We start from the raw sequence: 144,179 nt of genomic DNA, 5'->3' as shown, positions 1-144,179 counted from the left end.
GCCCCCCCCCCCCCCCACACACACACACACAAAAAAAAAAAAAAGCGCCGGCGTTGTGAGCGGAAAATCATGGGCATATGGCTCTGACAGGTGATAGCTGGCTGCTGACATGGTCGGCCAACGATTGGTCGTAGAGTTGTGCGATGTCACGCGACCACGTGACATGGCAGATTTGGCAGGAGCTGCCAAATCGGGCTTCTCATTTCAGATGGGAAAGGGGGGGGGGGAAGATTGATTCCTCCATGAGCCTTGCATTCCGTGTCAGACATGCTACCCCTAGGACGCGTAGGCACGTCCGTATACGACTTGGTTAAACGGTGCTCTAATCTGTGTCCGGTAGTCTTTCTGATAAAATTGCACCTTACGACTGTATGCTAAAGAGTTATTATGTGTAAGCAAGGTCGGTTATGAGCGACACCGTGGTTTAGGGCTCCGCTAATTTCTACCACCTGCTTGTGGGGTTCTTTAACTGCTCTCACATCGCACAGTACACAGGCGGATTGCGTGCCGCTTTCACCGAAACGCCTACGCCGTGATCGCGTTCGAGCCCAACAGTCGAAAAGGCTGAACACTGAGCCACTGCGGCGGGTCCCTCCGTGTGAGCTGTTTTCGGGAAAATGCAGATAAACCCCTAAAAACACTGCTCTTCAATCCCGACGTGACCGTGAAAGAAAAAGAATGAAAAGGACGACTTTGAAGTCGCAACTACCCGGGCGTAATATATTTTTCGAAATATGAAGAAATCCTAAAACACCAGGTTGCGAAATGTCAAAATTTAATTTCGTTTAAATGCTATTTTGAAAAAAAAATGCAGAATCAAAGAACGAAAGAAGCATCATTGAAGTTGCGAGTGCCATGTGTAACGTATTTTCGGAAAGCGAAAGATGGTGCCCTATAAGACAGGTGAAACCTAAATTTTGATTTCTTTATATAAAATAAGAGAAATGCAAATCAAACATTTGGAAACTTCTGCCCTCCCGCTGCACACACACAACACACACACACACACACACACACACACACACACACACACACACACACACACACACACACACACACACACACACACACACACACACACACACACACACACACACACACACACACACACACACACACACACACACACACACACACACACACACACACACACACACACACACACACACACACACACACACACACACACACACACACACACACACACACACACACACACACGCGCAAGGATTTTTGCAGTAGCGGATACTGAATTGTAATATTTGTTTACGCAAGCTAGATAAATTATCTGCTATAAAAGGTTGCAGAAATTAACACTCGACTTTCTGACTTTCAAAATAAGTTCTGCGATGCACTTGGTTATTCTTCACGAAAGGAAAACATGATCAACTCAGTGTAAGATCTGTTTACACACATTGCTATCGGCGTTAAATCTACGCCTCTAGGTGGCCCAGCTGGTGAACGCCAGCGCTTCTTGATTATGTCAAGGATCAGCGTTGGTCTGCATACAATCTCCCTCCTCCTTCTAAGGTGACTTCCGGATTGCCATACCTGACTGCACATTCCTTCACTCTCTTCGTACCCTGCTCCTTCCACGATAACCACCGTCATAATGATTCCCGCATAGTAATCACCTTTCGGTTAGTCATTCCTCCGCTCTTGCCATACTCTCCTTCCATGGAAATCCTTCTTAATTTTTCCAGGAACTCCCTCCCGATAGTTCGCATGGTAACCACCCTGGGATTACGCATTCTCCTGATTTCGTGATATTTCCTTCCATGGTAACTAAATACCTCCGGATGGTTCAAGGTTCAACCATCTCTCGATTACGCGTTCCTCCGCTTACACCGGGCGATCTCTTTCTATGGCAACCGTGTTCCAGGTGGTTTTCATAACCACTCTCCACTTAAGCATTCCTCCTATATCGCCATATCTTCCGCCTTCTCCATTGTTACCACACTCGATTACGTTCACCACTACTGCGAAGCCAAACAAAGGGCATGGACATTCAAAAGCTGTCGCTGTACAAAGGGAATTGCGTATAAATAGGGTTGTTCGTTTTCGAGTAAAACCCGATTTTACCTATTTTTTTGTACACCGAAATTCTTCCCACGATATAGGGTAAAACCCGAATTTGTCCCGATTTCTGGAAAATCTGTGACCGCGGAATTACTCTGCCCAAGTCCGCCCGCGGACGAGAGACGGTCGACATAAGACAGATTACCTAAGGAACGCGGAATTCGGAAATATTAAGGCGAAAGCTTTTAATGCCTCATCGTGGTCGACAGAAATTTGTCAGCAGAGGTGCCACGCTTTCGAGAGCAAGAGTTAAAAATAAATTAATAAACTTTGTCTCCACCGGGAATTGAACCTCCATCCCTTGCATCCCCAGCCCAGCGCTTTTCCAACTGCGCCACGCCCCGGTTTTTTCTTTCTTCGTTATTTCATGGAAGTACTCGAGCCAATTTAATCAGCTGGCATCCCGCAACCTGTCATACACAGTTAACCAGCATCAAGCTCTCACTTTGGCCACACATCAAAATTCCGGGAGACATATACATGCCTCTAGTAAAGGTAACCAGACACGAGGTCGATCCTGCGCAGCATATACCCCCGCACCATAGCACACTGTTCTCTGAACAGACTTTGATGAACGTGGTGGCTCTGCGTGGCGACCTGTCATGCGGCCTTTCCACAGGATAAAATGTCCCATGATCACAAAAAGGCCACATGGCGCCTCAGAAGCTTCCATGCAAAAATCTTATAGTATAGGACGTAATATCAATGTCCCTTTTGAGAGTACGTTGAAGAATGTCCCAAAAAAGCACCGCATCACGGCAATACACAAAGTAATAATCTATAGTTTCTGGCTGCTGACACAGGCGACAGTTCACTTACCATGGCACAAAAGTTCCTTTTGCACGAAGCCACGTTTTGACAGGTAAGGTTGATGTGTGAAGTTAAAAAGAAAGTCTTTGCGGCTGGTTGTATATACATCTTTTGAACCCGCTTTAATACACTATTGTCTAGAAAGGGGAGGTAAGGCTGTCAATACATCGATACAAGAAATAATTTCTCAATAAAAACTTTTGCCATCTGTCTTCTGGATAGACTGTATAGGGATTCCAAGGAAACCCGTACGGTGAGGAAATGAAATGTGTCGGCAACTTCCTTAAGAAAACCCCACAAAGGACCCTCACTCCTATGACCAGTGGGCGAAAAAAATTAGACAAATGAGCACTTAATCATCTATTAAAGACGGCTAGAAGGAAGGGACGGCTTGCTGTTTCAAAAAAGAAAAACCTTGAAAAAAGCTGATGAACAAACGAGTGCTGAAGGCCAGCTCCACCAGCCTCCGTAGGGAGAAACAAATTATCTCGACGCATAGGCTCCTATTGAGAGCGCCACACAAAAGTAGCAGAAATTTTATGCATGGATTGTACTTTGTTTCTTGCACAATGCGACACCTGCAATACATACATAAGCTTCGAAATTAAGAAGACATTGCAAACTTGTGTTCGTGCAAATAAAGATAGCTCCCTACCCATCCATGCCTGGGTTTGTCGCCTAACTGATGAGATCTGAGAATCCCAGTGAGGACCACTATTGCGATATTGATGAAAAGGAACCCCTAAATGTTGTACGTCTTCGGAGTCCCACCTGATGCCGGCAAAAAAAAAAAATAGGTTTTGTACCCCGGTGACCTAAGCAGATCCTCTTTGATTTATCAATGTTAAGAAACGCCCCCGAACTATCACAAAAATGCTCAGTTACGCGCAAGACCTCGGTCAAACTCTTTTTATCAGTACAGAAAAGGGCAGTGTTATTAGCATAAGCCAAAATCTTAATTTCACATTGCGATAGTGAGAAACCACTAACTTCTTTGTTTTTGATGATACTACGACATAGGGGCTCATGATATAACGCGAATAACAAAGGCGATAGCGGACAGCCCTGTCGAACAGATGATTTAAGCGGAATAGGTTTGGTAAAGTTTTGATTAACAATCAGCCTTGTAGTGGTCGCTTTATAGCATACTTCAATGCCTTTAAGCAAGTCATCACCAATGTTTGCACTCTCCAATACAGCAAACAAAAAATCATGACGTACCTTTGCAAAAGTTTTTGCCAGATCAATCTGAATTAGGGTCACTAGACTGACCTCATCTGACCCTCTTTCTATCTCAGAACGTGAAATATGGATATGGTTTTGAATACTACGGCCTTTGATTCCACATACTTGGTGTGGTCCTAATCTAATGCCACACACTGCAGACGAGAAGAATGAACCTTCGCAAATATCTTATAATCCACGTTGCATAAGGATATCTGACGGTACCCTTCAACAGTTTTCAACCAGCACGCATCTGTGGTTTTCGGGATTAGTATGGTGTGACCAGTATAGAACGTGGGAGGCAAAAAGCATATGTCACAAGCTACACTGAAAACTTCCAATAAGGCAGGTGCTAAGGTAGGCATAAACGTTTTATAGAGTTCGCTACCTAGACCATCCGGGCCAGGAGACTTCTGGTCCTGTAGTGAACAAATGGCCGACTTGACCTCATCTAAAGTAATAGATCCCTCAATGGTTACTCGCTGCTCATCCTGAATACGAGGAAAATCTTCTTTTAAATGATTGAAATCAGACCCACTGTTCGAGTTACTACTACCACTAAAGAGCCATACATAATAGTTAAAGAAAGCACTCAGAATACCTGGCGTGTGTCAGTGTGCGTATCACTTCCACAACGAATTTCTAAAAACTCCTTAGAAAGAGCAGCTTGCCTTTCATCACTAAAAGCACGGCGAGATGGTTGTTAATTAGCGAACCTCCGTGTTCGCGATCTAATTAAGGCACCCTGATATTTTTTTGCACTAAACTGTTGTAACTGCGCTTTCATATTGCTGACATCATCAAGATACGACCCCGGATAAATTCTTTCAAACTCAAAAAGTTCGTCCACGCCCCAGATCGTTAAACGCTCTTCATAATTCCCCTTGTCTACCGTGAGGATGATAGCGGGATTCTGCGAGTGACAGATACTGCGCATTTCCTTTCCTGTAACTATTTATAGAACGCCGGTGAACTTTGATGTGTTCAATGAAATGCTGGTTGTGTTCGACAAAGGGGCGCGCGATGTACCGTCACCACAGGTCATGACGTAGCCAGGCGACTCATGACCTCATGCATATACGAAGCGCACCCCGCCGGGCGTCCGATCCAAGCGTCCGTGCGCCCTTTCATTTGCCGCTTCCTCGAACGCCGCACCACACACCAAACAGAAGCAGACCCAGATGTCTAGGAGGCGTTAGTACAGCAGGCATCAGCGGCGTTTGAAATTGATTTACAGGATAGAAAAGGCGCAGTATCTGTCACAATTCTCCTCGGACACGTGTACCACGCCGTAAAGGAAGGGAGGAAGGTGGGAGTGAAAGAAGAGAGGGAGATAGAGGTGCCGTAGTGAAAGGCTTCGATCCACTGCGCGCTATAATGGCTTTCGCCTCATCACACTTTAGTGGTCCAAAGTGCCTTCTAGAATGTTTTTCTTGAGAACTGCGATTTCTGCCCGCTTACCAGCCTGAAGCAGAGCAGTAATTGTTACCCTCTGATTAAAAACAATCAAATAAATTATTGCACCTTGTTGACTTGTCCCTCCGAAAAACGATAACTTCATAATTTTTCTTCGAAAACCCCGATTTCTCCCTTAATCAGGTTTAAAAATGACGCCCAATTTTTACCCCCGTACATGAAAAAAAACAAACAATAAAATAAAACCCGAAAACCAGGAAACCTAATCATATGCCTAAACATGAAGAGAAAAATACACAGGTCATCATACGATGTGATACGACTGATCTGCGTTACCTGTGCTGGTTGCACATTTCACTTTTGTATTGATTGCCTTGCCATTGTGTGTTTGATTTCGCGGTCGCTGCTTCGTTCCGCTCCTGCGCAGGCTTGTGTCTGGTGGAGGGTGCCAGCCTTTTGAATTGCGGAAGTAGCTGGATGAGTGAATTTTCTGGAGGGTCAGCCACTTAATTCCTTCGCATTTTATGCACACCTATTTTGTGCTAACGCAGAAGCGATTAATTCATCAGACTTAGCCTTGATCAATGCCTTGAGCCATGCCAGCCTTGATCAGGCCCTGGTGCTGACTAGAAATTCTGCCTGGAGGGCTCGCAAAGCCAGCGTTGACTCTACCCAACCTTCAATTTTTAAAACAAACGGCGGGGCTTTGGGCTCGCCTTGTTGCACAACTGGAACGAATGACGCAAAGCAAACACAGCGCGTTCCCGTTTCAACAGCGAATCGCACCCAGCAAAAAATTCAGGGTATCAAACCAAAATGTTTTCGGGTTCGATTCGGGTTCGGCTCCGAAGACACAATTCCGTTCAGGTTCGAACCGCTTCGATCCTTCCCGAACCGGTTCAAACGGGTTCAGAAAAAAAACAACCCCTCGGGTGTATTTTTTTGCTCCACTTTTGAGATTTTCTTCCCTTTTCCAGTCTGTAATAAAAGCTGAAAATTCGTATAGTATTCCGTATATTGTTTTTGTCGTCAGATGTAACGGGCTTCAATTGACTGTACTGACCTCAGCAGAATCCTCATAGTGAGTGACCGACGATTACTGCCGGATGGGGGAAAATAATGATTATTTTCGAATGCTACGACCACACCAGCCGAACGCTCTCAATAAGAAAGCAAGCGCATGAGGAGCTAGAAGAGCCGACCGAAGGTAAGACTCCCTTCTGTTAAAGTGAAAACCTCAAGTGGCTATCAAACAGACGTTCTTAGCTCCAGGGACGCTTACATGCAGCGACAGGAAAGGACAGCAGGAAAGACGGATACTTTGCGAAGTCTCCTTCGCTGGGGCAGTCCATTATTAGAAGAAAACTGGTAAAAAATTTAGCTGGAATTATAAACCCTTTTCATGCTAAATAGCAGCATTCCAGAGACATGAGTTTTCATGCTAGCAGCGCCAAATTCAAGCGTTTTTTTTTTTCATTATTAGTTTGTTAGCCTTAATTGTACCAAACATATTTCGAGATAGAATAACCCGCGTGTATGAAGGCGAAGGCTCGCTCGCGCAGCAAGGCCCATATCCCCGCTTGTACTCCTGGGGTGCGCGCCCCTACGCGACCGGTAACGTGAAGGCTTCCGCAGAATTAAAAAGTAAATTAGTTTATAGGAAAGGAACGGCACAGTATCGGTCACAATTCCCTGTCGACACCTGACAACAAAAAATATCTATAATAGAAACACTACCCGAAGGAAGGCGTCCTGAGCAGAACACAGCGCGGTTTCAAAGCAGCCTATTAATTGTTTATCTTTATTACATTCAAAACAACGTATTGGCGTTAACAGCTACACTTAGTGTATCAACCATAACGTAACAGTAGCCACAAAGAGCACCCACTTCACTCTTAAACTTAAAATATTCTGCACTTGGCAGTACTGCGTTCGTCTTACTTTTGCGGCTTGTTTTGGTCACATACCAGGAGTGCTTCGAACAGACCGCTATTAATTCACCTGTCTGAACTACAAGCATCGCCTCGAATGTCGTAATTTCACAACATAGAATACGAGATTTCAAATGACAATTTTATTCATCATCAATCAAAGAAAAACGAATATGTGGCGATGCTTAGGTCCGTCTAAGCGATTAAAACGTGTGAAAGCACCGTTTCGCATCTTGCTTGGCGCTTTAGCATTGAGACACTGGCACAAGGTTTTAATTGCCTTCCCTTCCCGAAATGAAAATTGCTCGGTTCTGAGGAAACGAAGGTGCATTGTCTCACACCTCGGTGGATGCTTTTGCAATTAGCGGCATACAGTTGGAGATAAATATGTCGCCATTTTAAATGGCAATAGCTATCATCCAACTTGACTGGGGGGCTAGATGTTATGGCACCACCCTGAACGCTGCGGAGAGAATGGTTGCGCCGCGAGCTGTGTGTGTGTGTGTGTGTGTGTGTGTGTGTGTGTGTGTGTGTGTGTGTGTGTGTGTGTGTGTGTGTGTGCGCGCGTGCGTGTGTGTGTGTGTGCGTGTGCGTGTGTGTGTGCGTGTGCGTGCGTGTGTGTGTGTGTGTGTGTGTGTGTGTGTGTGTGTGTGTGTGTGTGTGTGTGTGTGTGTGTGTGTGTGTGTGTGTGTGTGTGTGTGTGTGTGTGTGTGTGTGTGTGTGTGTGTGTGTGTGTGTGTGTGTGTGTGTGTGTGTGTGTGTGTGTAGGAAATCGCAAATATTGACTTGCTATAATAAAAATGTCAATTTTCAACCTTAAATACGGGCATGATCCTTAGCGTTGTTTGCATTAAATCTTTTCCCCTTAATTATTCGGATCTTTTCCTTTTATTCAGGCAAAATTAGGAGCTCTAGACTGCTAGGTGTGTTCTCCATAACGCATCAATTTCCCCCATATTTCGAAAACAGCAAAGAAGGCGCAACTTTGGTTCCAGTTTCAAAATAAGCATCTCCGATTTTTATGCACATCCCTCTCAAGGCCCCTCATTACCTCAGTAATATTACGGCCTAAAAATGTGTTGCATTATAATGCTTAAAATTGTAAATATATGTATAAAACTGGGTGCTTGTCCTAAAAATTGTCGATATATTCAGCTTTCTATATTATCCGGGCTTAGTTATTTATTTATAGAATTATAGAAAAAGTTGAAGCTCTAGAGTTGTCCTTTCTTTCTATATATTATTTTATATCGGCAAAATCAAAATTATAAAAAAAAAATGAACAACTTTGATTCGAAATTTGAAAACTACCGCATCTTCTATTTTTATCAATTTCTCCTAAAAACAATCTTATGAATATATAAATATCAGGCACTACAATGTAGTAGATTATGCAAACTAAAAATATAAATATGAAATTGAACACGTTTTCACTTTAGGAGTGCTTATGGCTCCCCTAAAGAGTAGGTGACAAAAGATAGATTTTGTATTTGCTGATTTTAGTTGCATTTTAAGTTTTGCAATATCGAAAGCCTTCTATGCTTATAATGTCATTTTCTGCTTGTTGGCAGCGTTGATGATTGCTTAAAGGGAAATAAATTCGCTATTTCTGGCAATTTCGTTAGAGAACGCGAGTGACGGTTAAATTTTTTCTTCATCCTGAATTTTTGTTGTTGTTGAGTTGTTGTTGTTGTTGAGAGGTGCGAAGGTGCTCAATCCAGTTCTTAAATATATTATTTGATTTCTCCTCTAGGACCAAAATTAACAGTGCTACATTATTGAAGACCATTTTTCTAATGTGCACTTAATTACAGCCATAAACAAAGCGCTTTGCAACAGGATAGTTTAGGTGGAATTCTATATTCCTTTATAGCAGCAACACGAATGAGCCGAGATCACGAGCATTTATTCTACAGAGCTATTTACCCCAAAGAAAACGTGACCCAACACGGAGCGAAACCGCCGTCCACCTAAACTGCTGGTATACGTGTCGCTTTGCGGGTTAAGTGGATGGCGGGTTTGCTCCGTGTTGGCTCGCATTTTTTCTGGGCTAGATGGCTCTGTTGACAAGAATGCTCGTCATCTCTACTCATTTGTGCTGCTACTATAAAAAAATATATTTCGCCTAAACTATCATGCCGCAAAGCGTTTTGCTTAGGATTGTAATCGTGTGCACATTAGAAAAATGATCTTAAAAAATAGAGTATTGTCAATTTTTGTCATAAAAGAGAAATGAAATAATATAATGAAGAAGTGGATTTAATAGCACAGCGCCTCGCAACAAAAAAAAAAAAAATTCAGGACAGAGAAAAAGTTCAACCGTCAATTGCGTTCTCCCAAGAAATTGCCAGAAATAGCGAATTTATTCCGCTTTAAGCAATCATCAACACTGCCAACAAGCAGAAAACGACTTTATAAGCATAGAGAAGGCTTTGGATGTTTGCATAAATTAAAGTTCAACTAAATTCAGGAAATACTAAAATAGAACTTTTGACACCTATTCCCATAGTCTATAAAGGAGGCTATGCTACTCCTTGAGGGGAAGCCATAAGCACCTCAATAGAATGAAAACATGCGTTCAGCTTTATATTTGTTTTTAGTTTACATAATGCAATACATTTTAGTACCCGATGTTTATAAAGTACTTGTGATTGTTTTTAGGAGAAGTCGATAAAAATCGAAGATGTAGTAATGTTTTAAATTTGAGCCAAAGTTGTCCGTTTTTTGACAATTTTGAATTTTGGCCGATTTCAAAATATTATAGACAAATAACAGACAAGTCTAAAGCTTCGAATTTTTGCAGAAATAGACAACTATGCCTGGATAATGCAGAGAAAACACTTCAATGGCAACACTTCATTAAGTCATGCCAGAATGTAGAGCTGAATATCGACAACTTTCAGAACAAGCGCTCAGTTTTATACTTAATTGTATAATTTAATCAATATGATCCAATACTTTTCCAGGCTGTAATACTTCTTGAGGTATTGCGGCTTCTTGAGAGGGATTTTCATAAATATTGATGATGATTTTTTTTTTAGATTGGAATCAAATTTGCGCCTTTAAAATAATAATAATAATAATAATAATAATAATAATAATAATAATAATATAATTGCTTCACAGGAAGGGAAAGGCGCAGTATCTGTCACACTTGCTCTGTGGACACCCGAACCGCGCCGTAATGGAAGATCGGAAGGTGGGAGTGAAAGTGGATAAAGAGAAAGAGGAGTCGTAGTGGAGGGCTTCGGAGTAATTTCGACCACTTGGGGATCTTTAACGTGCGCTGACATCGCACATCACACGGACGCTTCTTTGTTTCGCCTCCATCGAAAGGCAGCCGCCGCGGTCGGGATCGAACCCGGGTACTCCGGCACAGTAGTCGGGCGTCTTACCACTGTACCACCGCGGCGGGGCCTCGCCTTTTTTGCTCATTTTCAAATTTTGGGTAAATTTGATGCATTGCGGAGAACACATCTAGCTGTCTAGAGCTCCCAATTTTGCCTGATATTAAAAAAAAATTATATGAATAATAAACAGAAAATGATTTAATGCTAACAACATAACGCATCATGCCCGTATTTAAGGTTGAAAGTGGACTTTGTAGCGCGTCGCTTCTGGAGCAATGTTTGTAACTTTTTGCTAAATCAACTGCAACAATAAAACAGGTGTTTAATAACTCCCAGCAAAGTAAAAGTTGCATAAATTTAGTGAGTAAAAAAAAAAGGGATGAAAAAAATTTTAGTACGCTACCAGCAGGTCTTCAAAATTGCAACTTTTTAAAATGACAAAAACGGCGTTTTCCACCTGTAGTGTATATGGTTTTTTTCCGAGAAAACTACGCCATATATAGCCGATTACTTTGTGCCGAGACATTTGCCCACCACATATAAAAATTCATTGAAAACAAAAAAAAATGGTCATGGGACCTCGATTAGCGTTCTAATTTGAACACACCCATTTCTTTTTGTGCTTTTCAGACACACAAAATTTCACATAAAATTTATTTTAGAGTGAAACCTATACCATAAGATGTACAACAATGTTTCTTCCGGCTCCCACTAAAGGACATTTAAATCAGATCAAGGTCGAGCCAAGCACACACCCTAACACTAACGATGTATACTACATACCATATGTGTGCCTATATGTTGCACAGCACGCGGACGCCTTAGCATTTCGCGTTTCTATGGATGATTGGTTGGTTGGTTTGATTGATTGATTTATAGGAAGGGAAAGGCGCGGTAACTGGTTTTTGGGGTTCACCGTCCCAAATCAACTCAGGCTATGAGAAACGCCGCAGTGGAGGACTCCGGAAATTTCGACCACCTGGGGTTCTTTAACCTGCACTCAGGCGCGTAGCCAGGGGGGGGGGGGGGGGCTTATGGGGCTTCAGCCTCCCCCCCCCCCCCCTCGAAATGTTTTCCTGCTGTCATGCACCGCCGACCAAAACAATCACCGGCGCTCGAAAGCATTCTGGGTTTTGTCTACAATATCTTTTTCCGGTTCGTTCGAAAATACATTTCGGCACGAACATTACGAACTTGGGGGCTACATTTCGTAGCAACGCCCATGCAGACGGAGTCACGTAAAGCCTGGAACCATTTCCGAGCACTAAGTTTCAAGGGCGTTTAGATAGCGAGCGGGCTCGTCGAGTCAGTGTTTCAAAGGCTTCGACTCCCTCGCCTTCGACTCCCCGCTTCCTCAAAATCCCTCTGTCTCTCTTTTGGGGCTTTCTTTTTTCTCGTGCCTTCTGCGAATCCTCACCGTGCTGTAGCGGCTCTTAGTGGTACTCCCTCGCCCTTCTCCCCGTACACTATGCTCTCTCCGTGGTTGCGCTTTTTGTTTGTGGTTGTTTTTTTTTCTTTTTCACTCTTCTTCCTAAGCGCCGAAGAGAAGGAGCTGAACATTGGCCCAGGAGCGTTTTGGTTTTTTTATTGCACCTCGTTTTTTTCCTACACCGCTCTACGCCGCCCTACGCATCTTGCGGACGCCGGTGAGCGACCGCGACCAAAAGGCATCGAAGCGACGCCGATGGCGGCGGAGTGACCGTTTGTCTCCTGATGAGGCGCCCAAGCCCCCTCCCCGCCACCCCCTTTTTCGGGATGAAGACGCAGACGAGCTGCCCTTTCAGACCTTAATTCCCCTTAAAACAGAAACTGACCTTGTGGGCGCCTGTGAGCGACCGTGACCAAAGGCACCGAAGCGGCGCCGACGGCGGCGGAGTGATCCTTTGTCTCCTACTGCGGCGCCCAAGCCCCCCCCCCCCCCTCTCCTTTCGCGATGGAGACGGAGAGGAGCTGCTCTTTCAGACCTTAATCCTATTGGCACCCGCGGCGACGACCACGGGAACCTGATCTTTTGTTTAAAGGTTTGGAGGCGCGTCGCCGATCAGCATTGACCCTGCTCGTCGACTTCTCGAAGCAGGCGGGTGAACTTCTGAGAAGTAACGCCAGGGAAATGACCTCAGCCAACGGACGACTTCTCCGGCTACTTTACCTTAGTGAAGGGTTTCCACCGCCAGCATGCACAAAATTGTCATCGACATCGGAGAAGCTAGCCCTCGCCACTGAAAGATGTGAGAGGAGGCTCAAGCACCACCCTCGGCAGTGGGCGGCATCTCAAGTCCATCCTTGTGCCCCGCTGATTGGACTGTACAGATTAATCTGAATGTCTAATGTGTAATAAAACTTATTCTAAACACACCTGTCCTGCTTTTTGCAACTTTTTTTTTAACCAAAGCAATACCCTTCTTTAATTTTGGGTACAGAATAACTGTTGTCGCTGTGCAGGCAGTTAAAATCTACATTTAATGTATTGATTTTTCCATTCTTCCTCTATTATTCTACCCATATGGTGCTGTCGCGACCGAAGCGTGGTGATTCTTGCCTAGATCGTCTGTCTTTCTGTGCTTAAACTTTACTATCTGTGATTGCGCAACATGTTTATGTGCCTTGTTTGACGCATCATATGCAGTGACTTTGCTTAGTTGCATGGATATATTGGAGACTTGTACGTATATTTAAATGTCATGTTGCGAGGTTTTGTGCATACATATAGTGAAGTTTGTTTCGAGTGGTAATTTTTTGCCCTTATCAAATTGTATCATCTCATTTATAATATTCCATTATATCTTCGCATTTGTATGTACATATGTTTCGGAACTCTCCTGCTTTTCCTGTGCACTCTCTGTTGCGACTATAATTTCACTTAAATTACCCACAGTATACGACCGGTGACAGGTGTTCCTGTGCAATAAATGGAAAAAAGGACAGCGTCATTGGCCGTTGGACGTGTACAAAAATGTAAACAAGCGTCTTGGATGACAGATTCAATAAAGCATTTCCCGTCAAAGTGTTCATTTCTTGGCCTTTACGTTTTCATGTCAGCGGTATGCACTGCTTTGCTGGTTTCGAACTGATATAGTTCTAGATTTCGTTTAATATTTTCTGTACTTATTCAACAGACAGAATCAGGGAAGCATTGATGTCAGTTATTTCTGCCACAATGTTTGTCACATACATATATGTTCTTTTATAATAAAGTTAATATTTTACATTTGTCTTGGCAGTGTGTACTGCGTGGCATTCAAGAATTTGTTTGCAGCACCTAATACACAATGGCTATTGGCTATTGGCTGGAATTAATCATCTTTGATCCATCGCCAAATTCTATATGGAGGAGGACGCGCTGCAACGTGAGCCCCCCCCCCCCCCCCCCCCCCCCCCCTAACAAAATTTCTGGCTACGCCACTGCCTGCACTGACAACCCACAGTACACGGGCGCCTTGCTTTTCGCCTCCATCGAAAAGCGGCCGCCCGCTTTTCGATGGAGGCGAAAAGCAAGGCGCCCGTGTACTGTGGGTTGTCAGTGCAGGCAGTGGCGTAGCCAGAAATTTTGTTAGGGGGGGGGGGGGGGGAAGGCCGGGATTCGATCCCGCGTCCTTGCGAACAGTAGTCGAGCGCCGTAACCACGCGCCACCCAGGCGGGGTCGTTTCTATGGAGGTGAAATGCAAAGACACTCGTGTGTTGTGGCCCTAAAGGTGCTGACAAAAGTTTCCTCCGCCACGTATTGAGGTTGGAGTCATTATCGTATTTGTCGGAGAACCGGATTAATTAATTCTCTCACTCCTGGGCCGCGACGCGATGCGATGCTAACACCGTCTTGTCGCGCATCATGGTTGCCTGCATAGGCGCGCTATATGCCTTCTTTTATAACCATTTTGAGGCTATATATATATATATATATATTGTGAGGCAGAAGGATGCACCAGCAGATTCAGCTTTCTATTTCAGATAAGCCGAACAGCAGCTACTAGCCACAGCTCGTCAGCACTTTTCTTCTCACGACGCGGTGACCGGTGATGATTACGTTCAGATGAAGATGAAGTTCACTCACAGTGCTTACAACCTTCCCCCTCCCGGACGAAAGCGACCATCCTGGTCGCAAATTATATCTCAAGGTCGGCGGTTGAAGTTATTTCAAACGCTACACGTGCACGATCTCGGTGCCGCGACACCGACGATTGCGAACAGGCGATGCAGGTGTAATGAGATAGTTTACAGGGGAAGTTTGTTCTAGAACCGTGTACGGGCCAATAAAACGGCTCAGAAACTTTTCACACAGGCCGGGGGTGCGCATAGGTGTCCAGAGTAGCACTTCGTCTCCAGGGCGGAAATTGACACTGAGCGATGGGTTGTATCATACGTGCTTTTCCTGGAAGCTTGAGTGGCTTCAGTTTGAAGGCGGTCACGATTACGGCAGTGGGCTATACGAGACAGGAACTGTTCGTGGGAAGGCGCGGCAGAAGGAGTGGAAGCTAAGAAGAAAGATGCTTCGAGAGAGAAGGTAGGGTGGCGGCCATAAACAAGAAAAAACGGGAGTAGGTGGTGGTTCGTTGAACGGCAGTGTTATAGGCGAATGTCACAAAGGGGAGTAGAGAGTACCAGTTGTTGTGCTGAGGGTGAATGTAGGTGGATAGCATATCAGAAAGGGTGCGATGAAAGCGTTCTGTGAGGCCATTGGTCTGAGGGTGGTAAGGAGATGTAGTTTTGTGCACCATGCCTGAAGCACGAAGCACTGTGGCGAGGACGGTGGAGAGGAACGACTTGCCACGATCGCTAAGGAGGAGGCGAGAGGCGCCGTGGCGAAGAAGTATGGTGTTGAGGAAGTTGGCGATTTCGGAAGCGGAGCCGGAAGGAAGTGCTGCGGTTTCAGTGTATCGGTTGAGGTGGTCAACGGCAGTAACGACCCAGCGGTTGCCAGCTAGAGTCAGGGGCAGGGGTCCATACAAGTCGATTCCGACGACTTCGAAAGGCGTGAAAGGATATGGGAGAGGTTGCAAGAGACCAGCAGGAGGTGACGTAGACCGCATGCGTCGTTGACAAGGAATGCAAGACGCTAAATATTTCAATACTGAGGTTGAAAGGCCAGGCCAGAAGAAATGACTTTTGATGCGGTCGTAGGTTTTGTGGTATCCAAGGTGACCTGCGGTTGGGTCGTTGTGAAAGACATGTAGAATTTGAGGACGTAGGGAAGAAGGAATTACGGGAACCCAGGTGTGGCCCAGTGGGCTGTAGTTGTGATAAAATAATGTGCCATACTGTAACTTGAAATTGTTGAGCCGACGACGGAGACGCGGGCGTTTTGAGGTACAATAACACCAGTGAGACTATCAGCTTTCGACAGTAGGGGTCAGCACTCTGGTGGTAAGCAAGATTACAGTCTAATTCTGGCGTGGAAGCAATAGAGGCGGCGCTCAAAGACTGGATAACTGTAGGGTTCAAATGGCGTGAGTGCGTCGGGACAGGTGAAGAATGCGAGGACATGTGTTGCGACGGCGAAGCAATAGGACAACGAGAGAGAGCATCGGCGTCCTTGTGCTTCTTGCCCGATTTGTACGTGACAGTGAAGTCGTACTCTTGAAGGCGGAGGGTCCACCGCCCGAGACGACCGGAAAAATTTTTCAAAAAGGATAGCCAGCATACGGCGTGATGGTCAGTGACGACCGTGAAGTGACGGCCGTACAGGTAAGGACCTGAACAGCCCAGACGACGGCGAGGCATTCTTGCTCGGTAATAGTGTAGTTTTGTTCCGCAGGAGTGAGAATTCGGCTTTCATAGGCACCAACATTTTCTGTAGAGTTGTCTTGGCGTTGCGGGAGTACAGCGCCAATGCCATGGCTACTGGCGTCGGTATGCAAAATAGTCGGAGCTTTGTCATCAAAATGGCAGAGGACAGGACCCGAAGTCAGAGCACACTTCAGAGTTTCAAATGCTTTTTCGCAAGCAGGAGACCAGAAGAAAGGCGTGTCGATGTGAAGAAGTGCATGTAAAGGTGAGGCAATAGAGGCGAAATTGCGAATGAATCTGCGAAAGTATGATGCCAAGCCAAGGAAACTGCGGAGATCTTTGACCCTAGTCGGACGGGGAAAGTGCAGCGCAGAATCGATTTTTTCAGGGTCAGGCTTATTTCCTTCGCTGCTTACGAGATGGCCAAGAACTTTAATAGAGTTTGATGCAAAACGGCATTTCTTCGTGTTTAGCTGTACGCCAGCGCTGGAAAGTGCTGTCAGAACTTTATCGAGACGAGTAAGGTGATCAGAAAATGACGAAGAAAAAACTACGATGTCATCTAAGTAACAGAGAGATGTTTTCCATTTGAGGCCGCAGAGAACTGTGCCAATCATGCGCTCGAATGTAGCAGGAGCGTTGCAGAGTCCAAATGGCATTACATTGAATTCGTACAAACCGTCCGGTGTTGCGAAAGCGGTCTTGTCTTTATCATCCCCATGCATGGGGATCTGCCAGAAGCCTGATCAAGGCTGGAGAAAAATTGGGCACCTTGTAAACAATTGAGGGCGTCGTCAGTTCGAGGGAGGGGATACACATCCTTGCGAGTGATTCTATTTAGAGCACGGTAATCTACACAAAAACGAACCAAACCGTTTTTTTTTTTTTTGCACTAGAACAACAGGCGATGACCAGGAACTGGACGATGGTCGTATGATGCTGCGTGCAAGCACGTCAGCAACATTTCCTGAATAACCTTGCGCTCGGTTGAAGACACACGATATGGCCGGCGTCTATGTCTCATCCGTCTGTGTGGATGCGATGCGTTGCTGCAGTGGTTTGACCCAATGCGTCTGAATTGACGTCGAACGAGTCTGCGTGCTTGTTCAATACAGCGAGCAATGCGTCTGTATAGTCTGCTGTCAGGTCGGTGCTGATCGTGTGGCGAAGTGCTGCACTGAGCGAGGTAGGGGATGAATCAGAGCGATCGGAGGAGGAAATGGGAAGAAGAGTAACAGGCTGGGTGGAAGCAACTGATGCAACAGTAGAGCCGCGGCAGAGAAGAATCGGCTCTGATGTGTTGTACTGAAGGCGGCGAGAAGAGAAGAACCGCTGGAAAAGCGAAGAATAAGTGACACGTTGGTGATAATACCTCTTGACAGGAAACGAGGGTTGAGTGTAATCAGGACGTCGCCATCGGTGACACCGTCAGAAGTGACAGAAAGAATATCTTCGTTGCCCGGATAGAGGACGTGATCGGCAAACATAATTAAGCGGGAGGAAAGTGGTTCTCTATCGGCAACAATGTTGCATTCAGTGACCTCAAGAGTGGGAGGGGAACACGTAATGACTGCTGAGGCGTTTTGGAGGAAATCCCAGCCGAAGATGAGTTGATGGACGCAGGAGGACAGCAAACTCAATGAAGTGCAAGGTATGCCGTCAATGGTGACTCGGGCTGTACACGCTCCACAAGGGTTAATATTCTCTCCATTTGCAGCACATAAGGAGGACCGATGTAAGGAGCGCGCACTTTTCGAAGTTTCAAATACAAGTTAAGCTGAATAATGGAAATAGCGGCGCCGGTATCGATTAAAGCTTCCAGTACATTTCCTTCAACGAATACGGTCAACATGTTGGATGGGAGCAGATGAGAAATAGGAGCGACGGTAGGCGGTGCAGTTTTACCCCCGGAAACTGCACAGGTTAGTTTTCCGTGTGGCGGACAGAAGCTGACGATGGAGGGCGAAGGGGCGACGACGTCCGGCGAAAGGGTGATCGGGAGCGGCGACGCGATGGCCGTGCTATGCGGCTAGTGCTGTCATAGACCGGTCAGAGGAAGTCGACGGAGAGGAAGAGCGACGGAGGTCATTGTCGGTGTAATACTGGCGAGGACGAAGCTGGTACCCGTCGTCACGTCGCACGTACCTGTAGCTTGCACGCTCATCTCGTAGTTGACGGCGGCAGACGCGTGTAACATATGGCCACGGATGCCGCAGTAGAAACAAACTGGCCGAGGTGGGAGAGGCCACCAATTACTATACACCGGTTGTCGCGGGGACAGGGCGGCGAGGGTGGGTGGCACAGGCGCGTGATGGGCAGGAGGATAAGGAGGAGGTGCCGCAGTGACCTCAGCATACGTCGGAACGTATGGAGGGGCTGATGGTTCTGTAGCCATGGGACGAGTGAGTGAAGCAAACTCCTCTTTGATAATGCCACGCAACTCAGGAGATTGAACAGGTGGCCGTGAGCAAGCAGGCATCGTCGAAAAATCATTGTGGAGCTCTTCCCCTATAATAGAGCGGATAATGGTGCACAGATCAGCTTCGGGAGTTTGGCTCGGATTCCAGGTATATTACAATAGTACAGGCTTACAATATATGCTGGTATATTGATGTATATATATAGTACTGGTATATTGATGGTATAGCTTTGATGTTGGGAAAGGTTGAGGGTTACCGGAGAAGGGGTAGGCAGCGAACGCGATGGTTAGATGGCATCCTCGAGGCGCTGCAGATGAATTTCTGTGATGTCAGGAAGATAGTGACAGACCGGAAAGCATGGCGTGATACGGTCCATAGGGTCACGAAGAGTCGGACACGACTGAACGACAGAACTGAACTGATATTTAGTCGCATAATTTACAACAAGCGTGACATGACATCATGACTGCTCACAAATATTTTATGGGCTCAGCAAATACTGCCAACCTTTATATTTGCTAGCGTAGAAAGACCGAAGAAAGAGGACATTGTCAAGGGCTGTTGAAGTCATCCGGGCTCGATAACAAGACCGGATATACTTTAGTCCAGAAAATGCTCTCTCGACGCTGACTAGTAGCTATAGTGAATACAGTTCTGGGTGCCGCAACTTCACCTCCTCCCAATATTGCAAAACACTCGAGTCTGCTTATTTTGGGCATTTTTTCAAATGCGTAGATCAGGCTCTGTACTTCTCCAATTTTGAGAGAACTGCCGCTGTCTTCGAGTCCTTGCAAGTAGTCTTCCTTTATTTCCACAAGCAACGCTTCAAGCTCATCCTCGGCTTGTAAGTTCTTAGGAGGAGATTCTGCTGCCGCCAGTAGCGGCCGTACTTGATCGCCGCTGGCGATCCTACGAAGCTGCTTCCAAGTGATGACCAAATGCCGTTTTGCTCGGCACCTTTCCGCGCTGGTAAATGTAATGAGATATTCAGGGTCTCACACTCCAGTTCATCGATTGCAAAATTACTGTCATCCCCTCTTATCCCGTTTTTTTTCCTTAGGGCCTAGTCGCAAGCTGTTTCGCTCCGTTTGATTTCGTCCTTCTCCCTGCTTTTCCTCTCCTCCCTGCCCGACCTCCCTCGTCACCGCGCAACCAGTAGACCATGTTACTCATTACTTACGTTTTCTCTCAATAGTGCACTTCCAGCTTTCAGTGCCACCTTTCTGGACTGTCTTAGGCATTATCATCAGCGATGGTGGATAAAGCGATGAAACGCATTCTTTTTTTCGACGTTGTATGGTTGTACGGACCTAGAAGTTAGCACAGGAAATAGATCTTGTGAATTAATACTCCTACCAGTCATTCCACCTAGCTCCTTCCTCCAACCAGTCTTCAGATTTGAACATCGAAGCTTCATTCCTGGCATAGTTTAACTTGCCAAGGTAAATAAAATAAGCAGTCACTGCTAGGGACAAAAGGAAAAGAAGACAAAAGGGAAAATGAGCTTATGAAATCATATTTGTGCTTAGTTCCGATGCAAATCAGGAACAGACCAGTAAATTGTTGCCCAAGGCAGCCTTCCCACCACCAGCGCCGGCTGATCATTCTGAAGTCTCGGTCAACCAAATGGCATCTGGTGGCGTCACATCGCATACGGCTAGTAGCATGTGCCATGTGACCCATTGCGACGTCGTCGAACGATAGGAAAATAAAATGATTTGCATGGCATTTTTTTAACAGATTCGTCATTTCGTTTTTGAGTTGTACAGGGTTATATAATTATTTATCTAAATATGTAACTCAATTCTTACGAATTATCTGCTATTCACAGACTGGGAAGGCTCTCGAAGGGTCAACTTCATGTGCGGCGCCATTGCGCAGAGCAACGGCCACCCGTATTCGGGATGAAACGATAGCCCGACACCAGAGATTGGTGCTATGCATGTGGCAAAAGCTAAAGCTTCACTACGCCAGCTTTTCGAGCCGTTAGTGTCATGGAGGTTTTCACCTTCAAATGACCTTGACAGATACTGCGCCTTTCCTCTTTTATAAACCAATTTACAATCGAAACGAAAGCTTCACTATGCTAGGTATAGCAGGTCTTGGTGTGAACTAAATTTGCCATTCAAGTGACCTTGACCTAATTTAATGTGGGTGTCTACAATTTCGTGGTGTTCATCCAAGTGTATATACTCGCCTTCCTTTTACCAAAACCTAATGTAAACAGACAGGCAGCCCTGGGGTGTGCAATGTCCGTGCACGTTTAAAGGCCCAGAGGTGGCCAAATTACTTCGTAGCCTTCCACTACGGGACCTCTTTCTCGGCACTTCCACTCCCACCTTCCTTCTTTCAAGACTGGCAGATACTGCGCCTTTCCTTTCTTATAAACCAATGTACAATATACAAGAACAAATATGAAAACATGAATTTGACCTGGTTAGGTGCAGGTGTCCACAACTCCCGTGGCGTCCACTCAAAAGTATAAGGCCCCTTCCTTTCCCCGAAACCTAATTTAAATAAAAAATACGAAAAACCGCGGATTGAAAAGTGCGTGTTAAAGAGTCTGTATTAAAAAAAATTGAGTGTTGCAGCGATGCTGCAACGTACACTCGCAGCTTTCGCTCTATCACTAAGTTGAAGTCATGCTTAACCCACCCCCTCTCAAAAAAAAAAAAAAAAAAAAAAAAAAACCTTTGTTTTTGTCATCTTTTTGAAAGGGAAGATTTTTCAAATATATGATGTTTCTAGTGTGCAGTGGCGCTTTGGAAATAAGCGAGGAGAGCACTTTACAAGCAGCGATAAAAGAAAAAAAAAATCATGAAGGCAAGTTGCCAGCAAAAGTGTGTCGGAACCGTACCGCGAACCGGTTTGAAACAGTTCCTCCGATTTGTTCCGGTTCGAGTTCAGTTCCAAGATGGCGAAAAAATTTTCGGTTCGGTTTGGTTAGCCCCCATAGCTCGGTTCCGTTTAGACCCCCCCTCCCCCCGGTCTCAATGCCAACGGCCGCCAAACTAAACCACCAAGCAAAACCATGCGAAACCGTGCACTTTCGCAAGTCTAAATAGGTTTAAATGGAATTATACCCCGGTTAACTTTCGTACTTGTCCTGCCAAAAAGGCACTGTTGCCGTGACCTTGAATCGCGCAAACAGTCGCTAACCAGAAAACTACGCACGCTAGCGGTGCCTAAACTCCTAAGAAAATTTTTGCATGCGAATTATCAAATTACCGTTGCATTATATATAATTTAAACGCAACCTTAGATCGATTGAAAGACATGCAAGCCCGAGGAAATCGATCGGCCTTCATCTCGATGCGTGTGCTTCTTGTCTTTTACAAGAGAGAGCAGCGGCTCGAAGCGCGTGCCTAAACTTCGCCAAGGCGGCCCATCCGATGGCGGCTCACGTATTGGCATAAAAACTACACTATGGGCACCATGCAGAAACCCAGGGGACCATGGATTCATATGCTTCCAGTAAGCATTGAGGCATCAATACCTGCTTTGCAGAAACCTTCGTCATGTCTAGCATATTAGCCAGTATACTAGCCCGCCGGGGTGGCGCAGTGGTGACGGCGCTAGACTACTGTTCCCAAGGATGCGGGATCGAACCTTGGCCTCGGCGGCCGCTTTTCGGTGGAGGCGAAAAGCAAGGCGCCCGTTCCTATGCGATGTCAGTGCACGTTAAAGAACCTCAGGTGGTCGAAATTTCCGGAGTCCTCCACTGCGGCATCTCTCATAGCCCGAGTTGCTTTGGGACGTTAAACCCCACAAACCAAACCAAACCAGTATACAGTCATGCCTTGTTAATACAACCCTTGTTAATATGGGCGACCCGAATGGACAATTTGTCTGGGAATTAAACTTTCTTAATGTATTTATGCCTTGCTAATATGAAAACTCGCAGTCCAGACAATGGACAGATTGAAAAGGAGACAGCCCACCGAGCCCCCTTGATTCTGTACTCAAGTGTTGATCAGTTCAAGAACACAATTAAAAAGTATAAATGACTAAGTGATGACCATTTCGTCTTTAGTATTTCACGCTTTAGAGTGCGGACTGCTCGAAGAGCCGATGCGCCTTACCATTTTCTGTATATTGTGCTCATACAGCTGTTAAAAAACCGTAGCTTATGCAAATTCAGCCGCTTTGATGTCATATGTATGTGTACAGTTGTAAAATATAACTCATTTGTCCATGGTGCACTATTACATTATCACAGATGACTAGACGCTTCAAGTTGCGCTGCATTATAAAGCAGTGTTATTTTTTTGTTGAAATGGCTTTGCCACCAGCCACATCAGCACTGAGCAAAAACCAGCTTTACAAGGACTTTGAAGCTGTGAGGCAAAGCGTGCGGCGAGTAAGAAAAAAAGAAGTTAAGCTGGCTACGAATGTGGAAAGACGACGCAGTGAGTAAATGTGCAGCGAGAAATGGGGAAGGAAATAAATAGCCAAAAGTTCACAGCAATGGGCAGCGCGAAGCACGAGGCAGCAGTGGCAAGAAGTGGAGGCGCGGCGTGTGCGGTTTTGCCGCATTCGACTGTCGCGCCGCATTTCTCACCTATTGCCTCTTAAATGACAGAAACGGTGGAAGACGACACTATATTCATGCAAAGATTTGGTCTCACAAGAAATCGAACTTGCATTGTAGTCATAACCACATTTTATTATTGCTAAAGTGGTACTTCCACAAGATGTGAATATAAAATCTGATAACTAGAAGAAAAACATTGCATAAAGAGACAATGAGAGAAGGATGGAAGGTATTTTGGAGTGTTTCTTTTATAAACCAACAAGACGTGTTCAGTAAGTAGCCGTTAAATTACCAGGCAGCGTTTTTCAGGGCCATGTCATTACCAACATTTGATATAGTAAAGACTCTGATATAGTAATGATTTTTGCCTGTCTGAGTGACTTTATAATAGGGACCGGGCACTCGTTGTATGGCCCCACCGTCGCCTTGGCGGAACAGCGCCGCTTGCGACATAACGCTCACCAGCGGAGTGCCAAAGCAGCTGAGCGGCGCAGCCGGTTTTGTTCTGCGAGGCGTACTTGAGCATGTCCCTACCCGTCGTTCTGCAGTGTGACTTTGAGAGCTTAAGTCATCGCAAGGAGTATTTTTCGACTTGAAAGTCTTGAAAAAGGAAAGAGCCGCTGTCCTCAGCAGGGAGTGCGTTCTTTTTTCTTTTTTTTTTTTTTTTTTTTTTTTTTTTTTTTTTTTACCGCTGCGAGCGCGATTTCACCATGCGCTAGGAAAGCCTTCGTTAGGTGCTCGTGAAGACGACTTCGGTGACAGGAAATGCACTCTGCACTGAGCGCTTATCTTAATTTAGTTCTTGTTGAAAGCTGCCTGAAGATCAAATACCACCTAGCCGTGTAGCCATGGTGCCATAGTAGTGGTAGTTGCAATGGTGAGCGTTCATGTAAAATGAAAACGAAGTGTCTAAAGGTACGTCCGACGTATCCATTCGATTCTCGTAAAGATACGGCGGACGTCGATATACAGCCTCATGGCTATATGCACGTCGAATGCGGCCAAATTCCGCTTGCTACGCCTGAATGAATCTTATCCTCTATGATATCAGCTAGCCGGACTCTCGATGAGGTGCTACGAAGAGTGCATCCGTTCTAACATAGAATACGGTCTTCACTTAGGGTTGTGTACGGCAAGCATCGCTGTCACGCACATTAGCTGCAGGCGATGCTACGTACTGCACCAACTCCACCAGCTGGCATCGAGATACGCACATTCACGAGCAGCTTTCGCTTCGCACTAAACTATCACTTCGATCTGCCCGTAATGCGAGCGAGCTATTCCTAGCATTTACGCTGTCTTAGGTCGTGCATCGACCTCCGAAGATCTAGCGCTGGCACAACACACACGCACCTCGCCGTGCAGAACATTCAGCAGTCCAAAGTATGTATGTGAAATGGCATTATGCTTGTTCCTCACATGCAGACCGAGGAAACAGGATGTTTCTAGCTAAATTCTTCGTTTAAATTCTACCTCAGAGTCGTGGCAGAAGACATGCCGAATCTACTAGAGGCCTGCGCTGCTACTGCGGCGAGCTGCACATCGACTCGTCGAGGCGAAGACCTACTGCACCGCACCGCAAGAGTGCACAACCGGAAAGACGGAAGCGCGAATGATCCGATTTCCATGTGAACAGCAATGTTCTTTGTGCTTAGCCTGCATCTTTTTCTTGTCGTTAGAATTTTGCGTACATTTAGTTTAAACCTCCGCATGCTCGAGGTTAGCGTGACCCGACTGAACGGCCGCGCAGCTTTGAAACGATCGGGATCGATATGCATGCATCGCCGGACTTAGGTACGCGGTAGAAAATGTGCGCTGCACATTTCGTTGCAGAAGCTGACTCTTGGAATTTTGCAGAGTGTGCCATGCAAGTGATCGTTGCTACAACCACGCATCCATGTTCCAACGGCTGGCCTACCCCGAGGCGCATAAATGTTCAACCGTGGACGTATCAATGATCGAAGAGAGGACAGATTTTCACAATATTGGGCGCGAAATCGATAGCTACCAGTGCTCAGTGTTAGAGAAATTCTGCCTTGATCATGCGCAATTCAGTGTTTCAGGTGTGGTCTGTAGCTATAAGTTTGAACAGTTCGCCTGTCAAGTCAGCGGCGCCAGCGAAGGACCGGCGGAGCGATTTTCCACGTTACACCGCTGTCTAGCTAGAAAGCCTACCTAGGCGGCGTTTGACATTCAGCTGGTTTTTGTGGGCCCCGTAATTGAAAGCAACGCCTTCAGAAACGCGTTAAATGTTAAAAAATGTATTCTCTTCAACAGTTTCACTCCAGGCTGTCAAAGCAGGCGGACGTTGATAAAACAGTTGAGCACTCCAGTCTTTAGAAATCTGTAGAATCGCCTTCAGTTTGTAGAATTATTGGAATAGGTCACTTTCCGATCGCTGGGACATAGACCCTCATGACAGCGCTGTCACGTGAATAAGGACCACACCAGACCGAAAGCTTGTCTCATATAAAATAGCTAACCAAGGTATACCTTACAGCATTGTATTGATTTTTATGGTGCATAAGCAACTAATCCTGCCATGCACCAAGAACAAGGTTTAATGTATTTATTTTGTGTGTAATGACTAAAATGTTCTTTAGGATGTAGCTTGTTTAGGAACATTTTAGGAAACCAAAAATGCAGGAAATTTGCACGTCTCTCCTAGAATCATGCTGGTATGGAAAAGGATCTGGTGCAAAACTGTACAAAATGTTTCCTCTTATTTTCTCGACTCTGGCGCACGTGTAAGATATGGTTTATTGTTAGTTCATCTCCACACTCCTTGCATATTGGTTTGTCCTCTTTCATAAGTATGAAGCTGTGTGTGAGGTGTGGATATGTGTTTTATGAAGATGACCTAAAATGGCCTCCGTGTTGTGTTTTTGATTACTGCATGATTTCCATTCCTTAATGACAGGTTTGACAAGTATAGTTTGTAGTTTATTTCATTGTTTCAAAAATCCTGCCATTTCACTCTCACTTTTCTTTGTACAAGCTTCTTGGTACCTTCATGCAGCATATTCACCCTCTGTAATTTAGCATTGCGTCAAAGTAACCTAGTTATTTCCTTTCATCACCTTTCAAGACAACTGTCCCGATTTCATAAGGTGTAGGGTTTCTGACGACAGGAACTCCTTGGAAGTCATAGAAATAAATGAGATCCACAATCATGAGCTATCTAGGGTGTGCATATACATGTCCATCGCTCAGTGGAATGGTGTCAGTACGCTGTTAGAACAGGTCTTGTGGTAACAACAACCATTGTCTGAGGTGGTCCTTTAATGGGCATTGAAATGCTATGTAACTACAGCTACTGACAGAACTCTTGATCATGTTATGTGATGGTGCGATCCTTGCATGCATATTAGGTATACATTTGAGAATCTGCAGTGCACCACTTGACCATTTGCCACCAGTTCGTGTGAAAATGTATTTGTCATGCATGTTAACCAGTATTTAACAGATGACCCCTGTGCACAAGCCAAAAGTGCCACGAGCCATATGTCACGAGGCCACACAACATGGCAGGAGCTGTTAAGTCAAGCTTACAAAGTTATATTTGAAATATGTTCTGCGACGTTTCAGCTCCAATTAAGAAAGGTTGAGGCTTACAGAGGTCTATGCCAGGTTGTCTATCACCTAACAGGGCAGCCTACGACCGTATGCTAATGAGTATATCTGAGATAACAGAGACATGAATTAAGGAATTAGTAATTATGTTTGTAGCAAAGGGCATGTAAATTAACGGGAATCCACAGTGGGATCTGCAGACAAGAACCATTAATGCTGGCACACCATACCCTTACAGGTGGAGATTAGGAGTCTCCCTAATTTTTTTTCTGCTCAACACTTGTCATTTCCTTCGTTCTTCCAGATGAGGAAGATGTGAAAATGATAGCATCGAAAATTCCAGAGACCATCGTTAACAAGGATGCTGATCCCAACAGCGTAAAAAAGGAATTTCAGAAAAGATGGGTAACTAGTAATGCTGGCAACAGTTGAAGCTAAGTGGAAAGGCATGAAATTGAAATGTAACATATGCAGAGATATGTTGCGAGACGACCAGTCTGTGGTGTGCGACATCTGTCTCCGTTAGTTTCATCAAGTGATTGGCCAAAGCAGATGGGGCTTGTGGTTTTGTGATAAGTGCAGTGTAGTAGCATAGATGCAACCTTGCCCATTAATAATTGGAGTGGAGTAAGTGCATTGTTTTGTTTTTGTAAGATGTTCATGGTTTCCATGCAAACAGTATGAGAAATTTTTTCCTAGAGAATGTTTGCTGAAATGTGAATATAATGTGCAATAAAACTAGTGTTTTCTTGCTATTTACTTTTCCTTGTATACATTAGTTCTGTGAAGAAAACCACAGGCTAGAAGGAAATGTAATGGCATGCATTTTGATACTTGGCCTCGTTGCGCTGGCTCAGTAGTTAAGAGTGCTTGGCTGCTGAACCCAAAGATGCAGATTTGGTTCCAGCCACAGCAGAGGCATTTCAATAGAGGCGAAACAATAGGCTGTCATGCACCGTGCGGTGTCAGTGCATGTAAAAGAACCCCAGGTGGTCGAAATTATACCGGAGCCCTCAACTATTGTGTTCCTCATAGCCGTAGTTATTTTGGGATGCTAAACCAGATATATATCACATCATACTCTGAGTAAGATGCTATTCTTGGTCAGTTAATCATACACTAAATGATCAATTTTTTTCTGCATGGTACAGCAGCTGTTGTACAATTTTACTTTAGCCTTCATGAAGAATATCACACTGGCTCCACATGGCTTTCTGTTGACCCTTGATATGCGTCACAATCACACACCTGAGTATGTATTTGTCTAAAGGCACCTATGCATGCAAGGAGGGGACCATTACTTTCCACTTGTCAGAACTGAAATGCATGATCCACATCATTTCTGTTATTCAACTGCTTGCTATTTGAACTGTCCAGCATTGATGCAAGTTTCAAAGAACTGCAATTAGCAAATTAATCTAAGCAGCAAACCATGCCAAGAACTGCTTCGGTTTCATCTTTAGCAACTGTTTGGGAACTAAAATTAGCCAAATGTTGCAAAACATAGATGAGAGGTTACAAAATCTAAAAAACAATGCAGCCTACCTGTGGCATGTAGGGTTTCACATCCTAAAGTGACATATGTAGCTATGAAGAATACCGTAGTGGAGAGCTCCAGACTAATTTGACTGCCTAGGCTTTGTACTTTGCATTGACATCTTGCAGAAAACAGAAGCATTTGCATTTCACCTGCACCAAAGTGCGACTGCCATCACTGGTATCAAACATCACGACCTTGGGGCAAGTAGCCGAACGTGCCACTAAGATGTCGCAGCGTGTACGTACATGCTATACATGTCAACTTTTCCAGCATTAAAGCTGTCACATGCATGGCAGATATTCATGTTCAGCTTTGGACTGATAAGTTTAAAAGTGTACTATTTGTGTTTTTCTAGCATGAAAAACAAAGGGAATTAAGGAAAAGCGAAAAAAGAAATGAACATAATATGTTGAAAAAACACTAGTCATTAACACATAAAGCATATTCGTTCCTTTATTATGATAAAGTGGCCTTCAACAATAGTACAAAAGCCTGAAAATTTCGAAAGGTGCTGTGCCAGGCAGCTATTTTACAGAAACCTGAACCATTTCACCTGTAGGAATGCGCGTCCCGGCGGTGTGGGCTGGGCACTTATATTTCGGTCCACTCCAACATGCGAAAACTGCATGCATCATGTGCATTCCCATTTTCCAAGTTTTGAGCTCTGTAGTGCAGGCTAACAAATTGTCGATGACTTACTTTCGTCTGATTATTGCACAGTGCGTGTAAATAAATTACCACTGCACCAAATAAACACTGACATGCACGTGCAACACCGCCGATCATGAACGGACACACTGATGTCCGTCCGGACATCGGCGCACTCATCACAGCACTCTTCGTAGTCTCACACAGCACTCTAGTAGGACGTAATCCGTAATCACAGCATCTCACGGTAAGCACAAACCACACCTCCAGTTGTACAACAAACACGAATGACGCGATGCTTGGGCTAGAGACACGCCGGCGGTGCCCAGCTTTTTCAGCGCCGCTTGTACTACGTAGAACTTGCAGCACCAAACCTCAATGCGAGCAGGAAGCGATGCGTTACGTGACGCATCTCATCACATATGGAAGTGAGGAAACTTTGAAGAATCAAAACTACATAATTACATAACTACCGTCGTAGACGTTAATCCACATGATAACGAGGACCAAATGAGCGGGCGTGCGGGCCGCGGGCTGGCCGTCAACACCGCGATTACATGCGCTTGCGCTCTGGTCGTGCTTGCCACCCTGCCGCGGTCCAACTCACGTAAACCTATCATCATGCCATCACGTAGTATATCACCCATTCTAGGCACTATTCTTGCCACTGTACTATTCTTTGTAATTTCACATTTCACGCATACAGTATGTAGTACATATACTTCTTGCACCTCGCACGTACACCATGCGTACACCTCATACCAACTTCGATTTGGCTACATATGGCTACCATGTTGCTACGACCACATCTCTAGGATCCGTCCGGCTTTCCCGACGGATCCCAAGTCCCATATCGGAGAAAAATGCGTTGGGTCCGTCGGAAGAACCCTACCGATCGGGTCCGTCCGCCGTACCTCTAAAAAATATTTCCCGGATCCGTCCGACGGATCCCGAAGAAAAACGCGCCGAGTCCGTCGGACGTACCTTTAAGACCACTGATCGGGTCCGTCCGACGTACCTTTAGCCACAGCCAAATGAAAAAGATGCTGCATCTGTCGTTTTTGGTAATAAGCTCAACTGGTTCAGACTAGAATAATAACAGATGACATTCCAGCTTCAACCTTACGAGAGCTGGAAAAGGAGAAAAATTAAAGGCAAAAGTATGGTTATCTTTTTGGTAATAAAAGCAAACAAACAAACTTTCAGGACTCCCTGCACAATTATGCTACAATGGCTCTCTGAACCTGACCTTGAGACTACCAAACTTAATCATAATATAAGCGAAATGAGTAACGCCACCTCAGCATCATTTTTAGATATAGTAAAAGCTCGTTAATTCAAATTCCACGGGGCCGCCAGGCCAGTTCGAATTAACCAAAATTCGAACTAATGAAAGTGAGCAAAAATGAAGGCGTTTGATGCCCGGAGGGCACGAAAAACATTTATTTAGCAAAAAAGTCTGTTATCTTCTGCTTCTTCTCTCTGAGGGCTACCGTACTCACTCGGTCTTCTAGCATGCGAATGCGACGCAGGGAGTCTTCTTCCCCCTCTTCAAAGCTGAAGAAAAGGTGCGCGACATTCAGCGCTCCCATAACTTCTGCCGCGGATGGACGCACGGGCTCTTGCTCCTCGTCGTCGTCCTCGTCTTCTGCCTCTTCTGGGACAGACTGCTCCCCAACAATTTCAGCGACAATGTCCTCATCACTTAGGGCACCGCACACTGCTGCATCGCTGTCTACTCCAACGTAATCATCAAAACTGACGTCCTGCAGCACAGCACGCACAGCCGCAGGCAGAGGCTCCGGACTCCCATCGTCGCCACTTTCTTTCATACTTCCGGCAGCAAAGCCACAGTGGTGGAAGCAGTTTGCAATTGTGGACGGCGTGACCTGCTCCCATGCACGCACCAACATGAGCATTGCTGTGAGCAATGTGATGGTGCTGGTCTTCTGGTTTCCAGTGCACAAAGTCATGCGCTCGATCATGTGGCGCCTATATAAACATTTGATGTTTCTGATCACCCCCTGATCCATCGGCTGCAAGGCCGCAGTCGTGTTGGCGGGCAAAAAGACGAGCCTTGTGGCTTTCAGCTCGGCGTCAACTTTGTGTGCCGAGCAGTTATCCACAATGAGGAGAACTTGACGCTTCCCTAGCTCCATCCTCCGATCGAATTTCAAGAGCCATTTTTTAAACAATTCGCCCGTCATCCACGCCTTGCTGTTGGCGGAGTATTCCGTCGGCAGCGTCCTAATGTTCTTGAAACATCTAGGCTTATGTGCCTTGCCGACAACAAAAAGAGGGACCTTCTCCGTCCCGGTCACATTAGCGGCGACCAGAACAGTAATCCGCTCTTTGCTTCGCTTGCCGCCAGCGCAGCTGTCCCTTTTAAATGTTACTGTTCTGTCGGGCTGGAGCTTATAAAACAAAGCCGTCTCATCAGCATTGAATATATAATGTGCCGAGTAGCTTTCTAAGTACTGCTGCAGAGCACCGCTTCGCCACGTGGCACAAGTTTCTGCATCCACTTCTTTGGCTTCTCCAGACAACACCCGGAAGACAAGATTATGTCTGTCTCTAAAGCGGTGAAACCATCCTTCGGAGGCGACAAAATCTTCCACATTCAAGCGCAGGGCGAAATCGGCCGCCTTCGCCATGATAATTGGGCCGCTCAGTGGAATGTCAGCGCTTCTCATTTCTTTCACCCACGTGATCACAGCGGTCTCAATTTCCGGATACTTGGCTAACCGAAGCCTTTTTCTGTTGCTGGCGAAATCTTCGGCTTTATAGGCATCCTCGATGGCCTTCCTATTTCGGACGTACGTCGACAACGTGCTTGGTGGAATCCCGTGCTTTTTCGCGATTTCCACTTTGCTGGCCTTCCGTTCATCCACCTCGCGTAAAATAGCCACTTTCTCCTTCACCGTCTTGGCACAGTATTTCCCACGCGAACACATCTCGCGGACACAAGCTCACAACAAGCGGCGTGCAAAACGAGGGCTCACGAAATGCAACACGAAACCGTGGTCGATAACACTAAAACGTCGTTCCTCGAAGGAGTCGCGGCAGGAAAGACTGTTTAGTACTTGTTCCAGCACCCTAGCGATGATGATGATGAACTGGTGGCCATGCCCTTTGAAGCGGGTGGACACTCACACAGTATCCAACCAAAGTAAAAAAAAAAAAAAAAAAAAAAAAAAAGCGCCCCGATGGTTGTGCCATCTATCGTTCTGCCGTGAAAGCTTCCAACGATGGTTTTTAACAGCGCCGCTTGGCGGCGCGCAGTTCGAATTATGGGTGGCGGCGCCAATTTTTGAGTGAATTAACGAGCTGTTACGCGCATAGACTTCTATGCACTGCGGACCGGACCACGATGACTATTTCGAATTATCCAAAATTTCGAATTAACGAGTTGTGAATTAACGAGCTTTCACTGTACGACGATGCTCTGGTTGAACACGGCAGAGCTGGTACAGATTGACTTAGGAAATGTTATGAGTACATTTTTCTCGACATGCTCCGGAGGTTGTGAAAAGAAAAGAGCGGCTCTGTTTTTTTCAGGACATCTGCTATGATAGAGGGATCTTCGGAGCTTTTGGCTTTTGCTCATCTAGATGTTTTCCAGCGAAGGAAGTTAAATGCGACTGACCATACCTACCTTGAGCATTTAAAGGCCATAGTCCAATACTGCCAAAACTGTTAAATACAATTATAATAAAAACAGACAGTGTGATGTGTTGTAAGATAAGCCACCAGACAACAAAGAGGGCGTTCTGTTGCTAAAGGAATACCTCTGATGGCTCATTTGCTAAGGTGGTCTACTTTCTCAGCGTACCACGAACTTGCGAGGCCGATACCTGACCGCTTCAGCTGCATATCGATGAATTTGAGAGGATACGACCATATAGGTAGTTTTCTATTTGGATGTCAAGGATTCCGGATAAGTGAAAGCCCTTCCTTTCACATACCCTTTTACTGCAGCCTGCCGGAGTACCACTAAATCTGTTTACAGCATTAGTCATACAAGCAATTTCTCCAAAGTAAAACGGCCTTTTCTATGTCCTGATCAGGAAAACTTGCATTCACTGAAACGCCAATGAGAAACACTGTATTTGGGCAGGCCAGCAAATGGGTGCTGCTGTGAAAATATGTAAACCAGTGTGAAATGCAACGTGAATACAAAACAAACAACAGAGAAATATTTGCTACTCAAGAAGAAATGTGTGTGGGGCCTATTAACACTCCAAAAGGCAATCTGCGTGCCTTCGAAACAAAAAAAAACAAACTGCGTTCATGCTCATTTCCATCAATTAAAATATGATTTTTTTTTCTTGTCTGCCTTTTATATGAAGCTAATAGCAGCTTTTGTTACCATGTGAATTGAATGAGATCTGCAATGAGTGATTTTATTAGGCGAGAAAGGCATGCCACAAATGTTAACAAATTCAAAGAGTATCAACGCAGAGCTCTCGGCACGTTAGCATTGGTTGACAAACGAAGAGAAGGAAAAATGACAAGAAGTTCATGGGAATAGCAATTGTTCATGTCTTCTATCTACTCTTTCTGTTAAGAGAAAAAAAGTAAATTCTCTATAACTATGTCAGCGAAAGTAGCTGTGCAAACACTGTTTCTGCCTGTCACTGAAGAGCACAACGGCTCGAACAACGATGGTGGCTGCACTTTCCTTTTCCGTGTACACAGGCAGGGAAATGCTAGCATTGTAACTTAGGCTGTTGGGTTCCTCCGATCTCCAACTGTCAATAAAATGACTACAGATGAAGGAGTGCAGCTTCAGCTCAGAGACTCTCGTGCTGTCATTCTTGGAGAGCAGAAGCCACAAAACATCCAGTTGCAACCGAATTTTTTAAAATTCAGCACTTTCCACGACAACACAGCAACCAAATATGTAGATGCATGCTTCTGTCTTTCAAAAAGTCGTGCTCAGGTCACCCGCCACTCATCCTTGTGTGGAAACCCGTAGAAATGAATCGATTTAAGCACCCGACGAGTTCGCGTAGCTGCCATTGCAGCCAACAACGCACCATGTCTCGCCAGACTTGTTTGGCCAGACTTCGTTTCACCGGATGTATTCACACAACTATCCCAACTTTCTGCTCTCCTGAGGACGCACATCATCTAAACATTAGGATTTCCTATTTGCACACAAACCAACAGCACACTTCAATGTGCAGGCAATGTGCCAGCCCAGCAGGTGCATTCCAGCAATGAGCGAAGTGCCGAGAGGCGGTGCCACCCGTCCAGCTGTCTGGTCCCTATACAGGGGTTCTACTGTATTGATAATATCAAGCCACTCAAAATTTCAGTAAGGCATCTGAAGCAGTGCACTATGCTGCGATTGCCAATACAATATAAAGAATGTCCTTTGCATGCTTTCTTTGTGAAAAGAAAAAATGCACTACAGGGTACTCCTTCATTATGAAGCCTATAGTGATAGCTGGCTACTTCTCTTCCCCTCCAAAAAAATCTGGGTTAGTCAAACAAAATTTGTCCCAGAATATTTTAATATGATAAGAAATGCTCAATTATAAGAACCCGTTTGCAAGGCTTCATGACACAGCCTGGTGAACTTACTTTCCTTTTATAGCATTTAGTAGCTATGGGAAAGTTGCCCATTGAGTCCTTTGTCCACATAAAATAATGTCATTAATGATGTCAGCTATCATGTGATCATGTATGGCCCATTGTGTAACGCTCTGGAACGTCAATGAAAACTCTTGGCATGGTGGCTGCCTAGTACCACCTGTTTACAGGAAAAAAGAAAATGCCAACAGCTTAGTATAAATACCTTTTCTGCATGCAACTTCTTTAATGACCTCATATAAAGTTACCTGAAGTGTGGGCTGCACATGCATTAACTGAACCTGTAAACCAGGTATGCTGAAAAGAGGCCTGGCCGCATGAATAAGACAAAGGCACTGCCAGAAGGCCCACCCATGTCAACTTATCAAGCAGGCCTTGACCTGTTCCCGAATATATGATGATACCGCACTGTGATGACGAATATATGATGATACCCGCCTGTATTCCATTGAGATTTGGCACTGTGGAACACCTTGTTTGCCTATGCTTGAATCCAAAGTAAGAAATAAACTTGCAACATTGTTCACTCAAAATTATGAGTTTCACTGATGTCCAATGCATAACCATACTGCATTATTACATGCAATACTATCAAGTGATACTGAAAGTTGAATTACATTGAGTGAACATTGCTGCAAATTTTTGTTAATTTTTCACTGCCAGCCCCCATTTCTTATGTGGCTCTCCAATTTTACACTGAGCCAATAAAACTAGCTTGTAAACAATACACTTTGGATGAGACATGCATGCAATGCCAAGTAATCTTGTTCTCACACTGAACTATGGTAACCACAATCAGCTGATGTTCTGCAAAACAACATTTAAAATATGACTGAAAAGAAAAAGAAGTTTATACCTCAATTTTTCCAGTCAGGCATAAGAAACGAAATCTGTATGAACCAGAATATAATTGAACAGTGCTCACGCTGTCAAATTACAGGAATATCAGTAGCAATTTCACAATCAACTCCAGAAATGAAATGAAGAGTGCACAAAATTGTCTACATGAGAAAGAAATCAACAAAGAGGGATACTCTAAACACTCAGCCACAAGTTGTTCAAATTCTTTATTTTGCAACAGGCTCAACTTTTTATCAAAAAGATGAGATTATATCAAATTAAATACAGCATTAACTGCAGCAACCACAAGTTTCACTTTAAGTGCATAGTAGGATATTGGCTATTAGTAGTAAAACAAAATTTGAGTGGTACCAAAAAGTCTTGTATCAGCAGGCTGTGTAACCACCATCGATTGGTAACACTGTGCCAGTGACCATGGAAGAGCGCTCACTCAACAGGTAGAGGACCACATCACAGACCTCTTCAGGCTCTGCAAGCAATGAGCAAGACAAACAAAAAGAAAAATCATTTGGGCCCTGTCAATTACCTCACAGGCACTTTTGGGGAACTGAAATAATTTACTAGAATGTTGCTTGATTTTCTTCCAGAAATATGAGACAGGTGGGTTTGCACGCGCTTCTGACACAAGCAAATAATGGGTGCTGACAGCAACTCCTCAGAGAGCACTGGTGTTTAAGGCTGCTCACTAAATCACCTTTTAATATTACTGGAAACATCTTGTCACGTCTATGCTCAGGTGCAAAAGTCGAGCTATTTACTTGAGTTGCACAGGTCTTTACATTCTCCTTGCATGAAAAGTTCAATTTTTTAAAATTTATTACGAGCAAGTAAAAAAAGAAACCTCTACTACGAATGAACTTCCTGCCAAATAACTTTGCAATGCTGCTAATAAGCCAAAAATAAATGAGAATATTTCATAGGCACATGACTGATGACTAAGGGTACAAAAGACTTTCTATGAATGCTACGACACACTTTTGAATTAAAGGTTCTAAGGCCACCCTCTTTCAATACTGTGCTTATAGAATATGTAAATGAGGGATGCAAGATTTGTACAGGGTGACAGAAGATAACAAAGCCAGTGAATGAATTTACACAGCACTGCCACATTAAGTTTGAAGCAAGGGAACTTCAATTCATTAAAACTAAGAAGAGTAACAAAATAGACCTTGCTAGTATGCTCCTGGTTAGTACAATTTCCCGATTTATACACTCAAAATCATGACTGATAAAAACGTCCCAATACTACAATTTTCCAACGAATATGAGTGCAACTTTGCTAAATTACGATGGCATAGTACACTTCACAACCAACTGCAGGCACGCTAAGTGTGGGCAGGGCAAGCCAAGGGGCACACAACATCATATGACGGCTGGTGGCAATCACCAAACAGGGCAGCTTCTCTGCAGTGAGCAGTATGACAGTGTGAAGCACCCGAAAATCACAGCAATGCGCAGACTTGCGATTAGGCCAAGCCTGGATGCCCACAAAGTGGAAGAGCAAGAGTTGCAGTGGGAGTCATAGTGTGGGGTCTCCTCAACACGTGAACGCAATTGGGTGAAGTGCCCAAACATACCAATGGTGACAGTGAAGAGATTCCAGCTACTTTCACCGTTGCCCTAAATATTTTTTGTGCTATGAGCCACCCTAATGAGGATAGCAGTCCACAAGCATCAGAAAGGTCCTTAGACCTTGAGCAAACAGGGCGTGCATTGAGAGTTTGTGCTGTGTTCAGAAGTGTTGTTTTCACCGTTTCCATCCTGTAGCGATCGCGGAGAACCGCGCATCCCTCCGAAACATCGCATGCCGCGATGGATGAAGGGGACAAAAGTATTCCTTCTCCTCCGAGGATGAGTAACCCAAACAAGCTGCTCGATAGTGCCGCGTTTCCCTCTTCCCTCGCCGGGTGCAGGAGCGCACCACTAGGCGGCGCAGAGAAAGGACAAAGGGCAAGATGTGCCGAGATCGGCGGGAACAAGCTGCGGCCGCAGAGAGACGACAGCGAGCTGCGGCAACGGGAAGATGCAAGGTAAATACCTCTATGCTTTACTTCCTTTGTTGTCACCATCTTGACCTTCAACCATCAGGCCCCATCCAAACGGATAGGGTCGCCAGCAAGATCCTCACCAGCGTTTTTGGGAAGACCCAATAAATATCTGGTCCCGGGCAAAAGTCCTGTTCTGTGCTGTGTCGTACTTCACATTACCACTTTGCGGCCGTGAGAACGACTGCCCATGGAGTGCGATAGCGGGAGCTCAGAGCTTGCAGCCTAGACCTCAGAAGAGGCTCGACGACCTAGTAAAAACCCCCACAACCTCCATCTGATTTGTTATAATGGGTGGAACCAGAAGTGGCATTACACATTCACTTCCTGCCATTGCTCGATATGGCAACCGAATTGAAATCCAATTCCAGTGTTTTTACCAATCAGATGACTCGAGGTGAGGGCGAAAAATTTACAGGGGTGCAATTAAAATTCCTTACATGCGGAAATGCGAAAGCATTGCGAGTTCCATGCTTATTTTTGTAATGAGCTCGTATTGTCATTTCATTGCTTTTCTGGCGTCTACAAATTTACTTTTACTTCACTCTTTACTTGGTCTTATCAGTTTTTCCTTTTTTTGTTTAATACTAATTTATTTGTTTTCACCCTTCTTTATTTCATTTTGTTTCAAAGATTTTTGTCTATATACTAAAATTTTTTACTTACTACCCCTGTTGCCTTTTCCTTCAGTGCCCTCAGGCATCCTTAAATTAGACAAGGGGACATTGTGGACTGGTTTGCCGAAAGTCGGCGTAGAGTAGTGGTTTTCGCACTGGGCTGGGGAATGGAAGGACGGTGGTTCGAGTCCTGGCGTGAACACGATTCACATATTTTCCTTATTTTCTTCTTTTTGTAGTCACGAGGACATGGCCCGGTGAAAACTCGTGTGCATGCCACTCATGAGGCAAGAAATGTTTTCGCATTAAAACAACATAAACAATGAGAATTCTGAATATGAACCCAGGTGCTGACTGGGCTTTACATGAATGGAATGTGGCAACAAATACCTTCTAGTTCTTGAGCAACATTTTTCAAATTCTCAGCTGTTTTCAATCATGCTTTCCGCAGAATAATAGGCTTTTCTATACATTACTGTAGAAAACATATCAATGAGGCTCTAATTATTTTGATGCACTAGCAAGCACTAAGATGACGTATTGCATTTAATTACTCTCAGCATTAAGCTATCTCACGAATGGAATCCCAAACTGAAAGCCTCTTTCTATGGTAGCCACCTATAACGTTTCTTAACTGTGGCTTTAATTGAATGCTGAAAAAAAAAAAAGAAAAAAACACACACACACACACACACACACACACACACACACGCAAACGAATGAGCAAAGCTAATTGAACAGCATGTCCGAGGCTACAGCCTCAGCTGGCTATCACTGCCCACAGGGAAAAGTTAATTATGATGACAGAAATGATGCAGCACTAAGCAAGACTTGCTGTTTCTCGATAAATTTTTCCAGCAATTTTTGCATCTTCATCAACAAGGTGACCTTATGGCAATATTTCTAAAAGCCAAGATACAGTTCATTGTTGAAAGAAGTATTATATATCCCTACACTGACTGTGGAGTAGCGAAGGTGGAGTTTAAACCACCAAAAGACATTTTATTTTTTAATGGAAGATGAGCCAAAATGTATTTTATGTGTTGGGCAGACCCTACCCACTGCAGTCATCCTGACATAATGCCATAAAACACTTGAGCTGAACTTGTCAGGAGCCAGAAATGATAGCTTGTGAGGAGCTTGGCTGATCCAACTTTGCTAAGAGTAAGCAGCAGTAAAATTAAGACAGACTTTCCACAGCGGTGTTTAGTTGCTGCACGGCTATGTGAGCCCTTTTTTGTCTTGATGCATACAGGGAAATTCTCGAGACAGCAAAAATAGCGATACACCCGTGGTTATGCGGTTGACCAGTGCTGGGTAGCCCACATTATATGTTTACAAATGCTGCATTTGATTTCAATGCTGTTTCCAAGAATAAGTGCATCCTGCTCTGTTTTGTGAGGCTCCAACGAGACCATTATGATGCAGTATATGGGTTGACACAGAGCATCTTGTGGAGCAGAACAACTGCGGGCAGCATCCCGAGAGTGTTCATTCTCTGTTCTATCCGCTGCATGTTTGTGGCTTTGGCCTGCTGCATACGTGGAGTGTTCTGACTCTGCTCTGGCTACATCCATTGGCTGGCCCTCTCATAGCATGGCCAATGTGTCACACCCCTGCTGGTGGCTTTACCATTCAAAACTTCCACCGCCGCTACTGTGCAGTCGTGCAAAATGCGACACCATGCTTTCATTTCACGATGATGTCTTGAATGGCATTTCAAGGAATTTGGCACCATCTTGTTGTGAGCGTGCACCCCGAAAGTCTCACCGAAGATAAACTGGCATGGAAGGTTGGTAGCTAGGAAGTCTGCGTATTTATGCTTCATGCACCAAAAGTACAGCACCCAGGAAACAGCGGAGTGGGTAGCTGTAGCCTTGTAGAAACCATTCAGCACTCACGCTGGCTTTTACAGAGGCGGTAAAAATGGCAATAGCTTCAACTCTTTGCATCATTTCCCAAGTGACATGGCTATGATATGGAGAAGCCACCCTAAGCAGCATTTAGTCTTTCACTGCTGGGCACTAGCAGCAAGGGGAGGAAAGCATGGGCCACTTTGGTACTGGATAATTTCACAACCTCTCCCACATCTGCTTTATGTAAATAGAGAAAGATTGAGAAAGCTCTTAAAGGAACAAATGTCCCTATTTCTCCCTTTATACCTTTAGAATTTCCTACTTGCCCGACCATTGCAACTGCCGTGAACATTGTTTGCGATTTTTGTTAGCACCGTAGACCATGTTGCCTCAGGCACTACTGCCATCTCTATGGCACGTTCACTTTTTGCATCATATTCCTTCATGTATTAGTGATGCTAACGCAGTGTTCGGTTTTGTGCTCGTGACCTTCGAAATGGGGAACAATGTAATGAATATGATGAGCCCTGCTACCTCCATTCATTTTTTCAGGCACTGCCTGTAATGCTGGTGCTGTGGATCATGAACTATTATGCAGGCACTGCTGCTGAAGAATCAGTAATTGTGCTTGATCCGCAGAAGAGCTGGCGCATTGTGAGAACCGATTACACAATAGTGTGTTAACTGAATTCTATTGGTGCCCCCTACGTTAATGATAATTATGAGCTGGTGCATGAATATGGTTTGCTTTCATGTGGTTACACAAATAATAGACAATTTTTTTCAAATAACTAAGATGTTAAAGTAGATTGTCTGTGCATTTACTGCATGCAACCAGTGTGCATGAAATTATGCGTTAGAAATGTTGGCCACACAGTCTGAGCTTGACCGAAGACGTCTAATGCACAGCCACACATTTAGATTTGTACTGTACAGAACACTCTAGTATATGCACGTAGAGTACTTCATGCAGGAATATCGCTTTTCGACTGAAAGTTACTTTAATACAGACAGGAAGTATGTCAATAAGAACATGCAAATTGTGTTCTCTGTTCTTCCAACACTGTCGAAGTCGGGTAACATAGATGGCGAGCACTGCAACCAATGTTAGCATGCTGCTACAGCAAAGAAAGGGTTAAGGAAGCAGAAGCGAAGCACGGCACGCAGCTGCATGCAGGTCAGGTGGACAATGTTCCACCCACCAATCAGACCTAGCAGGCGGGCCAGTCTGCCACTAAGAATGTAACTGAAGGATGGTTTGATGTTGGGGTGTGTAATTCACGGCCAATGGGAGGCACAGGAGCTTTCATAGCTAGGCTAGCAGCCCAGTGCAAAACAGCCAAACCAACCAGTGCCCACTGCTCGTTTCTCGGCGGCCTCTGAAAATGCAGTGAGTGCATTGAAAACGATGCTAAAACTTCGAAAAAGGTCTCCCCAAGACTCACTTCAGTTGATGTCCCTTCACTGACTAAACTGCGCTGCTCTTGCATGCATTTCTGGCAAGATGTTGTTTTATTAATCCCAGTTGCATCAAACTATTGTATAACTTTTTGTTGTTGAGGGTCTGGCCTATATACATTTACTTCAGCACTGTGTCAATGCTTTCAAATGGGGAAGAGCACTCAGAGCTACAAGGGGGCGTCCCATTTGGATGGACATACCAGACGTATGTTGAATTGCAAAGAAATGGGTGAAGAAGCAGTGCAGAGGAGATGATGCACGCTGTACCGTGCTTTTTGACCTTGGCTTGAATTAATGTTCCTGATATTACTCTCCCACCACAAAACTTGACAGTGCTACCAGTAATGCCTGTTCCCATCAAGACTGAACTGCCTTCGCAACGTAGCAAGAGCACTAAGGCTGGTTTTAACAGGTCATGAGCACTGGTCCAATATGCACCCCCTTTGGTGCAGCATGTCACTTCTAAGCCAGACTGAAGAATATATACTAGGTGCAAGCTACACCTGGTAATATTTTTTTTTATGCTCATATGCTCGTTACCATATTTACTGTAATGAACCTACTCCCAGTTTTGCCGCTGAGAATTGAAAAAGTCTTAGTGCATCTCTTCGTTTCGCTCCGTTGCCAGTGCATTTCTTGGCAGCGTGCCAAGATGCTGCGCAGCGATACCATCCCAGTGAATATGTATCTTTTGAAGTAAGCTCTTGCAGTGAGGGAGGGGGGGGGGGGCGCACTTGGCACAATGCCAGGGCCCTTGACTGGTAAGCTAGCACTAGCAGCTACTCGCTTGGCTGGCCCGGTTGCACAAGCATGCTGGTTTTAGTACATGCAGCGATTGGGCCCAGTGGGCACTGTCCATTGCCACAAATTCATTGGAACGCGTGGAGTGTGAAGCAGTGAATGAAGGTGTCTTAATCGCAGCTGACCGCATGCTTTCGTTGGGGACTGATAGGTGAGAGGGTGGACAACTCTCGCATAAAAATGTATTTTTTTCCCGCAAAATGGACCCTGCCCCCAAGCTGTCTTAAATTTTTCTTGAGAAAAGGTGAGCTCATTACACGAGTAAATACGGTAGTTTCCATGCAGAATGTAAGCATATGGCTTCAAAAACGTGTGCTGAGATGATGTCAGGAAAACAGTGCAGAGATAGAATGTAGGAAGAGAGCAACGCAGTATGAGCACTGTTTATGTGGACATTCCTTATGCAAAGACAAATACAAGAAGGTATGAGGGTGCTAAATATAATGCACAAACAAGAATGAACGCTTATGCTGAAGAGCTCGAAGGGAAGCAACCCTGATGCAGAACCAGCTCCACAAGAACCTCATTTGCTTATTCATAAACACTGCCCACAGGGTATAGACCTTATGCAAAATTGCTGCCATCTATCGGCCGCCGCGCACGTTTCCGCCATGTTCAAGGGTAGCTGCATTGAGAAGCGGCAAGCGGCATAGGGGGTTGCGCAGCCGGCTGCATTATTGCTCGCTGTTGCCGATAATATCGACATATTGTTGTGCCCCTTGTTGTGCGCAACGGTGCGCCTGAATTGTAAAATATCTTATATGGCGTGCATTGGAAGATTGCAAATCAGTACCTGGTGCTAAGGCAGATGAAATATATCACTCACGGTGTGTTAAATTTGCCTGCTGACCGACTGCGCATCACCCTTTCGCATAAAAGATGTGCAAGAGTGTTGTTCCTGATTTCCTTGTTGCGCCAATTCACCTCAGCTTTTAAGGTGTCATGCATAAAAGTTGTCAAGAGATTTCGCCCGTATGTATATACGTCCAGGTATACAGATAGAACAGGTTTCGGCACTTCAAAGGCTACTGCTCTCTTAAATTCCAGCGCGATATTCAATATAGAATGCGAACTCGTCTACCGTGAGTTCGCATGATTGTTGTTGTTATAGTGATGGTGATCACCGGTCTGTTTGCTTTTTTTTATTAGTGCGAGATTTTTTTTCTGCGAGTTGTGTGAGGTGCATCGAAAAGAAGTTACGCCTTAATTTAGACCATGCCAGTTTTCTTTTCTCCCATCCATATCACTGAATAATGCTGTTTCTTCGCTTAACCTTCATGGCGCGCCACGAAAACAGTGTAATGAGGTAGGGATTGAAACTGTCAACCATTTGACACTATCCACAGAGCAATATCGTTTGTAGCAAGCCTTACCGCGCTTAGCAATGAGGTTTGCCACTGCGGCTATTGCAGTAGAAGCAAGAATGAGCACACACATGTCTTCCAACTTTATTTTGCCTAAAAGTACCCAGCCCTATACATGTATGCATCACATATTCTGTATGCCCATTGCTTGGTACATTCTACTACTTCCCTGAATTGCTGCTGGCAAATAATGCTTGTTGTTTTGCAATATGGCAAAAAAAAAAAAAATCCCATGCATCACAGCTCCACACTGAAAACATTCGTGTTCTTTCAGGTGCCAACTGACTGGACGCCAAATAAATTCGGATTTTGCAAAATATGTTTCGCAGCTATAAAAAGAAAACCGCCATTTACCATTCAACCCGTATACGTTCGCTAATTTTCCGCAAAACGATTTCGTGAAGAATGTCGCTAGTGTTGAACATCGCCTGAGAACACAGTGTGATTAGTTTTTTGATTCAATATCTTCACAAGCAAAAAAAGCCATTAAACCTCGTTTGCCTCCCCCCCCCCCCCCCCCCCCATCTCACTACTGAGCTCGTCCCTGACATGGTCAACGAAAAAAACTGAAATATTTCAATTCCATCAAGAATTACAGAAAGAAAAAGAAAAAATGCGGTATTGGAAAGGAGAAAGACTTTGCCGCACAAACTGCGCATTGCACAAAGCACTGCTTGAATACGTGTCCACGAAGGAGCTTGAAATTGCGTCTGGGTATAAGGCAGACCTCTGCTATGTGACTTCGCAGGCAGCAGTATCTGCTATATATTGATTTTCATGAAATAGAACCACGATGTGACGGCAACAGGAGCTACATATCTGAGGAGGATCAGCGCGCATGGAATCACGTCGTTGACCTGTCGTGTTTTGCCGGCAAATTCACTTAATTGGGAATTTTAGCCAGTAACAAAGAATATGGGATCTGCTATTGGGTTGATTACATGCTAACGGGATACATCAGCTGCTAAACTTTCAGACAGAGGATGGGAACAGTAGTGTGTGCGCTTCACTGGGAACTGTGAAGGTCCATCAGAGCGCAGTGTTTATTAGGCATCAGTCCTATAATAAAAAAAAAATAATAAGAAATAACATTAAGCTCCTTCGTGTACGCTAATGACATCGCAGATATGCTTTACACCTGGAAGCAATATCAATATGTTTTGCACTTTCATGGACACGTATTTGAGTAGTGTATCAAGGAATGCCCCGGAGCAACAACAAAGGTTTTGCTATTTGTAGCTATGCTGTTACCACCGTTCGCAAGAAGTTTTGGCAGAGCAGTATCGCTTCACGAAGTAAAATTGGAATGTAGGCAGCGTGGACAAATCAGTCGTCTATTATTCCGCCATTTTTTGCTTTGAATGCAAACAAATACACGGAAATCACAGCACAAAGCAGACGCAGCTAATGCGACAGTAGCAGCCGTAAGCGCAGCCGACGCACTCAACCCTTGAACATGGCGTCGCGTAGCGTGGTTCGTTGAAGGTCCGATAGATGGCAGCAATTTTGCATAAGGTCTATAGTGCTCCCCTTCATGGATCACTGCCTTGTCGTGGCGGAGGGGCTTGCGAAACTCGATGAAGTCGTGAGCTCTGCTGTGTAGGGCCACCCAAGATAGACAGGTCACGGCAGAGAGTTCTGACAAAATGTGATTCACTGGAGAAGGTAATGGCAACCCACTCCAGTATTTCCTGCCAAGAAAACCCTATGGCCAGTCACAATACCATTATCGATATGGCGCCGGAAGATGAGCCCCCCAGGTTGGAAGGCGTCCCACATGTTACTGGGGATGAACAAAGGGCGATTCCTAGTAGCTCCAGGACGAATGAAGCGGCTGGGCTAAAGCCAAAAGGACGCTCAGTTGTGGATGTGTCGGGAAGCGACCGGAAAGTCCGATGTTGCAAGGAGATATATCACATAGCAACATGGAATGTAAGATCTATGACGCAAGGTAAACTGGATATCGTCAAGCGAGAAATGGACAGATTGAACATTGATATCTTGGGTATCAGCGAGCTCAAGTGGACCGGAATGGGAGAATTTAACTCCGGCGACCATTATGTCTTTTATTGTGGGCACGAATCCAAGAGAAGGAATGGGGTCGCTCTCATAGTAAACAGAAGAATGGGCAAAGCAGTGCTAGGGTACAACCCCAAAAACGACCGAATGATTTCACTTCGGATCCAAGGTCACCCTTTCAACATAACAGTTATCCAAGTCTATGCACCGACCACTGCTGCTGAAGAAGCTGACGTTGAGAGATTTTATGCGGACCTACAATGCCTTTTAGACCGCACCCCATCATCAGACGTCGTTTTTCTCATAGGAGACTGGAATGCTAAGGTCGGGAGTGAAGAAATATCCGGAATTACAGGCAAGTTCGGTCTTGGTGAGCCAAATGAAGCTGGGCAGAGGCTAGTAGAGTTCTGTCAAGAAAACAACCTGACCATAGCGAATACTCATTTTCAACAGCACAAGAGGCGCCTGTACACATGGATTTCACCGGACGGTCTGTACAGGAATCAGATCGATTATATTATTTGCCGGCAGAGATGGAGAAGCGCTATACAAGCAGTAAAAACAAGGCCTGGGGCCGATTGTGGCACCGATCATCAGCTTCTCGTTGCCAAAATTAAGCTTCGATTGAGGAAAACGCAGAAAACTAGAAGGCCTTTCAGGTATGATCTGGATCAGATTCCATTAGAATATGCTGTGGAAGTGAGGAATCGATTTCAAGAATTAGATCTAGAAGACAAAGAGCCCGAAGAGATGTGGACTGATGTTCGTGATATAATACAAGAAGTTGCTACTAAGGTAGTTCCAAAGCAAAAGAAATGCAAAAAAGCAAACTGGTTATCTGAAGAGGCTTTGCAAATAGCTGAGGAAAGGAGGATGGCAAAAGGTATGGGGGAAAGAGAAAGATACAAGGTTCTCAATGCGGATTTTCAGAAAATAGCAAGGAGAGATAAGAATGCCTTCCTGAACATACAGTGTCAAGCAGTTGAGGACAACAGCCAATTAAGGAATACAAGAGCTCTGTATAAGACAATCAAAGATATCAAAGGAAGCTTCTGTGCTAAGCTAGGCGTGATAAAGGACAAACGAGGCAAGGACCTCACTGAAGCCTCAGAGATAAAGAAGAGGTGGCAGGAATACACAGAAGAACTGTACAAGAAGGACCCGGATGTGCAAACCCAACATAGGACGGTTGTGATTACTGATGTCGAGCCGGGCATCCTGAAGAGTGAAGTTGAATGGGCCTTAGCCAGCCTTGCTAAGAACAAAGCTAGCGGAATTGATGGTATTCCAGCTGAGTTGCTTCAAAACCTCAACCACGACGCTGTTAACACACTGCATACATTATGTCAAAAGATTTGGACAACCCTGCAATGGCCACAGGATTGGAGAAGGTCAGTTTACATCCCCATTCCAAAGAAAGGCAGTGCCAAAGATTGTTCCAACTACCGCACGATTGCGCTTATTTCGCATGCTAGCAAGGTGATGTTAAAAATCCTGCAAGGTAGGCTGCAGCAGTATGTGGATCGGGAGCTTCCGGACGTGCAAGCTGGGTTTCGCAAGGGCAGAGGAACTAGAGACCAAATTGCCAACCTTCGCTGGATCATGGAAAAAGCAAGAGAGTTCCAGAAACCCATTTACTTCTGCTTTATTGATTATGCGAAAGCGTTTGACTGCGTAGATCACAGCAGATTGTGGCAAGCTCTCCAAGAGATGGGAGTTCCAATTCACCTCATCTGTCTCCTCAGGAACCTTTATGAAGGGCAAGAGGCCACAGTCAGAACTGGGCATGGTCTTACTGATTGGTTTCCGATTGAGAAAGGGGTGAGGCAAGGCTGCATACTGTCGCCCTGCCTATTTAACCTATATGCAGAGTGCATCATGAGGAAGGCCGGTCTGGACGAGTCATCAGCTGGAGTGAAGATTGCTGGAAAACGTATCAACAACCTTAGATATGCGGATGATACCACTTTAATGGCAGAAAGTGAAGTGGAACTCAAGAGACTACTGATGCGCGTACAAGAAGAGAGTGAGAAGTTTGGGCTTAAACTGAACATTAAAAAGACGAAGATCATGGCGTCTTGCCCTATCAAGTCCTGGAGCATCAATGGACAAGAAGTGGAAGCTGTGACAGATTTTCTGTTCTTGGGCGCCAAGATTACCTCGGAAGGAGACTGCAGCCATGAAATTAGGAGACGCCTGCTTCTGGGAAAGAGAGCAATGGTTAGCCTTGACCACCTAGTAAAGAGCAGAGACATTAGTCTGCCAACCAAGATCCGTATAACCCGTGCTATGGTCTTTCCAGTTGTGATGTATGGATGCGAGAGTTGGACTGTGAAAAAGGCTGACCGCCGAAGAATTGACGCGTTTGAATTGTGGTGCTGGCGAAGACTCTTAAGAGTTCCTTGGACTGCCAGAAGATCAAATCAGTCGATATTGTCGACCATAAACCCTGACTGCTCATTGGAGGGTCAAATTCTAAAGTTAAAGCTCAGCTACTTTGGTCATCTGATGAGAAGAGAGGAGTCGCTGGAGAAAGATTTGATGTTGGGAAAGGTTGAGGGTCGCCGGAGAAGGGGTAGGCAGCGAACGCGATGGTTAGATGGCATTCTTGAGGCATTGCAGATGAAGCTACGTGATGTTAAGAAGATAGTGAGAGACCGGAAAGCGTGGCGTGACATGGTCCATAGGGTCACGAAGAGTCGGACACGACTGAACGCCTGAACTGAACTGAACTGATAGTGCTGCTTCCAGGAGAACAGCCACACATGCACTTAACAATAAGATGCGATTTATGGTAAACTGGAGCACATTACAAAAAAGAATAAAGGATTTCAAATATACCATGGTGCATGATCACTGGTATTGTAAGTTATGTGGATCAGTCCTAGGCAATAACCTGAGAATGGCTTCAGCAGAAAAAAAAATTTTGCTGGTTAGGCTACCACTTGACATGAATAATTCAGCAAGGAGCTCTCATAGCAATACAAGCTTAGTATCTGCTTTTGTTCTTGCTGGGCTGTTATACTAGATGAGTAATATGTGTATTATGCAAATGGTTTCTCGCTTTTTTGTGCATGTAGTCACTACACAGATGATTACGACGAATGATGTCTCACTATAAAAAATAAAAAATAGTGTAACTGAAAAACTGTTGTATTTCCTTAGTTCAACAGTTTGAAAGTGCTCACAGTAGTTACTTGGGCAAAAAAATTACACCAGATGGGCAGTTGACTCACATCATAAATGTTTGGGGCTTAAATGTACCCCCCCAGACAGAGAAAAATAAAAAAAAATTAGTCCTTGATGTGAATAACAATGTACTTTGATGGTCCCGGAAGTGAGGCAGAACTGCTACAGAGCACAAAATATTTACTCATCTTCTTCAAAAATGGTGACTTTTCTTTCTTTAGCGCAAGGACTTGTGCTGGCAAGGAAATAACTAGTGCTACAAACTCGGCAGGGTCAAAGTGCTCGATGATAAGGTGCATAATATCCAGAAATGTGGCGCAACAAACACAAACACAAGTGAAGAGACACAACACATGCGCACACTACCAACTGTATTATGGATCTGAAAACACTTCCTCTTCACCACTCCTCTTCTTCTACACTCAAGTACATCTTCTCATCTCCCTCTTCTTTGCCAAGGGGATATTGGCACTTTCCTCCCCGCAGAACATAAACATCTTCCAAGCATGGCAGTCACCAATTCTACACACACTTGCTTCTCCACACCTCTGCTTTGCCCAGAAACTAATACCACGCTGGACAGTCACAAAGACCACCACATAGTCACATAGTTACACACTAATAACCACCACCACACATGTGCAGTAGGACATGTCCATCCACAACACATAACTTGTGAAGTCCGTATGTATTGAAAAACTATAACCTGCCAACATGTCCATCCAAAAAACATCACTTGTGAAGTCCCTATATATTGAACAAACTGTAACCTGCCAACATGTAAGGTGCAACATTTTGCAGGGATTGAACTAACAGCGTCAAGTCTAAAAACGCCTACACAGGATATCAGCTGATATGAGTGCCAGGTTTACACTCGTGCACAAATTGTTCCGCACGGTGGTCACCATGACATACATACGCATGCTCGTGTGAATGACACTTATTAGGGCAGCAAATCAAGCGCTTCGTAGGTACTCTGCCTTGAATAGAATGGTCAAATCATTGTACGCCAGCCAGAATGCCCAGTTACAAGAAGATGGATGATGAAAATAGGGGGAGAGAATCAGGTTGCTACAAAACAAGATTGAAGACAGTGCTCCAGGTTGGCATAAATGTGAGGGCAGTCAGAGTAAAGACTGTAGAGGCAAAGACTGCCGAAGAGCGTCATGCTGCACCTCCTGAAGGATTAGCACCCAGGGTGGTACACCTTTTCCTCTCATGTGCAACGTCATTACTATCACAACAGCTGTGTAGTAGTGTCCACTGCAGGACACTCCTCCCTTCCAAATGGCCAGCAGTTACTCCTGGTTAGTGCTGGCAGTGGCCGCATTATTCTAGCAAACTTGTTTAGCTCTGCCAGGATGGAAGCTTGGGAGAAAACCGCCTCGGTTTTCTAAAAAAGACGTTACTAAACCTGACTCTCAGACTCCTTCAGTAATGCTTTACTATTTTTTGTACACATTTAAACTCCATTTGGCCGCAATAGACCTTATGCAAAACTGCTGCCATTTATCGGGCCTACAGAGAACCGCGCTATGCGATGCCATGTTGAACGGCTGAGTGAGTCTGCTGCGCTTATGGCTGCTGCCGTTGCGCTAGCTGCGTCTGCTTTGTGCTCTGGTTTCCGTGCTATTTGTTCGCATTCAGAGCAAAAAATGATGAAATAATAAACGACTGACATGCCCACACTGCTTACATTCCAATTTTACTTCGTGAAGCGATACTGCACTGCCAATACTTGTTGCGAACGGTGGAGCCTAGCTACAAACGGCAAAACCTTGGTTGCTGCTCTGGCGCATTCCTTATACACTGCTCAAATACGTGTACATGAAAGTGCAAAACATATTGATATTGCTTCCGGGTGTAAAACATGTCTGCGATGTCATTACGCTGTGTCATCCGCCGCAGGATGTTTTTGAGTCCAGCATGGGCAAGGTTCAACTTGTAACTGATCCCAGCGCTTGGCCGTGGTCACTGTCGTTTCATATAGTACGGTGTACGAATACGCGTACACAAAGGAGATTAATATTGTTTTTTTTTTAATACAGGTCTGATGCCTAATAAACACTGTGCTCAGATGAACCTTCACAATTCTCAGTATAGCGTGCACACTACTGTTCCCATCCTGTTCCCATTCTCTGTCTGGACGTTTAGCCGCTGATGTATCTCGTTTAGCGTCTAAACAACAATATAGCTGATCCCATATGCTATTGGCTAAAACCTCCAACCACGTGAATTTGCTGGTGAAACATGACAGGTCAACGACGTGAATCCATGCGCACTGGTTCTCCTCAGATATGTATCTTCTGTTGCCATCACATCGTGGTTCTATTTCGCGAAAATCAATATATTAGCAGATACTGCTGTCTGCGAAGTCACATCGCAGAGGTCTGCCTTATACCCAGACGCAATGTCAAGCTCCTTCATGGACGTGTAATCTAGCAGTCCCCTTCATGGATCACTGCCTTGTCGTGGCAGAGGGGCTTGCGAAACTCGATGAAGTCGTGAGCTCTGCTGTGTAGGGCCACCCAAGATAGACAGGTCACGGCAGAGAGTTCTGACAAAATGTTATTCACTGGAGAAGGTAATGGCAACCCACTCCAGTATTTCCTGCCAAGAAAACCCTATGGCCAGTCACAATACCATTAAAGATATGGCGCCGGAAGATGAGCCTCCCAGGTTGGAAGGCGTCCCACATGTTACTGGGGATGAACAAAGGGTGATTCCTAGTAGCTCCAGGACGAATGAAGCAGCTGGGCTAAAGCCAAAAGGACGCTCAGTTGTGGATGTGTCGGGAAGCGACCGGAAAGTCCGATGTTGCAAGGAGATATATCACATAGCAACATGGAATGTAAGATCTATGACGCAAGGTAAACTGGATGTCGTCAAGCGAGAAATGGACAGATTGAACATTGATATCTTGGGTATCAGCGAGCTCAAGTGGACCGGAATGGGAGAATTTAACTCCGGCGACCATTATGTCTTTTATTGTGGGCACGAATCCAAGAGAAGGAATGGGGTCGCTCTCATAGTAAACAGAAGAACGGGCAAAGCAGTGCTAGGGTACAACCCCAAAAACGACCGAATGATTTCACTTTGGATCCAAGGTCACCCTTTCAACATAACAGTTATCCAAGTCAATGCACCGACCACTACAGCTGAAGAAGCTGACGTTGAGAGATTTTATGCGGACCTACAATGCCTTTTAGACGGCACCCCATCATCAGACGTCGTTTTTCTCATAGGAGACTGGAATGCTAAGGTCGGGAGTGAAGAAATATCCGGAATTATAGGCAAGTTCGGTCTTGGCGAGCCAAATGAAGCTGGGCAGAAGCTAGTAGAGTTTTGTCAAGAAAACAACCTGACCATAGCGAATACTCATTTTCAACAGCATAAGAGGCGCCTGTACACATGGACTTCACCGGACGGTCTGTACAGGAATCAGATCGATTATATTCTTTGCCGGCAGAGATGGAGAAGCTCTATACAAGCAGTAAAAACAAGGCCTGGGGCCGACTGTGGCCCCGATCATCAGCTTCTTGTTGCCAAAATTAAGCTTAGATTGAGGAAAACGCAGAAAACTAGAAGGCCTTTCAGGTATGATCTGGATCAAATTCCATTAGAATATGCTGTGGAAGTGAGGAATCGATTTCAAGAATTAGATCTAGAAGACAGAGAGCCCGAAGAGATGTGGACTGATGTTCGTGATATAATACAAGAAGTTGCTACTAAGGTAGTTCCAAAGCAAAAGAAATGCAAGAAAGCAAACTGGTTATCTGAAAAGGCTTTGCAAATAGCTGAGGAAAGGAGGATGGCAAAAGTTATGGGGGAAAGAGAAAGATACAAGGTTCTCAATGCAGATTTTCAGAAAATAGCAAGGAGAGATAAGAATGCCTTCCTGAACATACAGTGCCAAGCAGTTGAGGACAACAGCCAATTAAGGAACACAAGAGCTCTGTATAAGACAATCAAAGATATCAAAGGAAGCTTCTGTGCTAAGCTGGGCGTGATAAAGGACTAACGAGGCAAGACGCTTATTTCGCATGCTAGCAAGGTGATGTTGAAAATCCTCCAAGGAAGGCTGCAGCAGTATGTGGATCGGGAGCTTCCGGACGTGCAAGCTGGGTTTCGCAAGGGCAGAGGAACTAGAGACCAAATTGCCAACCTTCGCTGGATCATGGAAAAAGCAAGAGAGTTCCAGAAACCCATCTACTTCTGCTTTATTGATTATGCGAAAGCGTTTGACTGCGTAGATCACAGCGGATTGTGGCAAGCTCTCCAAGAGATGAGAGTTCCAATTCACCTCATCTGTCTCCTCAGGAACCTGTATGAAGGACAAGAGGCCACAGTCAGAACTGGGCATGGTCTTACTGATTGGTTTCCGATTGAGAAAGGAGCGAGGCAAGGCTGCATACTGTCGCCCTGCCTATTTAACCTATATGCAGAGTGCATCATGAGGAAGGCCGGTCTGGACGAGTCTTCAGCTGGAGTGAAGATTGCTGGAAAACGTATCAACAACCTTAGATATGCGGATGATACCACTTTAATGGCAGAAAGTGAAGTGGAACTCAAGAGACTTCTGATGCGCGTACAAGAAGAAAGTGAGAAGTTTGGGCTTAAACTGAACATTAAAAAGACAAAGATCATGGCGTCTTGCCCTATCAAGTCCTGGAGCATCAATGGACAAGAAGTGGAAGCTGTGACAGATTTTCTCTTCTTGGGCTCCAAGATTACCTCGGAAGGAGACTGCAGCCATGAAATTAGGAGACGCCTGCTTCTAGGAAAGAGAGCAATGGTTAACCTTGACCGCCTAGTAAAGAGCAGAGACATTAGTCTGCCAACCAAGATCCGTATAACTCGTGCTATGGTCTTTCCAGTTGTGATGTATGGATGCGAGAGTTGGACTGTGAAAAAGGTTGACCGCCGAAGAATTGACGCGTTTGAATTGTGGTGCTGGCGAAGACTCTTGAGAGTTCCTTGGACTGCCAGAAGATCAAATCAGTCGATATTGTCAACCATAAACCCTGACTGCTCATTGGAGGGTCAAATTCTAAAGTTAAAGCTCAGCTACTTTGGTCATCTGATGAGAAGAGAGGAGTCGTTGGAGAAAGATTTGATGTTGGGAAAGGTTGAGGGTCGCCGGAGAAGGGGTAGGCAGCGAACGCGATGGTTAGATGGCATCCTCGAGGCACTGCAGATGAAGTTATGTGATGTTAGGAGGATGGTGAGAGACCGGAAAGCGTGGCGTGACATGGTCCATAGGGTCACAAAGAGTCGGACATGACTGAACGACTGAACTGAACTGAACTGAATCTAGCAGTGCTTTGAGCAATGCGCAGTTTTTGCAGCAAAGCCATTCTCCTTTCCAATGCGGCTTTTTTTTTTCTTTCAATAACTCTTGATGGAATTGAAGTATTTAATTTTTATTTTTTCGTTGTCCATGTCATAGATGAGCTTAGTAGTGACAGGCACCAACTATCGGAGCCAATTCAGTCTGTACCAGTTTCCAGCATTTGAGAAAAGCTATTTTTGTAGTGAGAGCTACACTGGCCACTGTCTCACCATTTCACTGTGCCTGTCCATGCCTGTCCGGTGCCTGCCCGAAGAGCGAAGAAAGAAGAAGTCGTGAAAGATGGTAGCTGGCAGCTGACATGGCCGAGTACTAACTGGACGTACGGCTTCCCGATATTACGTTTGGCAGAATCTGCCAACTCGGGCCTCCCCTTTCATGTGGGAGGGTGATATCACAATCAGCCTGCCAAAACCTTTGCATTCATGTTATCCCTAGGCCATGCAGGCACATTCATACAGCTCTGTTAAAGCGGGGCTTTATATGTTGGCTGGTTGCTTATGCTATAGTGTCATCGCGAAGGTGGGACTGAAAACAGTGAGAAAGAGGTGCCGTAGTGAAGGGCTTTGGACCACCACGCGGTATAGGCTTTCGCCTCATCGCACATGATTGGTGAAAAGTGCCCCTTATGGCATAAATAATGCTGTAACCATAGGGTAAACTGCTATATGTGCAAAAGCCATGTCTTTACTTTCAAGCCGAACAGATAGCTCTCGTATAATTCCAGGTTTAACCACAAGCTAAACCACAGACATTTTTTTTTCTACTATGTTTTGAGAAGGGGGGGGGGGGGGGGGGAACAACACTCTTGCAGATTTTTTACGTGAAAAGGCGATGCGCAGTCCATCTACAGACAGTTTAACACACCATGGACGATATATTTCGTCTGCCCTAGCACCGAGTACGAAGTTGCAATATTCAAAAGCACGGTAAATAAGATACTATTTTACAATTCAGGCGCGCCATTCATCGAAAGTGCACCTAGCGCAACAACCACGCGAGAGCAGATTAGCACAAGCCTCAAGGAAAAAAAAAAGAGCTCAAGTGACATAACTTGCTGCCTCTTCTCTTCTACACTCTTATTTTAGTTTTGTGTAGAACAAGGGGCACAACAGTATGTCGGCATTATCGGTGACAACGAGCATTAATGAAGCCGGCCACGCAACCCCCTACTATGCCGCTCCAGAGTTCTGCTACCCTTAAATATAGTGGAAGCATGCACAGTGGCCGATAGATGGCAGCAATTTTGCATAAGGTCTATATGTCCCACATATAAGTGTGTGGACTTACACCCATGCTTTGCCACACATATTGGGACTGCTTAAAGGACCAAGAGACCAAACCTTGGTTGCATTTTTCTTTTTGTTAATGGTATGGAAGACATTGCTATACATGGATCATTATGTGGTTCTTGCCTAGAATAAGTAAATGATTTATAACTAAACTTTTTTCCCTCATCTACTTTAGTTTCGATTCCAATAGCCGAGCGACGGCATAACATCAACATTAAAGTTCAGTCTACGTCGTGCAGGGGATGAAAAAATGTGGGGACACATAAGCTCAGCTTTTAAGGGTATGACACAACAGCGAAGACTATCAGCCCACATATAAAGCCCCGCTTTAACCAAGCCGTATGAATGTGCTTGCATGGCCTAGGGGTAACGGGAATGTAAAGGTCCTGGCAGGCTGATTCTGATATCATTTTCTCATAGTAAAGGAGAGGCCTGAATTCGCAGCTACGGCCAAGCTAATGTCAGGCAACCCTACGTCTAGTCAGTGCTCAGCCACGTCAGCTGCCAGCTGCCGCCAGCCAGCGCCACGCTCGTGATTATTTACTATTGCAAATATTGTAAAGTAGGGCTCAGCAGAGCAGGCTTATTCTGACCTGAAGCTCGAGTCGCACCCGAAAGCGAACGGTTGGTTCTAAGTGATGATAATGAGTATATACAAGTGAGGAAGATGAAGCTGCATTTGGACAAGTGAGAAAGACCAAGCAGAAGACTAAGACAGTGTTCATGGTATTATTGCCACTGTTTCACTCATTGTGAATCCTGTCCTTAAGGCCGGTGTCTTTAACATTGTAGGGAATTAAAATGATATAGGAGCGACTCTACTGCAGCTTTTTTGCCCTTCATGTGACCTGCACTTAACTTTGACATCATAGCCATCGCTTGGTTGATGAAACCAGAACTGGATCCGGTGAGAAAACATAAGAAAAATCGATTGTAAAATATTCAGCAGTCATAGGCAAATACACATGGCAATCTGTGCATTAATGTCTTATGCACTAATTAAAAAGAATAAATACACAACAAAAAACTAGGTGTATATACTCGTATAAGACCAAGCAACTGTTGCGTTACTCACTTCTGTGGAGCAAACTCACAGGGGAGACCCAGGCTACTCCCTGGGCAGCGCATGATCTTTTCTTTTGACACTATATTTAAATCATTTCCTCACCCTCCCAGCTCTTAATTACTTACCCACGTTAACACTGCTGAATATGAACTCTAAGATGAGTCATTTCAATAAGTATGTTCTCTCTCCTTAAGTGGGTACATTTCTGTTATTCCTGCCTACTGTAATTCCGAGGCCAAAGAAACAATTCACAGTTTTTCAGAAATTGTGCCATTAGTTTACCTGACTCTGTTTCCCTTTAAACCTACAAAAACCTTGTGCGCCTCTATGTGCTCAGAGATTGTGATTGTCTGCTTTAACAGTGACCTTGCTATGCAAGATTGTACATTTCAGATGCTTTCCGCAGGTTTTCTAAAGTAATTCTTAAAGTGATGGCATATCACCAACAGTAGCTTTGGAGTTTCAAATTTATGGTTAACACTCCAGCAGCCAGTACAGCCCATTTTGTTTTCATTTTTCTTTTTTTGCTGAGTCTAAGATCTTGTAAGGTAGAAACTGAAGTGAACACACGAAGATAATTCATTCACAAAATTTGTAAGTGTCACTACCACTCACAGCAGACTATATCTGACAAAAGGACTATTTAAAGAGTTTTTAAATCCTCCCGGACGATGCATGCAGAAACTTCAGCCACTCATGATGGTTGCTGTCCTTGTTAAGTCTTCTAACTTTCCAACACCCCACATTTTGTCATTCTCAAAATATGAACAGGGCTCAAGAATGGACGCTGCACTTTCAGAGTGCGCATGCCTATGATACTGCGGGCCACGCACTGCATCATTCTTTCATCTGATGTTAGGATGCTCATGATTTCATGTCCACATGGCCACCATGCATTCAGAGTCCAATTATTTAAGCTTGGTCTTCAGTTTCTTGTAATATGTCCAAATAAATGCGTGCATACCAGTATGCAGTTCAGAAACATGCTACAAAATCTCATAGACGATCACTAAAACAATAGAAAATCCCATGCTGCAGCTTCCGCAACACTGGATCAGTGCGAGACACACGCTGTTTATTTTGATAAATTGAACTTTCGGACATCGCTTCTTATGAAAAATTGTTAAGAAAAGGAAAAACTGACCAATAAAAACCTGATGGCCAGTCGCTAAAATATGAATACTAAGCCTGATTTGCAAACTCCAACAAAATTGGCGCTGGCTGTCGCAGCTGTGGTTCATTTGCCAAATATTAGATTGGTGCTGGTGATTTTTTGAGAAAATATTTTCCAAACAAGGCGAGGAACGATTTTTTGTAGAATTAGGATCGTGTTCGTAGCACCGAGAGCTTCGGTTGAAAATCACGAGCGTCCCGAACAATTCGAGTCAGTTGGAAGGTACGCTACGAGCAACAGTGGCCGGTAATGACTATCCAAAAGAATATGCAAAAATGAGTTGCATTATGCAAACAAGATGGAACGCCAGATTACGGACAGTAATGCCAGTCATGTTATTGCTGCATGCTTTAGCTTTCCTTTTCCTCACGGCACTGCATACTTTTTCACTCTGAACACAAATAGCTGAAATCAAAATTTTATTTAAGGTTAGAATAATTTTAATGGACATTTACTATGTGTTGTATGTACATATTATGATAACAACACATTTCATTGAAAGACAAAGTTAAGGCTAACACTGAAAATTAGAGCCATCGCAAAGAAATGCTAAAAAAATAAAAAAAAATTAATATAACAGCACTTCTGGAGTAATGGCACAGTTTTTTTCATCTCAAAGGGTAAAGAATTTAAACAAAAATGTTTGCTGTCCTATTACTTTGAGCTGTGGTTGTAGAAAAGTGATGCATTCAAGTGTGCTCCAAAGAAGGGTACTCCGAAGAGCAGCTCACCTGCAAAACGGCCCAAAGGGATTTTGGATCGCATGGCACTTGCTTTGACAGGGTCACTCCACCCGACCAAAGACATGGGAGTGTTGGTCACAGTGGGGTTCACTGAATTCACCCGAATCTGCAACGAGCACCCGTGGACCCCAACATGATATGTACACAGTGACACAGTAACTTGTCACTACAGAAATACCAACAAATTTTCGCTGTTACCACCATGCACTAGCAGAGTAAACAGTGATATATCTGCATTTCAAACGAGGTGTACTTACAGAGAAAAAAATGTGTAAAAAGGAGATTGACATATGGCTATCCTTAAGTAAATTAGTTCTTAGCATAAAGGCTTCTTATGGACTGCGGACAGGCCAAACAACAAGCTCAGAAGAACCTGACTGCCCAGCCTTGCTGCTGTAAAACAACAGATGGCAAGCAGGTAATACAGAATGGTGACAGGACAGAACTGACTGCAAGAAGTAAGCACTTGTGTGATGTGACCCAAACAAGTCAAAACAGCCCTCAATGTATTCCAAAGCAATATCACACCACCATTTGTTACTGTATAGACCATTTTTGCAGCGAGGAGGCGAACCAGGTATGTGGGGACGCGGCAATAGCAGCGTAGGTGGCAGGGCATTCAATGAAGAAAGCATAGGCGCTACGCAGTCTTTTGCACACAAAGCATCTTGAATAGACTAGAAGTGTCCAAGCTACTGAACGGCTGCAGAAGAAATGCTACTTTTACACTCTTTTTATATTTTCTACACTTTTTTACATGCCCGACCCCTGTCCTTTTTTCTTTTCGCCCATTTCTTCTCTTCCTCTCCCTGATCGCTTAATTTCCGCAGGCCGCAGCTTAGCTGTTAAAAGTACCGCGACTAGCAAAATCTTTTTCTTTGCTCTGCTCAAGTTAACAAGATAATACCAACCGGAAACACATGATTAACAGAGATAAACAGATTAACATCGGTGGTATGTGTGCGTGTCGCTGTGCGCTATTACAGTTGCAACTGTTGTAATCATGCGAAGACAGGCGACCCTTGAATATCAAGCACCCGTTGAAAATGTTTCACTCTGTCATCCTTGCTTACAAGTTCCGAACACTGTGCTTGTAGAGAAGGAACCGTAAAACTGAATACCCATGCAACAACGATAGCCATTGGGCAACAAGAAGATGATCTTTGCGATAAAACTTCACCGAGATGCTGTCTCCGATTAAGAGATAGAAAGCGTGGAGAGTGGGTCAGAGAAATAACACAAGTTACCGACATTCTAGTAGAAATTAAGAAGAAGAAATGGACATGGGCAGGACATGTAGTGCGAAGAGAGGGTAACCGATGGTCGCTGAGGTTAACAAACTGGATTCCAAGGGAAGGAAAGCGTAGCAGGGGGCGGCAGAAAGTTAGGTGGGCGGATGAGATTAAGAAGTTCGCAGGGGTCAAGTGGATGCAGCTAGCACAGAACCGGGTTAAGTGGAGAAATATGGGAGAGGCCTTCGCCCTGCAGTGGGTATAATCAGGCTAATGATGATGATGATGATGATGTCTGGCGAAGAAAAACTGCTTCGGCGCATCTTCTTATATTTATGAAAGTATGAAAGAACATATCCCAATTGAAGACGATGCCCAATAAATTAGTTGTCAACTTATTATTTAGAGAAAAAGCGCTACAATATATCTTTTTTTTTTAACACGCACCTTATAAGCTTTCACAGCCGATAATATATGTATAATAAATAATATAACAAATGAGATTTAAAATAACTGTTCATAAAAGCAAGAGGTCATTATATGGGCCATTATTACATAAAGGCACTATTCCCTAAGTATCAATTGTCTATTTTCTATTTCATCTGGCCAGATCTCAGCATGACTGCAGCATTAGATGAACGCAGTTAGCGGACAGTCATAGAAATTCCAGGATAGCAGCTTCCACCGTTGACGACATTCATCGCCACTCTCTGCACGCACCGACTAACCGGTGAATGAGTCATGCAGGCCATGCTGAAATCCGATCGCTAGGTAGTGGATGCTTAAACGCATTGTCACAACAAAAGTAACTTCATCATCATCATCAGCCTGACTATACCCACTGTAGGGCAAAGGCCTCTCCCATATTTCTCCACTTAACCCGGTTCTGTGCTAGCTGCATCCACTTGACCCCTGCAAACTTCTTAACCTCATCCTCCCACCTAACTTTCTGCCGTCCCCTGCTACGCTTTCCTTCCCTTGGAATCCAGTTTGTTACTCTAAGCGACCATTGGTTATCCTCTCTTCGCACTACATGTCCTGCCCATGCTCATTTCTTCTTCTTAATTTCCACTAGAATGTCGGTAACTCGAGTTATTTCTCTGACCCACTCTGCACGCTTCCTATATCTTAATGTTACCCTTACCATTTTTCGTTCCATAGCCCTCTGGGTTCTCAACTTAAGTAGAGCTCTCTTGGTTAGCCTCCACGTTTCAGCCCCATAGGTGAGTACAGGTAAGATGCAACTGTTGTATACTTACATCTTGAGCGATACCGGTAAGCTGCTTGTCGTAATCTGCGAGTGCTTGCCAAATGCGCTCCATCCCAATCGTATTCTTCTTGTTATTTCCTTTTCGTGGTCCGGATCTGCGGTTACTACCTGTCCTAAGTAGACATATTCGCCTACTACTTCCAGTATTTCGCTACCTAATGTAAACTGCTGTTCCTTCCCGAGGCTGTTGAACATTACCTTAGTCTTCTGCATATTGATTTTCAAGCCTACCTTTCTACTTTTCCTGTCTAGGTCATCAATCATTATTTGCAGTTCATCCCCCGAGTTGCTTAGCAAGGCAATGTCATCAGCAAATCGCAGATTACTGAGGTATTCTCCATCTACCCTTATCCCTAACTGCTCCCATTCCAAGTCTCTGAATACTTCCTCTAAACAAGCTGTGAATAGTACTGGGGAGATTGTGTCTCCTTGCCTAACACCTTTCTTTATGGGAATTTCGTTACTTTCTTTATGCAGAACTATGATTGCTGTGCAGCCACTATATATATCTTCCAGCACTTTCACGTACGGCTCGTCTGCCCCCTGATTTCGCAATGCCTGCATCACCGCCGAAGTTTCAACTGAGTCAAATGCTTTTTCGTAATCAATCGATGCTATGTATAAGGGCTGGTTATATTCTGAGCATTTTTCTATCACCTGATTGATGGTATGGATATGATCGATAGTAGTGTACCGTTTCCGAAAACCTGCTTGATCCTTTGCTTGATTGCAGTCTAAGGTTGTCCTGATTCTATTAGCGATTACCTTAGTAAATACCTTATACATAACAGACAGTAACCTGATTAGTCTGTGATTTCTAAGGTCCTTGGCGTCCCCTTTCTTATGAATGAGGATAATGTTTGCATTCTTCCATGGTTCCGGTACCGTCGATGACGCCAGGCACTGCGTATACAGGGTGGCCAGTTTTTCTACCATGATATCCCCCCCGTCCTTCAGCAAATCTGTACTTATCTGATCCTCTCCAGCTGATTTCCCCCTTTTCATAGTTGCTTTCTTGACCTCGTCTTTCGTCACTGGCGGAACGTCTGACTGTTTTTCTCTACCGCCAATCTCATTACGGTCCTGTCTACTTTGGCTACTGTAGAGATCTGTATAGAACTCCTCGGCTACTTTGACTATTTTGACCATATTCGTGATGACGTTGCCTGCTTTGTCCCTTATCGCATACATCTGGCTTTTGCATGCCTATGCCTAATTTCTTCTTTACCGCTTTAAGGCTTCCCCCGTTCTTTACAGAATGCTCAATTTTCTCCATGCTATACTTCCTTATAATGGCCACCTTGCACTTATTGATTAGCTTTGATATCTCGGCCAATTCGATCTGGTCTGTTGGATTGGAAGCTTTCATACTCTGGCGTTTCTTAATCAAATCTTTCGTCTCCTTAGACAGCTTACCGGTATCCTCTCTAACTATCCTACCGTCTACGTCTACTGCACACTCAATAATGATATCTCTGAAATGATTGTTCATTGCTTCTAGGGTAATGTCGCCATCCTCGGTCAGAGCTGAATATCTATTCTGTAGCGAGATCCTGAACTGTTCTGTCCTCCCCCTCACCGCTAATTCGTTGATGGGTTTCTGTCTTACTAATCTGTTGCGTTCCTTCTTCAGATTTAGGCTAATTCGGGACCTCACCATCCTGTGGTCACTGCATCGCACTCTCCCGATTACCTCTACATCTTGTATAATGTCGGGGGTTGAACACATTATGAAGTCAATTTCATTTTTAGTCTCCCCGTTAGGACTTTTCCATGTCCATTTCTGGTTCTTCCGTTTGCTGAAGAAGGTATTCATGATTCTTAAGTTATTGCACTCTGCAAACTCAACTAGTAACTCCTTCCTGCTATTCCTAGAGTCAATGCCATGGTCACCTACTGCCTGGTCTCCTGCCTTCTTTTTCCCTACCTTAGCATGGAAGTCGCCCATTAGTACAGTATACTGCGTCTTTACTTTTCGCATTGCCGGTTCTACATCTTCGTAGAAGCTTTCAACTGCCTGGTCATCATAACTACAGCGCGTAGCACAACTAGAGGCGCGATGTAGAATGCTTCTCCCAGCTAAACCGTGGAATCCTCGCAGTTAAAATTTTGCACAGGAAGGGCATGTTGTTGCTAGTATTTTTTAATACCAAATTTGTTTGGGGCTGGCCTGATTCGATCAAAAGAAGTCAAATGTTCCCATCTTCTGCGGCGGCGACGCCGCCAGACGAGCCGCTGCCCCAGCGATAGTACTGGTGGTGGTACAACAACTTTGTAGCAGGAAAAGAGGGGGCGAACGTTTATGGCAGAAGGTTTGAGTTGTAAGCAGCATGAGGTGGCGCCACCAGTAGCATCGCTGGGTCAGCAGCTCGTCTGGCGTCGTCGCCGCCGCATAAGATGAGAACATCTGACTTCTTTTGATCGAATCAGGCAAGTACCCCAAACAAATTTGGTATTAAAAAATACTAGCAACAAAATACCATTTCTGTGCAAAATTTGAACTGCGAGAATTCCGCGGTTTAGCTGGGAGAAGCATTCTACATCGCGCCTCTAATTGTGTATCACGCTATACACGTAGGTGCATAGGCCTGTACAACCTTCAGTTTATATTGTTTATTAAGCCTAATTACGATGCCTGCCAACCTCTCATTAATACCATAGAATTCATCTATATTACCCGCTATACATTTATTGACAAGGAAACCTACTCCTAGTTGCCGCCTCTCTGGTAAACCTCGATAACACAGTACATGCCCATCCTTCAGTACAGTATATGCCTCATTCGGCCTCCTAACCTCACTAAGCCCTATGACATCCTACTTCATACCCTCTAGTTCCTCTAATAGCACTGCTAAACAAGCTTCACTAGCTAGGGTTCTAGCATTAAACGTTGCCAGGGTCATTTTCCAATGGTGGCCTGTCCAGTGGAGCCAGGAATTCTTAGCACCCCCTGCTGCGTCACAGGTCTGACCGCCGCCGTGGTCAGTTGTTCCACAGCCACTGGTGACTGAGGGCCGGGGTTTTATGGAGCTTATCATGAGAGGTTGCAGCCAATTACTGCATCAGGGTGGCGAACTCCTGTTCTGGTGAGGGAGTGCGTTGCCGGAGGTGTTCACCGGCCCCAGGTCGCACCCCAAACCTGTTTATGCAATACCATCGACACGCGTTTTTTTTTTTTTTAAATCCGGTGGGGAATTGCGTGGCACCGGGATTTGATCCCCAGTCCTTTTGCATGCGAGGCGGATGTTCTACCGCTACGTCACTGCTGCACAAAAGTAACTTAGGGCAGAGTAAATGGATCTGAAGTGGATATGAATCCTAATGAATAGAACCCCAGTGGCGGTGTGAGAACTCTACTCAGTAGCCAACAAATGTAGCACACTTAGCATTACTCCTAAAAATGACCTGATTCAACTACATTCGCTTGCTTTCATTGCTCAAACTGTTACGGTAGCCCATCTCTAGAAATCATTCAAGGATAAAAAGTAGATCGAAAGCTGCCCTGTCTTGCTTTCTCCACTGCCTCTCTGTCTGTGCCGCATAAAAATTGCCCACAATTTGTAATCAGGCTTGTAGTCCTCGGCCGACCCGATCAGGCACATAAATTTCAGTAATTTCTGACCAAATGGCTTGACTACTGCTGAAAAGCTTTTTTTTTTTCAGCCAAGTACTTTCAGAACGCAAAAATTTGCATGCGAAAGCTCTGAAATGCCAATGTGCACAACTTGTCTCGTGTTCTACGGATGCGACCGCACATACCAGCTTGGCGGTTGTTCTCAACTTAACCGCTAGATGGCACCAGCTATACAAAATGGTAGCTCATGATAAAACGGTCTATATGTGCTTGCAAAATGCAATATTCAATTCAAACACCATAATGAGAAGAATGAATGACATCAGCAAACACAATCAGCATGTATGCAGCACCACAACTTCGGTATATGACAACTGCTACCCATGTTCTTAAAATTCTCATGAGCTGTTACCTACTGGCATGGCAACATACTGTTTTCCAAGCAGAAATATAATATGCACTGTGCTCCTAGTCTTAGGTGTAGTACAACTCTCTTATGAAGTCCTAGTGTAACTACTTTTTTTTTTCCTCTGTGCTTACCTTCACAATTGGTGCTTCGCAGCTGTTTTACTCACTTAACTAAACAATACCAAGGCACAGAAAGACTGGAATAGGTGCCTTTCACCACAATCAGGAAAAGCTCGCTGCATGCCAGAGCAAGGCTTTCATCACCATAATGCATAGAGACATATATTATGTTGAGGCATGCAAAAGGAATGAAAAATAAAGAGCATCTGCCCGTGCCACAAAGTATAATGGGCTAATGCATAGAGACAATCCGACAATCAGTTAACGTTTTTAAGAAAAGGCTAGTATAAGAAATGGTGAAGTCCAGCCACTTTAGACAGAAATTCACATACAAATGTGTTGCCAATGTTTTCAAACAAGTCGACAAGCAATTTACATCTGCGATACTGTGAAACACTCTTAAATGCACATGAGAAAACCTTCGCAGCAAGCCTGTACATTACGACAGTCTTTAGATCTACAAACAAGACCGTAGGTATGAGCACAGGAGTGGGGGGAGTGCCTCCCTCAATAGGTTTGAAGAAGAGGGCACATAAGTATAGAACCCCTTTATAGTAAAGCGGGACCGGCAAAAAATCTTTACTATATCAGGGTCTTTACCATATCAGTTGTTGGTGATGACATGGTCCTGAAGATTCCGTCTGGTAACTAAACGTCTTGTTGCTTAATGAAAAAATACACTCTAAAATATCTCCTATCTTCCTCTCTTATTGTTTCTTTGTGCCACTCCTTCAGTTATAAAATTTTTTGTTTACATCTTGTAGAACTGCCTTTTAATAATGAGGCCAATGTTGCTATGAATACAACCGAGTTTATAAAAACCAAAGCCTTTCATGAACACCGCACCATCTTCCGCAGTTTCTGTCTTCTAAAAGGCAATAGACGAGAAATGCGCACGGCAGTTAAGTGCTGCAAAGCTACAGCACTTGCCATCGCTGCCTCGTGCTGCACAGTGCTGCGAATGTTTGGCCGTTCCTTCCTTTCCCTATTTCTCGGTGCACTTTGATTACTGTTCTTTACTTTCTGAACAGTCCGCGCCTCTATGTTTGTAGACAGCTTTACTTCATTTTCACTTTACTATACCTACGTTTACTACAGTGGGGTTCTTGTATCTTGTCCTATATTGCTCCCTTCTGTCTAGAAAATATGAGCAGGAACTACCATAACATTAGCTCTTGAATATGGAGAAACGTGTGCATGCCTATGCAGGGATAGGATGAAAAGCTAGGGAAGACCACCATGTGTAAGTAATGCAGCACTGACGCAGGCTATTTGTGTTGCTGAAGGCAGAAAACACTGGCTAACCTTGTGAGGCCCCAGTTCAAGGGCCATGACTCGTGTGAGTTGATCCAAGGCAGCTTTTGTGGCACAGTAGACAGCATGGTCTGCCAGGGCTACAATGCCTGCTTGGCTGGAGACGTTGACGATGGCACCGCCCACACGCCGGTCTTTCATTGATTTGGCACAAATCTGCACCATTTGAAAGCGCCAACAAAATAAACTAGGACAAGCTGCATGGGAAGGGAACTACAAAACAATGAATCAAAAAGAGCCAATAATGAAAACTACAACAAAACTAAGTGTTAGCAGTAGCCCAAGTTTTCCAGCCAGCATTAAGATGATCATCACTGAAGAAACTCAAAGAATTAATGAGAAGGAATGAATCAAGAGACGTCGAAAGTTGTAGCTAAACTAGAGGGTTTAAGGTAGAAAGTGGCTCTTCTAAATGACTGCAGAAAAAGGAGGTAATCCGCCTTTTGCGTGAGTTTTATGTCCATGCGCGTAGTCCAAGTGGCGACTGATGGAAACACATTGGACGGCGTCGACGGTGTTTCTCATCGCCGCCAGTGCACGGGGGCTGGCGTCACGGTGACCGCAGCAGACTTGGCAAAGCACTGTCAACCACATTTGTCGTGTACGGTTGCCGCTCTCAAGGCGTGCAAGGATGCAAGACGCGGTTTTTCAGGTTCAGGAAATGTGCGTAATGAAAAGTATCTACTGGAGTTATCATCAATCCTGTAACGCACCAGTGGTAGCCGCAATGAGGATTTGTTCGGTGCATGTTTGGTTTATGCGCGATAGGGCCCGATCGCGATGTATTTTGTCACTTTTATTATGTGCGAAGGGGCCGGGTAGTGCAAGGCGGCTATGTGTGCAGACTGTAATATTTAGCATGTTTTATCGCGAGTGCCGCCTGACTAACAAGAAAAAGAAATACGACGTCTGTTGTGAGCCAAGTGGTTGAACTGGTCATGAGGCTCATCGCAACAAACGCCATTTTTTTTTTCTTGTTAGTCAGGTGGCAGCCACAGTAAAACATGCTAAATATTACGGTCTAGCGCACACAGCCACCTGTGATATCTGCGCTATCTGGCCCTTTCGCACATAAAGAAAACAAACGACAAAATACATCGCCACCAGGCCCCTTCGCACATAAAGCAAACATCCACCGAACAAATCCTCACTGCTGCTACCACTGGTGCGTTACAGGCTTGGTGCAAACTCCAATAGGTACTTTTCATTATGCATATTTCCTTTATATGCATACATACTTGTAGTAGCTGTGTTTTTGCCGCTCGGACCATATGACGCACTTGACACTCTTGCACGACACACAATTTTTTTTTCTTTTTTTTTTTTTACCTTACAAGCTCGCCTTCGTTCTCGCCAAAGCATTCGGATTTTGATTGTTCGGTGTACGCAATCAGCTGCACTTCGCTAGGGAGCTTGAAAATCGTCTTTGTTCAACCATCTGCAATGGCAAGGAAACCGCCGAGCACAAATGAGTCTCCTGAAGGGTTCATGCTAGTTCACTTGCGGAGTGGAGCGCTCTGGACATAGAACAGTTGGTACTTGACCAATGTGCACATCCGATGTGTAGGAGATGCGTATGTGTCACCAAGTCATTGATTACGCAGAAATCGCTGTGGAGGAAGAAAGGTTGTGGATCCTTTCACAACAGAATGACCATTCTCTGTGCTCCGAAAACCTTTTCACCACTGCGACCACATCCATTCTGGAGGCAGAAACCGGCTACAGCGCTGAATCATCCATTTCCAGAAAAACACCGCGCGTTTCCTACAGGCTTCTGTTGTGTATTCCGGCTGGGACAATGCCCTGTTCAGAGGGTGTGGATAAGTGCCTCTCTGCCAAGCTTCGTCGATGAAATCCTATAGCTGCATGCTTTTAGATGATGCAAGGAGAAAGTGACGCGCATTGCACCATGCCAGCACCGCGGTGACCGCATTGTGCTCGGTAACTATAGACGCCCCGCGCATATGCGTCACTCGTCACAGGAGACGATTCCACCTAGCTCTGCAGCATCAACAAACCCCTGAATGCTTTGCCATTTGAGATCCCTCTCTCTCTCTGTCTCCGCACTCTCCTTTTCGATATTTTTTTTTTTTACAATAAATTTGTCTGTCGTGAAACTGCACGCTGAGAGCATCTCATTCTGTCACATCGGACACAGCTCGCGCCATGGCCCGCGCTACACGCTATACAATACGAAGACAGTATATGCGTGCGTTATGAGTGGATTGTGAAAAGGCTGAAACATTCCCCCATACTGCGTGAACATGATACTGCAATCACTGTCACTACTTTCAGCCCGGAAGGCGAAAAATGGGGGGAGCTTTTGCTTTCTACCTGCGTTATCGTGGCCATTTCGCATGGTGCGCTTTCGTGTCGTCTGCTACACCAATGTGTTTCCCCCCCGCTCCCACATGATGGCGCCACATCCTCCCGCAAAAGGCGGATTCAAACAAGCAAATCAGCAATGAAACAAGTAATGTCTGAAAGCCTTGCAGTTGCACTGCATTTCTACTGAATTGCACGCATGCAAACTTTAGTGTCTTCTCTGCCATAAGTAATGGGCTTAGAATAATAGGCAACCGATAAGCTAAATCACCATAGCACTCTGTCTCTAAGCAATGTTTTACATTAACCTCGCAGCAAAAAATTAGTACAGGCTTAACCCAGTCACGCCAATGACAGCGTACAGAAAAGTACTGGATTGAATAATGGTTTAGGCCAAGGTTAAATCAAAGATGAAGTGAAAGCCAAAGGTCAGGTCATGATAAAGTCACTGGTCAGTCACAAGCTATGCCATATGGGCCTCAACCTGAATTTCTTGTGTAAGGCCATGTGATTGAGACGTCGCGAAACAGCTTAGCCACTCAAAGCGGTGGAAGATACAATTTTGATGAGTGTACTTCTCAGCACACTAAAAAGCTGGCGTACCAATTAAAAAAAAATGGCACCACAGAATGCATTTCACCAGCCCTAGTAAATACTACATTGTTATCAACTCAATCATCATCATCATCAGCCTGATTATACCCACTGCAGGGCGAAGGCCTCTCCCATATTTCTCCATTTAACCCGGTTCTGTGCTAGCTGCATCCACTTGACCCCTGCGAACTTCTTAATCTCATCCGCCCACCTAACTTTCTGCCGCCCCCTGCTACGCTTTCCTTCCCTTGGAATCCAGTTTGTTACCCTCAGCGACCATCGGTTATCCTCTCTTCGCACTACATGTCCTGCCCATGTCCATTTCTTCTTCTTAATTTCCACTAGAATGTCGGTAACTTGAGTTATTTCTCTGACCCACTCTGCACGCTTCCTATCTCTTAATGTTACCCCTATCATTTTTCGTTCCATAGCCCTCTGGGTTGTCCTCAACTTAAGTAGAACTCTCTTGGTTAGCCTCCACGTTTCAGCCCCATAGGTGAGTACAGGCAAGATGCAACTGTTGTATACTTTCCTCTTGAGCGATACCGGTAAGCTGCTAGTCATAATCTGCGAGTGCTTGCCAAATGCGCTCCATCCCAATCTTATTCTTCTTGTTATTTCCTTTCCATGGTCCAGATCTGCGGTTACTACCTGTCCTAAGTAGACATATTCGCCTACTACTTCCAGTATTTCGCTACCTAATGTAAACTGCTGTTCCTTCCCGAGGCTGTTGAACATTACCTTAGTCTTCTGCATATTGATTTTCAAGCCTACCTTTCTACTTTTTCTGTCTAGGTCATCAATCATTATTTGCAGTTCATCCCCCGAGTTGCTTAGCAAGGCAATGTCATCAGCAAATCGCAGATTACTGAGGTATTCTCCATCTACCCTTATCCCTAACTGCTCCCATTCCAAGTCTCTGAATACTTCCTCTATACAAGCTGTGAATAGTACTGGTGAGATTGTGTCTCCTTGCCTAACACCTTTCTTTATGGGAATTTTGTTACTTTCTTTATGCAGAACTATGGTTGCTGTGCAGCAACTATATATATCTTCCAGCACTTTCACGTACGGCTCGTCTACCCCCTGATTTCGCAATGCCTGCATCACCGCCGAGGTTTCAACTGAGTCAAATGCTTTTTCGTAATCAATGAATGCTATGTATAAGGGCTATGTATGTTCAACCCCCGCCATTGTGCAGGATGTAGAGGTAATCGGGAAAGTGCGATGCAGTGACCACAGGATGGTGAGGTCCCGAATTAGCCTAAATCTGAAGAAGGAACGCAACAGATTAGTAAGAAAGAAACCCATCAACGAATTAGCGGTGAGGGGGAGGGCAGAAGAATTCAGGATCTCGCTACAGAATAGGTATTCCGCTCTAACTGAGGATGGCGACATTACCCTAGAGGCAAGGAACAATAATTTCAGAGATATCATTACTGAGTGCGCGGTAGAAGTAGGCGGTAGGATAGTTAGAGAGGATACCGGCAAGCTGTCTAAGGAGACGAAAGATTTGATTAGGAAACGCCAGACTATAAAAGCTTCCAATCCAACAGACCAGATCGAATTGGCCGAGATATCAAAGCTAATCAATAAGCGCAAGGTGGCCGATATAAGGAAGTATAACATAGAGAAAATTGAGCATGCTGTAAAGAACGGGGGAAGCCTTAGAGCGGTAAAGAAGAAATTGGGCATAGGCAAAAACCAGATGTATGCGATAAGGGACAAGGCGGGCACCGTCATCACTAATATGGAAAAGATAGTCAAAGTAGCCGAAGAGTTCTATACAGATCTCTACAGTAGCCAAAGTAGTCAGGACCGTAATGAGATTGGCGGTAGGGAAAAACAGTCAGACGTTCCACCAGTGACGAAGGACGAGGTCAAGAAAGCACTAGAAACTATGAAAAGGGGGAAATCAGCTGGAGAGGATCAGATAACTACAGATTTGCTGAAGGACGGGGGGGATATCGTGCTAGAAAAACTGGCCAACCTGTATATTCAGTGCCTGGTGTCATCGACGGTACCGGAATCTACTCAATATTATCTGATTATTATGCTCTGGAATGGTACAAAATCAGAAATCTGACTGTGTCAAGCAAACTTACCTGCGAAACATTAATCACAGCTTTCACGTTTGTACTAAAGGAGCTGCAACAAACATATAGAAAGAAAAGTATTAGCTGCACGAATCATCATTAAGCCTATTAAAGATTCTCCTAATTTGCATAACCAAAAGATGATTTGTTATATTCCCCTTGAATAAATATAGCAGTGATACATACAACACAGAAAACGCAAACAGTTTGGTATACATTCTAGGCCAGTGTTTTTCAGTCATGAATGTGTCGGGATTTCCTTGTGGACCAGTGGAAGTGATGAGGGACAACTTGAGACCAGAGGAGGGGGGGGGGGGGGGTGCAATCTTGTGCAGACTGGTTCTCAATCGGGATTTAGTCGAGGCTAAACTGGCCTCTAAAATACACGTACTTGATAAGCCAGCACACCATGGCCTGCAGAGGACACAAGGAAGTAGGGATGCATTGATGCCGGTATGCATGCTGCTAGAAACAGTACGCAAGCCGCAGAAGGGATTCAATTCCTTCCAACACTGTGCTTTGGGAGCGCAATCTTGTGTGGACTGTTTCCCAATCGGGATTTAGTCGAGGCTAAACTGGCCTCTAAAATACACGCACGTGATAAGCCAGCACACCATGGCCTGCAGAGGACACAAGGAAGAGGGGATGCATTGATGCCGGTATGCATGCTGCTAGAAACAGTACACAAGCCGCAGAAGGGATTCAATTCCTTCCAACACTGTACCGCTTGCTCATCAGACACCTGACACACTTTGCACTGCAGCCCCATCCAGCAGTGACGTGAGAACTCAAATTTCAGCTATGCCAGCATCAACAAACGCCATAGACGCTCTCTCTCACGCGCTTGCTCTCCAGTTCCGCAGTCCTCTCACATTTATTTCACTCTGATAAACTAATGTGAGCTTTGAACCTCCATGCTTTGAACCTTGCAAAACTGTTTAGCCAGGCCAGGGCTATCGCGCAACCTTTCCACCTTTTCTTTTCTTTTTTTTTTTTTTTTTTGTAGGCGTGGGTTTTGTGGAGCCTGAAGACCGCTTCGCAGACACCCATTAATTTAAGGTAGGCTGATGGCTAGTGTCTGATGTGGTCAACTATGAAAAGTGCGGACCTTTAAGCAAGACTTAATGATCCATACAATTATTGTATTCAGCAAAAACACATTCTCTAGCTCCTTATGGGTACGTTGAAATTCATCAGGCAGAAAAAATACACTCATTACTGAGAAAAAATAATTCTTTGCAATCTTCTTTGTGAAGTAAAAAATTGAAAAATGCGAGTTTAAATTCTCAAAAGCTTAGAACATGAAGGCTATGGACATTTTCGACAAGTCAGTGCAACCTCCTTGGTGAAGTAAAATACTTTTTAAAAAAATGCTAATTTACACTCGCAGACCCTTCTGAACATGGAGGTTTTACGACACTTTAGACAGGTCAATGCTTTTCAGCCAAAAAAAAAAAAAACTGTGGTCACTCAGTGCCACAACTTTACAGCTGTGCGGTCATGGAGAAGAGGCTTGATCATATATGAAGATGTTAGAGAAAACTATACTCAAATGACTGTAAATCATGCACTCTTCCATAAAGCATGCTCTATTTTTCCGAGATCATTAAATACTCACACGTCAATAGACTCTGGCCTGATTTCTCCAACAGGCTCAAGGATGGCAACAGCTGCATTGTTAACCAGGAGATCCACTGGTCCTACACTACTCAGTGCTGCTTCAGTAGCATTCCAATCAGAGAGGTCAACAGGGAGGGGCACAACATTGGGAACCTGTAAAGAAACCACAAAACTGGGCAGTCAGGGCAAAAGCTTAGTAACGTTAACAAAACATATTGCGGGGCAAACTGATAAAGCATGGTCAAATGAGAAGCAATTCAACGCTACATTTGTGGACAAAGACAAGAACATACACAAAAGGACAGATGCTGTCCTGTCATTTGCACGCCAGTGTCCATCCATTAAAGAACTATTGAATTATTCTCATTTCAACTACAGCCTTTTGAGTGATTAACTACATCACTAATCAAATCTTCAGTCCACTCTAAACACCTACAAAAAGAGAGTGACCCCTACATTAATAATTTGTTTTTACATCACCTATGACAGAGAAATGTTAACCATATGATTTTAGCAAAGCTGTTTTCTGATAACATTACGAACAAAGGGCTGTCCAATTCTTTGTCCAGTAATGCAGAAATAAGGGATAGCTGGTTGGCCACAGATGCAAGAATAAGGGGGAAGGGAAGGGTTACAGGTGCCTGAGATAGCAAGCCAAATGGAACCACGAAGAGCTGCAAGGGGCTCGCAAGCTGCAGTTTGGCCAACCTTGCTATAGGCAATTACGAATAAGCCTAGAGTGTTTTTATTACCACCCAGGCAAAAGTGCACCGCACCTCCTGCAGCAAGGTGGCCAACTTTATATCACATAGTTAAGGGTTGGAGTTTTTGGTTTTTATTTTCTTAGAATTTGGCTGACTTTTTTTGGCGTTTACTTGCAAGCACAACTTCTGTTTTTTCTAAGTTAATATTATTTTCTGCTGAAGAATTATCGTTCTTTTTCGGTGAGATAAGTGGCATCGATATACAGTTAAAAGTGACGTAGAGTTCATTTTGGCTTTTCTTTCTTAATGAAATTTTAAACAGAGCGAAGGATGAAAACGAAGATAGAGGACACACACACAAAGTGCGCATATACACACACACAGTTCTTTACCTTTGCACGGTTTAAAATTTCGTTATGAACAACCAACTAGTCTGCACCTCAACACTTTTTCTTGCATGTCTGTTTTATGCACATTTATTTATTGCACAGTTGGTCATATATACAGCTAAGCTTCTGAAAGAAACATCGCACTGACAAAAATTTGTGTTATGACAAAACGCATATGTAAAACTTAAATTCACATGTTGGACAAAGGAATATTATTATTACGATTATTGTATTATTTATTACAATAAATTTTTACATAAACCAGGTCACTTAAAAAACAAACGTGTGAATGGAACAGATCAGCGATCACACATGTATGCTAGACAAGCTTATAGAAAATGGAACCATGTATTTCCAACTTATGGCCTTCATGTGTGAATCACTTCATCTTGTTGTAATAAATGCAGATGTACTTTTCTAAGTTGCCTTCATCAAGTCGGACCCGTTGGTGTCGGTTCACGAGTCAGAGCTTCAAAACATCTCTCAACATTCACGCTAGACACCGGCAGTCTCAGCAGGTGAAGTGCTGCAAGAGCTAAGGCAGGCCACTTATCTGAATGTGAGCGCAGGAACTATATAGTTTTTGTATTCACACAATTCAGAACTGAGCACGTGCACCTCCTCAATGCCTTTGCTTACAAGGGCGAAGATTGGCTCATAATTTGAGAAGTCACTTGACATTTCTGCCTTGGATCCACTATATGAACATTAAAGCAGAATGTTGCAGAGGAATTGCTGTATGTCATGCAGCCAGATGAGTTCCTCGACACACTAACTTCCCATGTTTTGTCATGGCTTTGCAATAAGATAGAAATGTCTTGGTGAGCTCAGCGCATTCTTCCTCCTCTGCAAGGTTTTGCAGGCTGTCAACATCAATGTTGTTGATTTCAATATCGCCAACCCACCTAGTCAAGACACCTCCGAGATTTAACGAGCAAAGAATACACATCACATACAAGGGTGTCCTCTGACTCTAGCTTAAGCAATATGGCCAATATTCTATTTGCGTTGTTTCATGAATTTCATTTTAATTAAAAGGTTGCAGGTTGCCTCACTGCTGGCAATGAAACCTTGGAGGTTCTTGCATTTTCTCGCTTTGCATCAGAGCTTCTCAAGAAGGTGACAATAGGCCGCCAGTAATCCAGGACGTCGCATAGGGACTTATAAAACAAAAACCACCTAGTAGGGCAAACAGTGTTTAGAAATTTCACTTTAAAGTTCACTGATTTGCACAAAGCATGGAACTTTCAGCACATTTCACTTGAGCTTTTCAGCATTGTCGTGACATGCATGACAAAGTCACAAATGCATACAAAACCTTCTCGAGCGAGGGAGTTGTTTTCATACAAGCCAAAGAGGCTCGTCTGCTTGACAGAGGGGAATAGCAGCCTGGCATAGCACTCTGCAGACTTCGTGAGCAATATCCTGAGCGCTCTTCCAATCTTTGGTGGCACAAATCAACGAAGACTGAAGGGACAGCTGAACTGAAGAGGGTCCTGTATAAATTACGTAAAGTTAAAGTCCCGATCGAAGCGTTTGTGATGAATAGAGTGAAGAACTTAACAACTTTCCTTCCGCTCCACAAGATATTTAAAATAACTTGCCGGGTTTGGCATGAGCTCCTTTCAGTTTGGCATGACATGCAGATTTGACATGCTCTGAAGGCGCACTGCTGCCCTGCCCTGAACTGGTCGGTCCTGACTTCCACGCGACACTACTTACTGACAAGACAGACCTTATTATCGCTGTGACCTCTGTGTAAAATACAAACTTCAAAGTCTAGAAACTCGCAAGAGCCCTTGCCACACTTCTTCTTCCTCCCCATCCTTGTGACACACTGCTAACTGCTGTGCATGGAGCGAACTCCGAGAGCAGCAACCACTTCGCAAGAACAGATGCAACTGCCACGGAAGCATCGCGAAAGTGAGAACAGGATCCCTTTCAGTGTCGCTTGGTAACAGTGGCTAGAATACTCTAGTCACCGTAGCTTGGTATTCACGGGGGGGGGGAGATACTGGCAGGGATGGATGGGAAAGGAGGTTCACAACGCCAGTGGCCGAGCAAACCCGTCCCCGGACTCACACTTCACGTGGGTGATGAGGACGCCGAGAGCGATATCGGCGAAGTGGACAGGACAGGCGTTTCTGACCGCTAATTTCTTTGCCACTCAGGGAAAAAAATGAAAAGAGCAAGTTAAACTAAATAAAAACACAAAATAAAATGAACAAATTCGTACAAAAGAGAAGGGACGCACTGAAGAAACGTCGAACACAAAATGACCGGGGCGGTGTGATGTTATCTGCCCAACCTTACCACTGTATGGTGGCTCCAGCTTTGAATAGCGGGCCACATGGTAACAAATTGTTTCGCTTCTTTCCTGACTCGCTTTTCGGTACGAGCACCTTGGCTCTTAGCTGCTGTTTGTTCTTTGACTCCATTCCTTTATCGAAGAAAGCCGTGGCATTTTTGCAGCGACTCATTGCACTTATCTTGACTTGTGTTTGAGAAGTGTCACACGGCAAAAAAATGGCGGGCTTTGGTCTTCGCAATTTCCTGGAAGCGTATGTACTGTAAATGCTTTGGTCTGCCCTTCCCCGTTTGAGGTGCCCGCCTTGTCGCAGGTGCCCCTCCTCGACGCTTGACATGTTTATGAGGGTCGGGAAGCATGGCTGCCATTCTTTCCCCTTTCGTGAGGCCATGAACACTGCCTCAAAATGCACAACCGCTGTACTTAAACCAGCAATCCCACTGTCCCATCCTGCCCCTGGCTTTAACACTTTGTTGTTCTCTCTCTCGCCGCCGAGAGTTTGCGGTGTGCATGTCAAGATACTGACCTTTTCCGGTTTAAACCGGACATTTAAAGATGCATTCGGCATACTTTTACTGTTGTTTTTTTTTTCCAGTTTAAACTGAAAAATCCAACCCTTAAACATAGTATGGTGATGCCAGAAATATTCAAATATGGCAAGAATTAATGACCCAACAACTAAGGACCAGGAAACAGTGCTGTCCAGCTCATGCCCAGAAGACCAGCTTTGGGTAGTGAAGCAGGAAAGTCAGGCAGAAAAAGGCAAGTGGCTCCTAGAATGAGGATCCACCCAACTAACTGCAATTTATTCTGTCCATTAAATGTTTTTGCACACCGGAAATCTAAACAGTGGAGCTCGTAGGTGCATAATAGAACATGAATGTGACAACCATTAGGCATTTAATCAAGGTGAATGCTTCTACGATCATTTTTAGATCGGTTTGGGTTCATTTATAGTGTTTAAGAGCCAAAAACCACTCAGGCTATGAGAGACGCTGTAGTGGAGGGCCTTAAAAATTACAGACCAATCAGCTTACTGTCTGTTACGTATAAGGTATTTACTAAGGTAATCGCTAATAGGATCAGGACAACCTTAGACTGCAATCAAGCAAAGGATCAAGCAGGGTTTCGGAAACGGTACTCTACTATCGATCATATCCATACCATCAATCAGGTGATAGAAAAATGCTCGGAATATAACCAGCCCTTATACATAGCATTCATTGATTACGAAAAAGCATTTGACTCAGTTGAAACCTCGGCGGTGATGCAGGCATTGCGAAATCAGGGGGTAGACGAGCCATACGTGAAAGTGCTGGAAGATATATATAGCGGCTGCACAGCAACCATAGTTCTGCATAAAGAAAGTAACAAAATTCCCATAAAGAAAGGTGTTAGGCAAGGAGACACAATCTCCCCAGTACTATTCACAGCTTGTTTAGAGGAAGTATTCAGAGACTTGGAATGGGAGCAGTTAGGGATAAGGGTAGATGGAGAATACCTTAGTAATCTGCGATTTGCTGATGACATTGCCTTGCTAAGCAACTCGGGGGATGAACTGCAAATAATGATTGATGACCTAGACAGGAAAAGTAGAAAGGTAGGCTTGAAAATCAATATGCAGAAGACTAAGGTAATGTTCAACAGCCTCGGGAAGGAACAGCAGTTTACATTAGGTAGCGAAATACTGGAAGTAGTAGGCGAATATGTCTACTTAGGACAAGTAGTAACCGCAGATCCGGAGCACGAAAAGGAAATAACAAGAAGAATACGATTGGGATGGAGCGCATTTGGCAAGCACTCGCAGAGTATGACTAGCAGCTTACCGGTATCGCTCAAGAGGAAAGTATACAACAGTTGCATCTTGCCTGTACTCACCTATGGGGCTGAAACTTGGAGGCTAACCAAGAGAGTTCTACTTAAGTTGAGGACAACCCAGAGGGCTATGGAACGAAAAATGGTAGGGGTAACATTAAGAGATAGAAAGCGTGCAGAGTGGGTCAGAGAAATAACTCAAGTTACCGACATTCTAGTGGAAATTAAGAAGAAGAAATGGACATGGGCAGGACATGTAGTGCGAAGAGAGGATAACCGATGGTCGCTGAGGGTAACAAACTGGATTCCAAGGGAAGGAAAGCGTAGCAGGGGGCGGCAGAAAGTTAGGTGGGCGGATGAGATTAAGAAGTTCGCAGGGGTCAAGTGGATGCAACTAGCACAGAACCGGGTTAAGTGGAGAAATATGGGAGAGGCCTTCGCCCTGCAGTGGGTATAATCAGGCTGATGATGATGATGATGATGATGTAGTGGAGGGCTCTAGAAAGTTCGACCACCTGGGGTTCCTTAACGTGCACTGACATCTCACAGTACACGAACACTTTATTTTGAGCTTCCATTGAAAAGCAACCAGAATTTAATCTCGCACCCTTGGGTTCAGAAATTGACCCCTCTAACCACTGAGCCACCATGGCAGGGGATTGTGTTTTAGTTTGGGGATCCATATGTAACACATCACTAGTGGACAAAGCCTCAACAAAACTACAAGACCACTGTTTTATAAGAAAAAATAAACAGCCAAACAGTATTTTATGGAAAAACAAAATAACACATTTAGTGAACATAACTGTGTTCATACAAAGCTTGCAAGCAAAAAATCAAGTAGCATACTAAACAGCTTCTACATTGCAGTCAATATGTGTGCTTAATTTGGGAAAAAGAAAGCTTATGAGGACTGATAGTTGAAAGGCAGTCGAGAAATGCAAGCATACAAAACAAATCAAGTGCTAAGACATAAAACTCTGTCGGTAATCATCAGGAGGAACCTGCTTGTTAAACTTCTCTGAGGTGCATTGGTCATCAAACATTTTAAACTTTTGCTCTTATAAAGAAAAAAATGCATTTTTATGTACAAAATATGCACCTGCAACATTTTAATGATACTGTTTAAATTAGTGCCTAGAAATCTTTAATGTATAGTGTCATACATTTGCATTACTACCAACCATGACAGGCAGCAAGTTTGAAATGAATGGACCAATTAAGTACAGCATCCAAAAAATTGCAACTGCTATTGCAACCTATGCATGACAATATTTTTTTCTTTTACCCATGTTGTGAATGCAAGTTCTATAATGCATATGAACTATCACAAGCAATATGACTGGAATGCGGGATCACGCAGCACATAGCCTCGAGCTGCACTTGTAGTGATATGTGAAGACTGCTATCAGAAACAGTGAAGACTGCTATCAGAAACAGTGAAGACTGCTATCAGAAACAAAGTGAAAAGCAAAGTGTGATCCTATCAGCTTCTGAAACTTTCACTCTGCCTGTGTCTCTAGGAAACACTGAGCGTTTCGTCACCAGCTGACAGCGATAACAAGTCAGTATCACTCTGACCAGCAATGTGCCCCAGAGAAGTGATAAATATCCACTGCTTTTTAACTTCTCTTTCTGCAAGCAACCTTTTTTCCCCTTTGTGACATTGGCAGGTGCCGCAAAATAAGAATGCCTTGTATACCACTCAATAGCTGCTGTGGCTACACAAGTTAATTGCCATATGCTGCTCACAGTAATACCTTGCATATGCTTTCAATAACAAATGTTTATGTTGAAACACTGGGCATTGTATCCTGTAAAAAACTTCATTTATGTGCACTAGATTGTTTTTTGTAACATAGCAAAATAATGGCATAGTTTATTATTTCTCCCATTCAATTTTTTTCTCTCACAAGAAAATGGCTAGCCAGCTTTATGTCGTGCAGGTATTACTTCCGGGATCAGCTAGTCAGAGTGGCGAGTGATAAGAAATGGAATAAAAAAGGTGTTGCTACACTACAGCTTTAGTAGCATGGCAGCCTATAATTAAACCAACTAAACACAAATGCAAATGAAGACCTGCATTTGAAAGAGTAAAGTGACACTTATGATCGCAGCTTGTTAGGAACTTACTTAAAAGCGTGCCACATTTAAATAAAAATTAATTCTCCAGAGCGAAATTCTCATTTCCTCCTGTAGCTACACTGACCCATGATAAAAAGTATAATTCTGTCACAAGAAGTTTGAAATCCTTAAAACACAAAGCCTGCTGTCAGTGGGAAGGTTATTTCTTTTCAGAAAACAGTCTTTTCACCTCATGTCTTTCCTCTTTCAAGTTGCTCATGCTAATCATACATCTCCAAAGACAATATTCAATATTACAAATGAATCAGAGCTTATATAAAATACTAATGTTATCTTGAAGAGTGTTTGAGGATGATGTAGGCTGGTAAACTTGAAAAAGAAAACTGGTAGAAATGTCTTCTAATTTCCTTTCATTACTACACCTTTCCCCCCTGCACTTGATCATGTGGAAGAAATCAAAACCTCCAAGTTCTCCACAGCACTCATTCCAACAAGTGGCTAAAAGAGGCAAGCTCTGCAGCAAGGTTTCTGTAATTGACTGTGTCAAAACCATAGTGATAACTACTTCAAGTTGCAAATAAAGGCAGCTCATTTGTAGCAAACAGTACACTCACCTCTTTTTGTAGCTCCTCAAGCTTGTCAGTTGACCTTGCAACAGCTATTACTGTAGCTCCACGTTTAGCAAGCTCTCGTGCGATCACTTTGCCTATACCTGATGAAGAAAAATGATCGAATGTAGGCAAAACAACCGAACGATTAATGGTGTAAACTGATGCCACATGCCGATATATGTCACTGTAAGTTTGTGTTGGCTACGGGCACTGTAAGACAGTCAGTGCCAACAAGTACGTGCCAGACATCGTACTTTCAGTAGAGAGCCACAGTTTGACAGGTTATGCATGCAGGGCAATTTGCGAGAAAGCATAAAGCGCGGTTCTGAGTCATGCGTTCGGGCAATACCTCTTTTTTTTTTTTTTGTACCCACAGCGCGGTGAAAGTACAAAAATGTTATCGTGATAAGGACAACCTAACAGAAAATGCCTAACATGCATGCAAGCGAACTGGCACAGCAGATTAGTAACTTACCTTGGCTAGCACCGGTCACCACGGCACGTTTGCCAGCAAAAGAGACTTCCATTGCAAAAATCAAAGCGTCAAGTCCTTTTCGATGTCAGGACTCAGGAGTTAGGTTCAGCTAGCGCGACTTCTCTAGTCGCTCTTCTTCCAGGAAGTAACTTGAGTCGCGGCGTATCGAATGCGGTTACGGCGAGACATGCAGCTCTCGAGATCAAACACAATGAAAGATAAAAAGCGCAAGTGAAGATGTCAAGCACGCGGATATTACGCAGAGGCACTTGCAGCAGACAACGCAGCGGCCATTGGCAAAGACAGTAGTAGCCATGTTTACATTCGGATCGCTCGGATGATCTGTTTCGGTTTCGGTTTTTGAGCGCAAGAACTTCAGTTTTGCGCAGCGCACGAGGTCAATGCAGTGCACTAGCTTGACTTTTTTCATTCGTTGTAAAACACGAAAGAAAAGAGACTAGTGGCCAGCCACTAAGGTATGTCTACTTTAAGAGATGTATTTAGTCGAATATGAAGTCAAAGCGAGCTCACTTTCACTGAGCTCACGTTAGCGGTAATGCCAAAAGAGTGGTCGGATTACGATGCCGCAGAAAATCAAGAGGCGAGACTGAAACAGGCAGCGGCAGCTTCCCTGCTTGCACTGCTGTCGGTAGGAAGAACATTCATTTTTATGAATATTTTTTTTATTCCAAAATGTTACCAATACAAATCGCATCTCAGACAACCGTGTAACCACCGTCGATTGGCAGAATGACTCCCGTCACCATAGATGCCATGTCGCTGAGAAGAAAGAGCACCACATCTGATATCTCTCTTGTTTCTGCAAATAAAGCAACGCAGCTGTGTTAGTGTTCGTCACGCTAATGGATGTTTAAAATTAGGTACGACACAATTCATTTGGGAAACATTTTTGCAGCCTACCATAGTGCGTGCCAGACCGCGAGCTGCATCGAGTGCATCCGGTGTGTTTTCCTACGACCCGCATCAATCAGTTTTCATGCACATGTGGCATTTGCGCCAGCATTAAAACTACCATTCCATAATCAATTGCCGCTAGCCGCTAAACCTGCCAAACTTTGATCCTAATTACCCAGCTCCGCTTTCTACTGCCCACAAACGTTCCCCTTTTCTTTGTCTCCGCGCTCTAGCTACTGCAGTTAGGATCTATTGAGCCAGTACAGGGTAAACAATCAGAACATCTTTCTCTTCCTCTTCATCTTCCTCATTGCCTCCATCCCTCTCTGTTACCTTGAAGCTACCGCTGGTTATTTGTTTCTTGAATTGAATTAAATGCCTACATGCTCAGGCCGAGCTGCTATGCAGGTAAAGTTCCATGCCTCTCCTGTTACTGTCCTTCGTTTATCTCGATCTTCACGCTAAAGCCATTGGTATCACAGTTTGGAGCGGAGAAGAAAGACGATTGCGCAATACATTTCACACGCGCACTACACGCTGTTATGCTTAAATGACTGGCCTTTGACGTCGGCTTCTTACACATCAGCACTATAAGACCTCAAGACGAGAAGCAGTTAAACTGTGCCGTCATCTATGTGCAAGCCTCAGGTCGGAAAGCAGAAGGCTAAGTAAACGCTCTTTACCGTTTTCTATTTTCAGATGGCAAGCAAGCTAAGGAGATAGAGTTGTGTTTCAGTTGCTACTTTTTTTTTTTTTTAGTACTGAAGATGTCGGTGCATGATGCCTTCAATTGCAGGCGCCCGACAGATACAAAAAAGTAATATTTACGAAACGAAACTCTAATTTCCTGTTTATCTAACACGTTTTTCTATTTTGAATGCAACACTGTGAATACTAAATAATGCCGAAGTCCAGAAGTATTTGGGCCAGCGCTCAGACCGAGAGCACATGCGGCGAACTGAAATAATTTCACTCACTTTCAGGGTAGCTGGAATGAGAAACTTTTCGCGGCATGTGAAATGTTCTTGCATTCCTTTCGAATAAATACAGCATATTTCAGGGAGGACTAAGTAATTTTAAACAATAGGGGTTCAAAATAGAAAAAAAAAATAATTGCAAGAACAAACTGTCGCCACAGCGAACGCAATACGCTACAGAAATCTTCTGATTATCCTGAAATTAACTAAAAACCGCTAATCAACATTTTAATTATCGAAGTTGACTCGCTAGCTACAAAGGGAAGCTAGCTCGAAGCTGTGAACAAGACGACGCCATATCTATTTCTGAACCGGAGTAAACCTTATTTCATAGAGCTCTGCAGTAAAAAAAAAATAAATAATAATAATCCGCCGATTTTTTTTTTTTTTTTTTTTTGTACGAAACCAAAACTAGTACTCTCTACCAAAAGTGACAGCGCGAGAAGCAGAGGAAGCTAAAGCGGCGTCCGGTAATGATATGTGCAGTGGCAAAGGCGCTCAGTTCGAACTGCCAGCGGTATTGCGCCATATCTCATGCACATTCTTTTGCCTCACAGCTTAGTGCAAGGGAAATTTCAGTCATTGCCACCTAAATGGTCGTTATTTTCAAAGAGCTGGAGCGAAATAAGGTGCGTGATACGTCACATTAGAGCATGCAGTCCAAATATGGCGCTGTTGCCTCTGCACAACGTCATCCCCTAACATCACTTTTGTAGCAAGCGTCCTGCGGGCCTCTTTCGCTGAGTTCGGTTTCGTACAAAAACAACAACAAAAGTAGTGTCGGATTTCCTCTGGCTGCAGAACTTTAGAAAATGAGTTTTCCTTCGTGTCAAAAATTGATATGGTATCGCCTTGTTGACGGCTTCGAACTCCTCATTGGAACTAACCACCCAACTGCGATAATTGAAAAGTTAATTAGCTGGACTTTAGAGAAGCTTTGCAGCATATGGCATAGCATTTTTTTTTTTTTTGCAAAATGATTTTTTTTTCTATGCTGTTGAATCCACTATTTTTAAAAATTACTTATAGGTTTCGCTGAAACACCCGGCGTACGTTGATAGCGTTAGGGTCCCTAGAAATATTCTTTAGGGACTCTAAAAGCGCTCATAGGCCCAGAGGGCACTGGCGTTGTGAAGTGGACAGTCAGCTGAAGATTATTTCGGGCGCATGCACCTCCACTAAAGAAAACAGTGATTTGGCTCGTACTAAATTTCACTTTATTCACGCTCTTCTGCAGTAACTTCTTTGTTTGCGGCGTCCCACTTTGACGGAAAGCCACGCACAGTTGGAGAAATCTGAAGCTTAGACATCTAAATCAGGCACTTAGTAAGGATTCTAACCTTCATGTTCAATGTCTAATAAACCAGCATTGACAGGGAAACTATCTGAAGCGGCCTTATTATGCCTTCAGGCGCAAGAATCACGATTTTGAAATTCGTAAGTGCCATGCTGCGATGGAATCAAGTTCGAACTTTCTTTCTTTCTTGTCTCGTCGTTGTGAAAAATGATAGATTGCATGTTGATAGCTGTGCTGCTTACATCGGGTGATGAGGCAAAGAAAAGTGCCCGCTGCGGTACAAATTCGCCGGAAGTCCTAATAAAACGTAACTGCCGGAAGTTGCTTTTACGCTGAACGTCCAGCGCACCTCATGCGCTTGGTTTCGGTTCTTTGCAGGAAAAATCTCAGGATTCCAGCGCACTGCAAGACTTTAGAAACAGCTTCTAATTAAAAGAAAAAAAAACTGATATGGCGTCGTCCCTTCCGGGCACGAACTCCGCCGTTATAACGGACCACGACCACATTTCTGTACTGAGTACATCAAGTTAACTAGTAGGAGGTAGTAAATATAGCTGATTAAATAATACGATTTTAAAAATATTACTCGTCCGCCGCGGCTGACAGTTTTCTCCTGAAAAGGTTTTGCTTATTTTTCAGCCACTCCACCTCTAGCATTTTACGAAAGTGTTCGCTGATCGAAGCATCCTAGCTGTTAACGTCTGCCACTGTTTTTAACGGGCGTATTTCAATCGGCTATGCGAAGTAGCTCGACATCCGCATCAATAAGATATACTTCGTGATCCAAACAAAACTTAGGATCTGAATCAAAATCGGCCATTGCAACACACTTTGTGCTCGTGGTGCAAGAAAGTTGTTCCAGATTGCCATTTGGAATACGCGTCATGCATGCGGGGACTCTAAATATGCATGTAATATAACGAGAGCAGTGCGTTTTAGCCCGTTTTCGGGCAGGTACGGCAGGCAAGTGTGTACTATGCAAAAAAAAAAAAAAGTAAAGACTTCAGGTTATATGCTATATGGGAAAGCGGGCGAGAATCGAAGCACTCACCTGCAAAGCGTCCCAGGGGAATCTTGGCCATCATGGCTGCCGCTTTACCCGGCTCTTGCTCCCAGACGGCCGCGCCCATGGCGGTCTTGGTCACGGTCGGGTTCACCGAGTTCACCCGTATCTGTAGGGACGGAGAACGCGCAGCTCTTATACACCTGGGAACAGATGCGCGTCGTCGAGGCCGCACCGCCAAGCATATCCGCGACGTGGCGGTCACAGTGAGCGTTGCAACCTTGTTCGCGTAAGCATGTGCCAGGTATACATTCTAGAACCATCACTTGCTTTCAGCATTCTTGAAATACTAAAAACTTTCCTAGCCATGGAAGTCCACGCACATTTGATGCCATTAGCCGCAAATGACTCCTAGAGAACTTTCAGCGCATTCAAGGTTATGAGATGCTATTGAAACAATAGCTTGTATACCTGTAACGAATGCACTGCCTTTTCTGAGCACCGGTTTTGTATCGAGGGCTACATTGGCCTCAAAGTCGTGTTTTCGATGTGGCGATGGTCGCGCGCCGTGGTCGCACCGCTCCTTGCGCAGTTGCCTAGCAACCGCTGTCTCACTATCTGGCATGACGTCAGGGAGAGAGGCCGCACGCCGCGCCATTTGGCGTTCACAGGGAAGGAAAGGCGCAGTTTCTCACACTTGCTATGTGGGCACCTGAACCGCGCTTTAATGGAAGGGAGGAAGGAGGAGAGAAAGTGGAAAGAGAGAAAAGAGGAGCAGTAGTGGAGGGCTACAAAGTAATTTAGACCACATGGGGATATTTAACGTGCACTCACATCGCACAGCACACGGACGTCTCTCCGTTTCACCTCCATCGAAACGCAGCCGTCGCCAGAGTGTAAAAAGCGCCGCATAGCAGCAGCAAATAAAGAATGAGCGTAAGAAGGCGAAGAGAGCAGCGGAGACGCTAGAACAGAGAAAGGAACGCCTTGCCAAACGGTGATGCCAGACTGCCGAGCGTAATAGATGGAGCATAGCCACAACGGGAACCAACAGAGGGAGATCTGAAGGCACGTCGTGTGCCTTTGAAGCACACTAGTTTTGTGAACAGTCCGCTTGGACACATGTGTAGTGTGTGCGAGAGAATGTGGTACCAAATGGACATGACACCGGTGAGTAATCCAATGAATGAGATTGCGTTTGGAGACTCTGCCAAATCCAAATACTGTACAGACAAAATTGAGACAGCTGCATGGTATTTCACAGATTATCGGGCAGTCTTCGTCTCAGTCAAGCAAAATGAATAAAATATGTGTATACCCAATGCCTCTCATTGCTAAGCATGCATGACCCCAACAAGCTCAGCCAGGGAAATGTACTACCTCTCGCTACGTATATCCTGGCATAGCTGAGCTGAGCCACTGCCATTTTTTTTTGCTTTCAGACGAATTTAACACTGCTCACATTGCAAATGGAATAATTTTTAACTTAAGCTAGCGAAAACAGCAAATGAGCTATGAGCTTGCCATGGCAACGAGTTGTCCGATATTGCATATGTACGCAAGTCTTGTCATCCGCAGTGATGCCATTTTTCTCCAGGTTTTTTAGCGTCCCATATATTTATTTCCCGAGCAAAATTTAGACTATTCCGATAACTCAAATACTTACATGTTAGTCTTCTACCCCTGTTATCCTTAGTACAAAATTTTACACCTGCCTGTAGAAAACTTTGAAGTTACCTGTAAAACGCGTCTGACTTGCACAGTGAAATACCAGGAGGTAGACACCTCTTTACTGACATTCTCCAGACTTGAATGAAGTGTTATAACAAAAAAAAAATACAAATGGAAAGCGGCATGCAAAAAGGTTAAACCTAGGAAAGGCAGAGAGGGAAGAAGAATGGAACGGCGAAAAAGAAAAAAAAAAAAGAAATTACAGTGACAGCGGCCACCAGGCTGGGGACGTTCGTGCTAAATATAGCTGCTTTACGGTGTCCTCATTCTAAGCGAGAAACGAAGCAGCAAACTGAAGCAAGCGCCCGAAAACTTTCGCTGAAAAGTATTGGCATAACGGCAAAAACAGCTGCGACATCTGCATGGCCTTGCATGGCCTAGTCGGCGTGTCTGGCTCGCAACCAAAGCGCCGTGAATTCGAATCTCGCGCAAAACCTAACATTCCTGACACTTTCTTTAAGCGAAATAGCTTTCTTTATAAAGTTAAACCACTTGAGACATTAGGCGACCTTTAATTCACATTACATATATTTTAATAATCTTCGTTCCTGGGATCACGTCCCGATTGACGTGAGCACTGTGGGATGTTTGAAATTTCCACGCGAGGGTATGCGGCTCTGACATCATGACACTGTCGACCAATCAGGATTTTCACACCACGGCGCCAGACGCTTGCGAGGCAACGCCGGATTTTCTCCTGAACGGGGGCCCGAAAGGTACACCCCTTTAAAATGCAAAAGTTTCATGAGGAAATGAAAGGCGCAGTTGTAGCGCTTTTGCTGAGTATAGACCAACGTTCTTAGAACGCTGGTATAGACCGACACCATTCTGTGACGTAAGCAATATGCGGTGGCGCGCTTCTGTCGCCAGGCTTGGCCGACTATGGAACTGAAATATTACAAAGCAGTTTTCTTATTTCACGGGGCACCTATGATCTCAATAGTCGGCACAGAGCAATAAATCATAAACACCTAGAATAGATCGTGAAAGTATGAAATCTCATTACCGAGGCGAAGTATTTTTAAAACACCGCATAACGTAGGGGGGTCTGAGTTGGGAGGGCGACTCATGGAAACACATGCAAACACAACTTACAGCAGCATTTTTCTCGCTTCGCAGAGCCCCAGAAGTGGTAGCCGGCAGTTGAACGTTGGCTAGCGTGTGACAGAGTATTCTGCATTGCTGCGGAAGCAATTCTACCTTTAAAACCCCTCGTTGTCTAGAATCTGAGTTAGAAATACATTGCGGTAGCGCGGGCGAAAATAAATGTAAAGGACGGTTCGCAAAGAAGCTTACTTTGCATCTACGAAAGCAGTTGTTTTTTAAGAGCTGGTGCATTATTTTAAGACCATGAATATATATTCATTTATTGAACAACATTTCGCGGCTGACATCTGTGTAAAGCATATTTAGCAATAAATATGTGCGGCGCGTTTCCATGCAGACTAACCCCCACGTCTAGGAGGCAAGTCTCCCAAGTGTTTTTTTTTTTATGTTTGTTTGTTTGATGAACGTCTTGCACCAGGCCTCGACATCATGTTGCATAGCGGAAGTAAAAAAAAAAATCGTTCCAAGTGCCGACAACGTGCATGAGCCGCGTAAGGTAGTAAAGATGCCGTTGAGACACGGTTCATTTTGTAACTTGAGATGAATAAAACGCAAAATAACCAGCTTGACGTCATTCCGTTTTGAAAACATCAAACGTGGCTATGTAGAGGTGGTAAGTATTAGAATGAATGCATATGTAGTTGCGTCGCGATACATGCATGTGGTGAGCAAGTCGTAAGCAAATATTTTAAGAGGCTTTATATTCCTACGTCCATACACGCGCTGCATAGTCTGCGCCCATACATGGCAAAATTACTTTTGAAAAGGAATTATATTACATTACCATTTACTTTGCTGAATATCGCCGAAAAGTAATTAAATTACATTACCAATTACTTCTCCCAAAAAGTAATGAAATAACATTACAATTACTTCTACTGAACAATTAAATTACATTTAAGTTGTTTTCCAGTTTTTATCCATGCAAAAACTAAGTAAGGCTAGTAAACAAAATAACTTGTTCTCCAGACGCAAAGCACACACATTCTTTCGTCTTCACGCCAAATTCCGTCCCAGAGAGCTATTCCTTCCCTCTTTTCTTTCCATTGCAAAAAAAAAAAAAATTGCAAAGGTTCAACGCTGCTGAACCAAATACTGAGCGAAAGCATTAGCTGCGGGTGACCGAGCGTTCTTTCCTTTTTCTTCTTCCTCAGCCCACATATAAAGCCCCGTTTTAACCAAGCCGTATGAAGTTCAATAAAACGGAGAGTTGAGCTAGTTCGTACATTTTTAAGGAGTAACAGCGCGGACACGAAGGACAAAGGATAAGGAAAAAGACAACACCTGCGCTGACTATCAACTGTAGTTTATTAGAAATAAACACGAAGAATATACTCTTTTCACAGCCAAGAGCCCATGTGCAACACCAACCGCTAAACAGAATAACTCAGTCGTTTGAATCAAGATATATTAATTCACAGTCATGAACAGATACAGGAAATGTTCGCTTAACAACCAACTGAATTGTTCCGAAAATTCATGTATTCCCCTTTTCAATGAAACCAAAATTCTGTACAAACACGAAGATAAACTAACAAGAGGAATCAGTGAAGTGTTTCATATTCATAAAAATCACGACTCGTGTGTAAGCACCCTGTTCATGACTGTAAATTAATATATCTTGATTAAAAAGACTGAGTTGATCTGTTTGGCGGTTGGTGTTGCACATGCGCTTTCGGTTGTAAAAAAGAGTATATTTTGCGTGTTTATTTCTAATAAACTGCAGTTGATAGTAAGCGCCTCGGTGCAGCGGTGGCGCAGCGGTGGCGCAGCGGTAGAACATCCGCCTCGCATGCAAGAGGACCGGGGTTCAAATCCCGGTGCCGCGGAATTCTCCACCGGATTAAAAAAAAAATCCGCGTGTCGATGGAATTGCATAAACAGGTATGGGGTGCGACCTGATGCCGGTGAACACCTCCGGCAACGCACTCCCGCACCAGAACAGGAGTTGGCCACCCGGTGCAGTAATTGGCCGCAACCTCTCAAGATAGGCTCCACAAAACCCCGGCCCTATGTCACCAGCGGCCGCGGAACAACTGACCACGGCGGCGGTCAGACCTGTGACGCAACAGGGGGTGCTAAGAATGCCTGGCTAGTGAAGCTAGTTTAGCAGCGCTGTTAGAGCAACTAAAGGGTATGAAATTGGATGTCATAGGGCTTAGTGAGGTTAGGAGGCCGAATGAGGCCTATATTGTACTGAAGGATGGGCAGCACTGTGTTATCGAGGTTTACCAGAGGGGCGACAAGTTTCCTTGTCAATAAGTATATAGCGGGTAATATAGATGAATTCTATAGTGTTAATGAGAGGGTGGCAGGCATCGTAATTAGGCCTAATAAACGGTATAAACTGAAGGATGTACAGGCCTATGCACCCACATGCAGTTATGACGACCAGGCAGTTCAAAGCTTCTACGAAGATGTAGAATCGGCAATGCGAAAAGTAAAGACGCAGTATACTGTACTAATGGGCGACTTCAATGCCAAGGTAGGGAAAGAGCAGGCTGGAGACAAGGCTGTAGGGTGACTATGGCATTGGTTCTATGAATAGCAGGGGGGAGTTACCAGTTGAGTTTGCAGAGCGCAATAACTATCGAATCATGAATACCTTCTTCAGCAAAACGGAATAACCGGAAATGGACTTGGAAAAGTCCTAACGGGGAGACTAAAAATGCAATCGACTTCATAATGTGTTCAACCCCCGCCATTATGCAAGATGTAGAGGTAATCGGGAAAGTGTGATGCAGTGACCACAGAATGGTGAGGTCCCGAATTAGCCTAAATCTGAAGAAAGAACGCAACAGATTAGTAAGAATGAAACCCATCAAAGAATTAGCGGTGAGGGGGAGGGCAGAAGAGTTCAGGATCTCGCTACAGAATAGGTATTCAGCTCTAACCGAGGATGGCGACATTACCCTAGAAGCAAGGAACAATAATTTCACAGATATCATTACTGAGTGCGCGGTAGAAGTAGGCGGTAGGATAGTTAGAGAGGATACCGGCAAGCTGTCTAAAGAGACGAAAGATTTGATTAAGAAACGCCAGAGTATGAAAGCTTCCAATCCAACAGACCAGATCGAATTGGCCGAGATATCAAAGCTAAACAATAAGCGCAAGGTGGCCGATATAAGGTAGTATAACATGGAGAAAATTGAGCATGCTGTGAAGAACAGGGGAAGCCTTAAAGCGGTAAAAAAGAAATTAGGCATAGGCATGCAAAAACCAGATGTATGCGATAAGGGACAAAGCAGGCAACGTCATCACGAATATCGACAAGATAGTCAAAGTAGCCGAGGAGTTCTATACAGATCTCTACAGTAGCCAAAGTATACAGGACCGTAATGAGATTGGCGGTAGAGAAAAACAGTCAGACGTTCCGCCAGTGACGAAGGACGAGGTCAAGAAAGCACTAGAAACTATGAAGAGGGGGAAATCAGCTGGAGAGGATCAGATAACTACAGATTTGCTGAAGGACGGGGGGGGGCTATCGTGGTAGAAAAACTGGCCACCCTGTATACGCAGTGCCTGGTGTCATCGACGGTACCGGAACCATGGAAGAATGCAAACATTATCCTCATTCATAAGAACGGGGACTCTAAGGACCTTAAAAATTACAGACCAATCAGCTTACTCTCTGTTACGTATAAGGTGTTTACTAAGGTAATCGCTAATAGAATCAGGACAACCTTAGACTGTAACCAATCAAAGGATCAAGCAGGTTTTCGGAAACGGTACACTACTATCGATCATATCCATAACATCAATCAGGTGACAGAAAAATGCTCGGGTTATAACCAGCCCTTATACATAGCATTCATTGATTACGAAAGAGCATTTGACTCAGTAGAAACCTCGGCGGTGATGCAGGCATTGCGAAATCAGGGGGTAGACGAGCCGTACGTGAAAGTGCTGGAATATATATATAGCGACTGCACAGCAACCATAGTTCTGCATAAAGAAAGTAACAAAATTCCCATAAAGAAAGGTGTTAGGCAAGGAGACACTATCTCCCCAGTACTCTTCACAGCTTGCTTAGAGGAAGTATTCAGAGACTTGGAATGGGAGCAGTTAGGGATAAGGGTAGATGGAGAATACCTCAGTAATCTGCGATTTGCTGATGACATTGCCTTGCTAAGCAACTCGGGGGATGAACTGCAAATAATGATTGATGACCTAGACAGGAAAAGTAGAAAGGTAGGCTAGAAAATCAATATGCAGAAGACTAAGGTAATGTTCAACAGCCTCGGGAAGGAACAGTAGTTTACATTAAGTAGCGAAGTACTGGAAGTAGTAGGCGAATATGTCTACTTAGGACAGGTAGTAACCGCAGATCCGGATCATGAAAAGGAAAAAACAAGAAGTATAAGATTGGGATGGAGCGCATTTGGCAAGCACTCGCAGATTATGACTAGCAGCTTACCGGTATCGCTCAAGAGGAAAGTATACAACAGTTGCATCTTGCCTGTACTCAGCTATGCATGGGGCTGAAACGTGGAGGCTAACCAAGAGAGTTCTACTTAAGTTGAGGACAACCCAGAGGGCTATGGAACGAAAAATGGTAGGGGTAACATTAAGAGATAGGAAGCGTGCAGAGTGGGTCAGAGAAGTAACTCAAGTTACCGACATTCTGGAGGAAATTAAGAAGAAGAAATGGGCATGGGCAGGTGTGACGATCCCTCCCATGTGTCCCCGCCAGAGCGTCTTCTCTACGGCAGCCGAACCGGTCTGCGTGGGGGAAGAAGCGGGAAGGGAAGGAGTTAATAAACGCTCTCCCCGCGTACAGCGAGGAAGGCCAGTTTGTCTCCCGCTAGCAATGTGTACAGTCTCCTTTCTGGGCGCCTCATCCCGCGCCCTTCTCAGGGCACGTTGGTGACCCGGGCGTAAACGTCTTCGGGCTCGGCCCCTAACAACCCCATAACAATTCTGGCGACGAGGTAAAACTTAAGGCATTGCATTACAATTTCTGCAATCATGCCTACCTACGGAGTTTTGGAGCCGTTTCATGGGGAAGGAGCAGCCTGGACCGAGTACCTGGAGCGTGTGAAGCTGTTTTTCGACGCCAACAGCGTTCCCGGGGAAAAACAAAGGTCTGTGTTCCTGACGTGCTGCGGACCCAGCACATACTCCTTGCTGCGGAGCCTAGTGACGCCCAAGACGCCCGACCAAGTCTCCATCGACGAGATATTCAGCGTACTCACCAGCCACTTCATTCCAAAGCCTTCAGGGGTGGTGTGCCGCTTCAAGTTCAACAGTCGCCAACACCAGCCAGATGAGTCCGTCAACGACTACACGGCATCACTAAAAAAGCTGTCGGCGAACTGTGAGTACGGCACCTTCCTTTCCGACATGCTGCGGGACAAACTCGTTTGCGGCATTAACGATGCACCAATGCAGCGGCGCCTGCTTGAAGAGCCAAACCTGACGTTCGAGTCAGCAGTACGAATCCTTGTTGCGATGGAGACTGCCAAAACTGACTCAAGCATGCTGATGCAAGCGCAGGAGAGGGCCGAAGCTCAATCAGTTCACACTGCAATGCGAGCGATGAAACAGACTGTAAGCTGCTATCGCTGTGGAGAGCCACACTACGCGACAGCATGCCATTATGCCAAATCAAGGTGCAACGCTTGCAGCAAGATAGGGCATTTAGCAAGAGTATGCCGCCCTACGAAAACTAAAGACACGACGCGGAAGAACGTGTCGAATAAGTACGGCAAACAAAGGCAACAAAAGCAGCCCGTGCATAGCCTTGGAAGCAGTGAGAATGTTTCTGCCCCCAAGCCGCAGGTCTACGAGACGTGGCAAATGAACGGCGAGCAAACAATTCCACCCTTCATTGCAGTTTTACGAGTTGCAAGCAGGTCTCTCCGAATGGAACGGACACGGGGCTGGACACGGGGGCCAGCGTTTCCGTAATGGGTGAAACTGCAGTTCAAGAGCGATTTCCCGATCTCCCAGTAGAGCCTTCAGACGTGATACTGAAAAGCTACTGCGGAAGACTTACACCCGTTAGGGGCAAGGTCATCGTGCCAGTCCAATTCGGACGGAGAGAGGCAACATTGCCATTGTTTATAGCTCCTGATCACTGTCCGACCCTTCTCGGGAGAAACTGGATCAGCGCGCTACAACTTGACTTAAATGACGTCAGAGCTGTGGAATCCCTTACAAATATTGATAAGCTCCTCACTCGATACATAGAGGTATTTTCAGAGGGACTTGAAACAATGAAAGGCGTGAAAGCGAAAATTGTTGTCAAGGCAGATGCAGTCCCCAAGTTTTTCAAGCCGCTAACAATTCCTTTCGCGCTTCAAGATAAAGTCGCAGAAGAGTTGCAAAGAATGCAACGAGAGGGAGTCATTGCGCCCGTCAGGACGTCAGATTGGGCAGCCCCTATTGTTCCTGTGCTCAAGCAAGACGGCCGCGTGCGCATATGTGGCGATTTCAAAGTAACAATAAATTCTGCAACAGTGCTGGAAAAGTACCCCGTGCCGAGAGTCGAAGACCTGTGGGCGAAGCTTTCAGGAGGCCAACAGTTCACAAGGCTAGATTTGAAAGATGCTTACCAGCAGGTAGAGCTTGATATCGACTCACAGAGGCTTGTGACAATCAACACACCTCAAGGCCTTTTTCAATACACTAGACTGCCTTTCGGAGTAGCTTCAGCGCCAGCCATTTTCCAGAAAGAAATGGAAAATTTGTTACAAGGCATGCGGCACGTCACTGTGTACTTTGACGATATCCTAGTAACTGGTCTAGACAAGGCAGATCACCTAAAGAACGTTGCCAGTGTGCTACAGCGCCTACAAGAAGCAGGTCTCAAGCTCAAGATTGCAAAGTGTTCATTCTTAGCTCAAGAAGTTGAGTATCTTGGCCATGTCATAAATGTAAATGGACTAAGGCCGACACCAAAGAAAGTAGAAGCTGTCGTTAATGCTCCGAGTCCGAAGGACATCAAGCAACTTCAAAGTTACTTCGGACTAATTAATTTTTACAGGCGTTTTCTGCCTAACCTCTCGACAGTACTTCACCCTTTGAACCTCCTGCTTAAAAAAGAAACTGCATGGAAGTGGACAGGCGTAGAGGAACAAGCATTCAGAAAAAGTAAACAACTGTTGACCTCTGCGCATGTACTACAACACTTTGATTCCTCAAGACAAATTGTTCTCAGTTGCGACGCCTCACCGTACGGAATTGGAGCAGTCCTCGCACATCGAGATGAAACTGGGGAACATCCCATTGCATTTGCATCGAGAAGCCTTCTTCCAGCAGAGAAGAATTATAGTCAGCTGGACAAAGAAGCCCTTGCCATGATTTTCGGTGTCACAAAATTTCATCAGTACCTATGGGGTCAAGATTTCGAAGTGATAACTGATCACAAGCCTCTTCTAGGACTCCTTGGGCAAGACAAGCCTATTCCTGATAGATCATCACCCAGAATGATACGCTGGGCAATTACTCTGTCAGCGTACAAGTACAAGCTTGTGTACCGCCCTGGCACCTGCATCAGCAACGCCGACGCGCTGAGCCGTTTACCGCTTCCTACGGAGCCCGGCGCTGTGCCCTAGCCTTCTGAGATTTTCATGCTTGAAAATGCGTATCCACGACTTCTTTCGCCATCCGCCATTGCCAAAGCCACAGATCGTGATCCTGTGTTATCAAATTTACGTCGTGCGCTACTTACTGGGGATGAGCTGCCAAAAGGAAGTGAGTGGGCGATATTTCAGAAGAACCGCACAGAGTTTAGCGTGCACGAAAGCTGCATTCTACGAGGAACACGCGTCGTCGTTCCCAAGCAACTACAAACTGAAGTTCTCGACCTACTTCGTGAAACCCACCCTGGCGTGGAGAAAATGAAAGCAGTTGCAAGAAGCCATGTCTGGTGGGATGGACTCGACAGCAGCATCACAAAGAAGGTGCAACTCTGCAAAACCTGTCAAGAACATCAGAGAATGGGACGGAAAGCACAGTCGAATCCTTGGCCATTTCCGAAGAGACCATGGTCGAGACTGCATGTGGATTTCGGTGGTCCATTTCAAGGCCACTACTTCTTCGTCTTAGTAGACGCCTACTCTAATTGGGTAGAGGTGGTTCCTGTTCGTACGCCTTCAGCGGACGCCACGATCCGATGCCTGAGAAACATATTTGCAACTCACGGACTTCCAGACATCATTGTCTCTGATAACGGCACCGCATTCACCAGCGAGAAATACGCTGACTTCTTAAGCAAGAACGGCATTCGACGTATCCTGATCCCTCCATACCATCCAGCGTCCAACGGTGCAGCGGAACGTGTTGTACAAACAATTAAGGGGAAATTGAAAAAAGCGGCTCCTGGAGACTTCCAGACCAACATTGACAGGATCCTACTTTCATACAGAACCACGCCACACGCGTTTACAGGATCCCCTCCTGCAGAGCTTCTTATGGGCAGGCAGCTGCAAACTCCCATTCAACGAGTGCATCCCGACATGAGAGCACGCAAGGAATTCAAGCAGTTAGGGCAAAAGGTGCGCTCCGACAGAAACGCACGGAGAAGCACTTTGCCTCCAGCAGGAGAGCGCGTCTTTGTTCGGAACTTCCGACCAGGCCCATCTTGGTTTTCCGGTACCGTCAATTGTCCCACAAGTTCTTCGTCTATTCAGGTAGAGCTTGAAGACGGAACGCTGTGGAATAGACACGCGGACCATGTGCGACCGCAAACGACGCCTGCCATTACCTACGACGACGAGGATTATTTTCCGGCATCAGCCGCGACAGCGGTCAACGATCCGCCGCCCCCGTCTTCCCCGTATCCCTGCTCGAGTACCGCGCCGCCGACAAAAGCATCGGCGCGCTTTCAAAGGTCAAGCGGCATCCCCTCGGAACGCCAGCTTCGACGGCCTTCGCGGGTTCGGAAGCCTGTGGATTACTACGGACTTTAGAAGACAAACAAGACATTGTTGTGCGCTTGTGCTGTGCTGCAGGCTTCATAAGAGAGGGAGGAGTGTGACGATCCCTCCCATGTGTCCCCGCCAGAGCGTCTTCTCTACGGCAGCCGAACCGGTCTGTGTGGGGGAACAAGCGGGAAGGGAAAGAATTAATAAACGCTCTCCCCGCGTACAGCGAGGAAGGCCAGTTTGTCTCCCGCTAGCAATGTGTACAGTCTCCTTTCTGGGCGCCTCATCCCGCGCCCTTCTCAGGGCACGTTGGTGACCCGGGCATAAACGTCTTCGGGCTCGGCCCCTAACAGCCCCATAACAATTCTATGTAGTGTGAAGAGAGGATAACCAATGGTCGCTTAGGGTAACAAACTGGATTCCAAGGGAAGGAAAGCGTAGCAAAGGGCGGCAGAAAGTTAGGTGGGCGGATGAGGTTAAGAAGTTCGCAGGGGTCAAGTGGATGCAGCTAGCACAGAACCGGGTTAAGTGGAGAAATATGGGAGAGGCCTTTGCCCTACAGTGGGTATAGTCAGGCTGATGATGATGATGATGATGATAGTAAGCGCAGGTGTTGTCTTCTTCCTTGTCCTTTGTCCTTCGTCTCCGCGCTGCTATTCCTTAAAAAGCCGTATGTACGTGGCTTAATGGCCTATAGGGGTAACGTGAATGCCAGGGTCCTAGCAGGCTGATTCTGACATAACCGTGCCATGTGTAACGAGAGACCCAAGTTGGCAGTTCCTGCCAGCCCACGTGGAGTGTGACGTCACAGCATCACGTGGGTAAGACGTGGCTCCCGCCGTGCTATACGCCGACCGCTTGAGTTGGTATTGCCGCAATGTTATCTTACTGGCGCCGCCATGTGGCGAGCTCGGGAGACTGGCACGCGCTCGTCTTGTTCGCTCTCGGTGCTCGCCCGCCAGTCGGTTCCGTGCCTGATCTTGCCGGTGATTTTACTTAGTTCTAAGTAAACCTGCTGAACCAGTTTCACTGGCTTCTGTGACATTTTTGGTGGAGGTGCTGGGTGGATCCCATGTACGAAGAACCTCTGGCTGCCCCCTACGCCCATCTACACACCGTGGACACGACACCAGTGCACAAGACGAGCGCGTGCCAGTCTCCCGAGCTCGCCACATGGCAGCGCCAGTGGCGCTCGTCTTGTTCGCTCTCGGTGCTCGCCCGCCAGTCGGTTCCGTGCTTGATCTTGCCGGTGATTTTACTTAGTTCTAAGTAAACCTGCTGAACCAGTTTCACTGGCTTCTGTGACAGTATAGCCCAGCTCTCACCCTAGTGTCACGTCGGGTGTGACGTCACAGTGTCATGTGGGTAAGACGCGTGGCTACCGAAGCGCTACGCTGAAGGCTCGAAACCTAGAGTATAGTATTGCTTTCACAATAATAAGACAACCACAAAAAACAACAACAAAATCAGACGCATGGTTGAATAGTCGTGAAATGAGCGGCGAACCCAGCGTCTTGCTGGCCAGGAGCTTTTTCCGCCATTTGAAGGTCCTGAAGAAGAAGCTAGGTTATTTATTGCTTCCGCAGTCCCAAGAATCGACGTCGGCACCTTGAGTTGAGTGATTCTCACGCCACGGTAGCTCAGGCCGTGGAGTCTTCCGCCTGTCTCCCCCCATACAAAACCTCCCTTGCCCCGTGGTGACGAATGTTACCAGGCACCACTAGTCGACGCAACAGGGAGTGCCACTGCGCCGCGTTCCCAACTAGTTTTCAACTCCGGTCTTCTTGCACCATCTGTCCCTTCGGCATTCCCTTGACGCCTTGCATCCTGCTTGGAGAATGGTTCAAAGTTCCAAGTTCAAAGTTCCATGTTTATTCAGAAATAAATAAATCATTTGAGTGTACAGAAGGTTACAGAAAGAGGTCCCAAAGTTTGACACTGTACTGGGGCCTCTATGTACAAACGAAAAAAAGAACAAATAATAACATGAAGCAGCACTGCATGATAGCCGCACAAGTGACCCTGCTACACAGGATGTCTCACACGCACTGTTCTGCTCAATTCTGTCTCCTTTTGCTTGTTCATTACGCTGGCAGTTCGGTTTACCGCACGTCGTTCCTGCTTTCGCGGCACTGTAGTTTGTTGTTTATTGAGGAGTAGTGGTGCACTTTAGTAAAAGTAATTTCGAAAGGAATTAATTACTTCTGCTGTGAAATTACTGCCAAAAAGAAGTTCATTACATTACTAAAGTAACAAGTTGAACAAAGTAATTAATAAATTACAAATTGCCTGGACAATAATTAAATTACAGTAATTTCATTACTTTAATTCAATTACTGTCATGTCTGTGCCGTACCGACATAAAAAAAAGAAAGACGAGGAAACCGTACAGAAAGCTCAACACGACATATAAGAACAATAACGATAGCACAGAGAAAAAAAAAACAGTAAACGAAAAAATAGTTAACTAGCATATATGCCCGTTGATGACCTTGCGCGCACCCATCTGATTCAAAATAATTGTAAGCCTCCAGGGACTCGTATCACTGAACTATCTCTGCAGTGAAGCGACTCGGAGAAAATAAAAATCAAACACACTGCAATGTTTGCCATGCCCAATGGTGGCAGAGCGCCCGCGTCACTCCGGAGGACTTTCCAATGTGTTTCAGGTATAGCAAATGGGTCCGGGTGCACAACGCCGTCAGTGTACAGCTTTTCATTGTAGCGCTGTTTATCCGATTCCGACAAGCTTTTTACGTCCATAATTCGACACTGCTGCAGCGCACACTACATTCTCGTGTAAGAACTGCAAGTCTGGCGATTTATTGGACTGTTCACAGCACGATAGACTGAGCGCGCACACGTGCAGACGACCATGCACCACCGGCGCCGTTGCTAGCAGACGCTCCGGAGCTGGAGGCGGCCCCGGTGGGTATCGCCAGCTACGCAGTCGTCTGCTGCAATGCGCGATTCTCGTTCGGTACATATTGTCGAATGGCGTTTGACAATTGATTTTAAAGTGTAATTGTATCTATGATATATCACTTGAGCGACAGTATTATCAAGCTAATTTGGTCCATGCGGCAGCATATCAGACTGTAAACAAAACTGCGCGATTCGCTACATCCAGCTTCCAGTGAGCCTTTTGGGGGTGTCTGGATTCTCAGAATAGAATATTCAGGGAGTTTTAAAAGCAGACTGCCTTCGCAATGACACAGCATACTTTGTCCCACACTTCTCCAAAGCGCTGACCAATGTTTAACGACCGGCCACGACTTCTGATGCTCTGCGAAACGAGAAAAATGTTGCGGTAAGTTGTGTTTACATGGATTTCTAAGGGTCGCCCTCCCAACTCGCACCTCCATACGTTTCGCTGTGTTTTAAAGATACTTCGCCTCGGTAATGAGATTTCATACTTTTACGACCTGTTTTAGGGTGTTCATGGTTACTTTGTACCAAATAACGACATCATAGGCGCCCCGTGAAATGAGATAACCGCTTTGAAACTTTTCGGTTCCATGTATTCCTATGGGCGCTAACTACCTTTTCACCCCCGGTCGGCTGAGGCGCCGCGAGCGCCCTCTTTGCTTGTAAACACGGTAGCGATGCATGCTGGGTAGTTGGCCATGATGTGGCAGCAGATGACGCAGCAAGTCACTGCCACACTAGCCTCGTCTACATGGTCGCGTAGTACGCGCAGACGATGCTGGCGCGATTGGGCAGGCCGATTGCGGGTTCTTCACGATTCCAAAAATACGTCTGCACGAGTGCGACAAGGCAAAGGATCCATCTAGCGACACCGACGCGAATGGCTCGCACTGGCCAACAGACGCGAGATCAACCCAATAGGGACGAGTATCAAACTAGTCGCCAGAACTAGAAATCGTGAATGACGGCGATGTCGACGGGCGGCCACAGGTCCAGACGCATAGTGCAGTCAGTCGTCTGCGCGTAGCTCGAACAGGTCCGCGTCGCACTGCTTTGCATTTCTTCATAGCGCCGGTGCGAATATCTTGAAAGATATCTTCCACGCACGCACGTAAGGGCAGCGCACGAAAAGCCGCGTAGTTGCTCGGTGGACCGTCGAAAACGACTAGGCCCTCGCTCCATTCAGCCTGGCTGCGCTGTCCGCCATCTGCTGCCAACGACAACATCATGGCGGATTACGTTCGACCACACCACACGGGGTGCTTTCTCCAGCTGATACTTGTTGGGTGGCTGAACTTTTACTGAAGGTCAGACCTGCAGTACGCGTCTGTGCTTTTACATCTGATCCAACCGACACTGTCATCGGAGGTTCGCCGCCGGCTCGAGTATTGCATTTTAAGGTACGTACGTTGTATGGGCCCAACTCGAGCGCCATGACCTTGGTGAGCATGTCGAGGGCCGCCTTACTGCCACAGTACACGGCGTGCTCCGGAAGCGCCACCAGGCCTGACTGGCTGGAGATATTCACCACGGCTCCCGGAACGCCGCGTGCCTTCATGGACTGTACGCATATCTGTGCAAGGAACAGATGGAACACGAATGCAAAGTCTTACAGAATTATCATCCGCTCAAAGACCAGCGAACGCTTTTTGTCACGCTATTGTATAAAATACGACCCAAACACAGCTCCGCTGCAGAGCATTTCGAATGCCCAAAGAAAACAGAAACAGGATAGAAGCGCGCGTGTATACCAACGTACCGAAAAGCCCGCTGCATCGGTTAGTTCAGCTCACAGGTTTTCACACATCATTTAATTCGAGATGAGTTTGCGTTGAATTGTCGATCGTTGCTGTTGACTTCTGTCTTCTTTCTTTTTTTATATCAACAATTCCTGTTAAAATGCTAAGTTTTACCCGGTCTCATCCCTGACTCGGGATATAAATCTATGTGAGCCAGCACTGCCATACGAAAGCAGCCGAGAGCAAAAGAAAGAAAAAAGGCTAAAGCAAAAGCTTATCGTCATAGTAACCAGTCTACCTTCTTCGTCAGCTGTTCTTTTCTTTTTTTTTTTTTGTCATGCACATGCAGGTAAGCCCGTGCCGCATTCACAGAAAAACTCTAAAATGTTTGCGCCTCAATTCAAATGGCTCCGCAGTCGCACTTCAAGGCTCGTTTGAAGCGAAAAGCAGCGGCGAGGTAATAATTAATATTAATTACAACGCACCTGAGACACGTTCACTGCAGCCTTGTAGTTGACGGCAAAGATCCTGTAAAATAGCAGGGCAGCGATGTAAGGCATGATTACCTCGCCACGTTCACTGCAGGCGTAATGCCGTAGAAACTAAACTTCAGGCTGTGCTCCAAACTTCATGCTTCGATGTTTTCATGCACCTTCACCTCGAAACAGGTTGCTTGTCGATTTTTCATGGGCAGCGTAGCTGCAACATATGTGACAAGGAACATTCAGACGTTAAGCAGATTCAAAATCTGGTTGATCATAACTGTAAGAGAGAACTGTTTTTGTGCGGTTCTGTTTTTACAGAAACCAACATTCTGCGTCATATAAAGCTTGATGACCAGACTCTTCCCAGGCCGCGAAGAAAAAAGAATAGCAGGTCGCTATACAGTTGAGCTTGCCGCATCTTTTTATGCAAAAAAAGAAAAAAAAAAAAAAGAAAGCTGAACTAGCTGTGCAAAATTATTCATTAAAAAAACGGAGAACAATTTTGCCGAGTCTAAAACATGTCTTCTGGTCACAACTTTGGATAAAGGACTGAGGCTCCTTGTCGGCTATTATTCTGGCGCGCTGCCAAGTTCGCTGATTGATAAACCGCCGCCAGCGCTTCCAACAATGCATAAACACGCCTTGCGGTTAATGCGTCAAAACGGGGCGCAGCATCATGACGCGATGTAGATGTCTTTGCTGCGGACGGCATCGACGTGACGACGCTGGAACTCAGGAAGGAGCTAAGGTACTGAAAACGTTATTGTATTTGAGGAGATGATTTTCTGATCATGCAGCGAACTCGTGTACACAGATCTGCTAAGGCAGATCGGGTAGGAGCCGTATACGAACCAACAATGGTTGCGGACGCGCGCGCATGCGCTGTCAGTGAATGACAAAGATGCGTGGCTGAAACACTAGTCATCGTCATCTTCCTTACAATGTGAGCTGAGAACGGTGCCGCTGACGCCGACGATGACACGGTACTAAGGAGCGATGCATGCTCTAAAAGTTGATGGCTATTGGACGGGCTGACCATCGTGTATCCTGAACATTTGCGCCGCAGAGACCACGGGCTCAAGCCCTTGTTGTACAACAATTTTGTTTTTCTTTGAGGTCCAAGTTATAATTGGCTCACAGGAAAGGAAAGGCGCCGTATCTGTAGCACTTTTTCTGTGGTCTTTTTCTGAATCGCACCCTAAAGGAAGGGAGGAAAACGGGAGTGAAAGAGGAAAGAGAAAGAGGTTCCGTAGTGAAGGGCTGCGGAGTAATTTCGACCACCTGAGGTCTTTACCATGCACTGACATCGCACAGCACATGGACTTCGTTTCGTTTCCGTCCAAACGCAGCCACCGGCGATCGGGTTACTATACTATACTATACTATACTATACTATACTATACTATACTATACTATACTATACTATACTATACTATACTATACTATACTATACTATACTATACTATACTCTGGCATAGTAGTCGGACATCGTAACCGCTGTGCCACCGCGGCGGGGAGGCCCAAGTTGTCCATATACGTTTTGTGGGGAAAGGGCTACTCGCACGGTGAACGTTCACCGTGGGGTTCAAACTGAGATTATCCTGCTTTCACAGCGATGGCTGTAAGAGCTTTACTACGTGATGTAACAGGAAGCTGGCAGGGTGCCATCCTTGCTGCTGGCATTAGCCGTGTGAACTGAATGCCCGACGCCAGAGAACACGCCAAGAAGAAGAAGAAAAAAAGACAGAATAGGGGCGTCGCAGCAACTTCGAGAACCAAGCGACTGATGCAACAAGAAGTATTGCCTCTTTTAAGCGCTCCCCTTATAAAAAACCACAGTATACATGTTTACTCAAAGAACGCTTGCTTATGTAATGGTCAGATTGCAGTTAGTGCAGTATAACTTTAACGCTGCTAAAAAATAGCGAGGAATTTGTGCTCAGAGAAGCGCAATGATGCAAGTATTGGTTTTTTAAAAAGGACACTGTACAAAAAAAAAAAAAAAGGTTGAAGCTTTCGTAAGCTTCATTGCTTCAACATATTATTGCACAAATCCTTACGCGATGACGCAGCCGAAGCGGAGCGTCGTTGTCAGCACGTGGCGCGTATGCGGGCAGCAGGAATCACAGGCGTGCGGTGCAACAATAACCGAAAGAAAGAGTAAAGGCGCTCCCAGATACCTAGAACGGGCAATGATATTTAGTAGACTTCGTAGACGCTACATCGTCGTTGCTGCCACGTGGGAGATTACGAGTGATGTAACGGAAAGAGAGCATAAAGTTTTATTTAGTGACAGCCTCACTCGTGCGGTTCCTTGTTTATATGGGTAAGAATTAAACATTTAACTGAGTCCCGAGAGAAACTAGACCACAAGTGTTGGCTGTCTATACGAAATTCATTGTAGTCGGATACAAATGAAGAACGAAGCGCCAGGTGCTCCTCGAAGGAGACCCTTAAGCCATTCGTGTGGACTGATTATTCCGATTAAATCGCAGTAAATCCCATTTCACCTGCCACACTTTGTGCTGTCTAATGACGTAGCAGGGTGTGCATATGCAAGGAGATTATCGCCGGCGTAATGAGAATTGGTCGATGCCATTTGCCGGATCGCCTCGTTTGAGGGGCATTTTGCCGCTTCTTTCTTTGATCGTATCCGAATATGGAAGTCTCATGAGTGGTTTGATCTGCAATCTGAATGAACTTGCTTGTCGATGGTCGCCTGGTCGATATCCCCGACTGCCTGCAGCTTTGTAATGCCAGCGTTGTTCACCAGCAAGTCGACGTCCCCGATGTTGGACAGAGTGCGCCGCGTGGCGTCCCAGTCGGACAGGTCCACAGCCACCGGGATGATGTTGGGCACCTGGGCGTTATGGCGTGAAGGCGCTATCTTACCAGCGTTGCGACAAAGTGCTAGGACCGTGTCGCGGTCAAAAATATAGGCGGTAAGAGTGTATATGCTAATCCACTAAACGCACACCGCGATAACTTATGACATGTACAGCCAGAAGCGTGCGGATTGCAGCTGTCGCGATGTACCCGATTATATTGAGCGGGGACGCTTTTACGCAATCGGAGCAAGAAGCGAACGAACTGAGGAAGTTGGTAGCTCCTTGCACTGAGTCAACCCAGATAGACACCGGTTTAGATGCATCTAAGTCGAAGTGTGAAGTGTGCTTCGGAGCACCGAAGCGCTGCTCTTTGTTATCACGAATATATGACACTCTAATTACCTTAACTTAGGACATACAGTCCACACTAGGGGTGGAGTCCGCTGCGATCAAATTTGGCTCAAACGTAATTTTTTAAACCAGATTGCCCGGCATTCGGTGCACAATCCGCAGGGGCCAGGTGTGTAATCTGTGCAAAAAGATATTCATGTGAATGCGGTGATTAATGCGATCCAGGTAGTCAGAACACATATAGTTGTCTGTATACGTGAAAAAAAAAAAGGCTCGTCACGTGTTTCGCATTGCACTGTCACCGAAGCCTTATTAAGCACCAGCCTGCTTTGGCAGAGCTGATTACAACTTGGAAATTGGACTCTGGTACGCGACTTGTCAAGGCACGTACCAGAGTCCTTCAATAGTTTGCCAGTATGCCATCAGACATGCACACTTCTGCATATGTTTACGGTCTTCGAATGAGAGAGAGAGTAAGTAGTGCAATCAATCACACGTATTAGTCACTTTCTAAGAATTTACCTTTAGCGACACCCTTGCTCACTCACCCACAAGCAAAATCCGTGTCCCGTAGAGTAATGAGCGAAAACTCCATTGTGTCACGATTTATTTTTGCAACGCTTTTGCAGTTGCTGACTTCGCCTGCTTCAAAAACTTCTCTGTGTAGGCTTGCTCAAAGCAGGTGCTACTCTGGTGTCCTTCCACCATCAGCAGACTTTCTAGAGTTTTCTCGGAAACAGATGAGCGAAACTCCGTTCTTTGACAGAGCTGAATATTCTCTCACATTCAGCGTTACTGTGGGGAATGGAGAGTATGCCCAGCATAACCATTGAGATTCTGAGGAATCTGGGCGATCCGTCGACATCTCGAATATGCTTCCCGATTGCGACCACTGCATGTCGCACCTTGGCTCATTCAGTATGTCTGCTGGAATCTGGTGAGCTTGTATGTTGGCAAACTCCACTTCGAGTGCATCAGTTGTTTCTTCTATTGTTTCCCCACTCTGCTGGGGAAGAATAGCAGGAAACGCCATAATGAAATGAAGCACACCGTTGAATGGAGCAGTTTCTAGAGCCTGCACTTGGGCAACTTCAGCCATCTTCAAGCTGACGTCTTCCAGCGGGAACTTGTGGCGAATATAATCACATGCTGCAGTGAAGTAGAGACGAACAGCCGAGAAGAACTCTTTCTCATTTGAGGTCAGCGTCTCAACTACAGAGGAGGTTGCCAGGCCAATGCCGATGTCTTTATCATCTTTTTGATTCTCTACAGCTCCATAGACAACTTCAGGAAATGAATGGCATCCCTTGAGAACACCTGGCCGCACAAATCGAGTCGAGATCCTCGAGAAGGCGGTTCAAGAGGCCCCTGAGTACATGAATCTGAGGAGCCTGTGACTGAAGTCGGCAGTTTGTCTTCTCAAAAAGAGGTATAACATTTTGGAGAAAAAGACAGCATGCCCTGCTTAGCTCCGATGACAAAAAAAAAAAAAAAGAAATAGGCGCTCTTCACGGGTTACCTGGCTAGCTTCTGAAGATGCCTTGCTTCGAAGTTTCAGTTTCTTTGCTTGTGGTACAGAATGAACTCCTTTTCTTTTTAGTGAAGGTCCATTACATTCGGTGCTTTTTTTTTCCAACACCTGCAGCAGCCTTGGGAAGGTGTGCAGCAGTATTTGAGGTCGGCGCAGGGTTCTTGACGATTTGTAGAGAAGTCTTGGGAATCTGGTAAGACTCCAAAAACAAGCTCTGCTTATTGCACTGTTTTGTTTCATTCAAGAAAAGGCTAAGTAGTGGTTTCCACTGGTCCAGCAGCCTCTTCAAACACTTCCCCAAAGACAGCCAACGTGTCGGCGAATGCTTCAGCATCTTCCTGACGTCGACGTCGTGCAATCTTTGAAAGTCTTTCAGTCGATCTTTCCGCTTTGAGCTTTTCTCTAAGTAAAAAAAAAAAAAAATGTCAACCAAGGCCTCATCAACCTTTACAGGAAGACACGCAGCTCCTTTTTGGGCGGCCAAGTTGATGAGGTGGCATGGGCAACCAACCCCGATCAAAGCTGGTTGGGCCTCCATCAATACAATCAAAACGCTGTTTTTTTTTTTTTTTGCCAATCATGACATGGCAATCCCAACAGGTTTTCAAGAGGCAAACTTCGGGACTTCATTTCGTCCAGAATCAGATTTCCAATTTTCTGACCCGTCGCTTCCCCTTGGATTGTACCGAGGCAAAGGAGGCGGCTTTCAACTCTACTGGTCTCTTTAACGAAGTATGTCGCAACAATAGGGTAAAGCTGCGTATCCCTATTGTTACTTCCGTCCACAGCAATAAAAAATACCTGCTTTTTTAGGGCATCCAGCAAAGGAGTCTCTGCGTTCGCGGCCATTTCACGAACAATTGCCGTCGTCTTCGTCCGTCCACAGGCGTAGCGTTTGGCTTCCTCGCACTTGGGGAACATTTTCCGGAAAAGTGGTCCAGCGTGATCAACTGACACTGAGCGGTATGTTGTGTTCAACTAAAAACGCCGTGAAATGGCATTCTGCACGAATCACACCGAGCTCGCTGTCACTGCGAACAAAACTTGTCAGGCTCGGCTGGCTGTCCGCGGCTCGCACGTATCCTTGGTGCTTTTTCGAAGCGATGTGGATATTTATGTCGGACTTGTCAACATGTGAAATGTTAACATCACAGGCACACGTGGTGTAAAATCCGAACTTCTCTTCTTAGACGGCACGAAGCACGGAAATTATGCCGCTTACGACTTCAAAAATACTTTGAAGTACTGTCGCGGCTTTGAGCCTGCCATTGCACTGCGAACCCGCTACTACTAAAACTTCAGAGTCACACTGAGTCGGACGCGGCCGCAGATCACGCAAAAACAGAGGCCAACACCAAAGTTGTCCAAACACGTGAGCAAAGGAACAACCACTAGTAGAGTCCCTAGAAGTATTTGCTAGTCTGCCGTCCGAGCGGGGTTCCCTATGGAACCAGTTGGCCGCTTCCCGGGTCAAAGCGCAGGGGGCGCTGTACGCATTCGGAGCGTAAAGCCCCTCTCGGAGCGTGGTCGCGTTGTGTACGTGGTGCTGTGGCGGTTGTGCCGTACTGCGAATCTGCGCCGCGCTGATCCGTTGGTGCCGTGACAACGCTCGTGCACCACGTGCACTTTTTTTCGCTCGCGAGCCGGAATGCGCGCAAATTAGCTGGCATGTGTGCAAGTGTGCCTTTTTTATGAATACGTGATCGCGTCATGTCCAGAAAACGGGGTAAGCGTGATAGCACGTGTTTCTTGCCCGGGTGCAAGACCGGGTAGCGCTCGTGCAAGGTGAAATGTTCTCTCTTCAGGACACCGAAAGACGCAGGGAAGAGGCAAGAGTGGGAGCGCAACATCAAGCGCGGCTGCAAAGGCAATAACATTGTTTATTGTCTCAGCTAGGGCATAAAGGAATATGCAAAACGAAAATTAAAAGGCGTAATAAATGAAAGAAAATAGACTGGCTGTGTTCTAATAAAATTCAAGAGAGAACGATGATAAGGCCCTTGCGTGCAAGCAATGTACGAAGATGGGTTGCTCGGTGAAAGGCCCACTGCCGTCAGGTGCCGATATTGTCGGCTTCAGTGGCGGGCAAACCCACAAATGGTGAATATCTTCCTCATTATTTTGTGAGTTGCAGACAGGAAATCCTGGACGTTGATATAAATATCGGATGATCCGGATCGGGGTTGCCCTCACATTACTGTAACACGAATAAGCTAGTGTCGATGTTTGTGAGCGACACTTCAAACCCTGCTTTATTGAGCGAAGTTTTAAGACAGGTAAAGGTCATTGAGATTCCACGGGATGTTACGCAACTCACGAAGGATGCCATTTCAACGCTGTTTCCTGACACTCCAAAATACTTGTTGAAACCCCTGCCTCTCAAGGGAAAGGAGCGCAACTTGTACGAGCAAAAACAGTCAGCAGGGAGACCTGCAGAGAAAGAAAAAAAGTGCACTGATCCTGAAGCATCAGTGGAGCCAGTTGAAGAATACAGCGGTGGTGGATCGTGTGACGTGAGCCTGCTCCAGGAATGCAGGAAGCTGCATGCCACCGCCACTGGGGACAAATGTCGATCTTTCTGATGTTGAACAATGAATTAACATTCGCATAGTGCCACTCAAGCGAGGACGAATCTCCGGAGGCAATTGCCATCGGCGAGTTCTGTTCCATCGCAGTGGTGAAGCTGCCTTGAATGCTGCTGTGTGCATTCGAGGAAACAAAGTCAAGGAGATGGCTGTAAAGTCGACAGAAGAGGTAATTAATCTTATTCAGGACATTGCGAAACTCAGCTTGTGTTCTGGCAGCGGATTGAAGCCTATTACCAAGACCTTTCCCACCTACAATGGGCGTTGCTTAATTTGCGACGAACTGTACCATTATTTCTGATGCAACATGCATATAGCCTGCAAATACTTGCGAAAGTTAACTCAGAACACCCTGTCAAGAAGAAGAAAAAAATAAAAAAACAGACTTCTATGTCTCGAGCAGTTTGTCGTACGAAGGTCAAGGTGGCAAAGCTGGTAAAAGCTCTAGGTGAAATGAAAAATTAAAATGAACACCTTCAAGGACAGAGTTTGAAAGAAGTGTTAGTGCCCTTCCTCTCAACTAACAGCTGGCTGTTAAAATATGTTTTAGAGGTTGCAAAACGGAAGTCAACAAAAGTGATGGCATATTCCGATGAGTGGCTACTAGGCTTCCCAAGTACCAAAGAATGCCTATCAGCAGTTTGCCTGAAGCGCGGTGCGATTTGAAGGGCTCGGGTTCCCATCTTGTGTGCTTTAATTGTGCATGCATCCGAAAGTTTCTAGTTCTACATACGTGTTACAACTTAGCTAAACGTCCGAAGAAGTTAAGATGAAACTATAACGTGAATGAAAACGCCGGCGACAGCGCTCTGTTGCTCGCACACATGGTCCTTGGAGCCTAGAATGTGCGTCTAGTATAGTTCTCCATGCAAGCGCAATTGTTTGCACAAAATCCTCAGAAGCCTCCATTACAATACGGCACGGCGGTAGCTTCAGCAGGATAATAGGGTATAAATAAAAAGCAGCTTCGTTTCTACATCGGCTCAGGGGCATGCGCGCAAAACTTCGCTCACGAAAAAAAAAAGTCGCATCCGTGGTTATGCCAATAACTCGGCTGCGAATTCAATATTACGACTAAACTGAAATCAAAGACTAAAGAGCGGCATCGCATGTGCAAGGCACCTGACAATGAGCATGCAGCGAATGCATTTCGAAGCGCACAGGCGCGCACGTCGTCTGCAGTGGCGCACTCCGGTTCACCGCAGCGCCACCGCGGCGATCATTCAGCGGCAGCCCCCGCCGCGGCCGGCGGACGACAGACTAGCAATATTTCTAGGGACCCTACCACTAGCCTGGCGGAGGCGGATCGAGTCTTGGATATGGATTCGTGTTCCCCCGAGTAGACGATAGGAGTCACTACAACGTTTGCAGCTGCTGATGATGATATCACAAATATGTGTTGCCCTCTCGTGGCCGCCAAAGGTACCATAATAGTGTTAACATGGCCTCCGAGATTACCCTTCTGCGCGTGTTGTGTTATCTCGGTGGCCATGATGTTAATAGATGTCTGCATTTTTTTTTCCCGAAAATAAAACATTTTCCGTAAAATTTCCCGCAAGATTCGTAAAATCGTAAGACTGGTCAAAATTCGTACATTTTACGGAAAATTCGGAAGAGTTGGCAGGTATGCCTACATCCATCGTTTTGAATGCGTAGTATTGCTCGTACATAAGAGGGAGTTTGGGGGAGGTTATTACAAGACTCGATGTATAATGAAAATTACAATAGACAGAATAGTCTAGAAAAATGAACGCCTAGTAAGCTTCCTGTTTAAACATGCGTGCTAACGTAGATGACAGAAATGTTCATTACTTGTTATTGAATCATGAATATAATATCCCTATGAGCGTTTTTCTTTGTATATGTTGGCTGCATGACAGATCTCTATTTCTTCAAGGTACCCCTAAAGGAGGGCAAGTGCATTACATAGGGGGCGGGGCGATACAATCTGTTAACAATCGCTATATGTTATATAACAAGTATAGCAAGAAACATGAACATAAACCGTTAGGCGTAAGCGACATAACACGAAGAGGAGGAAAACATGAACATCATCCACAAAGTATTGAACACATTATCGTCACAGTGAAGTAGCTCTTGGGATTTTTTATGTCAGTGTCTGTAGAGATGTCCGATAACAAGTTATTCCATCCAATTATTCCATTCATATCTCGCAAAGAGAAAGACACAAGAGGCTTCACCAGGCTAGCACTGTGCTTCCTTCGTCGATGTCCAAAGAGTGGCTTACTCTTTGGCATCCTCTCGACTACTGCGCACCTAAGCTCGTGTTGCAATTTTGTTGACTTCCACTGTCCGCGCCGGTTATGAGCTGGACTGTGTCCTTACGGGGCCAGTATTACTACCTATATGCACCCTGAGTACAGAGACATGTTCTCATTAAGTGGAACAAAGACCACCGGCGTTATATACTTCGCAATGAAATCGCTGCGTGTGGACACAGAGGACCGGTGCACTAATGTTGTTCGAGAAATCGAGACACGCGCGCAGTCGGCACTGATATGACCGGAAGACCGGGGCCTATAAGGATTTCACCGCTAGGCGTTGAGGAAGGCAGAAGATGGCAGGAGTTGTTAAGAGAAGAGCAAACTGAAGATCTATTTTACATAATTACAAAACACAAACGTGCAAGCACCTGAAAGGGAGCGAGGTAGCTCTTAATGAACTGAGAGCACAGGCGAGTCACACTGAAGCAGCCCTCGTATAGGCTGCTTAAATCACCTTTCAGTCCTACTGTGGAACCCGTAGCTTCACAAACGTCCAACAGGCGCTGAGCCGCTTCTTTTGGCTCCGCCCCTGGCTTCTTTGGCTCCGCCCAATTGTTCCACCAGCACCTCACGCACAAACGCGCACACATACAAGCACCTCCTCGCACTTGAACAGGGAACACTGTAGACCGCTGCAGAATAGCCAGGCCGTTCCTGTTGCTCTCTATGATGCGGCGATGTCCCATCTGGTTCCAGGCATCTTCAATGGCGCCGACCGGGTGACGGTGCACACATACTCAGCAGCACAAAGCCCTGTCCAAACCAATACGTCTTAATGGCCTTTGAGCGGCGCGTGCAGCAGCTCCTTTGAATTCACCGCCGCCTCCCTGAGAGCAATTTAGGAAGCAATCTTCCGCAGTGAAATCACAATACGACGAGTGCAGCTGCTCCGTTTCGCCCCGCTGACCCGGCCCATTGTCCAGAAGTTTCCAGTCACAAAACGTAGTCTTTCTGCAACGCCTCCGGCAAGGCGATAGGACACCCATCTACCCGCCGCCAAACTGGAGCCTGTGAGAGAACTACACACTGGTCCAAGCCAGTGTGTCTTAATGATCACGTGTTGACACAAGGAATCTTTGAGTCAACAGTCGAACGGCTAAGGAAGCCATCTCCCGCTGCTGGGTCACAACACGACGGCGTGCCGTGGCTCCTGGTTCGCCCCGCCGCCGTGGTCCATTGTTCAGAGGAGGAGTGCCGAAGATCAAAGGACGCCGACAAAAGTGCTTGACTTCAATTTCCTTGTACAAGACACGCCTTTCTATGTTGGGAAGATAAGGATCCGTGCTCCTTTGTCCTGATGTCCCCTGTCAACACGCCTCGGCCCGCTGTCGCATTTTCGAAAAACCACATCCGGTTCTCCAGCCGCGCTCTCCGAATGTGCGGATTCTCCGGGACTATTTATGGCCGATTGCTCGGGCATAACAGCACGTCCTCCACCACGAGTTCGGTACCAGTAATAATTTCGGCATAAATTGAACAGAGGACTGGAAACTCACAGTTATGCTACGTTCACTGGTTATCACGTAATGTTCGGACTGTGCCGCCGGAGTCCTAAAAAGATTTCTCAAGGAATTCATGCAGTGTGGGCTTTAACAGTGTGTGGGAGAGGGGGGGGTGCCACTCTGATTCGAGGTTATTCCTTCGTTGTAGCATGTTTAAAACTACCTATAATGACATATTGCGTGCTGCCTCGCTCACCATGACGCTGACATCTATTGCCCCCAGTCGCGCCCTGCTTCGGCTAGTGGGCTGATGAACCTGCCTGTTTTTGCAGCTCGGCCAGCTTTGCAGCGAGAAGGTCTACGGCGATGACAGTAGCGCCATACTTCGCCAAGTCAGCGGCGATGCGAGCGCCCATTCCTGAAAGCGGTAGAAGAAAAAATCAGTCAGAGAGAAAAAAACGAGCACGCACGCACGCACGCACGCACGCGCGCGCGCGCACACACACACACACACACACACACACACACACACACACACACACACACACACACACACACACACACACACACACACACACACACACACACACACACACACACACACACACACACACACACACACACACACACACACACACACACACACACACACACACACACACACACACACACACACACACACACACACACACACACACACACACACGCGCACGCACGCACGCACGCACGCACTCACACACACACACACACACACACACACACACACACACACACACACACACACACACACACACACACACACACACACACACACACACACACACACACACACACACACACACACACACACACACACACACACACACACACACACACACACACACACACACACACACACACACACACACACACACACACACACACACACACACACACACACACACACACACACACACACACACACACACACACACACACACACACACACACACACACACACACACACACACACACACACACACACACACACACACACACACACACACACACACACACACACACACACACACATACACACTAAAATATACTACAGAGCTTGTTCTGTAATAGTCTGTAAAAATAACTATACAGAACAATGGACGATAATCATCCGGGAAAACTATCGAATCAAGTGATAATTTTTACTGAGTCCCAGTAACACATTTTTTCAAGTTCAAAATTTTCCAGTTAGGAAGCTCATAAGACGTCGTTGACATATCTGTTAGGTGTGTTACTACGCTCCCTGACATTCAGAAATGTTTAATGTCCTCATTGCCATAAAATGACGCCGACATATCTTGGCAGGATAGTTTAAAATCTTACGCCTATAAAAAAAAGAAAAATGTTCAATCAGACTTACATGTCGGCAACATATATTTTCGCGATTATATAACTTCATCAGGTAGATTCCTATGCTAGGTGTGACTTCATTGCCTTTTCTTTTCCTTTTTATTTTATGTTCACATTCTAGTTTAACACAGAAAATAATCTAAATTCTCTACTCTTTGTCCATATATGTTTAGTATTTACAATTGTATCCGGGCCAATCCCCCGCTGTGGGTATGTGCCATTTTGATAGAGGCCATCATCATCATCATCATCATCATCATCTTCATCTATATGCAAAAAGAAAAGAAAGAAAGAAAGCAAGAAAGCTCACGGGGTGCTTACCAATGCGTAGTGGGAGATTTAACAACAGATATTCGTACAGGTTTATTTTGCGGTGTACTGAACCAAAAATAAATTGGGTGTGTTCAGGTAAGAACGGTAATCGAGGTGCCATTACCATTTTTTATTTTCAATGAATTTTTTATATTTGGTTAGAAAATGTCTCGACACAAAGGAATGAGCTCTAGTTTTTCAAGGTACAGTGCAGTTTTCTCGAAAATAAAAATATTACCGTATATCACTAAAAGTGAGAAACGCCGCCTTTGCCATTTCAAAAAACTTCAAGTTTGGAGACCTTCTGCTTGCGTACTAAAGCATTGTCATTCATAATTTTTCACTCACTAAATAAATGGAACTTTTACTTGTATGGGAATTTCACTCACTAAATAAATGGAACTTTTACTTGTATGGGAATTGTTAAAAACCTGCTTTTGTTGCAGTTGATTTAGTAAAAAATCAGAAACATTGTTCCAGAAGTAACGTGCTACAAAAAGAAAAAAAAATAAATTTTCAGCCTTTAATACGGGCATGATCCTTTGCGTTGTTTGCCTTAAATCTTTTTCTTTTTATTATTCTGATCATTTTCCTAATTTTAGGTAAAATGTGGAGCTCTAGATCTCTAGGCGTGTTCTGCATAACGCATCGAATTCTCCCAAAGTGCGAAAAGAGCAAAAAAGGCGCAACATTGATTCCAACAATCAATCAATCAATCAATCAATCAATCAATCAATCAATCAATCAATCAATCAAGATTTATTTATTTAATGGGCGCAGAAACCGTGCGGCAGCACAAAAAAAAAAGAAGAAAAAGGAAAATGCACAAACAAGTTTACACACACAGAGAGAACACAAAATAAGAAATAAATAACATAAAATGAAACTGAGACGAAAAGTGTCACGGAAAGAAAGCAATCAATGAGTACCATCTCTTATATACACAGTGAGAGAATTGTTGAGCACATTACGAAAAAAAAAAAAGAACGGTAGATAGAGAGAAAAACAACAACAAATAACTGACATTGATTATAGTAATATAGAAATATACACAAAATAAACAACTGCTGCAGGCGCAAAAAGTGCGTGGTACGTAAACACAGGTTAGAAATACAGGAAAGTACAATAAATAATAATAATAATAATAATAATAATAATAATAATAATAATAATAATAATAATAATAATAATAATAATAATAATAATAATAATAATAATAATAATAATAATAATAATCAATGAATCAATCAATCAATCTTTATTTAATGTGCGCAGGAACAACCATGTGGTCTTAGTGCTGCAGCACAAATAAAAAAAAGAAACAAAAATGAAAATGAACAAACATGTTTACACACAGAGAGAGAACACAGAAGAAGAAATAAATAATACATGAAATGAAACTGAGGCGAAAAGTATCACGGAAAGTTATCAATAAATGAGTAGCATCACTTATATACACAGTGAGAGAATTTTTGAGCACATCAGGAAAGAAAAAAAGAAAGAACGGTAGATAGAAGAGAAAAAAAACAACAACAAATAACTGACATTGATTATAGTGATATAGAAATATACATAAAATAAATAACCATTCCAGGCGCAACAAGCGCGTGGTACTTAAAACACAGGCTAGAAAAACAGAATAATCCAATAAAGAAATAGAATTGAACACGGACAGTAAGATTCGAATATAAAGTTGAAAGTTGAAATATAAGTAAGAAACGGATAAAAAGCAGTTCAAGATACAGACAGCATTGAACAGGAGAAAAAGCAAAAAGGGAAGTAAATACAATATTTTAGGCTAGAAAGTGAGAGTTATAGGTGATAAAGTACTATTTAGAATACAACACTACGAACATCCAATATAAATGAACAGAGCGAGTTTTGCAAGATGTCAAGGTGAGAACTAAAAGAGTTAAATAACCACTGCATTCTGACCAGAGGGGAATGGGAATGAAGAGACGGAGAAACTTGAAATGGTCTGAATTCCCTCATGTTCTTTCGCGGAACGCGCAGTAGGATGTACTCTAAGAGCTGAGGGCACATAATGTGGCCATGAAGGAGTTTGTACAGAAAAGTGATATCAACTCTGGTACGACGGCAGTGAAGAGAAGGGAGATTCAGTTGGGCGCTCCTGGTGGAGCGAGAGGAGGAAGTTGCGCAAGGAAAGCGATAATGAAATATTCCGTAAATTTTTTTTTTTGTACTCTGTCAACCTTGTCCAAGTTCGATTTGCAAGTGCCATTCTAAACAACCGACGCGTACTCCAAGAGCGGCAAGCATATGGACAGGTACAGTTTTAAGAACGAAAGTGGAGTACGGAACTCTCTCAAAAATCTGCAAACGAATCCGAGTGTGCGCATAGCCCGATGAGCAATGCGTTTAGTGTGAGAGAAGCTGAGGGTACGGTCAAAAAGTACACCAAGGTAATTAATTTCCTCAACCCTGTCCAACAGCACAGAATTCACAGAATAATAGTAGGGAAAGCTATGTGTTTTGCGGGTAAATGAGACAACCCTAGTTTTGGAAGAATTGAGGGTAAGTCGATTCTTCGCACACCAATCAGAAAAAGCAGATATGTCCGATTGCAACAACAAGCAATCTTGAAAAGAATGTATTACCTGGAATATTTTTATATCAGCATAAAGAAGAAACGAGGAGTTCTTTATCGCCGAGGAAGCATCATTAATAAAAACGGAGAAGAGAAGTGGGCCTAGAACTGAATCTTGAGGAACTCCACTCGTTGCAGGATAAACGAAAGAGGTCTTCTGTCCATTGACACTGACAAAGCAGAAGCGATCTAGGAGATAGTTACGTAGGAGGGCTCCGATTGGGACTTCGACGCCAGAGAGTAGAAGCTTTTCAAGAAGTAGTGACTGAGTAACAACGTCGAAAGCTTTGCTCATATCACAGTACACAGTGTCAACCTGACCTCTCTGAAGGACTGCTGCAGAAGCATACGTCATAAACGTGACTAGGTTGGTAGAAGTAGAGCGACCCGACATGAAGCCATGTTGATTCGGTACTATGATATGTTTGAGATGGAAGGAAAGTACGTTGTGCAAAGCTAATTCGAAAAGCTTAGAGGTTGCACATAGAAGAGAAATCGGACGATAATTGGAAACATCAGAAATAATAATAATAATAATAATAATAATAATAATAATAATAATAATAATAATAATAATAATAATAATAATAATAATAATAATAATAATAATAATAATAATAATAATAATAATAATAATAATAATAATAATAATAATAATAATAATAATAATAATAATAAACCATCACCATGGATTTTTATGAATCTTCCTCTCAAGAATCCTGAGTATTTCGGGAATATTGCGGCCTAAAAAAAATGTTGCATTATATTGTTCAAAATTATAAAACTAAGTATAAAACTGAAGACTTGTTCTGAAAATTGTCCTAATTCAGCCTGACATTCTGGCACGACTTAATAAAGTGTTGTCACTGAAACTTTTTTTCTTATATTATCAGGACCTAGTTCTTGCTTATGGAAAAAGTTGAAGCTCTTGAGTTGCTGTTCTATCTCCATATTACCTCGAAATCGGCCAAAATTAAAAGTTATAAAAATGTATATTGATTCGAAATTTAAAAAACTACCCCGTATTCTATTTTTATCGAATTTTCCAAAAATAATCATATGTACATATAAATATCGGGCACTACAAGATAGTGCATTGTGTAAACTAAAATATAAAAGTAAATATAAAGCTAAACGCATGTTTTCCTCTCCAGAAGTGCTTAATGCTTCCCCATAAGGAGCAAAAGTTACATTTTGTATTTGCTGAATTTAGTTTTTGCAATATCCAAAGCCTTCTCAATGCTTACATTGTTGTTTTCTGCTTGTTGACAGTGTTGATGATTGCCTAAGGTGGAATAAATTCTCTATTTCTGGCAACTTCATTGGAGAACGCAAGTGACGGTAGAACTTTTTCTCTATCCTGTATTTTTATTTTGTGCACAGGTGCAGTCGCATTCAATCTAGTTCTTAAATATATTCTTTGATTCCTCTTTTATGGCGAAAATCAACAATACTCTATTCTTGAAGACCATTTTTCTAATGAGCACTTAATTACAGTCATACGAAAAGCTCTTTGCAGCAGGATAGTTTTAGGTAGGATTTTAACATCCCTGCCTTCCGCCCTCTTTTTCTCCTTCTCTTCCTACCATATTTATTTATAGCAGCAACACGAATGAGGTGAGATCTCGACAGAGCTATCTACCTCAGAAAAAAGGCGAGTCAACACTGAGCGAATCCGCCGTCCACTTAACGTGCAAAACGTACTCGTAACCTGCAGTTTAGGTGGACGGCGGGTTCGCACCGTGTTGACTCGCCTTTTTTCTGAGGTAGATAGCTCTGTCGAGATAAATGATCGTTATCTCACCTCATTCGTGTTGCTGCTATAAAGAAATTTAGTAGGAAGAGAAGGAGAAAAAGAGGGCGGAAGGCAGGGATGTTAAAATCCTACCTAAAACTATCCTGCTGCAAAGAGCTTTTCGTATGACTGTAATTAAGTGCTCATTAGAAAAATGGTCTTCAAGAATAGAGTATTGTTGATTTTCGCCATAAAAGAGGAATCAAAGAATATATTTAAGAACTAGATTGAATGCGACTGCACCTGTGCACAAAATAAAAATACAGGATAGAGAAAAAGTTCTACCGTCACTTGCGTTCTCCAATGAAATTGCCAGAAATAGAGAATTTATTCCACCTTAGGCAATCATCAACACTGCCAACAAGCAGAAAACGACATTATAAGCATTGAGAAGGCTTTGAATATAGGAAACGTTAAAATGTAACTAAAGTAGGGAAACATGAAATCGAACTGTTGACGCCTACTCCTTGAAGGGAAGCCAAAAGCACTTCTAAAGAGCGAAAACATGTTTAGTTCTATTTATTTTTATATTTTAATTTACCTATTACACTATATTGTAGTGCCTGATATTTATATGTTCATAAGATTGTTTTTTAAGAGAAACTGATAAAAATATAAGATTCAGTAATATTCAAAATTTTGAATCAAAATTGTCCATTTTTTGAAAATGTTTGAATTTTGGCCGATATCAAAATAATGTGGAGAAGGAAAGGACAACTCTAGAGCTTCAACTTTTTGCATACTTATTAATAAAGAACTAAGCCCGGATAATATAGAAAAAATTTTTCAGTGGCAACACTTAATAAAAGTCGTATCAGTATATAAAGCTGAATATCAACAATTTTCAGAACAATCAGCCAGTTTAATTTTTATTTTTATAATTCTAAGCAATATTATGCAGCACCTTTATAAGCTGTAATATTACGGAGGTAATGAGTGTCCTTGAGCGGGATTTTCAGCTTCTAATTTTTTCTGAATAAAAGACAATGATCCGAAAAATGAAGGGGACAATATTTAATGTAAACAACATAAAGCATCATGCCCGTATTAAAGGTTGAAAATTGACATTTTTGTAGCAAGTCAATGTTTTAGATTTCTTAGTAAATCTACTGCAACAGAAAAATAGGTTTTTAACAATTCTCACAAAACTTTAAGATGCCTAGATTTAGTGAGTGGAAATTTATGGATGACATTTTAGTACGCAAGCAGCAGATCTCCAAACTTGCCACTTTTTGATATGACAGAAATGCCATTTTCCACCTGTGGTGACATACAGTTTTTTTCCCGAGATAGCTTTACTTACATATATATGTATATAGCTCGTGGAGCAACCATTCCCTCCGCAGCGTTCAGGGTTGTGCCATAAAATCTAGCCCCCCCCCCCCCCCCCCCCCCCCAGTCAAGTTGGATGATAGCTATTGCCATTTAAAATGGCGACATATTTATCTGGAACTGTATGCCGCTAATTGCAAAAGCATACACCGAGGTGTGAGACAATGCACCTTCGTTTCCTCAGAACCGAGCAATTTTCATTTCGGGAAAGGAAGGTATTTAAAATCCTGTGCCAGTATCTCAATGCTAAAGCGCCAAGCAAGATACGAAACGGTGCTTTCACACGTTTTAATCGCTTAGACGGACATAAACATCGCCACATATTCGTTTTTCTTTGATTAATGATGAAAATTGTCATTTGAGAACTGGTAATGTTGTGTGAAATTACGAAATTCGAGGCGATGCTTGTAGTTCAGACAGGTGAATTAATAGCGGTCTGTTCGAAGCGCTCCTGGTATGTGACCTAAACAAGCCGCAAAAGGAGGACGGATGCAGTACTGCCAAGTGCAGAATATTTTAAGTCTATGAGCAAGCGTGTGCCCATTGTGGCTACTACTACGTTATGGTAGATACAGTAAGTGTAGCTGTTAACGCCAATAGGTTGTTTTGATTATAATAACGAGAAACAATTAATAGGCTGCTTTGAAACCGCGCTCTGCCCTGGTCACAACGTGCTCCTCCGGGTGTACTCCTCCTGTACTCACCTATGGGGCTGAAACGTGGAGGCTAACCAAGAGAGTTCTACTTAAATTGAGGACAACCCAAAGGGCTATGGAACGAAAAATGGTAGGGGTAACATTAAGAGATAGGAAGCGTGCAGAGTGAATCAGAGAAATAACTCAAGTTCCCGACGCTCTAGTGGAAATTAAGAAGAAATGGCCATGGGCAGGACATGTAGTGCGAAGAGAGGATAACCGATGGGTGTAGTTTTATGCAGATATTTTTTGTGGTCAGGTGTCCATAGGAAATTGTGGCAGCTACTGTGCTGGATTTCCTGGTTTGGATCGCTGTCGGTTGCGTTTCTATGAAGGCGAAACGAAGAGGTGTCCGCGTGCACTGCGGTGCTAGTGTTCGTCAAAGATCCCCGAGTGACCGAAATTATTCCGCAGCCTTCCTTTACGGCTCTTCTTTCTCTCCTTCCACTTTCACTCCCACCTTCCTACCTCCCCGTACGGCGCGGTTAAGGTGTCCACAGAACAAGTGTGGCAGATACTGCACCTTTCCCTTCATGTGAACCAATTATTATATTAACTGTGACAGATACTGTGCATTTCCTTTCTTATAAACAAATTTGTTTTTTTTTTTTTTAATTTTACGGAAGGCTTCATGCTACCGGCCGCTGGTGGCGCGCACCCCAGAAGTAAGCGGGGAAATGGGCCTTGCTGTGCGAGAGAGCCTCGAAATTTTGATTCAATTAATGATAACAAACTAATAATGAATAAACGCTTGAACATTGCGCGGCTTGCATGAAAACTCAGTGTAGCTGCCTGTGCTGCTATTAAGCATGAAAAGGTGTTAACGAATACAGCTAAAATATTTAGCAATAACTTTTGTTCATTAATAATGAACTGTCCCAGCGAAGGAGACTTCGGGAAGTATCCCCCTTTTCTCCTGTCCTTTCCCGTCGGTGCATGTAAGCGTCCCTGGAGCTAAGAACGTCTGTGTGCGTAGCCACGTGGGGTTTTAACTTTCACAGAACGTAGTCTTACCTTCGATCGGCTCTGCGAGTGCCTTATGCGCGTGCTTTCTTATTGTGAGCGTGGTTCGGCTGGGGTGGTCCTACGTTTCCGTGTTTTTTCCTCTTGTAAGGCTCGCTCTCAGTGACCAGCTTTAATTGTTAGAACGGATAATGCGCTCAGACGGCATTGTTATAAGCGGCGTATTTTAGCGTAGAAAACATTAAGAAGCTGATGGTTCCGCGGTATCGTTATATCCGATATATTGTTCTACACGATATTAGTATAGATAGGTATAGCCGGCTTTCCCAGCCATGGTCAATCCTCCAGGATGACTTGTAAACAACCTCCGGTTACTGCTGTCTCTCTGTAACCTTCCCCCCCCCCCCCCCTCCTTCTTCGGTAATCTTTTTCCTCCTCCGTGCATGGTAACTACCTTCCGGCTAGGCATTCTTACACTCTCGCTTCATCCTTCTGCAATGGCGGTAACCACCGGGTGATTTCTGGGGCAGAAACTCTGCGGTTACGTTCCTCCGTTTTCGATAAGCTCTTTGTGCTTCCATAGTTTTATTGGCTTCCCCATGGTTACCATTTTTAAGTTACTCGAACTAATGATACTGCTAAGGCATTAACCCCAGAGAACAGTCCTTTACCAGCTGCTGGTGGAATTTGTTTGGGATTATTCCCGTTAATGTCTGTAATAGCGGTACATATTACGTGAAGTTTTTTTTTATAGTTGGTGCAATGGGCTTGAGGCCGTCAAAGGCAGAACTACTAAACACATTTGAGATGCTCCTAGAACATTCAGGTATACGTTCGCTTGGCAAATGTTTTTGCGCGTTTTAATGGTAAAATCGTAGTCAAGCGCTGCTTGTTACGGTTACCTCACTGAGGCACCTATTAGTACGAAAACAGTCATACGTGAGCCACTCAACAAGAATCCTATCTGGTGTTTTTTATGCCATCGCTCTGATTCGCTAAGATATTTCGCGTGGTCACAACCGCGTTACCTCGCGCGGGTAAATCAAACTTAGTCCCATGTAGCGGCTCCAACGCGTGAGTCTCCCTGACTGGTCTTTCAATGAGTTCGCCAGCCAACAAAAAGTGCAATGGAGCCTATGACTGACCATGACCTCTTGTAGTGCTTTCACACTAAGAAATATTCACCTGTTCGATTCGAACCAGGATACTCGGGTTCAGTAGCCGACCGTCTTAACTACTGAGTCACCGCGGCGGGTGCTTTCGTTCGTTATAGCCAGGTTGGGCTAAATGTCCGCCATTTGACGCGGCGGCTCGCAGATGGCGCCACAAGTAGGGTAAACTATATAGTTACTCTAGGTTAAACTGGAGTGACTCTAGGTTAAACCCGAGGTTTCCGCAATCAATTACGTCGTTGCACCGTAGCTGATGGTTAAACTTCTGTCATTTCGCGCGGCGGCGCCCAGATGGCGCCACATATACAGCTGAAGCTGCAGAGCACCTATCCCATAGCCACAGAACAGAAATCCTCTTACCTTGTTTGATATAAAAATTGTAAGGGCATTTCACGCCATCAAAGGAAAGATAGTGTTTAAACGGTTAGTTAAGTGCCTTGTAGAAATGTTAAAGAATGTGGTAAGCGTCGTGTAAAAACAGCAATTATATCGAGTTTGAAAAAGTCAGATGAGAAGAAGCCCGCGCTTTCGCACTGAAATCAGTTCATCATATAACCGTTCTCAACTTTTTTCCCTCTCAAAATTTCTTGCGGCATTTCGGCCCACAACGCACTCCGTTTCGTTCCTCTCGCCTCGGCTGATTTGCTTGTGGCCACCCAACGGTGGTCCGACGTTTGGCGTTAACGTTTCTAATATGACAAAATGCGTAGAAAAGTAATGGGATAATGCCGTCGTCGAAAGTCAGGGGGTACCCCCTGTTTACAGTAAGAAATAAAAATTTAGGGAAGAGTCATTCACACTTGCGAGTTGCGAAGGGTAGGCGACCGGCTGTCGCTTGGAGGAACCACTCAGCTCTATCGGTGTTTACGCTTTCGAGGGTGACCCGCGGCTTGCCTTTTCGAATTAGTCTCGTACGGAACGAGACTCGTCGACCTTGACTGCTCACCAGCAATGAGAAGTGGGATGTAAAACTAACTTCTGGCCACTTCAGTTGCACCGGTTATTCGTTAGCGGTTTGCAACCCACAGTCATAAAGCTAGAAATTCAGGCAGCACGCGACTGACCTACGACTGTTGCTTTCGGACCAATGAAATCATTTCAGACAGTGGCTTTTCAATCAAAACGGTCTACGCATTCTTTGCGAGTCTCAACTGCGAATGGCCTTTAAGTTCCGCCTTTTAGGGAATGACGCGACAACTTTTTAATGAGTCTCATATACCGCTTTCCCTTGCGGATTCTTGTTCGCGTACAATCACTTTGCTACTCGATTTTATCACTCATCCCTTAATGACGTTTCAAGATATGCAAGAGGAAGTAACAAGGGGGGAGGGGCAGCTTCAGTTCGCGAGCCAAGTCGCCGTTTCGACAAGGGGACTTGTTTTTGTCTCTCGAAACACCGTGGATAGCTGCGATTTCGAGCAGGCAACAACTCAAAAAGTGCGATACATTCGCAGTGCTCGGGCAGAATGTTGTTTTGGCGGATTTAAAAGCAGCGGCATGTTTCCATAAACTCTGGTTAAGGCAACGACCTGTTTGACACATGTAGACAGAACCGCATCTCAAAGGAATTTTATAGACAACGCAAACATTGCACTCAACCACCGTTTTTCTATGCTTGATGCTGCCAGCTATTTTTTTTTGTTTCGGTTCAGTGATGCACAAAATCATGGCAGGGCCCGTATTCCGAGCTGGCGTCGTTATCGAAAGTGTCGCTATCTCACGTGATCTCAGGTCATCTGATTGGTGGAAACGTCGGAACATGATGTCGACACCTTTTCCGGTTCCGTAGTGGCAACACCCGGTTCCGGCGTTTCAGCCAATCAGATGACTCGAGGTCACGTGAGATAGCGACACTTCGATAACGACGCAAACTCGGAATACGGGCCCAGGTTTCGTGGTGCCGTCTACACCAAACTTTGCCGCAACCATTTTCAAAATTACTAAATATGCGATGGACGTGAGGCACCACCTCGTATTTCTTCAGTTCTATGCAGATTGGCACTCCTCCTGTGTCCTTGTCTCCGTCCAACTTCTCGCGCTACGTGATCCTTTCGAGCCATTAGCAATGAACTGGCCCAAACGTGCACTCTGCGAGTGACTTTTTGCTCGCAAAGCCGACGACGACGACGTACTGTTTGGAGAATGGGGCCTCCACTCTAACGCGTTAAAATTCTGTGCGCTGCCGAGATTGCGGTGGCTCGGCAGATAAATTCAGGCTCGCTTGAGATGTCCGGGGGGCGGTTCATTCAGAAGGGGCCTAGCGCACCGATTCATGAGATGGTGGGTGCATTGGTTGTTATTGTTTGTTTAGAGAGAAGTGAATGGAGGCGCCACTTTTCGCGAACATTATCCAGGTTGGGCACAAACAACACAAATATACTTGTAAGTAGAAGATATAGAACAGCCGCATAGCTCATTTGACAGATCCCTGTTCTTGAAATGTGAAGCCTGTGGGGCACGGATCCCACCTACGGCATGTTGTCTTTGTTTTTTTTTTTGTACTGTGTTATGAATTATGTTACACCTAAAAATGATTTGAATAATGCCTTCCGTTGTTCAACGCCATGTAAGAAACGTACAGAAAATGAAACATATAGCCCCCCATGCTTTAGTTGGTTTCAGGGATACTTGACTTCGGTCATGTGTACCGTATTTGCCTAAAGTAACCAGGGTGCGGGTTGTACTTCTTTATCAATATATTGTTTAGCATTTATGCTGCCCTTAAAAGTGCATATACCTTCGAGGTTAAGTCAAGTTTTCTAGTAGAAACGTTGGTTTGCTTGCGAACTGAGGCCCCGCTCCCCTCTCCCCACCCCTATCCTTTGTTGGGTTCTCTTTCATTCTAAGATTAAAAGGCATTTTATTCTTCTGGGAAGCCTTATGGGCTCCGTAATACATGCAAGACTCGAAATATTTCACCTGGTTATTTTCGGTAAATTCCGTAAGTTGTAATGAGCCCCTCATTTCTATAGCTTTGTCTGTTGGGTGGACGCGTACTACCTCCCATAGGATTTTCCTCTACACCCTGTCATTAAGGTGATTTGCAGATAACACGGGGGATCCGCGATGATTTGGTACCAATGTTCTGCATTCATAAGACAGAGAGGAAAAAAAAAGAGCGAGGACAGGCAGAATTATAAGATGTGCTACGGCAGTACATTTTAATAAAGTCACAGAACTTTGCGATCCTTGCAAAGAAGAAAGCTGAAATAAAACGGACAAACCATATACAAAGTAATATTATGCGCGGTGGTATGGGGGCAAAAGAAGAAATGGAACGCCAGCAGAGGTGCAATCTACAACTTATATTATTAGTACATTCTGTTTACCCATGTATTTTCAGACGAAGCGACTTCTCTCAACGCGTCGGTTCACACTGAGCGAATAAGTTATCTCCAAAGGCAACCTGCGCCTCGATCCCAGGCATAAATTTGCATAATCAGGAACGGTGCGTGTGTCCTTGCTTCCTCTTGTGTCTGCTTCCGCGTAATATTCACGTCCCATAACTTTCGCCAAAGGCCGCGCCTAGTTCCTTCTTTCTTGAGATTCGCTTGAAACGAACAAGACGAAAAAGAAAGAAGGAATTTCGGAGCCTTTTTTTCCCCCTCCGCGGAGTGAAGTGAGGTATTTTTGGACCGGACAACAGCCTCCGTTGCCGGTGGAAAAAAGCCGGACCAAAAAGACAGACTTGATTCGGCGTATAGACGTCACCCACCTTGCGCAGCGCCCGTGACCACCGCCCGCTTGCCTGAGAAGAAGGTCTCCATGCTGGTCGTGGCGCCGCAGTTAAATTCCTTCTCGCCTCGTTTTTAGCTAGTTCAAACCGAAGACAACTCCCCCGTACCTGTAAGAACGAACGGTTTGGATGAGGAGCGCTTTTTGCTTGCCGTACGCAACGCTGAGTCGACTTTTATGTTATCCGAGGTCGCTCTGGGCGCACGTGCTCACATACGAGACACACGCCGGAGGAGCTATCTTGGGCGCTTGTTTTTAAACGTACGCGACGAGCACTTGTCGAAACCGGCGGGGGCGCGGAAATGGAGAGCCCTACGGACGATAACGCTCAGGCTTCGGCGTTTAACGTGCTAGCTGAAGCCGGCGACCGTGCAAGTGCGACAAATAGAGTGCCTCGCTGGGACGAAGGACAAGCAAAAAGGCTGCACGCTCTCAATAGAAATAAAACAAGAAAGGATAGCTCTGTTTACGGTTCCCGATGTCGACGGGAATACCGCCGATATGGAGGAGAGGAAAACATGAATCGCTGTGCGCTACCGCCGTCGCTTTTGCAGCTTTGAAGAGAATGAGGAAAAAAATAGCACTATAAAGAAAAACATGTGCAATAAACTGAACACGTGGACTCTCCGGGGCTGTTTTCACTGCTTCCCTGCAAGTCGCATGGGTCCTACGGTCTAATGAGACTCGAGGCCTGTTTCAAATGTATTGTACACCGTATATAAAGGTGGGGTAGATAATTTGCTAAAAATAAATGAATGAAAATATGCAGACTTTGATAATTTATTCAGCCACGAAACACTTTCAAATGATAGATTTTTTTTTTATCTTAGCAAAGGAGCAACGAGTTTGCATAACCATGAACGTTTTTCTTGCGCGGATTTCTTTTTTTTTTTCTTTCGCCTTGCTTTCGGGAGAGTTTTTGGTTCGTGCGAACTGCCAACCACCTCGCGGATCGTGTTGTTCTCACTTATGAGTGCACTCATATCACCTCACTCACACTCACTGTGCCGCCTATGGCTTGGCGTTGCTTTCGCAAACAAATACGCCTTCCTGATCGGGATGGCTGACAGCCCTGTTTGTGAACGATGTGGCGTTGACGAAACGATTGAGCACACCCTTTGTGGGTGCCCTGTTTTTGCAACTGAAAGATATACGCTGCGTACTGCATTGGATCGTCTGGACACTGACCCCTTAACGGAAGGGACGATCTTGGGACCATGGCCACAAAAGTCATCTGCGCTCAAAGCTTACAAGGCACTTCACTTTTTAAGAGAGACTAGCCTGACTGACAGACTGTGACTTTCTCACCTCCGCTCCTCTTCTACCCTCCCCCTTTAATCCCGCCATCCCCCTTCCCCAGTGCAGGGTAGCCAACTGGAATTATTTCTGGTTATAACATCCCTGCCTACCGCGCTCCTTTTCTCCTCCTCCTCTTCCTCCACGGCGTGTGAGTGGCCGCGAATGGGAGCGGTCATGATTGGGAGTGAGTGGCCGCGAAAGGGAGCGGCCGTGAGTGTGAGTGTGAGTGGGTGACCATGAATGAGAGTGGCCATAAATGTGAGTGTGAGTGACTGGCCGTAAACAAACCCGGGCATGAGTGTGAATGAGCGGCCGTGAATGGGAGCGGGCATGAGTGTGAGTGTGAGTGAGTGGCCGCAAATGGGAGCAGCCATGAATGTGAGGGCGAGTGAGTGCATGCGAGTGTAGACGGGCATGAGTGTGAGTATGAGTGAGTGGCCATGAGTGGGGATGGCCATGAGTGTGAGTGAGTGGCCATGAATGGAATTTTTTGTCCCCCGCTTGTTCAGAACAACAGCGCTGAGTTCAAAGACAATTCTGTATTTCATGCCTTATCCTCACGTCCATCCTGACACACCAAAAGGACGCGCAGCTCGGCCCCTCATTGATTATATTGAAGGAAGCGCTCAGGCTCCACCCCGAATCTTCTCGCGCGGGATGTCACTATCCTGTTTACGAGACATCCTGTAAAAAGGACTATGGGCCAACGGAAGCTGCTTATTTTATTGTCGTACCTACAAGGCCTTTCGCGACTAACTCCTGCGGGGGTGCCATGATGTCCTTCATGCTGCTCAGCAGGCTTTTTGAAGCGAACGCTTCACTACGCTGGGTAAAGCAGTCGTCGCGCAAGCGACAATTTGACCTTCAAGTGACATTGCCAGATAGTGCGCCTTTCCTTTCTTTATAAACCAATTTACAGTTGAAGCGAAAACTTCACTACGCTAGGCAGAGCCGGTCTTCACGTGGCATTAAATTGGACCTTCAAGTGACTTTGACCTAATGAAGTATGGGTGTCTACGATTCCGTGGAGTGCACCCAAAAGTATACTGCACCTTCCTTTCCCCAATTTTCATGGGGCAGATTTTTATGACACACTCAACATCTTGAAGTGGCTGAACGACGCCAGAAAAATAATCCGTAGCCCACCACTACGGCTTCCCTTTCTCTCTTTCCACTTTCCCTCCCACCTTCCTGCCTCCCCCTACAGCGCGGTGTCAGGTGTGCACAGACACAAGTGTGACAGATACTGCGCCTTTCCTTCCCGTGAATCAATTATAATTATAAAACCGAGAGGCAGCCCTGAGTTATGCGATGCCAGCGCATGTTAAAGGCCCCCAGGTGGCCGAAATTACTCCGTAGTCCTCCACTACAGGACTCTTTCACTCTTTCCGCTTTCACTCCCACTTTCCTTTCTTCCCTCAAATCTGACAAATATTGCGCCTTTCCTTTCTCATAAAACAAAGTACAATTTACAAGAAAATTATGAAAACATGACCTTGACCTGGTTAGGTATAAGTGTCCACCATTCCGTTTCGCCCACCAAAAAGTAAAGGAGCCTTCCTTCCTTCCTTCCTTCCTTCCTTCCTTCCTTCCTTCCTTCCTTCCTTCCTTCCTTCCTTCCTTCCTTCCTTCCTTCCTTCCTTCCTTCCTTCCTTCCTTCCTTCCTTCCTTCCTTCCTTCCTTCCTTCCTTCCTGAAAAAAATTATGAATAATAATAAATAATAATAATACAATTATATTATTAAAGAGAAATTATGAAAGAAACAATAATTGAAAAGGCTGCGTTATAGACGCTATCGCTGCAACACTCGCAGCTTTTGCACTATCATTAGGTTTAATCCATGCTTAACCACCGCCCCCCCCCCCCCCTCCTCCCTCCCTCTCGCCCCTCCCCCCCCCCCCCCCTCCAGTTTTTTTCTCGAACGCGTTGGCATGTATACGCCAAAAGCTAGCGTATCAACGAAACAGATGCCTTAAGAGCAAGTTAAAACAAATAAACCCACTCAACGCTTTGTCGCATACGTTGTCTTTCACGCTCGTTTCTTGGTTTCTTTTTTATTTCCAAGCGTCAAATCCTTTCTTCGCTATCAGCAGTTGTAAAGACCTTGCGCGAAGCGATCGGCGATATCATTTGACAGCAGCACAATACTGTACAGATTTTAGCTGCTGGTGCAAAAGATGCGAGAGAGAGAGAGAGAAAAACTTTTAGTGAGCATGTAGTCAAAAATCGATGAGGAGGAACTTTACCGAGAGGCATGACATTTGTGCGGAAATTATTGTTCATCTGTCAGTTCTCACACCACTTCCAGAAGCTACAAAGTGATTTCTTAATGCATTAATGATCCTGCGAAGAATAAATGATGTCTTAGAAAACGCAATCAGCACTCATTCGAATATTCCAGATGACGTTACAAGGCAGGTAATTGATATAGAATAGATGTAATAAAAATTTCGAAAACCGAGCCTTGCGGCACACCAGCTGCCTCTGGGGCGACAACATACTGGGCTAAACTGTATTTACCAAGCTGCAAACGCTAGAGAGGAAATTAAAGATTCGATTCACTCTGGTTCAATTCTTTAACATCTTCAATGTAAGATTTAATTTCAACATTAGCTTAGTATGAATCAGTGTCGGAAGCTTGCGAAATATTGAAAATCTCTTTACTTTGATAGCCACAATTAGATAAATATCGATGCCATGCAAACATTTCTATAATTGGGTAGATGTGCTAAAACGTCGCCTGAAACCAGGCATAAAATTAGATAATTATTCTATTCAAGAAATTGTAAAATGCATGTGTGGATGATATGCTCAACCCTTTTACACGACGAGGATGTAAGCGGGATAGTCCTGTAGTTGTCGAGATGTTGCTCATTGCCCGACTTAAACAACGGCAAAAGTTTTCCCAATTTCCAAGGCTTCGGTACAACACCAGAAGTAAGGGGTTTATTCAAGCATGGGGCCACTACTCTCGTCTCCAGGGGAAGGATGACATGTTGCTGGTCAACATAGGCCAGTTCACACTCAGGACAACACTTCAAACTTAAACAGCACTCATTTTCCCTTCGTGCTTCAAACTTCACTCGGCACATTCGCTCAGATTCACACTCCTTGGAAGGCTCCTGAATATGGATGACTCAGTCCTGGTAGAACACTCCCAACGGAAAGTTGCGTGTCGCCAGGATATAAGATGACATCTCGAGCTATTTGCGAACAGTCGGACCCTCATGAGGAAGACTGTGAGGCAGAGGTGTATAGTTACTAAGAGTAGTAACCTCATCTGAGACATGAGGTCCTTCCCCGCCAGTGCTGACATCCTTGGGCGCATGTGTTGACAGTAACGGAGCTGTACTTGCGGGAGAGGTGAGATCCGGCACTTCGAAATTGCGGTCATCTTCGACGAATACATCAAAGAAGTGAATTTCAGGGACGTTCAGGGCAGCAGCGTTTTCTTCACGGAATGTCGCGCACTCTGCAGGAAGATTGTGAGGCACATGGGTGTAGTTCCCAACAACAATTTCCTCATCTGACTCATCCTGGTTATCGCAGTCATCTCCGACGAAGTCATCGATGAAGTGTACTTCAGGAATGTTGATGGCTGCAACGTTTTCCAGTCTTTTCATTTCTTTTATCTGATTCAGGTCACGCTCAATATTGTCAAATGTAGCGTCGACTTCCGCAAACTCCCATTCCATCTTATCCATGCCGCACACAGTGGGGAACTTAAGCATCTCCTCTTTTTGCGCTTCCTCAAGGTCAACGGTGCTGAAGCCGTGGTCTATAGCGGCCATGATGTCGAAGTCACAAACGAAGTACTGATCGTCCTCGTCCAGCCGCATGCGCATAGGCTCCGAGGGCCTATCGGTGTTGGTAAAGTCGCAGCCGCCATCGACATCCTGTTCCTTGCCCTGTGACAACTCCACGACGCGGCCACTGCTACTTGTCGATGGCTCCTCTTAACCCTCTTGCAGATGCTTCTTCGGGGAACGAACAGTTTTCCTCCTACTGTCCGACTGGGCGCTTGTTTCGTCCGTAGGACAAAGCCGGCAGGTTTCCGGCGTAGTATTTCGCGGCGGCCTGTGCTTTGGCATGGTACGGACTGCGGCGTCTGAGTGGAGAAGGAAGATGGCTTCGAATACCTTGCACGTTACGAGGGCAACAGCAGCTGACAGAGGGCCCGGACCGCTCGAGGGTGATGCTCTCTGGGTGACGCCAAACGTGCTTCGAGTCAACGATGCCTCGGGATACGTCACCAGCACTCAAGTAACCGAAGATAAGCTGGTCGAGGTGCGCTTCCCGAGTGTCCCACAGCTTACGTGAAGAGAAATAGCTCCAGAAATCGAAACTGTGCCCCCGCAGTCGTTCGTTGGATGCAGGATTAAAAAAAAATTGAGCTGTGGCCGCCAGCGCATGCACACGTTACGCGCAGCCGTGAGCGTGGCGGCTCGTTCTGTGGAGCGCGCAACAAAATCTTCTTCTTCTCCCTCGGTGCATTTGGCCCATACCCACTGTGAGGGATTAGCCAGAGCTCAGTGCACGTGTAAGTATAGAATTCATGATGTCGATTTAGATGGCTTGTGTACAGATGACACATACCAAAAGTGGAGGATTGGCGAGAGTTTACTGCATATGCAAGAAATGAATGCATGACCCGGACTTAAGCTATGTATAGCATATAACTGATGAATTAGGAATCAGTATTGGTGAAATTTTTTTTTTTAAACGTTTTGAGGCTGTAAGGATAGGAATCAAGAAATGAAAATTAAATACAAAATGTAAGTAACATTTGTAAGTAAAACTGAGAGAGAAGCGCTAGAAATGAAATCTTCCCATCTCAGTATTAGAACTATAAAGTAACTCACACACCGGTTTTAGGGCAAGTCCTTTGACGGTTGCACCAAAGGAGCGGAGACGAAGAATTGTAAATGGTAAGCATAACGGGGCAAGAGGAATTTCCAAATTAATTCTTCTCTGAGCAGCATAATTCCGGCAGAAGAGGACGTGCACTGTAAAACATTTATGTTGAAAAATACTGAAATTTTCTGGCAGCTGTCCTGCCAGAAATGTTCTGTTCTGCTATGCTTTCTGTTTTTTAATTTTTCTGCGATTTTACAGTTTTCTTCTTTTTACAACTGATAGAAAATGTTTGTAAATGGACAAAAATACCGCGTTTTTTGCTTTTTATTTGTTTTTTTTTCTTTCGCAGTGGAAATAATGATGCAAATATATCTTTTTTTTACTTGTATTTCATTTCACGTTTTCTGTCTGTACAACAATAAAATTGCATTAGGCGCCAGTTTCTTCAATGAACACTATTATAAGCCTTTCCAACTAAATCTCACGAACATCTCTCGGCGTTGGCAATAGTCGATGGCACCCATAAGTTTGGCCTCGCAAACAGCCGTTGTCTAGCCTCCGAAATGAGGCACGTAGAACAAGGCGTAATGGATAACACTGTAGCAGGGAGCCAACCAAAAACGGACCTCAATGTGGCGTCACTAGTTATCTGCTTCCGAATCGAAATTGTTACGCAGCCGATCATCGGACAAAGTTTCCAGGGTTGTCATACCATTTAGCTTTCTATTCAGAATTCACCTACTATTCAAGTAAAAATCAGTTTGCGGTAGAAAAATAAAAAAGACGGCAAAAATATATCCAATTGTTTGCCTTCCAATCGAGGTTTCGGCTGGAAAACAGAAAATTGTTGTGTTTTTCGTGAACGTATTCGGTCAATGAAGTAGAACAGATATTCTCTGTACTGGTGGTGCAGAAATTTTCTTTAAAAATATCTATAAATTCACACACATTTTTTACAGTGTAATGCTACATGGTTTCCAGGTCATCGCATGATGCAGAAAGATTCGAAGGCGTCCATCCAGAACGACATAAAAAAAGATTGAGGCCAGGAATTCTGCAGCGCAGGAGCGTCAGGTAGACTTCAAATCCTCTGGAGCAGCAATACCGGATATTCCAAGGAAATTTCCGCAGTGACAAGGTGCGGCTCATGGTTATGGAGTGCAATATTTGTAACCTTTCAAAACAGAACATAGCCAGCAAGTTAATGTTAGGTGCAAAACTGGCAACAGGCGCACTGAGAGCTGAATTTGCCATGAAGCGGTCATTATATTCGAAGTAATGCCGCAGTGCATCGGAACCAACTTAACAAGCAAATCTTGTACAAGAAGGGAAGGAAAAACATAAGGACATAAGCGATTGCCTCAAAAGACGTTTCTTCAAGCTTTCAAGTGCAGCTAAGACTGAGAGCCAGCCAGAGGGTATGATTCAGTTCAGTTCAGTTCAGTCGTTCAGTCCGGTCCAACCTTTCTTGACCCTATGGACCATATAACGCCACGCTTTACGGTCTGTCACTATCTTCCTAACGTCACATAACTTCATCTGCAGCGCCTCGAGGATGCCATCTAACCATCGCGTTCGCTGCCTACCCCTTCTCCGGTAACCCTCAACCTTTCCCAACATCAAAGCTTTCTTCAGCGATTCCTCTCTTCTTATCAGATGACCAAAGTAGCTAAGCTTTAACTTTAGAATTTCACCCTCCAATGAGCAGTCAGGGTTTATGGTCGACAATATCTACTGATTTAATCTTCTGGCAGTCCAAGGAACTCTCAACAGTCCCCGCCAGCACCACAATTCAAACGCGTCAATTCTTCGGCGGTCAGCCTTTTTCACAGTCCAACTCTCGCATCCATACATCACAACTGGAAAGACCATAGCACGAGTTATACGGATCTTGGTTGGCAGTCTGATGTCTCTGCTCTTAACTAGGCGGTCAATGCTAGGGAACTGTTTTAAGGTCCAAATTAATTTCAGGAAATTCAGCAAAAAAAAAAAACAAAAAAAAACAATTGGCGCGTAATCTAAGATCCAGACAGAAATACTCCAATCGCGCGCTTAGAAATAAATGCACTGCTTTTTGATCACGTCAGTAGGCATCTGTGAAAATAAAACTGTTGGTGTTTAAGCATGGCTTGAACCTATAGTGCATGGTGAGCGGAAAGCTTTGAGTGTTGCAGTGACCCTGTAACACTGTCTTTTCAATCCGCGGGATTTTCCTCCTATTTTTTAAGTTGTAATTTTGGGGAAAGGAAGGCGCCTTTATTTTCGGTAGACACCACGGAATAGTAGAAACCTACACCCAATCAGGTCAAGGTTACATTTTCCCATTTTTTACTGTAAATTTTGATTTATAAAGGAAGCTTTGGCTGCGGGCGACCTAGCGTTGTATCGAACACAACAAGCTTTCCGTTTTACGCACCTGTGTTCACCGGCGTTCCAAACAGAATTCACTTCCATGCCATGCGCTTGCGAATCCAGCAGACGCTTTCCTGCTACACTCAGTCATCTCTTCGCGGCGGCGTGTGCATGCGTAATGCGGAAACTACCCTTCTCTCCGCGCCGGCGCGCGCATCTGCTGGGATGCCGTTACCATTCTCCCATTCTTTGTAGCGACCACAGGGGCTGAACACCTGTGGAACGGCGTAGCTGGTTGGCATGGTTGGCGCATACGCAGTTGCGGCTTGTGCCATGCACGGCTTTACACGGTATAGTGAAACAATCGATTTAAAAAATCTGTGTCCTGGGTACTGTAACAATTCAGTAATCCAAGAAAATCGCCTGGCATCTCCGTGGCAAGTGACAATATTGGGTTTAAGGCCCAATACCATAGGTCGGCGCTCTCACGTATCAGTGCAATCATAGCGCCTCATTCACACTCATACTCACGCCGTGAGTTGGTGGACGCGTATGATAGTGATCGTGAGCGTGAGTGAGTGGCCATGAATGGAAGTGGCCATGGGTGTGAGTGAGCGGCCGCGAATGGGAGCGGCCAAGAATGAGTGCGAGTGAGCGGCCACAAATGGGAGTGGCCATGAGTGTGAGTGAGTGGTCGTGAATGGGAGCGGCCATGAGTGTGAGTGCGAGTGAGTGACCACACTTCCATGAGTGTGAGTGAGTGGCCGCGAATGGGAGCGGCATATGAGTGCGTGCGAGTGAATGGCCACAAATGGGAGCTGCCATGAGTGTGAGTGGCCGCGAATAGAAGCGACCATCAGTAGAGTGCGAGTGAGTGGCCACAAATGGGAGCTGCCATGAGTGTGAGTGAGTGGCCGCGAATGGGAGCGGCCATGAGTGTGAGTGCGAGTGAGTGGCCACAAATGGGAGCTGCCATGAGTGTGAGTGAGGAGCGGCCATGAGTGTGAGTGCGAGTGAAGGGCCACAAATGGTAGCAGCTATGAGTGTGAGTGAGTGGCCACGAATGGGAGCGGCTATGAGTGTTAGTGCGAGTGAGTGGCCACAAATGGGAGCTGTCATGAATGTGAGTGAGTGGCCGCGAATGGGAGCGACCATGAGTAGAGTGCGAGTGAGTGGCCACAAATGGGAGCTACCAGGAGTTTGCGTGAGTGGCCGTGAATGGGAGCGGCCATGAGTGTGAGTGCGAGTGAGTGGCAACAAATGGGAGCTGCCATGAGTGTGAGTGGCCGCGAATGGGAGCGACCATGAGTAGAGTGCGAGTGAGTGGCCACAAATGGGAGCTGCCATGAGTGTGAGTGGCCGCGAATGGGAGCGACCATGAGTAGAGTGCGAGTGAGTGGCCACAAATGGGAGCTGTCATGAGTGTGAGTGAATGGCCGCGAATGGGAGCGGCCATGAGTGTAAGTGCGGGTGAGTGGCCACAAATGGGAGCTGCCATGAGTGTGAGTGGCCGCGAATGGGAGCGACCATGAGTCGAGTGCGAGTGGGTGGCCACAAATGGGAGCTGCCAGGAGTGTGAGTGAGTGGCCACGAATGGGAGCGGCCATGAGTGTAAGTGCGGGTGAGTGGTCACAAATGGGAGCTGCCATGAGTGTGAGTGGCCGCGAATGGGAGCGACCATGAGTAGAGTGCGAGTGAGTGGCCACAAATGGGAGCTGCCATGAGTGTTAGTGAGTGGCCGCGAATGGGAGCGGCCATGAGTGTAAGTTCGGGTGAGTGGACACAAATGGGAGCTGCCATGAGTGTGAGTGGCCGCGAATGGGAGCAACCATGAGTAGAGTGCGAGTGAGTGGCCACAAATGGGAGCTGCCATGAGTGTGAGTGAGTGGCCGCGAATGGGAGCGGCCATGAGGGTAAGTGCGGGTGAGTGGCCAAAAATGGGAGCTGCTATGAGTGTGAGTGGCCGCGGGTGGGAGCGACCATGAGTAGAGTGCGAGTGAGTGGCCACAAATGGGAGCTGCCAGGAGTGTGCGTGAGTGGCCGTGAATGGGAGCGACCATGAGTAGAGTGCGAGTGAGTGGCCACAAATGGGAGCTGCCAGGAGTGTGTGTGAGTGGCCGCGAATGGGAGCGGCCATGAGTGTAAGTGCGGGTGAGTGGCCACAAATGGGAGCTGCCATGAGTGTGAGTGACCGCGAATGGGAGCGACCATGAGTAGAGTGCGAGTGAGTGGCCACAAATGGGAGCTCCCATGAGTGTGAGTGAGTGGCCGCGAATGGGAGCGGCCATGAGTGTAAGTGCGGGTGAGTGGCCACAAATGGGAGCTGCCATGAGTGTGAGTGGCCGCGAATGGGAGCGACCATGAGTAGAGTGCGAGTTCAGTTCAGTCGTTCAGTCGTGTCCGACTCTTCGTGACCCTATTGACCATGTCACGCCACGCTTTCCGGTCTCTCACTATCTTCCTAACATCACATAACTTCATCTGCAGTGCCTCGAGGATGCCATCTAACCATCGCGTTCGCTGCCTACCCCTTCTCCGGCAACCCTCAACCTTTCCCAACATCAAATCTTTCTCCAGCGACTCCTCTCTTCTCATCAGATGACCAAAGTAGCTGAGCTTTAACTTTAGAATTTGACCCTCCAATGAGCAGTCAGGGTTTATGGTCGACATTATTGACTGATTTGATCTTCTGGCAGTCCAAGGAACTCTCAAGAGTCTTCGCCAGCACCACAATTCAAACGCGTCAATTCTTCGGCGGTCAGCCTTTTTCACAGTCCAGCTCTCGCATCCATACATCACAACTGGAAAGACCATAGCACGAGTTATACGGATCTTGGTTGGCAGACTAATGTCTCTGCTCTTTTCTAGGCGGTCAAGGCTAACCATTGCTTTCTTTCCCAGAAGCAGGCGTCTCCTAATTTCATGGCTGCAGTCTCCTTCCGAGGTAATCTTGGAGCCCAAGAAGAGAAAATCTGTCACTGCTTCCACTTCTTGTCCCTTAATGCTCCAGGACTTGATAGGGCAAGACGCCATGATCTTTGTCTTTTTAATGTTCAGTTTAAGCCCAAACTTCTCACTCTCTTCTTGTACGCGCATCAGAAGTCTCTTGAGTTCCGCTTCACTTTCTGCAATTAAAGTGGTATCATCCGCATATCTAAGGTTGTTGATACGTTTTCCAGCAATCTTCACTCCAGCTGTAGACTCGTCCAGACCTGCCTTCCTCATGATGCACTCTGCATATAGGTTAAATAGGCAGGGCGACAGTATGCAGCCTTGCCTCACTCCTTTCTCAATCGGAAACCAATCAGTAAGACCATGCCCAGTTCTGACTGTGGCCTCTTGCCCTTCATACAGGTTCCTGAGGAGACAGATGAGGTGAATTGGAACTCCCATTTCTTGGAGAGCTTGCCACAATCTGCTGTGACCTACGCAGTCAAACGCTTTCGCATAATCAATAAAGCAGAAGTACATGGGTTTCTGGAACTCTCTTGCTTTTTCCATAATCCAGCGAAGGTTGGCAACTTGGTCTCTAGTTCCTCTGCCCTTGCGAAACCCAGCTGGCACGTCCGGAAGCTCCCGATCCACATACTGCTGCAGCCTACCTTGGAGGATTTTCAACATCACCTTGCTAGCATGCGAAATAAGCGCGATCGTGCGGTAGTTGGAACAATCCTTGGCACTGCCATGAGTGTGAGTGAGTGGCCGCGAATGGGAGCGGCCATGAGGGTAAGTGCGGGTGAGTGGCCACAAATGGGAGCTGCCATAAGTGTGAGTGGCCGCGGGTGGGAGCGACCATGAGTAGAGTGCGAGTGAGTGGCCACAAATGGGAGCTGCCAGGAGTGTGCGTGAGTGGCCGTGAATGGGAGCGGCCATGAGTGTGAGTGCGAGTGAGTGGCCACAAATGGGAGCTGCCATGAGTGTGAGTGAGTGGCCACGAATGGGAGCGGCTATGAGTGTGAGTGCGAGTGAGTGGCCAGAAATGGGAGCTGCCATGAGTGTGAGTGAGTGGCCGCGAATGGGAGCGGCCATGAGTGTGAGTGCGAGTGAGTGGTCACAAATGGGAGCTGCCATGAGTGTGAGTGGCTGCGAATAGGAGCGGCCATGAGTGTGAGTGCGAGTGAGTGGCCACAAATTGGAGCCGCCATGAGTGTGAGTGAGTGGCCGCGAAAGGGAGTGGGCATGAGTGTGAGTGGGTGACCGTGAATGATTGTGGCCATGAGTGTGAGTGCGAGTGACTGGCCGTAAACAGGCTCGGGCATGACTGTGAGTGATTTAAAGGAACTTGTAGACGGGCTAGATGGTTTTCAGCTTCAGACGGCATTCTTAGCGCTAAAAACACACGCACACAAAAAAAGGAAGGACACGGGACTGGCCCATGTCCTTCCTTTTCTTTCGTGTGCGTGTGTGTTTTTTTAGCCCTAAGAATGCCATCTGAAGACTGTGATTGAGTGGCCGTGAATGGGAGTGGGCATGAGTGCGAATGAGTGGACGTGTATGACAGTCGCCGTGTGTTAGGATGAGAGTGACCATGAATGGGAGGGGTCATGAGTGTGAGTATGTGAGTGGCGGTGATGGGAGCAGGCATGAGTGAGTGCGAGTGAGTAGGGTTGAGTGTCACTGGTCTTGAGTTTGAGTGAGCTCCTCGTGGTGCCGTCCTATGGTTGTCACCCATCTTTCATTACGGTACGTTTAGTGGCGGATAAATCCTGGCTTCCCTGCGAATGAGGTAAGAAGTTGCCCTCCAGGCGTCTAATCACCCAGAACGACACAAGAAATTTGAACCTGTATCGGGAGGCTTTGAAAGGCTTATCTAATCAGCACCTTGCTGCATTACGTTCATGAACCAGCGTGGCTAGGGTATTGTTTTCGCCGGAAAAGGTATATCTTGTTGTTTTGGACATGCATATCAACGCACACGCGGTGAAAAAGAACCTTCTAGCCTGACCTGATAAAAACGTGTGGGCATGTATAGATTGCTGCGTGGGCTCAAGGCGCAAGCGTTGCTTGAGCCACTGGGACGACTGAGTCGTGGAGAGACTGGAAGGCTTAACGGGCGCTATTTTTAATTCCCAATCGCAGCTGCTGGAAATCGCCTGCTGACAATGTTGAAGCTCCTTGCTTTCGCAGGTAGCCCTTTTTCAGTGTGCTTGCAAATGGAGTGGAGAAATCTTGGACTCCTTGCGGAAATCACAGCATGTGATACCTTCTGTCAGCCTGCATATAATAAAAGTAATATCTGAGAAGGAAATAGTAATGAGCTTATGAGCATGAGAAAAACTTTATGTAGTGATTTCCCAATCAAGCGCCGCGCAGGAGACGTTCAGCAAGTATACGTCGTGAATTCCGCGATGCGTCTACCCTCCGGGGCCGAAGAAGCGCCTTGCACAAAGCTTTTTGACGCGAAGCTGAAATTAAGGACACTTGTGACAAACAAAACTTCTCCTTTATCGATATGGTATACGGAGTTCTAACCTCAAAGAGACCACTATCACTGAAAGCGGATGCGATGTTTACGCTACATAAAATAAAAGATATCAGGAGTTACCGGCTGATTTCACAAGCAAAATACATGCAGCGACACATAGGGCGGTAGCGTTAAAGGCCCAATTCTTCGCCGGCGTCGGCGTTGTCGGCATTAGCGCTATTAGCGAAAAATCACTGGCATGTCTATGGCAGGTGGCAGTTGGCAGATGATATTCGCTTAATGGTCGTCGGGTTGTGTAACGTCACAAGGTCACATGACATGGCCGAGTTGGCAGGAGCTGCCAGATCGGGCTTATTCTTCTTTGAGATGGGTGAATGAAATGGAAATCCCACCTCCCGAGAGTATCTAATGTAGACACGCTGGTCCTAGCTAGGCCACTCAGAAACGTTTATACGGCTTAATTAGGGCGGGGGATTTAAATTTATGTTAGGTGCTCTTTTGTGCAAAAGGAGGCTTCTTATACGTCTGTATGGTAATTAGTAGTAGTGGTATAGTAGAGGCGCAAATAAAATGTCGGTAATAAACGAGTAACAAAGCAAGTGGACTCGGACGAGGATCCGCAAGGGGAGCCGCCAAAGGAATTTATTAGCGAGCTTGAGTGTCCCTCAAGTTTTCTAGCACGAATCCCAGAAGCTGGGCTACGCCTCCCTTGACTTACAAACAATGACGAACCGTATTCTTTTCGCTAAATGTTTTGCGAGTTTGAATCCGCTTGTTGGAAGATCTTTAAATTCAAATTTCTCGGCGATGAATACGTCATTTGCTGCCGGACATACGTCGATGCAGCCAGAAAACGCCAAACAGTAATTTTGTTGCTGAAAGCACTATTTCAATGGCGTTGTCCTCCATATTTTTTAACCTGTACAGTGACTGTGTAGAAGCATGTTTTGTAAAAAAAGCATCTAAGTTCAAGACGGATTGTGCGGACGAAAATGATGCAGTGGTAGCTTTGTGTGGTTATAGTGAAGGATGAGGAGACAGAAACCGAGAGAGTGTGTTAGGTTGGACGCAGCGCGCTGAGCGCTGGGACCACACGTCACTGTAAATAAATACCCACCTTACAATTGAAGGCGATGGCGGGGTCCCTGTACCCGCGAGACCAACCTGAAACTTCGCACCTACAAGGTACCAGGCCAGGAACCTCTACTATGGCCACGCTGGATCAAGTGCCAACGGCCCCGATGCCTTCTATTGTCTGCACTGGACCCACGCACCAACGGGATCCGCCATCTACAGCGACATCGATGATCAAGATGTCGAAGATTAGATCGCATTCTACGAGCGCATGTGCTGAAACTCAAAAACATTATTTTATATTTAAGTCAAGTTGTCAAGCTGTGGTTAGCAAACCCCGAAGCGGACCTACCTAACTGGAACAGTTTCAAAACACGCTTTGCGGATGTCGTCGGTCGCCCAGAGGTAAGCAAGCTTCGCGCCGAGCAGCGCTTGTGCGAACGTGAACAGCACCAGGGGGAAACATTTGCAAGTTATATGTAGACTGCTTACAGAGAGCAGTTCCACTCTCCCCGACAGGTGATGCCACTAGAACGGCTGTCATTTCTGGCTTTCAGAACGCATCGGTAGAGTGTTGCTGCGCAGCTAGTGTAAGAACGCTGACTTGACTTTTAAACACTGCTGGTTTATGCTGGTTTAGGAAGGGTCAACTGTCCTGTCGAAGCAGTTTGCGGGGAAATATAGAGCTAATTAATGATCGTGGGGTCTATTGGTGCAAAAAGAGACAGCGCTTTCGATATATGGCCTAGGCCGCCATTTTTCTCGGAGGTGTATCTCGAGTTCATGCTCCTTTCTTAGAGAAGAGAGCGCCTGTTAGCTTTAGGGAAATGACTATCATAAACCTCACCCGCCAGCTTATTTCAGCGTCGGGAGTAGCGGCAGAAATGCGAGAACGACCATGATGTATTCACAGGAATTATACCGCCCCTTTGTATACTGCTGCCGGGTTTGTTGGACATTAAAAAGTATCTTGGCGTGACTATTATGGCTACGCATTTATAACGAATTCATTTTGTAGTGAGGGAATGTCACTGTGCATGTCTGTGAACCTGCTCACTTCAGACAAACACTGATGCAATAGATCTAATGATTTTATCAAACTAATGCATGCATCAGTGACGAAGGTTACTATTAGAAATTTTTTTTTTAATATTTCCCCTTGTTCGGACTGGCTACATGTACAGGCGCTGAACTCGATCCAATCCAGTTTTCAGTCTTAATTTCGCCGCAGATGCCCCAGTGCAGGTGAACGCCGCTGAGCGCCTGATGTGGCCTTTGAGCAGCGTTAACGGTCTTTGAAGCCGGGTACTTCACGGGAGATAAAATAATATCCTGCCAGTTGTCGAAAAATTAGATGTTCTTCCATATTCAGAAGTAAATATTGTGCGCCATACTGAACGGTGAATATTCTTTATACATCTCAGCCAGCACGTCCGAGCAGGCTTTCGTTCTTTATATAGCACAAATACTGAA

General features: G+C 45.2%; 2 protein-coding genes across 2 annotated transcripts; both read right to left on the bottom strand.

Moving 5' to 3' along the window:
- Positions 1–35,893: 35,893 nt before the first annotated feature.
- Positions 35,894–81,943, bottom strand: LOC146202312 (L-xylulose reductase-like). Its single transcript, XM_084588074.1, has 7 exons — positions 81,624–81,943; positions 81,152–81,249; positions 73,235–73,389; positions 71,626–71,668; positions 66,593–66,757; positions 58,672–58,789; positions 35,894–36,175 (listed from the first exon to the last, which is right to left on the bottom strand). Exons 1-7 carry the CDS (start codon positions 81,673–81,675, stop codon positions 36,072–36,074), a joined length of 735 nt encoding a protein of 244 aa, XP_084444200.1. The 5' UTR covers positions 81,676–81,943; the 3' UTR covers positions 35,894–36,071.
- A 368-nt stretch (positions 81,944–82,311) lies between these two features.
- On the bottom strand, positions 82,312–127,821 carry LOC146202311 (L-xylulose reductase-like). Its single transcript, XM_084584386.1, has 7 exons — positions 127,679–127,821; positions 114,018–114,115; positions 105,381–105,535; positions 102,676–102,718; positions 101,860–102,024; positions 85,864–85,984; positions 82,312–82,443 (listed from the first exon to the last, which is right to left on the bottom strand). The coding sequence occupies exons 1-7, from the start codon at positions 127,728–127,730 to the stop codon at positions 82,340–82,342; spliced, it is 738 nt and encodes a 245-aa protein (XP_084440512.1). The 5' UTR covers positions 127,731–127,821; the 3' UTR covers positions 82,312–82,339.
- Positions 127,822–144,179: the final 16,358 nt, after the last annotated feature.

This window comes from Amblyomma maculatum, chromosome 1 (genome assembly GCF_055883805.1).
Source record: "Amblyomma maculatum isolate TAMU_Amacu chromosome 1, ASM5588380v1, whole genome shotgun sequence".
Taxonomy (NCBI): domain Eukaryota; kingdom Metazoa; phylum Arthropoda; class Arachnida; order Ixodida; family Ixodidae; genus Amblyomma; species Amblyomma maculatum.
The sequence above is the reverse complement of the archived record's forward strand: the minus strand, read 5'-3'. Positions and strand labels throughout refer to the sequence as shown.

Bases quoted from the DNA above. Each gene is read 5' to 3' on its own strand.
- LOC146202312 (XM_084588074.1), bottom strand. From the start codon at position 81,675: ATGGAAGTCTCTTTTGCTGGCAAACGTGCCGTGGTGACCGGTGCTAGC. The intron at 81,250-81,623 runs GTAAGTTACTAA...TTTCTTCATCAG, and splicing joins GGTGACCGGTGCTAGCCAAG to GTATAGGCAAAGTGATCGCA. The intron at 66,758-71,625 runs GTAAGTTTGCTT...CAAATGGTGCAG, and splicing joins CTGTGATTAATGTTTCGCAG to ATTTGTGCCAAATCAATGAA.
- LOC146202311 (XM_084584386.1), bottom strand. From the start codon at position 127,730: ATGGAGACCTTCTTCTCAGGCAAGCGGGCGGTGGTCACGGGCGCTGCG. The intron at 102,025-102,675 runs GTGCGTTGTAAT...TTCCTTGCACAG, and splicing joins CTGCAGTGAACGTGTCTCAG to ATATGCGTACAGTCCATGAA. The intron at 85,985-101,859 runs GTACGTACCTTA...CCGTCCCTACAG, and splicing joins TCGAGTTGGGCCCATACAAC to ATACGGGTGAACTCGGTGAA.